Source organism: Sinohyriopsis cumingii, chromosome 14, assembly GCF_028554795.1.
Source record: "Sinohyriopsis cumingii isolate HCF-2022 chromosome 14, ASM2855479v2, whole genome shotgun sequence".
NCBI classification, from domain to species: domain Eukaryota; kingdom Metazoa; phylum Mollusca; class Bivalvia; order Unionida; family Unionidae; genus Sinohyriopsis; species Sinohyriopsis cumingii.
In genome coordinates this window covers 670,389-814,567 of record NC_142974.1, presented here as the reverse complement: position 1 = coordinate 814,567, position 144,179 = coordinate 670,389, and the positions used below count along the sequence as shown (strand labels likewise).

General features: G+C 34.6%; 5 protein-coding genes and 1 long non-coding RNA gene across 6 annotated transcripts; 3 read left to right on the top strand and 3 right to left on the bottom strand.

Moving 5' to 3' along the window:
* Window positions 1-3,442: 3,442 nt before the first annotated feature.
* Window positions 3,443-5,372, bottom strand: LOC149783077 (uncharacterized). The gene is made up of 3 exons (XM_089931288.1): window positions 5,221-5,372; window positions 4,036-4,359; window positions 3,443-3,719 (listed from the first exon to the last, which is right to left on the bottom strand). Exons 1-3 carry the CDS (start codon window positions 5,273-5,275, stop codon window positions 3,556-3,558), a joined length of 543 nt encoding a protein of 180 aa, XP_089787414.1. The 5' UTR covers window positions 5,276-5,372; the 3' UTR covers window positions 3,443-3,555.
* Window positions 5,373-17,101: 11,729 nt separating this feature from the next.
* LOC149783076 (uncharacterized) lies at window positions 17,102-33,544 on the bottom strand. Its single transcript, XR_016413987.1, has 4 exons — window positions 33,481-33,544; window positions 20,088-20,119; window positions 19,051-19,110; window positions 17,102-17,788 (listed from the first exon to the last, which is right to left on the bottom strand). It is a non-coding gene; the product is annotated as an uncharacterized LOC149783076 (long non-coding RNA).
* An 11,920-nt stretch (window positions 33,545-45,464) lies between these two features.
* On the bottom strand, window positions 45,465-47,528 carry LOC149783075 (uncharacterized). Its single transcript, XM_089931287.1, has 3 exons — window positions 47,383-47,528; window positions 46,247-46,684; window positions 45,465-45,874 (listed from the first exon to the last, which is right to left on the bottom strand). Exons 1-3 carry the CDS (start codon window positions 47,435-47,437, stop codon window positions 45,660-45,662), a joined length of 708 nt encoding a protein of 235 aa, XP_089787413.1. The 5' UTR covers window positions 47,438-47,528; the 3' UTR covers window positions 45,465-45,659.
* A 22,760-nt stretch (window positions 47,529-70,288) lies between these two features.
* Window positions 70,289-76,358, top strand: LOC149783074 (uncharacterized). Its single transcript, XM_089933343.1, has 3 exons — window positions 70,289-70,399; window positions 75,491-75,650; window positions 75,990-76,358. The coding sequence occupies exons 1-3, from the start codon at window positions 70,289-70,291 to the stop codon at window positions 76,289-76,291; spliced, it is 573 nt and encodes a 190-aa protein (XP_089789469.1). The 3' UTR covers window positions 76,292-76,358.
* A 1,077-nt stretch (window positions 76,359-77,435) lies between these two features.
* LOC149783073 (A disintegrin and metalloproteinase with thrombospondin motifs like) lies at window positions 77,436-99,566 on the top strand. The gene is made up of 7 exons (XM_089933342.1): window positions 77,436-77,502; window positions 81,894-81,987; window positions 82,614-82,691; window positions 85,060-85,217; window positions 89,388-89,431; window positions 96,159-96,267; window positions 99,467-99,566. Exons 2-7 carry the CDS (start codon window positions 81,979-81,981, stop codon window positions 99,564-99,566), a joined length of 498 nt encoding a protein of 165 aa, XP_089789468.1. The 5' UTR covers window positions 77,436-77,502; window positions 81,894-81,978.
* Window positions 99,567-100,710: 1,144 nt separating this feature from the next.
* Window positions 100,711-138,573, top strand: LOC149783072 (metalloprotease mig-17-like). The gene is made up of 5 exons (XM_089933062.1): window positions 100,711-100,875; window positions 105,937-106,078; window positions 137,331-137,441; window positions 137,793-137,834; window positions 138,250-138,573. Exons 1-4 carry the CDS (start codon window positions 100,769-100,771, stop codon window positions 137,832-137,834), a joined length of 402 nt encoding a protein of 133 aa, XP_089789188.1. The 5' UTR covers window positions 100,711-100,768; the 3' UTR covers window positions 138,250-138,573.
* The last annotated feature ends 5,606 nt before the right edge of the window (window positions 138,574-144,179 follow it).

Below are 144,179 nucleotides of genomic sequence, written 5' to 3'. Positions count from 1 at the left end.
AATGTTTAATCTTCACGTTCTATTTACTGAAGAAAAACAAAACTGTTTTGTGATGTTAATTATTTCGTCCAGTGCCGGATTTAGACATGTGTGCGTGTGATTTGAATTTTTAACGTAGCTTTAACAATTTTTCAGTCATATCGCTACGGTGTCTGCAGTGTGACAGTTTAGACTGGATTCCATACATTATATCTATTTATAAATGGTTTGGGGTTGGGCTTTTTTCTTCTGCAAATGAAAAATTGACAGACATAATGTAATAATCGGGACTTCGCTGAGAAAAATTAATGAGATAATACGAGATTGGGAGGTAGATGAGGAAATACCCCCAAAATCGGGAGGTATTTCTCCCTGCTTGAGAGTTGACAGGTATGAACTGTCCGGGCTTGTGGAATTTCAGTTGGGGCTTGAGTTTATTTAAGTCACCAGCCCGGTGCATGTGCCTAATAAAATTCGTTTAGCACTGACCAGTACAGTACATAAACTATTACATCAGACAGCGGATTCAACTTTTGAATGTGCAACCCAAATGTGGTCTCCTCCTGTCTGCCTCGCTCGCCATGTTTATGTTTGTATTCGAGGACTGGCTAGTATTGCGTCACGGGACCACGTGATCTGTGGTCTCGTCAAAACTCGGCAATTTACGGAATGGTGGTATCTTCCACGCAATATAATCACTACCCGCTTACGATATTTAATTTATAAACATGACAGTCGTATTAAAATCTCTAGAGAATTACATACGTGAAAGGAAAATTTTGATTTCTCTGTCTGTCTCTCTCTCTTAGTAAAGTGCATACTGATTTTGTGAAGTTTCTTATTACGTCTGGCTAAAAATTAATTAGTACCTGTCTTGACCTTGGAACATTTTTGCGATCTTTAATTTCTTGTTGAATAATGGTAGACATAAGCGAAGTGTACTATTAGCTCACCTACTTGTAAGACCTATTGAGTTTTTCAGGCAATTATATATATATATATATATATATATATATATATATATATATATATATATATATATATATATATATATATATATATATATATATATATATATAATGTATAGATCTGTGCTTTAGATAGTAAGGCCAAACTACTGGAAATGAGAAAGCCCGTTATCAGTGATCCCGTACACATTCCTTGGGCTGTTTCACCGATCTTTGTACTACCTGTCAATGATCTGAAAGTTACTAAATGATAGAGTCTAATCTTGCTAAATGTTACTTACTACATACCAATAAATGCTACGTTTTGCAGCTAAATATTATTCACTAAATGTTACTTACTACAGACCAATAAATGCTACGTTTTGCAGCTAAATATTATTCACTAAATGTTACTTACTAAATACCAATAAATGCTACGTTTTGCAGCTAAATATTATTCACTAAATGTTACTTACTACATACCAATAAATGCTACGTTTTGCAGCTAAATATTATTCACTAAATGTTACTTACTACATACCAATAAATGCTATGTATTGTAATTATCGTCAAAGGCTTAATGTTACTAAATGTCACAGACCAAATCATAATAATATTTATATTTTGTAGGTCCATGTTGCCACAAAATTACTTTGAACTTCTTCACATAGAGTTACGGTTGGAATCAAAGCCAAAATAAGACGCGACCGCAAAGCAGAAGGACAAATGAAAAGAGTTACCTTAAAATAATACATATTTCCTGAAATGTTTTAATCGGGCAGAGAACAATGTGTTTCATGTCTTTTCAATAATTTTAAACAAAATTCTACATCCTTTCTGGCAGAATTCACATATTTAAACATCTTGCATAAATTCTATAATTCATGTTACATTTTACCAAACAAAGAATATTGCTCTAAGGGTTTAGATTGCGAAGGATGTTGCCATGGTACGTGCAGAAAGGATGCTAATTTTATCTGCATTAGTGTAAAATAACAATAAAGTCTTGTGCAACCTGTTGGCTACGGTCATTAAACGTTAATCCAAATAGTGATGGAGTGGGCAGCAATACCTACTCTACAAACGTTTAAAATATATACATAACTAGTACCTGTGGATACCGGAAATTCCAAAAGGTGATGTTCATGCATGTGCATTATTGTCAAGATTTTTCAAAACAAGCCCACTTAATCCAAACTCCGAGTCACTTAATGAGGTATGCATGTGTAAAAGGCAGTATATATATATGGACCTACCTTACTTAAATATCCGTTTGTCTGACAATAAAAATTTGCATTTCAGATACAAACGGCACCGTCAATTTATCATTTGCACACAATAATTCAATTCCATCAAATAGGTTAACTCATAGATACAAATAACGTCTTTCTCAGACAAAATCGGCTAATATAATTTCTTTGTTGTGTCAATGTCTACCCTTTTGACGAAAGGTTATTGACATAGACTGATTTTCTAATGTGAGCAGACTCTAAATGATAAAGAAGATTGGACCACGTGGGCAAAAACTCGAAAATTCATTGAGAAAGACAGTTCCAGGACCTCGTGCTCACTTCTGTAGTGTTCGTAATTTTTCATATTGACTAAGCAATTTTGTTTCGAAATGATTTGAATTTAGACAATAAAAAACATTAGGTCACTGAAGTTAGGTTACTAGATATAAATAGTACAAAAAGATTGCATTTAAAAATAACATACATACATACATACATACATACATACATACATACATACATACATACATGCATGCATGTATACATGCATGCATGCATGCATGCAGACACACACACACACACACACACACACACCTACATACATACATACATAGAGACATACATATAGATATACATACCTCTATCTGTCCCTGCCCTTTTTACTCTGTCTCTCTCTCTCTCTCTCTCTCTCTCTCTCTCTCTCTATATATATATATATATATATATATATATATATATATCTGTGTTTGTGTCTATGTGTGTATATATTACATTATTACATTGAATAGTTGCTCCATCTCAAATAAGAAACGGTAACATTATATATGCAATAAAGACATCACAACCATTTTGCTCTGGAATGTTATAATGCAACAGTGCCATAACATAATAGTGCTTCACATCTTGGCCATGCTCCATACCAAAGGAATATCAATATTTATATTAAACATTTATTTCTTAGTTTGTAAAGATAACATTTACCATCAATACAACATGAGGTGTCAACGATGAGAAAGAAAGGCAATGTTTTATACTGTTTTTCTAATTTCAAGAGTCCCTAATGATACTGTGGTGTACATTATATCACACTTGTTCAAAAGCCGAATACGGCAGATGTCAAAATTGACAACAGTTCATTAATCCAAATATTTGCGATGCGGCAAATGAAGTACTTTATATGAAGAAAGAAAAATCGTGTGTAAAGTATAAATAAGTGAGAGCAGAGAGAAAATAAAGATATTAATAGAAAGAGAATTCAAAAGAAGAAATATCTCAAATAACTACTTTTCCCTTTTAACGAATTTAATCATATGTCTATCGGATTTCCAGAAAAAACAAAAACAGAAAACAACCGTTAAAGGTCCAAATTAAGTCAAATAATGTAAGGCAGGCATCGCTCATTTCCCCGGTCTGTAACTGCCATCTCCGACATATTTGCACACCTTCCCGCAGCCATGTGGGCAACACCGCTGACCCTGCTGGCATTCGATGTCCGATCCACAGAAGTGGTCGCCGGGCAATACCACACATGCGGTTGCAATGTCCACCACGGGACACGAACCTGTGGAAACATATGTTATTTCTCCTGTAGATACTATGAAGAAAATAATGAAAACATTTCCTTATTATGATATATTTTGTCGTAAGCAGTATGCTTAATTTTCCTCCCACATATTTGATCTCATCGCTTTGTTTGATCGATGAAAAATTGATATGAGAATTAAAGCTAGTAAGCGGCAGTCTAGGGGTTTAGGTGATGTATATGATAATTGTTCTGATAATTAAAGCTGTTTTATAATGTTTATCTATCAAACGTATGATAGCTTGGAATACTAAGTTGGTTATGACAAAGGAGAGAGAGAGAGAGAGAGAATTACCAAGTGATGGTTGAACATTTCCAGTTGGACAACAGACACCTGTTCTGTCGCCAGGTACATCTTGGCAGAAGAAGCCTGCAGCACACTGATTAATGAGAGAGTGTATACAGCGCCCATTTGGTATCCCTCCATTTTGGCAAGTGGCTTGAGCGCTGTTGGGGCAACACAGACCTAAGCCTTGTTTTGGGTTGTAGCAGTGATACCCTCTCGGGCAGGTACTTGGAACCGTGTGCGGACTACAGTCCTTGCCCACCGGTGTTCCCACTGGACACCTCCGAATGTCCAATTGGTGGGTGTGCAATGGAGGCGCCCCTCCATTGATGCCTGAAAGGTGCAAATAACCAAGATCATGGCGTAGGAAAATGATGAAAAAAAATAATAACGAGCTTTTAATATCCAAAATAAATTTTTTTAAATAGAATGTTAATTTTGGGAAAATGAAAACATTTTGTGTTCACATATTACAAAGTAACAGACTTCGATTTGTTTACCGTTCCTGTCATCCAGATATATTCAATAGATAATTCATTCTGCACAGGTGTAAACTGTCCAGATCATTAGAGCGTTTATAAAGTACAGAACGTATTTCCAATTATAACCTCTTGAAGCCTATTTGACAAGTTCTCTTTCTTAAAAGTTATGAAAAGACCACTCATTTAAATATAACTGTTACGATATTGATTACTCTATTAGAAAATCTGTTTTTATTTTCCACACTATTAGATTACGAGGTCAAACGATGAGTTTTCCCCCATTTCTCTACACACATCCCACTCCACCCCCAGTCCTCTCCCCACCGGGTTCTTACACGCCTCCGTCAACGAATATATTTTTCGGGAAAGGAAACAATCAACAGTCTAGAAGAAAGTCATATCGGAACTAATAAGTTAACCAAGAACAAGAAATGAAACGGCAAAAATAGTCTTCTCAATCAAAAATATCTTCTATGAAAGCAAGAATATATTGGACTGGCCCCATGTCGATACTGATTTTAACACAAGGATAAGACACGGTATTTAAAAATATATCACAATATAAGCTAAAAACTTACGTGAACTAGATTAATTATTAATATAAAAATCTGTATAAATTGAAAGCTTTTCTTAATGCGGATAAACCTTTCACTCTGAAAAGTTTATCTATGAAATGTTATACAACGTCAACAAATTTAGAATATTTTCTTACCAAAATCCAACAGCGATAGTAAAGCCAACACAAGTGGAAATGTTCGTTCAAGCATCTTACTATGTCGTCCAGGTTAAGCAATTGCTAACTGGAGTTAATTGGAGAGAATTTATACTGTTCGCGTGGATTTCCTAGAAGAAGGTTTTCTAGAAAAACTAAGGTGACATATTGCATTATTTTTTTCACACAAAAAAAAGCCGCATTGTTTGACCTAAAATATGGCGTCAAGAACACACCTAAGAAATTAGTAAACACCGAATCGTTAAGTGAAATGAAAGCCGTAAACCCCCTGTCAAACGTCATTACGTATGTACAAAGGTAAGCGTGATAATCCCTCTTAAGAAAGCGAAGATGTACATCGAAGTAGAACAGAACGGTACAACTGAACGTAATTAATTCAAGGATGCGTTTCCTTTAAGCGAAAACAATTTAACGTTAAAATAATGAATTTGTGGTCTAATCTGAGGTACGATGACGTTTTGTTTTTATTACCACATACTTAAAGTAAATTTGTTGATATTGTGAAGAGTTTGAGAAAAGGTTTTTGGCCTAAACCAGGATTTTGTTAAAAATTACATTCATCCAAACCTTCATTTTGTCTTGGTAAACAGTTTTTATTTTCTGTTTTGCAGGGTATGATGACATGAATGCAAGAATCAAAATCATCAACAAAAGATTTTTAAGTGAAAAATCACAAGCTGCGTATCGTTTATACGAGGACCTTTTTCACGTATGTTTGCAGCCAACCGAATCACAAAACAAAGTACCATAATGATGTGGCCCCGGTTTCACTAAACATCTTAAGTTTGAGGAAATTCTATACCTCTGGCCCCGATTTCACTAAACATCTTAAGTTTGAGGAAATTCTATACCTCTGGCCCCGATTTCACTAAACATCTTAAGTTTGAGGAAATTCTATACATCTGGCCCCGATTTCACTAAACATCTTAAGTTTGAGGAAATTCTATACATCTGGCCCCGATTTCACTAAACATCTTAAGTTTGAGGAAATTCTATACCTCTGGCCCCGATTTCACTAAACATCTTAAGTTTGAGGAAATTCTATACCTCTGGCCCCGATTTCACTAAACATCTTAAGTTTGAGGAAATTCTATACATCTGGCCCCGATTTCACTAAACATCTTAAGTTTGAGGAAATTCTATACATCTGGCCCCGATTTCACTAAACATCTTAAGTTTGAGGAAATTCTATACCTCTGGCCCCGATTTCACTAAACATCTTAAGTTTGAGGAAATTCTATACCTCTGGCCCCGATTTCACTAAACATCTTAAGTTTGAGGAAATTCTATACCTCTGGCCCCGATTTCACTAAACATCTTAAGTTTGAGGAAATTCTATACATCTGGCCCCGATTTCACTAAACATCTTAAGTTTGAGGAAATTCTATACCTCTGGCCCCGATTTCACTAAACATCTTAAGTTTGAGGAAATTCTATACCTCTGGCCCCGATTTCACTAAACATCTTAAGTTTGAGGAAATTCTATACCTCTGGCCCCGATTTCACTAAACATCTTAAGTTTGAGGAAATTCTATACCTCTGGCCCCGATTTCACTAAACATCTTAAGTTTGAGGAAATCTATACCTCTGGCCCCGATTTCACTAAACATCTTAAGTTTGAGGAAATTCTATACCTCTGGCCCCGATTTCACTAAACATCTTAAGTTTGAGGAAATTCTATACCTCTGGCCCCGATTTCACTAAACATCTTAAGTTTGAGGAAATCTATACCTCTGGCCCCGATTTCACTAAACATCTTAAGTTTGAGGAAATTCTATACCTCTGGCCCCGATTTCACTAAACATCTTAAGTTTGAGGAAATTCTATACCTCTGGCCCCGATTTCACTAAACATCTTAAGTTTGAGGAAAATCTATACCTCTGGCCCCGATTTCACTAAACATCTTAAGTTTGAGGAAATTCTATACCTCAGATCTGTTGAGTTTTTGCCGAGCTGAGATTTTTCTCAGGTACCGTTTCACTATGCTTCCTCATATCAATACTTGAGGATCCTCTACTAAGGACAAAGTTTGTCATAATAATGATTATAGTGACGTCGACAACAAATAATACATGTAATAATGATTATAGTGACGTCGACAACAAATAATACATGTAATAATGATTGTAGTGACGTCGACAAAAAATAATACATGTAATGATGATTATAGTGACGTCGACAACAAAAGTGACGTGGACAACAAATAATAAATGTAATAATGATCATAGTGACGTTGACAACACATAATACATGTAATGATGATTATAGTGACGTCGACAACAAATGATACATGTAATAATGATCATTGTGACGTAGACAACAAATAATACATGTAATGATGATGACGATGATTGGGATATTTAATCAGTCATTATCGCAAGATATCATGTTCAGGAAATATGTATATTTCTGGAATGGGCACAACCATCCCGACACTTAACACTACGAAAGCCAATGGAATGGGCACATCCATTCGGACACTTAACACTACGAAATCCAATGGAATGGGCACATCCATTCCAACACTTTACACTACGAAATCCATTGGAATGGGCACATCCATTCCAACACTTAACACTACGAAATCCAATGGAATGGGCACATTCATTCCGACACTTAACACTACGAAATCCAACGTTAACCAATGGACGTAATACTAATATTCTGTCAGAGAAAGAAACATATTTGGTTATTGCTATTGTTGTTGTTGATAATGATGATGATGAATTTTGTCGTTATTATTATTATTAGAATACTACATTTGGTTCTGAATCAATCAACCAATATTACCTGTAGTCTTCAATACAATTTTTTTTAAAACTATCAATGCAACGTATACGTATAAATATAACTATACTTACTACAGTGCCTGACACGTGTAATCATAAAATAAACATACATGCACGCTTACATTGGATTAAAAACCATCTGTACATGTAGATTTGAGAAAAAGGAATTTCAAGTTAGGTATCTCAATTTTATTAAGATTTGGCATAGTCAGAAAGAAAACATTTGTGAAGCGCTCTCCTAAAACAACAGAGTGTTGGTGATGATATTCTATAAGCGCTCCCCTAAAACAACAGAGTGTTGGTGATGATATTCTATAAGCGCTCTCCTAAAACAACAGAGTGTTGGTGATGATAGTCTATAAGCGCTCTCCTAAAAGAACAGAGTGTTGGTGATGATATTCTATAAGCGCTCTCCTAACAGAACAGAGTGTTGGTGATGATATTCTATAAGCGCTCTCTTAAAACAACAGAGTCTTGGTGATGATATTCTATAAGCGCTCTCTTAAAACAACAGAGTGTTGGTGATGATATTCTATAAGCGCTCTCCTAAAAGAACAGAGTGTTGGTGATGATATTCTATAAGCGCTCTCTTAAAACAGCAGAGTGTTGGTGATGATATTCTATAAGCGCTCTCCTAAAACAACAGAGTGTTGGTGATGATATTCTATAAGCGCTCTCCTAAAACAACAGAGTGTTGGTGATGATATTCTATAAGCGCTCTCCTAAAACAACAGAGTGTTGGTGATGATATTCTATAAGCGCTCTCCTAAAACAACAGAGTGTTGGTGATGATATTCTATAAGCGCTCTCCTAAAACAACAGAGTGTTGGTGATGATATTCTATAAGCGCTCTCCTAAAACAACAGAGTGTTGGTGATGATATTCTATAAGCGCTCTCCTCAAACAACAGAGTGTTGGTGATGATATTCTATATCACTGCTACATCAAATGTAAAAGATGTTGGTTCGGTGTCGTTTTGAATTTAGGCAAACGAAGTACGAAATTTACATCAGTTTGTGTGAATATACATTGGAAGCCGGAGTTTAGTGTTTTGTTTTTGTTTTTGTTTTTTTGTGGAGCCATGCTATGAAACGATTTATATATCAAAATAGCTTTAAAGTACTTTACTCTATTACTAAAAGGAAAAACAATGTAAATTAATTGTAATATTTCAAGGTCTTCGTTTAGGACTTTAATTATCGGATTAAGTCTATTAGGATTGCAATTACCTAATATGTCAACCTTGTTCAAAGAAAATGTAATACAGATATAAAACAGTTTTAGTATAGATTCTGGTACGTTCCAAGGCAGCCCGATTATTAGGGCTATTCCGGAGGACACTGCACATTACGGATCTTTATTTGATTTTCTCACGATAAATGTCTGACAATAAAAACCTGTTCTAAACGTTTTTGATTTTCAACGTTATTTAATTTAGTTCCCAGAGCAAATATACTGATATATACTAATTTAGGTCATTTTTACATCGAACCGTTTCTCATACAGTAAGTGTTTGTGTTTAATTGCAAATTGTTGGCTTTTCACACAGTAAAACCGCATCAACGTCCTGTTGTAAATTTTGCTCAAAGGAAGTGATTGTAATTTGAATTAGATATAATCTTGGAGATTTGTCCAAGGGAGAGTTGTAATTGAATGTCGCTAGTATATTTAAAGGAGTTTAGACGTTCTATAACATGTACCATTAAGTCGGTAAGTGTAAATAATGGAAGATTTTGTTTATATTACGTACCACTCACGATTGGTAAAATACTGTTCTAAGCTGGTTTTGGATTCAATTCTGTATCTTAACTTCTTTTAATTATCTAAAATTGAGAACAGCACAGACTAAAAGCAAAAGTAACCAAGAAAAACCCGAAAGGGGCCTAACAATAGACAAGTGTTATTTTCAAATGAATTAATATATGCATGGATGGATGCAAGCATTTATATATGCCTTCGATCATATAAAATATCCTTAATTTTGTTTACCTTTGTTTCAATTATATTTTCCATTCATAAAGATAGAAACATTAAACGTGTGTGTGTGTACATGCGTGTGTTTCAGCAACATTTTTGAAAGTACACATTTGTCCAACATTGTAACAGAATACGGCAAGAAATAACTTGGATTCGTCTTAGAACGATTTTATCATTTTCGTCGTACATGCGTACAACGTTACCTAGGGTGGATAATTGTTTTTCTGGTTAAGCGATCGAACTATCATGTATCTCGTCGTAGATCGCTTGCGGAGAGAGACACAAAAAAAAATCACGTTATGCACGGGTATTTTACCCATGCTAATACTCATTCTCCTGTAGAGTTTAGGTAAGTTTCTTCTTTAATTGACACATTGGTCTTTTTTGATCTAGTCAAGGAGTGTGCGTTCTCCATTTTTATTCTACATCCATAGGGGTAAGTGTTACATTTTTATTTGATTTGATATGTGAAGCATATTCAGTTTTTAATGTCGTAGCGTGAAATGTTGCCTTTACTACTACACGGATTTGAAACGTTGTGAACTATTGAATTGTTCCAAGTTGCTATTAAGAGTTTAATTTAGTAGCATGTATCTATAGATTTTAATTCCGTTACTGTCATTGTGACCAGTTTGGTTTTATTTTAGCTGTGCGTATTTTTGTGAGGGTATATCAGGATGTCGGTTTGGCCGTAGTTATGTCTGTATGGGGATGGAAGCAGATGTGATCATCAAGGCATACATTGACGGAACTGCAGATTTGTAAACTTGTACGAATGGTGGATCCATGAAGGGTGTGTGTGGCCAATACAAGTGTGGACCAGCCCAAGAATTCAGGAGAACTGTGTTGTTTGACAATGGACACGTGAACCAGGTCAAAATAATTCGTTTGCAAGTTTTTACAAGTATTTATGAGTCATACGTGGTTGTGAATCATACGGGCTGTACAAATGACCGATTCATGAGTCATATGTTTGTACAATTGCCATGTTGATTACAATTGAACATATTTGTTTCAATTGACGATGATGTTTTAATTGAGTACAATAGAGTTACTTTCATTACAAGAGATTATTTGAATCTTACCTTCATTTTTGAATATATGAATCACAATTTTGTTTTGCCATTTGTGAATGTTTGTGAAACGTAATTGAATGAGTCGTATGTTTAGAGCGTGAAAAAATCGCACTGTATTTGTAGAGCATATACATATTTTTATTAATTCGTTTAATAAATTTCCATCTTTCACCACATTGTGTTCTGTTGTCATTTAATCCAAGCATCTATTCAGGTCAAATCCTGTTACAAATATTATGTTCTGAAAACAAGAACGAAAAAAGAAATACCTTTGTCAATTCAACAGGATATGTTCCTACTTTGAATAAAGTCAGAACATAACGTATATACTGTTGACTTTACACATTTTTCTATTCATGAAAATATTCACATTTTCACACACACACACACACACACACACACACACACACACACACACACACATACATACATATATATATATATATATATATATATATATATATATATATATATATATATATATATATATATATATATATATATATATATATATATATATATATATATATATATACATACATACATACATACATACATACATATATATATATATATATATATATATATATATATATATATATATATATATATATATATATATATATATATATGTATGTATGTATGTATGTATGTATGTATGTATGTACAGCACAGTCACTTATCGATCTCTAAAACAGTTGTTGTTGTTGTTTTTGTTGATGTAGGGTTTAACGCCATTTTTCAGCACACGATAGAATATACATGGCGGCCAGGATTTGTCACATACCCACACTGGCCGAACCCGAGACTCGAATCCACGCCACTCGGGGCCCTCTCTAAAACAGACACTTACACACACACACACACACACACACACACATATATATATATATATATATATATATATATATATATATATATATATATATATATATATATATATATATATATATATATATATATATATATATATATATATATATATATATATATATATATATATATATATATATATATATATATATATATATATATATATATATATATATATATATATATATATATATAATACATATACAAGGCCCTAATGATATGTGGTTTCTCCATGCAAACAACAAACCGGATAACTTAAGATATATAGTTGCCCATTGCGACGTAATCATCCTAGCCACACTTTATGTGCCTGTCATTTGGTTTTACTGATATAAACATTCGTTAACATACTGAGCTAAATAAGTTTTCATCACCATCATCATCATCAGCAGCAGCAGCAGCAGCAGCAGCAGCATCTTCACCATCATTATCATCTACATACCGGTTATGCACTTTGCTGTAACATTTTGCTTATTTTGCTTTTGATGGTATGCTTGGCCCGGTTATTTTCAAGAGTATATGTCGTTATTCAAGCCCTATCCTACATGGGCAACTACACCCAGCATTTTACATTTTACTGAAACACAGTGGATAATTATATTTGATATTAAGAGGTGGAGTGAGGTTGGCGGTGCGTAGGGACAGCGATAGGTGTTACGAATCTATGGCCATGTTTTGTTTACACTCCAGCCTCTCCAAACAGCTCTTGAATAACCTATAACAAGTGTCCATCTTTGAAGATACTTTATATTAGCACGTGTTTTTGTTAGAATTTGGCGGCAGTGGAATGGTCAGTACGGTCAAAGTAATCTAGGGAATCTATAGGGAAAATAATAGCAACCATATGGGCAACATCGCTAACACTGTCAGCACTCATGGTCTGACTAGTTTATATCCATACAGGGATTTGTCCGAGCGAGTGATATAAAATGGCACGTTTCATACATAATATCCATAAGTTTATTTTAAATGTAAAGTTTGTAATCTGTCCATATGAGCGATGTAACACTCCAGTTGCCACACTCCTGGCATCAGTATATGTATTTTGAATTAGATATAAGGTTTGTGGATTTGTCAATGTGAACCATGTAGCAGAATCAATCAATCAATCAATCTCTCTCTCTCTCTCTCACACACACACACACACACACACACACACACACACACACACACACACACACACACACACACACGATCCCAGAACGTGACAGGCACGTCCGTCCACAGAGGCTGCAGGAGAATGTCTGGGTTGTGATGGGTGCTGCCGATGGTTCTCGTGTTTTTCTTTGCCATCATTTAACATCCAAGCTGGCCCGTCTGTTTTGTTCAAAAGTGTTAGTGGCCCGGTGAACTGTACGTCGCTAGATTTCTTGGTCGGCAGCTTGTGATGTCAATTAGCGGTGGTCGATGCCTAAGGTGGTGAGGGTTTTTTCCAAGGAGTCTTTATATCTCTTTCTAGGTGCCCCTCTATCACAGTGGCCAGTGGACAACTCACCATACAGTACAATCTTTGGCAGGCGATGATCCTCCGTCCTGGACACGTGCCCTGTCCAGAGTAGCTGTATCTTCATGAGCGTGGCCTCAACGCTGGTGAATCCTGCTTGTTTGAGGACGTCAGTGTTGGTGATGAAGTCACTCCAGTGGATGTTGAGGATGGCGGGGAGGCGGCGCTGATGGAAGCGTTCAAGGAGGCGGATGTGGCATCTTTAGTTGACTCACGATTCGGCGCCATATAGGAGGGTGATCAGTAGGACAGCTCTGTAGACGCTGACCTTTGTACCTCTCTTGAGACTGGCGTTGTACCACACTCGTTTATATAGCCTCCCGAAGGCGCTGTTTGCCTTGGTCATTTGTCGAACTTGGCATCAGAGGATTGCACACAGACCAGGTAAGTGAACTGGTGAACTACATTCATCTCTCTCTGGTCAATGAAGATGTTTGGTGGCCGGTACTCTTCCTTGGGAGCATGCTGGTGAAGTACCTCCATTTTGTTTTGAAATAATATTTTCTGTGTTTATACAAGAGACTGTTGACACTGCAGCACGTCGCTGACTATTAATGACGTCATCGTCTTCCATTTTGGATTTCATCGGGATATTAACTCAGTTTCATTCAGGACTTTTTAATACTAGGACTTCTATTCTTGGATTATTTTTGGATTTGATTCGTAAAACCGTAAGTTCTTTTTTCTCATTTTCCTCATGATATTCTGGGGAAATAAATTTTGTTAAATTTTACAAAGCTTGTTGTCTTCACTCTTTTCTGATACTTTTTTGTAAGAGCTTAGACTAGCAAATATATATATTGCATTTGCCATTCAGTTGTGTGATTAATGAGATACATATATAGTCATATACAGGACGTCCACGAAATAAATGCAAATGTAATTTATTATTCCAATTTCGGTGTTAATCAAGGATGGAACTATCATACACGGATGTAAGTAAGGACGACATACTGTCTGACTGGTTGTGTTAGCTATAAAGCCCATGCCAACCTAAAATCCTTTAGAATTCCCAGATCGCTCAGATCTGGAATATTACGATACGGTTAAATCGGTAAAATTAACCACTTTACTATGAAGCTTCAGTCATGCCCATTTTTCATGTTTCAGCCCGTCCGTTGTTACACAACGAAGTACTTTGAAAATTTGGCTTTAGTATGTCGTGTACCAGTCAAAGTAAAACAGACTGAGGCGTGTGAGAAGGTGTGTGTAAAACTGCTTGAGATGTACGAGTCTGTGTGTGCGTGTGTTTAAAACTGGCTGAGGTGTGTGAGTAGGTATGTTTAAACTGGTTGAGGTGTGTGAGAAGGTGTGTTTAAACTGGTTGAGGTGTGTGAGAAGGTGTGTGTAAAACTGGTTGAGGTGTGTGAGAAGGTGTGTGTAAAACTGGTTGAGGTGTGTGAGTCTGTGTGTGTTTAACACTGATTGATGTGTGTCTGTCTGTGTGTGTAAAACTGGTTGGGGTTTGTGAGTCTATGTGTGTGTGTGTGTGTTTAAAACTGGCTGAGGTGTGCGAATTTGTGTGTGTAAAACTTTTGGGGTGTGCGGGTGTGTTTGTAAAAGTGGTTGAGGTGTGTGAGTCGGTGTGTATAAAACTGGTTTAGGTGTGTGTGTGTGTTTGTAAAACTGATTGATGTGTGTAACTGTGATTCTAAATCTGACTGAGGTGTGTGAGTGTGTTTTGCAAAACTGGTTGAGAAGTGTGAGTATGTTTGTAAAACTGGTGTTGGGGCAATAGGTGTTGTGCTTGTTTATGAAATATGTTTGTGTTGGGGCAAGAGGTGTTGTGCTTGTTTATGAAATAGGTTTGTGTTGGGGCAAGAGGTGTTGTGTTTGTTTATGAAATAGGTTTGTTGGTATAGATATCATGGTACATAGGATTCAGTTTTGTGTTTGTAAAACTGGTGTTAGGGCGAGAGGTGTTGTGCTTGTTTATGAAATATGTTTGTTGGTATAGATATCATGGTACATAGGATTCAGTTTTGTGTTTGTAAAACTGGTGTTAGGGCAAGAGGTGTTGTGCTTGTTTATGAAATATGTTTGTTGGTATAGATATCATGGTACATAGGATTCAGTTTTGTGTTTGTAAAACTGGTGTTGGGGCAAGAGGTGTTGTGCTTGTTTATGAAATATGTTTGTTGGTATAGATATCATGATACATAGGATTCAGTTTTGTGTTTATTTGTGCATTTTTATTAAATAATATCTCGTGTATAGACCCTGGTCTGCCGTTGATACCGAATGCGCTTGCCAATGAAGTCATATCTGAAACGAGCTATATAGGGTACATTTATCATTGCAGGCCTAAATGTAGTACAATTGTATTTAAGTCAATCCCTTAAATAAGTGTAGACAGTTTTGCATCGACTTTCAGATTTGTTGTCAGATCAGATAAACTCCAAATGTCATAAATTAAATTGTCATTACAATTTCAAGTACATATTTTAAATCAGAATAGTTGAGTTCAACCATAGTATTTATTTTAATGTAAACAAATATTGTTTGAGTACTGAAAGACATTTAAGAGTACTTTCAGTGTCATCGTACTTGATAGTGTTATCTAATTAGCAGGTTAGAGAGTCATCATATAATCATGACAGTACTCATATAGTAATCAGCCAGTAAGTATGTACTAATGTTGTACGGAAATAGTAATCATATAAAATTCTAGTGACCTAGCCGATAATAATCACGTAGTAATAAGGTAATAATCATGTAAACATTAGTACACAGATAGTAATCATACATGCCTGTAGTAATCTGACATTAATCCTGATTAAAAATATTTTAACTGTAATGGATTAAATAGTTGCTGTACTTGTACCGCTGTCTTTAGTAGTCCGAATGTTTTCAAATAATCATGAAGCATTCATACAGTATTCCTGCTTTAGTCTGACAGTAATCATGTAATAATATAATACTGAAACAATAATCATAATCATGTCGTAGTCTGATAATACTCATATAAACATATAGTAACTAGACTGATAGTAATTAGGTAGTGATAGTTTAGTAATCGTGTGATCATTTAGTACACAAAACAGTAATCATACCAGCATGTACTAATCTGACATTAAAATTGATTCAAGGATATTTAACTGTAATGGATTAAATAGTCACCCTACTTGTATCTAATACATATTTGATTAACAATTATTTGTATTACATAATATTTTTCATATTCAGATACAGGTAATTACTATTGATTGATATTACTATTCCTGATTACTATTACCGCATGTTCGGTGATAACGCCGAAAACCACAGCATACAGTTCGGCATGTAACCTTTCACGTCGTCGTTTCCATGTAGCTTTATGCTGCTTTTTTTTCCCTTTTGACAATATCGTAAGATGTTCTCTAACATAAGTACCCTGCGATTATACAACTTAGAGCAAATTACTGTCATTTTGTATAGATTATCTTTCGGACAAGAGTGTTGCATGCTTTGTTGAACGATAATTTACCTCTAAAAGTGTCTCTGATGACACATGGAAATGAATTGGTTTCTTGGTTGGTGATATGACTTTAGGTGCAAGTGTGTGTGTGTGTGTGTGAAAGAGAGAGGGAGAGAGAGAGAGGGGTTCTTGAACACTATAATAAAGTTCTGGTTGTGACAATAATGAAGACATGAAAATCAAGTTGCTCTCGAACTTTAAATATGAAAAAAAATCGTGAATCAACTGCCATGAACACCTAGGATATTGGACATGCTCCACATCGAAATATTTGTATTTACTTTGCTTAAATATATGTATATATCAATTTATATATCTAACAATAACGATCAGCGGAAAATGGAGTATTAACGATGGGGTTGTCTTGAAGAGTTCTCCTCCTTTAAGGACACTGATGTATATTATATCATAATAGTACAATAGGTTGAAAGTTCAATATTGCAGATATCAATGTTCCAAATATGTTCACTAATCCAACTGTTTGCATTATGGCAAACAACATCCAAATCATTAAGAAAGAGAAATCAAGTGTAAAACATTTAAAACAGAGAACGAAAGAAAACTAAAGAAATTAATATACGACATGTATCGAGAATACTACTTTCCGGTGGAACTAATGACATTTTTCCCTAAAAAGAATTTCCAGAAATAAGCAGAACCTGACTGTTAAAGGTCGAGGTCAAGTCCAAGCCTGCACGTCCGCCATTCCGCTCATATCTCCGGGGTGCATAAAAATCAATCACTGAGATCTGACCCACAAATGTAACAAACCGCCGACATATTCGTTTGCACACCTTCCCGCACCCATCTTGGCAACAGTAATTGGCCAATATCACACAAGGGCCCACACGGTTCACCAAGGGGCACGATCCTGAGGAAGAGAAAGTTTTTAATCCTGTAAATATGAGGATACAATAGTGAAAACATTTCCAAATTATGATATTACTTGCAATTACCAGTTTCTTCAATAACTCTCTTATGTTTTAGAATATGAAACTAGTTGAAAAATCTGAGATAATGTGATGTTTTCCGTCTGTCTGTAACTTCAAGTCTCATTAAAGTGTACTGGTGAGTCCCAGCGGAAATGCTAAATTGGTTACGAGCAATGTACGAGAGAGAGAGAGAGAGGGGGGGGGGGGAGCAATTTACGGTTGAACGATTCTGGTTGGACAACCGGGTTCTTCTTCTAGGGACATCTTGGCAGAAGTAGCTTATAGTACACTGATTAGCGATGTTAGGTAAACATAACCCATTCAGTGTCACCCCATCTTGGCATTTTAGCGGCTTTTTTTTATTGCATATCGAGACGGTGGCACGTCAGTAACATACAGAAGTGTGATACTGGTCTGATCCCAAAGGGTTGCAATGACCTGCAGGATTGCCGCCTTTGGGACACGTGACTTTAGTGCTGTCGAGGCAACAAAGACCAGGGCCATTATTGATACTGCTGCAGTAATATCCACTAGTGCAGGTACTTTGAAACGTGAAAGAATTACAGGCCCTGCTCTCCGGCGTTCCACGTGGACACGTTAGGGTGCCTTCTTTTGTTGTTAAACCATACACGTCTGAAAGGTACGACAGTCTAAGATCAGGGTTGCCTGAGTCATGCTGTACCTGTTATAAAATTATGAAACAAATTGGTTTGGAAATTTATGCTAGTCCGAAGAAGGTCAGATATGACTTGGAAATACTAAATTGGTTAGGAGCAATGAGAGAGAGAGAGAGAGAGAGAGAGAGAGAGAGAGAGAGAGAGTTACTAGTTAATGTTTAAACGATCCTGGTTGTACAACAGAACCCTGTCATTGAGTCATGGACATCTTGCAAAAGAAGCCTATAGCACACTGATTAGTGACGTTGGGTAAACAGATCCCATTCGGTGTCACCCATCTTGTTATATTAGCGGCTTTTGTACTTGCATATCGAGTAGGCATCACGTTTCAAGAGTGCAAAGGTGACTAGAGGGACACTCGCTGGACCCAAATGGGCTGCAAGGACCTGCAGGATTATCGCCATTTGGGCACCTGACTTGAGCTATATCGAGGCAAGAAACGCCAGGGCCGTCACTGAGACCGTAACAGCTATATCCACTGGGGCATGTATATGGAAACCTAATGGATTACAGACCCCGCTCACCGGCGTTCAAGGAACTTGTGCGTTTCCGTGTATCTTCTTTTGATGTTAAGCCATACATGTCTGAAAGGTACGAAGATATCAGATTTGAGTTGTCTGAGCGATGGTTATGGAAGATGAGATAAAATTCAAAATGTGTTTTCAAGAAACAAAATAAATCATCTTATGCATTGATATATTGGATTGGGTAGAAATAAAAACATACTCTTAGTTTACTTGTTACACGTTCTATTAGTCAACAGACTTTAAGGTGGTGACCTGTCCTGTCAGCCTGGTGTATTCAGGTCATGACTCATTAGACAGAGATGAAAACTGTCCAGATCGCTAGACCGTTAGCAAAGTTCGGAACCTATCTCCAATTATAAGTTGAAAAAGTCCTATTTGACAAGTTCTCTTTCCTAAAAATTAATTTTCTAATTTAAATGTAATTGTGATTATACTGATTACTCTGTAAGATAATTCGTTTACATTTCCAAAGTTATTGGAAGTACAAAAACAGGAGATGAGCGTTTCCTGTATAACTCCCCTCTCCGCCACACATGGTCCCTTTCCCACCAAAACCCCACTAGCTCCCGCCACCGAATATGGTATTTCTGGTGGAGGAGGAAACGGTGATGATTGTAGAATTACGTCATCTCGGACATACAAAATGAATGTGTAAAATAAATTATCTTCTTTGAAAGCAAGATTGTATTGCACTGACCCCACTTTTATATTGATTTTAACATAAGCACAAGAAAATGTAATAACGAATATATCGCAATTCTATAGAATATAAAATAAAACTTTCGGTAAATTAGATTAATTATTAATATAAAAATCTGTATCATTTAAAAGGCTTTCACAAGGCTAAACATGTTTCACCTCGAAAAGTGTATCAGTGACATGTTATCTACCTGAACACAATTTGATTATTTGTATTACCCATAACCAACAACGATAGGATGGACATAACAAGCGGATATCTCCGTCCTAGCATCTTACTATGTCGTTTACACACACAGCTGATTAAGCAGTTGCTAATTGGAGAAAATATTTACTGTGCTTGTGGTGTCTCCTAAAGGAAGGTTTTCTGTAAAAGAAAATGTGACAACATAAATAACAGATTAATTATACAAAAAGCCGCTTTGCACAATCCAAGCAACTGTGTCAAAACCCCCAATAAAAATAAAATTAAGTAAACACAGTCATTAAGTTGAATACTTTTTTTTCCATTCACCCCCCATAGAATTTCATCACGCGTGCAAAACAGCACATAACTGTGTTGATTTGACGTATGCAAAAAAGCACATGGTCAGTATAATACATACTTCATATACAATGCAGTGCTGCATCAATGAATAAATAAATGAATAATGGTGATTAAAACCCGTGTTCACATACATCTTAGGAGACAGATAGACGGAGAGACTTAGACATCGAGAGAATATACTCTAAGTTGGAATGAGTTATATAAATATTTACCAAGGTATTTTATAGTTGTTAAATCTTCGTTTGTGAACCATATGCATCGTCCTCCACCACATCAAAGCGAGTATCTTCTTTTAAGCGGAACAGTACGGCATACCTCATTGTAAGCCAATTAACATATGCATTTGTTTAGGACAAATAAAATGTTGTCAACATGGTGACTCTGTGGTCTATTTTTATATACCATCAGTTGTTTTTGTTCATTTCCATAGTCTTAAAGCACGTGTTTAAAGTTGATACTTTGATTAGTAGAATGTTTTACGAAAAAGACCCTAGAACGATCCGGATATATTTTGTTATATTCAACCAAAACTCTAACTTGCAAAAGCAAACTATTGATATTTTCAGTCGTGCAGGATGTGATAAACTGAATGTACGAAAGAAAAGCATTGACATTATATTTTGCACGAGAAATCGGCAAGGTTACACAGCACTACACTCGGCAGCACAACACTCGGCAGCACTACACTCGACTATGACCATTACCTTTGTCTCACTTCTATTTCCTTCCAACGGAATCGGAGACGAAGACATGCCATAATGTTGACCATGGTAATGATGACGACAAATATTAATACAGACGACGATGACGATGATGATGGAAATGACTGATATTAAATCATAGTCATTATCGTCAGACATCAGAATGATGTAATGTATATATTTCTGGCACAGACACATGCAATCCTATATTCACATTAAGAAAATACTAAAAATTAGAATGTTAAACAAAGGAAGTAATGCTGGAGATCTGAACATTTTGAAAGATATTGTTTATTTGTTGATGGCGATGATGATGATGATGATGATGATGATCATGATGATGATGATGATTTTATTATTATTATTATTATTATTATTATTGCTATTGTTACGAATCTATGGTCTCAAATGAGCTAACAGAAAGCAGCGAAAACAAACAAGTATTTTTCAAGTCAACGAGTAAATTAATTCCCTAGAGAAGAAATTGAAAATTTAAAAGTAACTCACAGTATGAACTAAGTTATAAATAGCCATAAATGTTCTATCACAAGTCCAAAATTATAGAATATTCCGAACAAACTCCAGTGGTGTTCTGAATTAATTCTGATATTGAATGTGCTGATGTACAAGTAGTCTGGAATAGTGTTTATGTGCTAACAGTGTTGACGTACCACAATGATATAATTCAAAATGTTCTTGAATGAATTCACAGTATTCCGAGACCTTGAATAATTGAGCTAAGTAAATCCTCTCAACTGAACATAATTAAAAGACTAATTCCTCTAGACAGATCTCTTAAGATCACAACCTGCATAAAAAGACACACTTACAGAACCAGGATGTGCGTCAAAAATTATTTTCCCCCATTCAGTTTAGTAACAATATCACATCTAGAAAATTCCTAATTTCTAAAATTAAATTAGATATTGAACTCAAAATCTGCAAACATGTTTACCTCCAAGTAATAATGATCTTAACATATAGACACAAAGACACAGTGATCACATTCAAGAGGGCTCTCAAAACTCACTTATTCCGACTGCAAGAACAAACTTAAAGACCCGATAATGTTTCCTACCTGAAATATTCTCAGCATGTTTTTTATATTTTAATGTTTTTTTTTGTTTTTTTTTTAATTTCATGGTGTTTGATTTTGTAATAGTATTATTATATGTTTTTTTTATCTTAAAGGTATTGTCTAATGTTGTAAAGCGCTTAGAGCTTCTAAAGATTAGGTGCTATACAAAGTCCTCATTATTATTGTTATTATTATTATTATTATAAACAAAAATCAGAGTAGAATAATCTATGTAATATGTTGTTTAAAAAAGAAATAAAAGACATTAGTCAATAATGCCTCTTCCTTCAATTATTGACAAAGGTCAAACACACAATACAGCTTAAATAGGTATATTTAACACTGTCTTCGTCATTGTCATGATGACGTTGATGATAAATAATAGTACATGCAGTGTCAATACTATTACAACTATTACCGATGATAATGATGATAAAACATGGCCGCTATCGTCAAAGAGCAATATGAGAAACAGTATATCTGAATGGCATATGTAGATCAATGCCGCCATCTAGCTTAACAGTATATATATATATGGCATACGTAGATCAACACCGCCATCTAGCTTACCAGCGAATATCGAATTCGAACGTTAAACGAAAGAAATACTCTCAACATTCAGAAAACTTGGAGATGCGTATGTTTGGTTGTTGTTTTGTTGTTGGTGATAAGGATGTTGATGATGATGATGATGATGATAACGATTATGAGATTTGTCATTATTCGTTGCATGATTTTATTATTATTATTATTATTATTATTATTATTATTATTAGTAGTAGTAGTAGTAGTAGTAGTAGTATTGTTGTTGTTGTTATTGTTCTCTAAGCTGAGGTTTAAGTCTCTCCTTATAACGTAGAAAGTCTAGTCCATATAAAATTGTCTCTTTATGAAATGTTAGTCCTAACAATGGCATGTGTTCGAATGCTTGGTATTTGATCGTGATACTAAACACTTGTTTCATATTATGCCAGTGAAGACTGACATTATTAAAATAAATAAAGTATTATGGCTGACAAATGTACGTATTTCATTGGTGTGGCAGACTAATGTACGTATTTCATTTTTGTGGCAGAGAAAAATACGTATTTCATGGCTGTGGCAAACAAATGTACGTATTTCATGGTTGTGGCAAACAAATGTACGTATTTCATGGTTGTGTCAGAGAAATATACGTATTTCATGGTTGTGGTAGACAAATGTACGTATTTCATGGCTGTGTCAGAAAAATACGTATTTCATGGCTGTGGCAAACAAATGTACGTATTTCATGGCTGTGGCAAACAAATGTACGTATTTCATGGTTGTGTCAGAGAAATATACGTATTTCATGGTTGTGGTAGACAAATGTACGTATTTCATGGCTGTGGTTGACAATGTACGTATTTCATGGCTGTGGCAAACAAATGTACGTATTTCATCGCTCTGGAGACAAATGGTTGTTTAATATTATTAACCATACTATTTACAGGCACAAAGTAGTATGATAGAAATATATAAATTAGTATCGCAGACAAATGTAAGTACTTCCGTATTGCTCTTTAAATAAAAATTAGTGGAACATGGTACTTGACATTCTTGTGCCGTCAATGACATAAGACAGTCACGTTAACGTTGCATAACAATATCAAGTGATCTTTGATCAGTTTGGTACGTGTACAGATCCAAGAACCATCAAAATGGCAGCCTTTAAGATGGCGTCCAAACTTCATACGTTCCACCAGTTTTTAAAACTGACCACTTCCATTGGGCCCGTTCTACAGTTTCATATTTTGAGCAGGGTTTAATTATGTCTATTAAAAAAGGAATTTTCCTATTTGGTTATTTTAAAGAGACCTTGTGTATGGTGGTTAGTGTTAAAAAAAATTAAAATTCCTATTATGTTTAGTATGTAGTTGATGGGTGTAATATGGGTTAGAGATTATACGTGACCTTACTTCAAATGGACAATTTCACAAAGTTTGGAAAATTTCACTTGCTGAATCTTTAAGGTGAATTAGGACACAAATGAACCGATACTATTTAAAATACATTTGTTTTATTTTATAATTCATTCCTCAAGATTTTAGAAGTTTGTATTCTATAATTTTAAAAATTTGTTTTCCCTATAGTTTTAACAATAATCAGTGTTTTCGTTGCATGGCAAAATGAATTATTTTACGCATTTAATGAATAATGACTTGCCGTAAACACAAAATGTGCGGTAAACAAACTGACATGTAGACAAAATAAATACATTTATTTTACAAAAGAATACTATTCTGATGTTTCTGTATTATGTTATATTTTATTATAATATAAAAATAGAGTTTTGGCAAAGCTTAAAACTTCAAGCAAAGTTCACAAGCCCTATTCTTAAAACTCAGACGCAAACTATAATTTATGTAAGCCACATTACTGTGATCTACTTTCAAAAAGATACAAAACAAACTGGTTTATAAGACTTTAAAAAAGAATCATATCCATTGAGCAGATTCAAAATCAACTGGAAGACAAGTAAACTTGTGCCGTTGACCACGCCTAAAAACGTCAGACACATTCTGTGTTCTAAGGAGACCAACTTAAAAATTCTTTACATCTACAGAGACAAATCAGCACTTCGTCTTCATTAGATCAAGAGCAGATTTTAAAGACTTTATTATGAAGTGACTATGTCGATATTATCAAGAGGTTTTTGAGATTCACAATCAGTCTGTAAGTTTCAATTATTTTAGAACGATAAACATGTATATAAATAAATTTTTCTGCTGTATAATCCGTTTCCTCAATCATTTCATTTTATAACAATTTTCCAAGTTCATAATTGATCGTGTTGGTTTAACGCGTTTTATAATTGAAACTTTCAAACCGGCAAAATTTGTAGGCAAAGTTTGAAAATCCTAGTTCAAAATGAGCATCGCAAGCTGAATTACTATTAACTACTTACAGACTCGACATATATTATTGCTGCGTTCTTTAATTGGTCGATGCCTTGTCCTGCCTCAAGGTGTTTGCGGGACGCCGAAATTGTAAACAATGTTTTCCTTTTCTATGTGTTTGTTCAGTTCTGGAATGATGTTGTGATGGGTTGTTAGGATGATGCAGACACAATGTGCTAGGACCATGCGAAAGCCAACTGTCGTTACCTTATTTGCATAGTGAGTAGTGTTAACTATTTAATTAATAAAGAAATGAAGGATGTGGCCAACTCATGCATAGTCTGTGCATATTGCTAAAAATCGAAAATTTATGATATGACCAAATTTGTTAAAGCTACGATAAACACACACACACACACACACACACACACACATGATATTGCTGCAGTTGTTGTTGGAAACGTTAAAATGCTCTTAGCGTCTATAAATGGCAGAGTGGAGACCAGTCAAGTCACGAATGAGGTGGCCGAAACCAATACAGTCCAGGTGGTGATCACATTTTCAGGTGGAATCATATCCGATATGTCCTCTACATTACTTGTAGTATTTGACAATGAAATGGGCAGTTTCACCCCTTTAAAAGCTTCTTTGATTTGGGATTCACATTTCACCCCTTTGGTAAGATGGGGACGGTGCCGTTTTACTTTTCGCGGATTGCATGTTCCCCTTGAGAAGATGGCTGAAGAGTTCGAATGTCTAATGAAACAGACTTTGATAGGTTCTCTTCGATAAATGAATCCTTGCTATGTGCATAAGTATGGCAATCGGCTAAAATAAGACAGGAGTAAGATATTTACACACATAGCTATTTGTACGCGCTGCTGTTCCTGAAACACAGTTCGACATACATATTCGATTTGGAGAACTTTATCTCGAATTGTTATGTGTGACTATATTTTTGCAGCTGATGGTAAACGATTTTTATCTAATTTTCACAATTATTATTAACGGTTGTAAATTGTACATATTGTCTTTAGTAAGATTTTGACAACGTGACAGAGTCTGTTAGGAGCATAAAAGTACATTGGATCTATAAATAGATGATTAGGTATGTGTTTATAATTAGTAATAATAATCTTAATTAGATCAATACAATTTAATGACAACATTGGGTTAAGTTCTCGTTGACTAATTGGATTTGGACGCTTCTAGAAGAATTCAGCAACTTCCCATTGGCTGGGCTAGGTCACATGAATAGTCAAGTTCGAGAAAAATCCGTCATATGGGGTATGTTTTTAAATATAGTTGTAATAGAAGGTGGATATAAGAAAATAGCTGGGCAAATCAGATTCATTCTTATTTGAGGAGTTTATCTCATTTCTTATGTTCATGTTGTGTAAGTCAGCAGGCGTGTTTTATGTTGTATTTAAATACGATTCGAAAGGAATAAAAAAAGAAAAACATTAGTTTTGGACTGTTCAGTGGAACTCGATAGTGCTCACTATTTAGACTATACTATTATTCTGGTACTATTGTGAATTATTCAAAGGAGTTTTGTACTACGCCGTCTTGACAATGTCGCGGTTTGGTAACACTGGACAACAAATTTTTACAAAAGTCATGTTACTGAAATAAAATTAGTCAATTCTTATCAATTTTTATGTGCTGAACACGAATATGACAGTCAAATTGCAAAATTGGCTCTAGTTTTTTTGTAATCTGCAAGAAATTAATGTTTACATAACGAAATGCATTCCAATAGTAAAAGGTCAACTGTAATAGCCTACCTATAAAAAATCAAGTCATTGACTACATCTTAGATTTCTTCGCCTGTCTCTTGTACAGCTGTTCGGGAGCATCTCTGAGGAGTGTCCAGCAGTAGTCAGCCAGCATTGTAGTGGACCATTTTCCCTGGTATCTTTGTTCCATTGTTGCGATATCTTGATGAAAACGTTCGCCGTGTTCATCACTAACAATACCACAGTTGCTAGGAAAGAAATCCAAATGGGAATGAAGGAAGTGAATCTTTAGAGACATATTGCAGCCAAGTTTCTTATACTTCATCAACATGTCTTCTACTAGTTCCTTATAGTTTTCTGCCCTTACATTTCCGAGGAAGTTTGTAGAAACTAGGCGAAAAGCATTCCATGCTTGTTTCGCGTCACCTTCCAGCAAGTTGTTGAACCGGTCATCTTTGAAAAGCTCTCGAATCTGAGGACCCACAAAAACTCCCTCTTTAATCTTTGCTTTGCTGAGTCGAGGGAATTTTTCATGCAGGTATCGGAATGCTGGCAAAGTCCGGTCAATGGCTTTCACGAAGTTCTTCATCAAACCTAGTTTGATGTGAAGGGGTGGTAGCAAGATTTTCTGAGCCTCAACCAGAGCTGGGTGTTGGATATTCTTCTCTCCAATGGCTACATTCTGCCTGTGAGTCCATTCCTTCCTCATGTAGTGCATTTCCCTTGCTCGGCTATCCCACTCGCTTTCGATATGCAGTAATTGTGACATCTTCTTCTAGAAGATTCCATTGTTGGAGTCTTGATCCTAGCAATTCTGCCTTGTTCTTTGATAAGTCCAAATCACGAATCAGGTCATTTAGTTCTTCCTGTGTTATTCTGTGTGGGGTTGATGATGCACCACAGTGAAAATCTGGATCACTGCATGCTGATGGACCAGGAGAAGAACAGGTCGACTCACCTTTGTCTTCGTCAGATGAATCAAGAGAATATTCTGCTGGAGGTTCTGGAATAGGAAGTCCCTCACCATGTGGAACTGGTCTCAATGCAGACGGAATGTTTGGGTAGACTATTCTCGACTTCTTTCGCTTCGTTATTCCGCCGGAAAGAGGAGGAACCAAGCAGAAGTAACAGTCATTTAGGTGGTTGCTTGGCTCTCTCCACACCATTGGGACTGCAAACGGCATTGATGACCTTTTGCAATTCAACCACTGTGAAAGCTGTGTTGTACATGTAGCACAGCATATATGCGGAGCCCAAGGCTTGTCTTGGTCACCAACCTTGCATCCGAAGTAAAGATGATATGCCTTCTTCACTTGAGAATTGATACTTTTCTTCTGGTTGGCAAATGTCACTTCCCCACAAATATAGCAAAAATTGTCCGCGGTATTAACACACTTTCGAGGCATTACTGTTCTTTATTGTACGTAAATGGATAAAATAATAAGTTTTATGTAACAGTAGCTTGAACTGTCTCGCACAACGTCTAAAATATTTTAAATGCTGAACCTATCTGATTGGGCTTTATATAGTACACTGCTTACGTCAGCTTCAGCAGCCGCCTGGCATTAGTATAATAGGCCTACACATGTATAGTACACTGCTGACGTCAGCTTACTTCAGCAGCCGCATGGCATTAGTATTGCATTGCATCAGAAAATGATGCAATCAGCTGTGGATGATGTGAGCATGATGGTATTATGCAATGTTACATCATTATTCCGGATGTTGCTGCAGTCCTACTGGAGAAATTTACACAGTGAAACATAGAAAATGAGGTATATGAATATCTTCAAAACGAGAGCCAATACAAATTTTTCACGGTTATATTCGTGTTCGGCACACCAAAATACTACAGATTAGGGCCTTTTCAAGTCAGTAATGATTTCACTGTTGACCAGTGTAATATATGCAGAACTTTTAAGTGTTTGGGACTCTCATGGAACTTTATCAGTATTATTTTGGAATTACTTTATAATATTGTAACATTCCTTTCACATTTTTCATTCATAACTTTGATAATTAAATTATTTGTAAAGTTTTAAATAACTTGTTGGTTTCGCTTCTTTCTGCTACTTAGTTTGTGACCATAGATCCGTAATAGAAATTAGATAGGTCATAGATGCATGTCCTTGTATATCAACGTCTAATTTCTATTCTTAATATTTAACGCAGAGGAATCAACTTGCTTGAATAGATTATACTGTACAATTTTATCTTGTGTTAAAATACACATTCGCAATTACTGGCCAATAAAAACCTAAAAAAAACCCACTCCGCTCACTCACCTTTACACCTACTTTTAGAATTACTGTTTAAAAATGCAATGCAGTGAAAATAAGTACTTGAATAGATTATAATCTTCTATCACATGCTGTTTTAAAATATGCATGCTTAATGTCCGGCCAAAAACACTATTAAGGTACAATTTTACGTGCATACAAAATGCAATTATACAAGAAGAAGAATTTAGGCAAGCCTATGACAAATCATATGAAAAAGGTGCAATTTTGGCATTCATAAATTGGAATCAGAGTTTGTGAATTGTGAATATTTTAAAGCCATAAATCATGGGCCCGTGTCCAACATATTTGGAAGAATAACAATAATAATAATAATAATAATAGTAATAATAATAATAATCTGGACTTAGTACAGGACCTCATATTTACACTGAAATATAACATATAAAGCACATACAACCACAATAATGCAAAAACAAACATCATGAAATTACAAAACAAACAACATCATGAAATTACAAAACAAACACACCTTGACAATGATTAAGGAAGTTGACATGATTGTCTTTATGTATGTTCCTGTAGTCAGTTGAAAGCAACTAATAACAGAGTTCAAAGTAAAACTTTGCTTGAGACAGCTCCAGGGCTGGTGACTTTAAAATATTCACAATTCACAAGCCCTCACTAAAATTTCCAAATGCCATTAATTGCCTCTTTTTAACATTATTTGTCACACAACGCTACAATTGCTACACTTTAAATATGAAATTCATCAAACTGACTTGTGTTTATTTGAATCTCAAACAATTTCACGTAAAGCAATGTTTTCTTTTTTCTTACTCAGTGGATCAACAGTCTTTATATACATTAGCACCTGAATTATGTCTTGATTTGTACACTTGTGCTTTGTTTGCACTGTTGATGTTCATATGAAGCATATCTTGATTTGTACAGTTATTATTTTGTACTGTTGATGTTCATATGAAGCATGTCTTGATTTGTACAGTTATTTTATACTGTTGATGTTCATATGAAGCATGTCTTGATTTGTACATTTGTTATTTTATACTTTTGATGTTCATATGAAGTATGTCTTGATTTGTACATTTGTTGTTTGTACTTTTGATGTTCATATGAAGCATGTCTTGATTTGTACATTTGCTATTTCATACTTTTGATGTTCATATGAAGTATGTCTTGATTTGTACATTTTTTTGTTTTTTTGTTTACACTTTTGATGTTCATATGAAGCATGTCTTGATTTGTACATTTGTTATTTTGTAATTTTGATGTTCATATGAAGCACGTCTTGATTTGTACAGTTGTTATTTTACACATTTTATGTTCATATGAAGCACGTTTTGATATGTGCCGTTCTTATTTTATACTTGTGATGTTCGTATGAAACACGTCTTGATTTGTACAGCTGTTATTTTACACTTTTGATGTTCATATGAAGCACGTCTTGATTTGTGCAGTTGTTATTTTATAATTTGATGTTCATATGAAGCATGTCTTGACTTGTACAGTTGTTATTGTATAATTTTGATGTTCATATGAAGCATGTATTGATTTGTACAGTTGTTATTTTATAATTTTGATGTTCATATGAAGCATGTCTTGATTTGTACATTTGTTATTTTATAATGTTGATGTTCATATGAAGCATGTCTTGCTTTGTACAGTTGTTATTTTACACTTTTGATATTCATATGAAGCACGTCTTGATTTGTACAGTTGTTATTTTATACTGTTGATGTTCATATGAAGTACGTGTTGATTTGTACTGTTGTTATATTACACTGTTGATGTTCATATGAAGCATGTCTTTATTTGTACAGTTGTTATTTTACACTTTTGATGTTCGTATGAAGCACGTCTTGATTTGTACAGTTGTTATTTTACTGTTGATGTTCATATGAAGCATGTCTTGCTTTGTACAGTTGTTATTTTGCACTTCTCATGTTCATATGAAGCATGTTTTTTCATTAAACTTCAAATTTAAATATCTTAACAACGCAGTAGAACTTAAAGAAGACCATTACCATAAACCGGAATACTTATTCAAGTGCTTTTACCGAAATTCTTTTTAGTTGGTCTTTCCCTTTAATCTCAGTTCTGCCAAAGGACGGTAGATTTTCAATAAAACACCCAAAAGCCAACATGACCTAATTAGATTCATTTACTGCTTATAATAACTCAAACCGATCCGCATTTGGTCTAAAGTCTCTAGACTACAACAAAAATGGAGTACAGCAGCAAAGTAGCCGATATATGGCTTGTGGTGTATACACCATAACCTTTATTCCATTACTTGGCTACGCATTATTGAGTCGGCTGCAACGATTGCTGAAAAGTTCCGTACCCACTAGTCTGTAATGGCTGGTTTCTGTACTGCACATACATATTTTAAACGGCATTTTCGAATCATGTGTATGTTAAAGCCATGTGAGCGCAAATTATATTAACCAATATGATCTGTTCGACATTAATAGGTCACATGCTTCGTTTTATACGAAAGGTTGCTGCTTGTGTTATAATTATAAATATTGTATCGAGACGATCTCAATAAGGGAAGGGGGCATACATGGGAAAAAATATTAATAATTTGCTAGTCTTTCATTATCTTGCAAATACATTTCTCATTTCGTCAGCTGGATCGAAGTTTTCTCACACAAACAAGATTTTGTTTTCGACAAGCTCACAAGGCAACTTATTAAGAATACATGATGGTCCGACTGAAATTAGAGGGGTTACGGACGTCGGGCCATATGAGTTTTGGAGCACTGAATAACACATTCAGGAAAACATCTGAGAACAAAGAGAAGGAATCAGAAGCGACGTTTATTTACAATAGATCATTAGAAGGTACACTAATGGACAAAAGTTAAACAAAAATATAGATAGACATAACAGTGGCCTAATGTTAATGTTCAGTTTGTGACTATCATCCTTTGCACAATTTAACATGGGGCCTCTTAAATCTAAACTCTCCCTCAACTATTTTCATCGCAGGCTATCTGGTTATTGCCTATGTCTTTAGCGATATTAAAAAAAACAAAGAGCCATTGAAGACATCTACATGCGTGACATGAATAATCTTGTCATTTAATTGGGAGATTATTGGGTTATGTGAGAAAACACTCAAGTGAACCAGGAAGGGTAGCTTTTTTAGCCTTGTAAACGTTTTCGGATTATTAGACGACCGCTCCGGTGGCCTAGTCGTTAGAGTGTCCGCCTCGGATGCGAGAGGTCGTGGGCTCTATCACGGGCCTAGTCTTACTAAAGACTTATAAAAATGGTACTAGCAGCTGGCTGCCTCGCTTTGCGTAAATGATTTCGAGGGGTCTTCTGAATGATGTCTAATCCACTGTACTGCTTGCCAGTAGCTGTGAATAATGTTGCTATGCTAAAAACCATGACAAATCACAATGGTATAATCCAAAATGTCTTTAAGTGAATTCATAGCAATTCCATAATACTTATTTATCCTACAGTCAAGAAGCACCTTTTAGTTGAATTAATAATTGATATAAAAAAATCCTCTCAAATAATTCAAAATGACCTATTCTTCTTCAGATATTTATATTGTTGTTGTTGTTGTTGTGGGGTTTAACGCCATTTTTCAGCACACGATAGGCTATACATGGCGGCCAGTATTAATCGTGGAGGAAGAACCCGGGAAAACCCCGGAAAGAACCACCGACCCACGAGAAGCTTCTGGCAAGCTTTCTCACATACCCACATTGGCTGAATCAGATATTTATATAAGAATAATCAATACTTTATATAACTCCCTTTAAAATACAAACTAAGACACATTTTCAAAACCAGGATGAAGTTTATAATGTTATTTCCAGAACTTCCCAAGTTGTAAAACAGGTTAAGGTCCTTTTACAGCCAACCGATCAGATTTCAGGACTATCCAAAGGGGAACCTAATGACCTGACCATAAGCAAACCAGAGACCATAGCGCCCATTACAAGCTGCCAAATCGTATTTCACAAATTCTCTTTCCTAACCGTTAGAACAAAACCACCCACATCAATCTAATTGTTACTATATTGATTTGTTACTATATTTATTACTGTGTTTATTTATCTGATTTCATTTTCAAAGTTATTGGAAGTACAAGGGCAAAAGATGATATTTTCCCCATTTCCATCCCTCCATTCTACAGCCACTCCTCGCCACACCTAAGCCGCAAGCACTCTCAACAACGAATTTCTTTATCGCAAAGGGAACAACGAAAGTCTAGAATTCAAGTATCATGGTAACTAAAACTTGAATGAAGAATAAAAAATTAAACGGCATAAATAATTTTCAAGATCAAATTATATTGGTCATGCCCCACTTTGATATTGATTTTAATACAAGTTTAGAACAAATTTATTAAAACTGTATCAAAATCATATAAAGAAAAAAATACTGGTAAATTAGATGTAATATTATAATAAAAATCTGTTAAAGTGAAAAGGTTTTCTTAACACAGAAAAATGTTTCACATCAAAAAGTGTATCTATGAAATGTTATCCAACCTTAACAAATTTGGAATTTTTTCTTACCTATAACTGACAGCGATAGCATAACTAACTCAAGTGGAATTGTTCGGCCGAGCATCTTGCTATGTCGTCCAAGTGAAGTAGTTTCTGATTGGAGGGAATTTTATACTGTGCGTGTGGAGTTGCAAAGCAGAAACTTTTCTTAACAAGAATGTAACATCATACATTATATTTTCACATTTAAAAAAATTCTCATTGCCTGACCTAAATTATGGTTTCGAGAAAAACAATTAAAAATTAAGTAAATATCAAATCAGTGAGTGAAATGTTGACCTTGTATCCTCGCCATAACATATGTACAACAGTAAGCATGACACTCCCTGTCAACAAAGCGAAGATCTACTTCGAAGTATAACAGAACTGTATGCCGGGACGAAACCAGTTCATAAAGGTATTTTTTTATATAGCGAATAAAATGTCGTATAGCGTCAAAATGATTAATATGTGGTCTAATTTGAGATTTATGTTTCCTATTACCACATTTTTACAGCATAAGGAAATATGCAGATGTAATGAAGGTTTCCAGGTCCATGAATAATTTGTTAGATTCAACTGAAACTCCACTTTGTCTAGAAAAACTGTTGAATGTGGTGACATTAAGGTAAGAAGAAAACTCATAAAAACCTAACAGTTACAAATTATTCATCAATGACCGGGGCCTTTATTCATTTATATTTCCTTCCAAACCGAATTAGACATCGCAAAACAAACTGCACCCACAATATTTATTTAATATCGTATTTATGATCACGGTGATGTCGGCGACAAATGATGATGATGGTGATGATTGGGATGATAAATTATAGTAGTTATCATCTGACATCAGATTCAGGCAATGTATATATTTCCCGCATAAGCACATCCACTTTGACATTTAGTTATAAAACATTGAATTCGAGAGACACGTTTGCCTGTTGCTCTTTTTGATGACGACAATGACGATTTATTATTATTATTATTATTATTATTATTATTATTATTGATATTATTGTTGTTGTTATTGTTATTGTTTTTTATTTTTTTAATATTATTATTATTATTATTGCTATTGTTATTGTTATTATTATTATTATTATTATTAGCATTGACATGGACACTTCGAAAACATATTGCATACAATAATAATAGTAATAATAATAATGATAATCATGTTTGTTATAGTTAAATAGCAGACTGGGGAAAAGCATATATTTGGCATGGGTACATTATATTCCATATCCATTTTAACAAAACACCTCAAATTCAAACCTTGGACAAAGACAGTAATGTTAAAACTCAGAAAACATACACACGCATACGTTTGGCTGCTGTTCTTGTTTATACGTTTGGCTGCTGTTCTTGTTTATACGTTTGGCTGCTGTTCTTGTTGATGATGACAAAGATGCAGTTTGTAGTTATTCGTCATCTTCATAATTATGATGCTGTTATTATTATTATTATTATTATTATTATTATTATTTCTGTTTTTGAATCAATCTGACGTTAAGATAGCTTCTTTTACGTAGAATATGATGTCCATGTCAAATGCTCGCCTAACTAGGTGCTTGTTCCAACGTTGTGGTAACAGCGTCCGCCTCGCATGCGGGAGGTGGTAGGTTCGAACCCCGGCCGAGTCATACCAGAGACATACAAAAATGGTACTAACAACGGCCTCGTTCAGCATTAAGAGATCAGCAGCTAAAATTAGGGCGACGATTAAGGATGATGAAGTTTTCAAACATTTTGTAAATACATATATCCGGAGATCATTCAACATTGTTAAAGAACGCAAGACCGATTGTTATCACCAAATGCATTTACTTCCTAGACACGGTCATACAATTTGATGGAGGCCCCGAGTGGCCGAGTGGTCTAAAGCGCTCTCCGTTACTGACCACTGCCATCTCACTTCTGTCTGCGTGGGTTCGAGTCTCGGATTCGGCCAATGTGGGTATGTGAGAAAGCTTGCCAGTAGCTTCTCGAGGGTCTGTGGTTCTTTCCAGGGCTTTTCCGGGTTCTTTCTCCACCTATAATACTGGCCGCCATGTATAGCCTATCGTGTGCTAAAAAATGACGTTAAACCCTACAAGAACAAGAACAAAAACAACAACAATCTGATGTGTGCTTTTACCTTTATCACGTATAATAACACACATTAAATGTAATATATAGTTCAAACGACCACCTGATTTTCGTGTTAGTCCGTCTATGCGAAGAGTTGCGATTATATACTGTACGGGCGAAGCGGGCGAGAAGTCATTCTGTATTTTTTTTTGTTTTTGTTGTGCATTTGTTAGTACGGACCTTCACGTTTGTATCTAATTATAAACGTGAATGAAAATACTGTTTTATTTGCATTGATTTCATAAATTGTAAACACAGCAAAACCTTTCTTTTATGCACTATTTCACACGCGTCATGTCTTGGAATCCTTCTGATGTACCAGTTTGTATTCCTGTTCTGTATAGTATCTTAGAATGGCAACTTACGGTGCAAGTATAGCATTCTGTATATTATCTTAGAATGGCAGATTATGGTACAAGTATAGCATTCTGTATATTATCTTAGAATGGCAGCTTACGGTACAAGTATAGCATTCTGTATATTATCTTAGAATGGCAGATTATGGTACAAGTATAGCATTCTGTAAATTATCTTAGAATGGCAGATTACGGTACAAGTATAGCATTGGACCGCGTCTGGGACAGATGTATTACAATTGTTTTAATTCAAATTTAAAGCAAATTTGATCGAAAAGGTTTGAAGCGCGATGTATTTTATTCACATTTTAAATTCTACATTTGCCCAGCTCACAACATCATTGCAAGCCACGACCGATAGTTCGCTACGCTCCATTTCCACCCGTAGCCGCCTGTGCAGAGATTTCCTCATTTCTCGGAAATATACAAACTCATGCTTAACCAATCACCTAGAGGGCGAGTAAACTGTTCTCGTCATTGTGATCCAACATGACCTATCATGCTGTTTAAATCAGCCGATCAATGGTTCTCTTCCAAGTACAATCGCTTATCAATATCGAAATTTTTCACTTTCATTGATATATGGAAGATATATGGATTTTGTTTTTATGTGTACTCCTGAAAAAGGGAAATCTCAGCACAGGCAGCCAGGGTTGATAAAGAAGCGCAGATGACAGTGAGCTTTCTACTAAGTACGCTTGGTGTAGCGAGGTAAGGTGGTGGTGGTGTCTGTTAACAGGCTGCCTAATTGAGTCATCGGTTACGGCTAATGCTCGACTAGTCGACTGTTATCCGAATATTCGTCTCAGTCCTACATTTAACAATAAGATTGCAAATGAAGATAATGTAAATATTGTATGATAATATCAATCTATATCACAGAAGGAATATAACAAAATACCACTACAGTCGAGACACATGTCGAAACAGGGTACAGCTCTTGTCAAAATATAACATCATATCTTTGTTTTTTAAATGAAAATTCCAAATTGACAACGAAGGTTCCATACGAAAGGAAAAGCAACCACAAGAATAAATGGCGCTAAATGGTTGAGGTAACAAGTATCATTACCAGGTTTGTAAAAATAGGAATTATAAGACACGTAATAACGGAGATGCAAAGAGAAGAGATAACTTATGTGTACCGGGTATGAAAAGCAGGTACAGTGTGAACCAATTATATCATCATTTTGTGCTTTGAGGATTTTGCTTTCGACGTCACTTTGACTAATACTCGTAAGAATCTGCCCCAAGAGTACGAAAATCTCAAAGAAACTTCATCAGGCTGATTTTAAGAAATAGGGAGCTCAGTATATGGCAGGTATAACAAAGCCAACAAAAATATCACCTCTTCAGTCAACTGTCCACCTGTAAAAAGACTTGAAGATCGATCTTTCTTTGATGGATTGTACATAGCAATATATTTGTATATATTTAAACTCCAAAGGAAATATTGACGAACTTTGGTGAGACGAATCCCTTAAATGGGAAGGTCTTCAATCTAGCAATATTAACCCGGTACATTGAATACGCGAAGCCCAACTGAGAGGAATTTGATTTCACCTCCTGTTTGATATTTCCGTGTAACGGATCTTCCAAGAGATTACGAAAATTTCGTTGAGCCGATCTCGAGAAATAGGGGCTAAATAAGGAAATAACTCTTCCCTATAATGTCCCCTTCTTATAGGATTTTGACACGGATAGTTAATTTATATATAGTGTGATGGGATATATTCAATCCCTAGTAGAAGCATTCACAAAATTCGTCGAGAAGAGTCAGGAGAAGATGAAATGAAGTAAACAATTAGTTTTACCAGATTATATTGTTTCCTATTCACGATTTCACATGAAAATATGTTATCAACTAAAATTCATGATTCAAAATGCAACTGGTTGCTGTTCTTGTTACCTATAGTAATACCTCAGATCTAGTAGTAGTTCTTATCACCGTCCTTACATCTTTTTGCCTATTAGATATAAAATAAATAACCAGTTACTTATTCCTGATTTAACAAATGCAACTGGTATCTCTATATCTATCTCTATCTATCTATCTATCTATCATGACCTTCAAGCACGCACTTCTCCACCTCGACTTCAAGCTGCTTTAAGAAAAGATGTCGTGACGTCATAACGCTACATCAGGTATCCACCAGACTTGTAAATCTACCATTAACATCAAAATCATCATCATCCGGAAATCATCATTTAACAATGCACAAACCATCATCATCATCATCATTCAATAAGTAATCATCACAGCCTAATGAGTAACCATGTGACTTTGTTACTGTAGTCATTATGGTCATCGTCATATCCAGCATCACCATAACGAAATTGCTGAAACAAAAATATAAAAACAAAACATTCTGACCCTCGAATTGCTTCAAAAATGCTCTTGCTCGGAGATGTAACAATCTAAAACCCGTCACATTTTGTTACAAAATATATCTTGAGATAAAGAAAAAAATTATCTTCATCCGAGCATTAAATAATTGGTTCCTAACTATGAGTACTTGGTTAAAATTGAGTTTATACGATTTCCTTTATGGAGGTTAACAATACATCGAAAAAATTAAATAGACAAGCATGAACATTATGTTATTTCGCAACTTACTAATGAGGCTCGTGGTTTAGAAAGGGTTGCTTGTAGATTTGTTTAGTTTTGGTCGTACGCTATCTGGTTGTTGAAAGTTTGTTGTCTTGAAGGGGATAAGCATTGAGGCAGGTGTTCGTGCGGATTCATTTTCTTTCCTTAAAAGAAGTTCGATACGGACAACAAATCTCAGAGATCAACTGAAATCTGGCTACACAGTTTCATTGCACATTTTCACTGGAATAATCGTCAGAAAATTTCTTTTATACATATTTTCAGAATATCTGTTGCAGCTGACGACATCGCGCAACTCATCCACAGACACAATTTGTCCGCGCGTAGATAAGATCTTCCTTTCCATGAATTTGTTTGGTCTCTTCGCCAGAGATACATTTAATATTAAAAAATTGTACACCCTTCCATCTACAGCATGTTTTGTTTGTCTGGACATACACCACTTGTCCAATTATTGGATTATTTTATTGTGATACAGCAAAAGACTGTTAGCACGTCATCACCCTCCAGACCCTTGGCAATTTAGCAAGTTCTAGACTACTGGTGCATCAACACATTCAATATTGGAACTTATTTGGAATCAGGTGTCGTAAAGGTATATACTTGTCCTACATAAACTTGAGAACCTTTATGATATAGTTATTTGTCCTTAGTTATATCGGTCTATATATGAATGGCTCGTCTGTCTGCGTCGGCATTGAAACTTCCATTCGGAATTAATTAAGGGGCTATTGGAAAAATTTGGATTGAGCAATGATGGTTATTTGGATGGATTTTATGTTTGTTCAAGACCGTTGCAAATTTCCCTCAAGAGTAATTTACCGTTGACGTTTTCGTTGATCACACATATGGACAATAGGGATCTGTGTTGGATTTGTGACGTGAAATGACTTTCAATGCCCCATGTATGAGAGAGACAGAGGTGGGGAGTCTTGGGTACTCTGTAAAAGTCATGATTGTGATTGAGAAATTTCCATAATATGGGGTGAAGAAGAAAGAAGAAAATACCAACCGAAACAAATTTAATTCGATAACAAAAAGATGATATTATAACTGAGAAAATGGAACTTTTCCAGTATAAACATATATTAACAACAAACATGTTTATTTCTTAAATTAGATGTATAACATTGTCAAATCAGTAGAAAAAAGCAATTAACGATGAGAACGAAATCAGAAGTTAAACACAGTATTTCTCCTTTAAATAGGCAGACAACTGTAAAATAGTGGTGTGGTAATGACTAGTATATTAAAGTACACAAGTCTGAGTATTGAATAATATACAATACATTTTAGAATAAGTTCACTAATAGAAACATTTGGGTATGTCAATAAATGTAGAAGAAAACACTGAAGTATGAAACTTCTCGGGTAAAGCATGAAAAACGGAGAAAAAGTAATAAATAGAAAGAAACTTATCGATAATAATACTTTCCCGTAAAACTAATAACAGTATATCTCCATATGGTTTCTAGAAAGTAAAAGAAACAAATGATCAATGGTCGAAACCAGGTCCAAGCAAGCATTATGCTCATTTATCTGGAGGTGAGAGGTAAATATCGCCCTCTGGGATCAGATTCCAAGATGTAAATGCCACCCACAATATTTACACACCTTTCTGCAGCCATCTGGACTCGGATCAGAATTAATACTTCTGGATCCGTATCCAAGAAGGTGGTTCCAGCCTATTGTTAAAGCATTTTTTCCGCTCTAGTTTTATGACAGTAATTGTGATCGGAATCCTGACAGTGTCTTGGTCTTAAACTTTAAATCAGAATGCCAATTTTATTATTAGACGTGGACACATTAATTTTTAACAGTTTATGTATAATGACACTATAAATTGAAGAATAAAATCAAAAATGTAAAAAGAAAATCTCTTCTTTCAAATTTAAACTTAAAGCTTAAAATAATTAAAACTTTGAAACGTTTGCAAAATATGCACATTTTTGGTGAGGCTGATGCTCATTATTATCTTTATATACGTCTATACATTTAAACTTCAAATGTTGGATACTTTTATAGTTCAAATGTTGGATACTTTTCAAACTCTGTCAGAAAACATATCTTTGAAATTCAGAATGAGACCGTGGTATCGCAACCAGACTGTTGGAGAGCTTCTAAGTTCGGCCAGCTCTTCTCTTCCAAATTGCTCCAAATAACAGGCCAGACCTGTATAGAAAAAACACAGGAACGAAAACCACGTTAAAATAGAAATCACTTAATTTTTGAGGTAGTGGACATCTATTCATCCCAAAACATATACAATCTTCAAATTTTTTTTATCACAGTATTTTCAAACATTTAAAGTCTAAACAACAGTAAATTAGACCCTCCTTGGATCTGTATTCTCCTCTTACATTACAGTCTTTTATGGTTAATGACCTTGAAACACATCACACTTTTTCCTATAAAACTAACTAATCGTCCTATCAAAATGGGAAATTTGAGTATGGCATTATTTATGCGAACAACTGGCTGAGTGCTTGACACATCATTATACATTTGAACAGGCATATTGCAGTCTGCCTAAAAATCAATGTGAGCCAACTTCCATAACTACATGTTACGTGTTTAGGATCTTTTAAATCGTAACAAGAAAAAGGTTAAGACAACAAGCCGTGTAAAATTTAACAAATAATTTATTTCCCTAGAAAAACAAGGTAGAAAGGAGAAAAGACCTAAGGTTTTACGAATCAAATCCAAAAAATAATCCAAGAATTAAAAAATAGAAGTCCTATTAATAAAATGTTCTGATGAAACTGAGTTTGAATTCTGATGAAATCGAAAATGGAATGCAATGACGTATGCTGTGGTCAGTGTCGTGCTGATGTGTCATCAGTGTTTTGTTGAATCATATAAAATGCTATTCCAATCTTTGAATTCTGTAAATTTCGATAATTGCCCAATAATTAGGTTAGAGCACAAATATTTCCAGGGGAAAATAATCTCTTAGAATCTAGATAATTTCAAAACAAATTAAAAATTCAACTCAAACTGGTCACAACATAAAAAAACACGTTGTCTTCTCAAGTGTTATGGCAGGAATGATAAATCTAGTTACGGCTCAAAACAGATGTCCGGATGTGGGTCAGTCCAATGGGAATCCATAATTTATACATGCTATTTGTCAGCTACGGCCTTAACTAAAACCAACAATTTTTTAATTTTTTTTTTTATTTTTGGAAAGAGTTAAAAATAATTAGGAAAAGGTTGTTTACACAAACCCTATATTAGTTTCTGAATCAAGGCCAGAAACTAGGTCAGCATTAGTTACAAAGTTTATATCATTAGATTTACGAAAATTAGAACTGAATTTCTGGAAAATGCCAAATCCAGTAAAACAAATAATTCCATTACCATAGCATGTAATGTACTAAAAAAAATTTATAACTAACACACAAACAATTAAATTAAATCAAATATAAATTAAATCAAATATAAATTAAATCAAATATAAATTAAATCAAATATACATAACATACTCATGGGCAAAATGTTTTCAGCTGAACAGTCACAAGATACCACTCAGTTCTCAATCCTGCTGTCTAAATAGAGCCAGTTTCAATTTTGTTTTAATTTTTTAACAATTTAATTTTACATTTCAATTTAATATTTTAAATTTACATTTTTACTGAACAGTCTTTCAGCATTAAATTTACCAAAGATTTTGTTTTCGAAATGTGTCTAAAAGATATAAATTATAGTTTATTATAATTATATGTCTACTGCATGGAAACATTCCTATAATTATGGAAGAAATATCCAATTTAGTTTTGGAGACTCAAAATCATTTGGTACAAAAAATGGTCTTTGCTGAACACCACAAATACATACTTTCTGACAGTTGTCACACATTTTGTTTGCCAGGAAAATCAATAAGACTTCGTGCATAAAGTCGAAATAGGTGTGGCATGCAAATGAGAGAGATTGACTAAAACTGATCATACATTAGTTGGTCACGATTATTACCTGCGCTTATGCACCCACAAACGTAGTCCTTGTCTGTTTAAAGAGAATAGTTTCCTTTCTCGGTTTTGTGGTGATTCTTTGCATAGATATAAACATTATTTGCATTGACTTAAATGAAATTTTTAATTTGTAAAGCATGATCATTATGGTTTAGCGGACGTCATAAAATCTTACCAAAAAATTCCCAAATCGCTCAAATCTGAACAATTTTGATACAGTAGAATCGGTAAACATAACACGAAATTTCAAAACAATGTTTTGCATCAATTGCTCAGCGCGTTCTTAATATTATATGAAATAAACTGAAGACTGGACCTTAGCATATATGATGTCAGTGAAGTTAAAAATGGTTGCAAAGAGGTGAGGACATTTTGTTTTCGAACTAGCTTTTCTTTGTATGATTATCATGGTAATATAATTGAATCTGGCATACGACTCAATGAAATGTTCAATTTGTGCAAGGTAAACATTTATGTTAAATGACACCTTTTGATAACATATGTATTCGTGTATACGCCGGATGCAAACAGATTAGACCCTGGTCTGTCATGGTACCCTACTATTGAAATGAGACATCAGTTAGGTTCAAGTGGGAACACCCTACTATTGAAATGAGACATCAGTTAGGTTCAAGTGGGAGCCTCCACCATAGCAGACTGGCTTAAATGTACTACAATGGTGGTTACGTCAACACCTGTATTACGTGCTTATGTGAATCATCTCCTACAGAGTTGGTCTCTTAACTTTCAGACCAGATTGCCTCCCAGTTTCATCAACTGTACTGTCATCACAATTACAAGTGCATACGTTTAAACGAATAATCAATTTCAGGTACATTGTATGTTTTAATGTAAACAAATGCTTCTTTTTATTACTGTCTGATATGTCCTTTTGTGTATTGGATACATTTAAAAGTACAGCCCGTGTCTTCGTTAAATGTAAGTTATTTTTACATAAATAAGAAGTAAGATGTTATAATTGGTAAAGCAGTAGATGAGCAAGTTAGTGTTTTAAAACAAACGATCCACATACTCTTAGGTTTATCTGCATCATTGTTTGTCACTCAGTTTTGAAAGAATTGAAATCAAATATTTTATGTGCCCTGCGTGTGTGTGTGCTAGTGTATGTGTGTGCGTGCGTGTGTGTGTATGTGTGTAAGTGAGAGAGAGAGAGAGATGTATATATTGGGTTAAAAAAAGTAAAATTATGGTTGTTATGTGGTCTTTTCTATATTTATGTTATAATTTATCAAATATTTGAAAATATTTTCAAGAAGGAAAGAAGCAATCAAAAAAAGAAAATAAATTAACGATGGAAACATTTCGTTTAACCATATCTAATTCGATCGTTAAAACAGCCAAGAGTAAACAAATAATGAAGGAAATAAAAATGTCTACAGAATAATAGAACGTTAATGAGTGGCGAAATAATAAATATAAATTATTCTGCAAAATATCTGAAAACAAATATTTTGAAGCTCCACACAGACAACAATGCTGCCCTGGAACTTTATACACATAATGAAATCATGATAACCACGTTGCTCTAGAACTTCATAATCTAATAAATTCATGACGACCATGATGCTCGGGAACATTATAATATAATAATGACATGACATAAACTGCCAGGACAGCCAAACATATTGGAGATCCTCCATATCGAGGGATTAGCGTTGTTTAGCCTAACCATATTATGTCTTAATTTGAACAGAAAACGGTTACAACATGATGTATCAACGACAATAACGGAAGCCAAAGTCTTATTGTTTAAACACAATGAAAACTTCAACGATAATGGCGGAGTAAATTGTTACATTTTACTACTACAAGAGTTGAATACTGCATATATCAAAGTTCATTAAGACATATTTTCGACATGGCATATAATGAATAAAACATAAAGAAAGAAAATTCATGCATAACGTAACAATACTAACTGATAGGATATTTATTCAGAATAACAAATCTCTCGTAAACGCATAGCATTATTTCGCTATCGGAGTACAAGATATGAGAAGTATCAAATGGTTCAAGGTCAAAATGAGGTCGAATACTGCATGGAAGTCATATACTCATTAACCTAATCTGTAGTTGCTGTCTCCGACACATTTACACACCTTCCCACAACACTGTTGACCTTGTTGGGACTCATTGTCCGGTATACATTGGCCCGGTTGTACTACACATGGGCGCACATCATTCACCACTGGTCTCGATCTTGGGGTACAGAGATAATTACCCCTGTAAATATGATGATAAAAATGAGGAAAACATTTTCTAATTCTGATATTTCTTGCCATGATCAGTCTGGTCAATATACCTCCAACTCCTTTTATCGTATCGCATCAATAAATCCGAGATATTGCAATACTGTCCGTCTGTTCGTAAGTCAATATCTCATTATCATTATAAACCTCCAGCTGGGGTCAGTGGTGAGATGAGGTATTTCACGAAACTTTGTACTTATATTGCCCCTGGTAAACATATGCGAGATGGGTATCATATCACACACACGCACACACACACTATATATATATATATATATATATATATATATATATATATATATATATATATATATATATATATATATATATATATATATATATATATATATATATATATATATATATATATATATATTTAAGTGTGGTACAGGTATATATATATATATATATATATATATATATATATATATATAATGATTTGCTAAGTAACCTTAATCTAGAAGACGCATTGAAATTCTGCAATATAATGTGGGTTTGGAGGGAAACAGTTAGGCTTTGTATGATAGGGTGGAACATGCGGTAGAAAGTGGCTGCATTTATATGATAATCCATTACAATGTCTCTATTTTAAAATGAAGTACATTGGCAGAAATAGCTAAAATGACAATCTGTAGGATAGGGGTATTAACGATAAGAACGGACACTAAAGTCGTAGTGGATTATTCTCTTTTAAATACACACACAACTGTTAAAATAATGGCGAAGTAAATTAGATCATATTGTAGGACACATTGAAAGTTTAAATTGCAGATATCGAAGCGTACAATAATAGCATCATTTCTTCTTAACGATTTCCAGAAGTAAACAGAGGCTGATGGTTAAAAGTCAAAATCAAGTCCAAGCCTGCACGTCATTCATTCAGCTCGTTTCTCCGGAAGGGTGGAGGTAGACTAATGTCAACCCTGAGATCCGATCCCGGGATGTAACTACCACCTCCGGCATATTTGCAAACCTTTCCGCATCCGTCTGGGCAGCACCTCTGACCCTGTCGACACTCATCGTCCGACAAACAGTGTCCGGGCAATACCACGCACGGGCCAACTTTGTTCACCGTGGGACACGAACCTAGGTAAGAAAACGGTAATTATTAAAGTAAATACGATGATAAAATAATGAAAACTTTCCTGATTTATATTGACATTAACAGTTTTTGTATTATCCCTCCATATTTTTAAGCATAACGCATTATAATGTTAGAGATATCTTATATGTGTCCTTTTGTCTGTCAATCCATATCTCATTAAAATCCACTGCCGAGGTATTGGTAAAACGTGCGTATTTTTGGTGCCCCTGTGGTAAAATATTGGCTTGGAAATTCCTGTTAGTCGGAAAAGGCATGCGTTGGCTTGTCAGTACTAAATTTATTATGAGAGAGAGAGAGAGAGAGAGAGAGAGAGAGAGAGAGAGAGAGAGAGAGAGAGAGAGAAATTGCGTTACCAGTTGGTGATTGAACGATTCTGGATGGACAACATACTCCTGCTTTTTCGCCTGGGGCATATTGGCAGAAGAAACCTCCGGCACACTGATTAGTAACGGTGGGTAAACAGCGCCCATTCGATATACCCCCATTTTGGCATGTTGGTGGCGGCTTTTGCATTCCAATATCGAGAGGGCAGCATGTCCCAAACGTGCAGAAGTGGCCCGAGGGACATTGGTCGGCCCCAGAAAGGCTGCAAGGACCCGCAGGATTGCCACCATTGGAGCACGTAACTTTAGGGCTGTCGGGGCAACAAAAGCCAGGGCCGTCATTTAAGCTATAGCAGTGATATCCACTAGGGCAGGTGCTTGGAAACGTGAAAGGATTACAGGCCCGACTAACGGGTGTTCCACTTGGACATCTCCGGAGGTCTTCCTTTGGTGGTAAGCCATAAATGTCTGAAAGGTAATACAATATCATATTTGGGTTGTCTGAGCAATGGTAATGGAAAATGTGATACAAATTCAAAATGTGTTTTCAGGATGAAAAATGAATTATTTTATGTCTTGGAATGTTGGATTGGGGGAAAATAAAAACACTATGCGTTTAATTATTGAAAGTTCGATTAGTTAACCGACGTTGGCTTGTTGAGCTTTCCTGTCAGCCTGATATATTTAGGTCATGATTCATTAGGCAGAGTTGAAAACTGTCCAGATTGTCAGAACATAGCAAAGTTGTGAACCTATCTCCGATTACAAGCTGTCAAAACCTATTTTACAAGTTTTTCCCCTAACATTTAGGAAAATACCACTCATTTAAATTTAACTGTTATTATATTTATTACTCTATTAGAGTATCTATTTTCATTTTCAAAGTTATTGGAAGTCCAAGGGCAAGAAATGGGTTTTACCAATCGCTCCACCCTTCACTCCACACGCGCTGTCCTCGCCCACCAAAGCCGAGCCCTCTCCGCCACCGAATATATTATTTCTGGTTGGGGAAGAAACAACGATCAGTCTGGAATTACGTCATATCAAAAATACGAACTTAGATTAATTATTACTATAAAATTCTGTATAAATAAAGGTTTCACAATGTTAAGGATGTTTTGCCTAGCAAAGTGTCCAACCCGAAAAAATATGGAATATTTTCTTACCTATAATCATCAGCGATATGATGGCCAAAACAAGTAGAACTGTTTGTCCGGGCATCTTACTATGTAATCCAGAAACGCAGATGATAAAACAGTTGTTGATTGGAGGAAATTTATACTGTGCGTTTGGGAGTTCTTTGAAGAAGGCTTCCTCGAAAAAAAGGTGACATCATATGTTACATTATAATATAGGAAAAAGCCACATTCCTCCACCCAAACAATGGTGTCAAGCAAACAAATAAAAAAGAAGTAAATACAGTCATTAAGTTGAATATTGGCCGTAAACCCTCAATCGAACGTCATCACGCATGCACAACAGTAAGCATGGTCTTCCGCCATAACTAAGTAATGGTCTACTTCAAAGAGGAACACTACGACATGCCTGGATGTATCGTTTAGTCAGTTAATAGATGCCTATGTTCAGAGCAAATAAAATGTCTTATAACGTCAAAATTATGACTTTGTGGTCTATTTGATATACGATGAAGGTCTGAAGTACATATTTAGAGTTAATACTATGAAATGTAGAAGGTTTTAAGGAATAAGTCATAGAATGAACCGAATATATTTTGTTCTATTCAACCTAAACTCTAATTTACATAAAAAACTATTGATATTTTCTGTCGTGCAGGGTATGATAAATTGAATGTAAGAAAGAAAATTATCGCCATCAGATTTTTTGCATGATAAATCGATACGTTACACTCGGAGATGCTCATGACCTTTCTTTTACTTGATTTCATCCCACGATCTAAGTGATGTCATAATGATGACTATGGTAATGGCGACGACAAAAAATAATAATAATTAAATAATGATGATGATGACTGGGATGATAAGTCATAATTATTTTCATTAGACGTCAGAGTGGGAATGTATATATTTCCGTCACAGAGTGTTTACAAAAAAAGATAAATAAAATGTCTGAATTACGCACCAAAGCCAAACACACAACACAAATTAATTACACATAACACTGTCGTCATCATTGTCAGGATGACGTTAAGACAAATGATATATAATACCAATACGGTTGTGGCAGAGAAATATACGTATTTCATGGCTGTGTCAGAGAAATATACGTATTTCATGGCTGTGTCAGAGAAATATACGTATTTCATGGCTGTGGTAGACAAATGTACGTATTTCATGGCTGTGGTTGACAATGTACGTATTTCATGGCTGTGGCAGCAAATGGTTGTTTAATGTAGAAATAATACATTAGAATCGAAGACATTTGTACTTATTTCCGAATTTTCTGTATATACAAATTAGTGGAACATGGCTTTGATTATAATTGTACCATAAATAGATTTGATGAATAAGTCAGTTACAGAGACCGTTAACGTTGTATTAGAATATCACGTGATAGCTGATCATGTTTGTATATGTACCGATTCAAGAACCGTCAATATGGCGGCCTTTAAGATTGCAGCATAACTTCATAAGTTCAGCCATTTTTTAAAAACCTTATATTGGTTCCACTTTACAGTTTTATATTTTGAGTAGGTTTTGACTTTTTTATGTTAAAATAGGAGTTTCCCAGTTTTTCCTATTTGGTTATCCTGATTATTTTAAAGAGACCTTGTATATGGTAGATAGTTTTAAAAAACGTTTAATTCCCGTGATGCTTGGTGTATGGTTGATGGGTGTAATTTGGACTACAGTGTAAACATTGTGGCCTTTCTTCAGATGTGCATTTCTCAAAAGACTGCTCGCTCCACTTGGTCAGTTTCACTCACTGAACTTAAGGTAAATTGAGACAAAAATGTTCCGATAATATCTCAAATACAATTTGATATATTGTATAATTCATTTCTTGAGCTTTCAGAAGTTGGTTCTGTATAATTTTAGAAAAGTAATTTTACCTGCTGTTTGTAATGAGTAGATTTTAACAATAATAAACTTTTCGCTGCAAGGTAAAATGAATTATTTTACGCATTTAGTGAATAATGACTTGCCGTAAACACAAAATGTACTATAAATGTAGATATAGCCAAATATAAAACATTTTTTTTAATAAAAGGATACTATTCTGATGTTTCTGTATTATATTATATTATAATATATACTTTGGAATAGAAATATTTTTCGTAAAGCCTAAATCAGCAAGAATAATTCACAAACCGTATATGCAAAACTCGGAATCTACTGTCATCTATGTAAACACATAATAGTGTGTCCTTTTGTCGAAAGGTATGTACACAAACTGGTTGGAGACATTTTTGTAAATGTTCATAGAGCTGATGCAAAACAATTTGGACGATAAGTACACAGGCACCGTTGACCACGCCTAATAAACGACGTCAGATACTTTCTGTGTTGTAAGGAGACTGACAGAAAACCACGTATTCTTCATATCTACAGAGGCAAACCAGCAACTCATCTTCAGTACCTTAAGGGCATATTGATTCTGAAGATTCCATTTTCAATTGATAATGGTCAGCATTATCATTAATGTCTTTCAGATTCAACATCAGTATGTAAGTTGCATATCTTTTAAGAAGAAATAAATTTTCCTGCAATATAACCAGATTCTTCAATCATGTCATTGAGTTACAATTTTCTAAATTCATAACTGATCGTGTTGGTTTCACAAGCTTTTTAGTTGAAATCTCTAGGAGTGCATAATGTAAATTAAGAAAATTCAAGTTCATACCCTTTGAGAATAATGAGTACGGTCCAGTCAGAAACAAGATTTTTACAGATATGAAAAAAACTGAGAAACAATCACTCGGTCAAAACTTGTAGGCAGATTTTGAAAATTCAAATTCTATTGAGCATCTCTAACTGAATTACGCTTAAGATTTTTCAAAAAGTTCTTACAAACGCAATGTATATTTTCGCTGCGTTCATTAACTGGTCGATGCTTTGTCCTGCCTCAAGGCTCTTGCGGGAAGCCGAAATTGTAAAGACTGTTTTCATCTTATCGCTCAGTTTTGGAATGACGTTGTGATGGGTTGTATGGATGATGGACTCAGAACCTGCTGGAAACTGACAATGGAATCATTAAAAAAAAACGACTGTCGTAAACCTAGTTTGTTTTGAGCACTGCATAGTCACTAGTATTAAATATTCAATTTAGTCCGAATGGAGAAACGGCGGTTGTTGCCAACTCAAGCATAGCCTCTGTTGCTGCATTAATTTTTGATAATATTGCAGTTGTTAGAAATCGTCGTTAAAATGTTCTTCGTAAAATTAATTTTGTCATGATAGTCCTACCAAATGCCCATTTACATTTTCATATGCGAAAACAATGTCAAATATCTGGGTTTATTCTTGGCTTTCTCCAAACTAGGTCCGGCTGTTTTGTTTGCCTACTTACATTATTTGTACAGATATAGACAAAGACAAATTATATTTAGAGTCTTAATTTTCATTTACCTAACCAGAAGCATTATCCCGTTTAGCTACTCTGATGACTACATAAATAATATAACAATTAACTTCAGTAATCATATGTATGTTTGTAACTAGCCATTAAAAAGATGTTTCTATGCTAAAATACCCACGCTCATGCCCCCAATTTATAATTTGTTTGAAAATTTGATTTCATGCAATGTTAAGATACACACGCGTAGTGACTCTGGGCAATACACTAGTAAGACGCTCGTACCCCACCCACTTCACCTCTGAGAATTACCCTTTGCAGATCTTTACCCATTAAATAAGTGTTGAGTTTTCTATACTGAGACATTGCCCTATGTTTGTGTGCTAATCTACCATATTATTTGCAGCCGCATCTGAAAGTCCACATGCTGTCAGTTTATGGGGGCTTTACTATAGAATGGTGATAACTTTATAACAGGGGTCATATTGTCAGTGTATCCCCTAGGTGTGTAAGAGTGAGAGTCAAAAATCTCCCTGGTGTCAAAACAGGGGTCAGACTGAGTAAACAACAAACTTTGGTATCAAAACTGGGGGTCAAATTAAAAATTTGGGGGTCTATGAAGCGCAAATGAGGGTAAAAGGAAACAATGAATTGTGGAAAGGAGCGATAAAAAAGTTAGCTTTGTTATAAATCATAAAAAGGTTACGTCAATTCATTTATTTAGAGATCAGATAAACTCACATTTTCCTGATTGACAAACCCTAGCCGAAAACATTTCCAACAAAACAGAACCAGCATTTTACAAACAGAGAGACTCATGTGAATGTCCTAAGACGACATTTCAACAACGGACCATCGCATTTTTCTACACTGCTAAATATCTTTGAAAATGGACCTTGTCTAACACAGGACTCTCCTGCATTTTATATGGAGGACAAACTCCCATTTGCTGCCAAACACATTTAACATGCCACACTGTTACAAACAGATGCAACACACATGATAAACGTACGGCGTAGTATGGTATTTCCTTTGAGTTCAGACCATCGACTCCATGCTCCACCTTTACGAAACGTACCTTTCGATGGCCTAATGTTAATTTTCTGTTTGGACCTGTAATCTTTTGACCCTACTTAACAGGGGATCTGATTAAATCAAAAGTATTCCCTCTACCACTTTAGTCGTAAACTAGTTGGTTATTGCCTATGTCTTTTACGATATTAATAAGAAAAAGTCACTGAAGACTGCTACACAAGCCCGATCACAAATAATCTCGTAATTTTATTGCACGGTTCTTAAGCTCATATTGACAGGAAGTTCTAATACTGATTGTTTTTTGTGCATTTATAACCTATTAAAAGTTTTCTGACTGTTCTCCAATTATTCATTATACTTATTTCTTACACTATGTTATTTTCTACGAACAGGATTAAAGATAAGAATGAAGATTAATATTAAGGTCGAAAAGGTCATGAATGTACCAGTCAACTAATAACATGAGAATTTCGCAGTTTTCGAAAACATTTTGTCAAGTATTTTATACCGCTTCACACAAATTGGAAGATAATGTGGAAAATGAAATTAAATAAAACTAAGTTTCAATCATTTGCATCTCTGGGAATACAGTTTTAATTGTGAGTTATCCTCCTTTTGAATTTAGTCTTCGTGAGCCCATCTTCTGGAAATGATTTTTGTCTGTGTCAATTATCTTCCTAAGTTAATTTTGTCAATAAGAATAACTATGTGCCATAACCATCGGACCCAAACATAACTTTATGCAATTAGTCTATATCATTAAGAATTCTTTTCAGTACCGTTGTCAGGATGGAATCAGAACCAAAACAAATACATGTGAAAGAAGTGCATACAACAAAATACAAAATAGAAATTATATTTACTCCGAAATATTTTGGTTCAGTAGAACGCAAAATTGGTCGAGGCATTTTAATGCATGCTTGTTTCCACGTCATTTCATGCAATTAATAAAGTCCGGTTGACATTACTTTAAATCGTTTTACTAAACATTTGATTAAAGTTACACTGAATTATCTACTTTAATAAGATGGCAATTTTATATTTTTGCGTTGTTTGTCCATTATTTTATTTGTACAGTGTTTGTTTATGTTTTCCTTACTTTTTATTTTCCTTTTATTTCTTCTCCAGTTCGTCATTTATTTTGTTATTTTGCAGAAATTAATAGAGACTGAAGAATCATAAAGATTCAGATTTGTCCGCATATTTTGAATAGGATCAATAATTGTACATTGTGATCTGCACTATCTAAATAATTGAAGATTATTGATTTCTACGGCATATTGTTTATTATGTGACTGCTATTGCGGCATGTTGGCATCACACACACACACACACACACAAATATATATATATATATATATATATATATATATATATATATATATATATATATATATATATATATATATATATATATATATATATATATATATAAAGGAACAAATAATCACTAAAATCTAACAAATCTCTTTTGAACAGAATAATCAATTTCAAATACGTCATTTGTTTCATGCTAAAGTAGATCTTTTCATTTGTGTCGAATATATGTGATTTTGTTGTGTATTAGCTACGTTTTCTACAACTGTTGGCCTATATGAAAATCTTTCGAGCTGACTTGTATTGTGTGTTTGTGTGTATGTGAGAGAGAGAGAGAGAGAGAGAGACATACAGAGAGAGACAGAGAGAAAGATATCTTGGACATTGAAGTAAGGTCATGGCTGTGACTAAATAGTTTCTAAATTATCACATAATTTATCAAATATCTGGAAATGATTTCAAATGGAACGAGAACGAAGGTCAAAATGGCAATTAAAAGAGAAGACGTAATATAAGGATTAGTAAACTCTATGCAGACTATATTCATTTCTACAACAGAGTCCCGTACTGACGCCAGGGGCATGTTGGCAAAATAGGCCTGTAGGACACGCATTTTCCACACAGCGCCTCCATTTCGACAATTTGCTAGATACACTTCATTTCCACAACAGATGCCCGTGCTGAACCCAGGGCCATGTTGGCAGAAGAAGCCTGTAGGACACCAAGTTTCTATGCGGCGTCCAAGTGGTGTTCTTCCATTTGGTCAGTTTGGTAGAGTCATTTCTATTTCTTGCTCAAGATGGCAGCACATCCCTAATCCATGATGTGATGTGGGGGTGCAAAAGTAGCCTAAGGGACACTGGTTGGCCCAATATTCCCGACCAGTGGAATTACCGCCCCATGGGCAAGTGGCCCTAGTGTTAATAGGGCAACAAAAGCCAGAGGCTTCTTTGGAGCCGTAACAGTAATACTCGTTTGGGCAGTTACTTGGGAACGTGAAAGGATTACAGCCCCTGCTCACCGGCGATCCGATTGGACATATCTGGGTGCGTTGTATCCCATCAGTGTCTGAAAGGTACGGGAAAATTAAATCAGAGTTTCTTACATGATGGTGTAAGAAAAAAAGGTAAACTGAAAAAATGCGTTTTGAAGGTACGAACTAAATTTTTTTATGTCAGTGAATATTAGGTTGTGGAAAATTAAAACATACCATGTTCTGGAACATTACAATTTGGATCACGCAACATACTTCAAGTTGTTGAACATGATTCATTCGGCAGAGCTGAAAACTATCAAGATAGTTTCACCATTAGCAAAGTACAGAGCCTAACTCTGATCATAAACTGGAAAAGCATATCTGACACGTTTTCTGATCCATTACGAAATCACAAGTTATTTGTAGCCGTTACTATATTGATTACTGTACTTGATTACATATTTTCATAATTAAAGTTATTGGATATAGAAGGGAATGAGGTGAGTTTGTACTCTTCTCTCCACCCCACCCCCTTTGTACCCATTTCACTCCACACCAAATCTGCACCCTCTCTTCTACCAGTATATAGTTCGAGTAGGAAATAATGAACATTCCAGAATTACGTCATACTGGAAGTGAGTGTAGGACAGTAAAACGGCACCTATAATTTCTAAACCGAAGTATACTCTGTGAAAGCAAGATTAAATTGCACTGGCCCCATTTTGGTATTGAGTTTAATATAAATATAGGAATACGTAATTGTCAAACAATATCACAGGCCTTATCCCATATAAGATAAAACCTTAGGTAAATAGTAGATTACTTTGTTTATTAAAGTGCAAATGCCTATAAAGTACAAGGTTGTCTTGATAGGAAAACTAAATGTTTCAATTAAAAAAGCGTATCTTATGAAATGCTGTCCAACTTGAAAAACAAGTCTGGAATATTTCCTTGCTAATGACTAATAGCAATAGGATGGCCAAAACCAGTGAAAGTGTTCGTCCAGGCATCTTACTAAAAACAGATGATTGAGCTTTTGCTAATTGGAGGGAATTTATACTGTGCCTTTAGTTTCCTAGAAGTAGGTTTTCTAGACAAATGTAACATGATACAAAATCATACAAAAAGCTTTATTGCTTAGCTCAAATTATGATGTAAAGAAAATGTGTAAGAATGAAGTAAACACAGGGTTAGCCAGTTTAATGTTGACCTAAGTCCCCATTCCAAAGTCATCGCACATGCACAAAATCATGCATGGTACTCCAATTGATAATGCTTGTGTTCACAATGTTACAGGTCCATCGTAACAAACATCAAATCGTTGAGTTCGACCGTTCAACAAAGAAAGTATTGTAAAACTTCAGAAACATGTGTTTGGCTATTGTTTTTTATAATGGTATTATTATTATTATTATTATTAACAACGTGATAGTAACGGCGATAATGATGAGAATAATCATCTGTCATTTTTATTTTTATTTCTATTGAGGTTACCATTATAGTCTTTGTATCATTATGATTCAAGCAATATAATAGTCATCATCATCATCGTTATTATTATTGTCATAATGATTATCATTATTATTAATATTATTATTATTATTATTATTATTATTATTCAGCATCATTATCATCTTCATCATCATCTATGTTGAAACGAAAATGCACAAAACTATGAGAGTAAACTCGCCAATTGATTTCGTTTGCTTTGTTAGAGTCACCTCCCTTTAATGAAAGTGACTGCTCTTTTTAAAACCACCATTGGACCAAAGTTTAGTCCCGCAATTGAAGAACATTTCTCAGCTGAAACTGAACAGTGAATGCTACGAATAGCTGCGATTTAATTATATCTCGAATTTCACCCGTACGTGTGTTATTAGACGTCAACTGGTTCCGGCTGACAACCAGCAGAAGGAGGTGTTGATGTATAAGAGGCGTTGATAACATCGCTTCACCTTCCATCTCGTAGTTTCTCTGTTGGTCGATATGTCACACTGTCAAAGGAATTTAACGATGCTAAAATATCAAATGTGATAACGACGTATTTTATCATTAGAACAGAGAGTCACATCAATGTCGAGAACACTCTGTTTTCTCAACATAAATGTGTGTAATGTTACCGGTATAACACCATATCTTCCTTTCCTTTGCTGGCTCTGAATTAAGGCAATTTCTGTTAAAGTTAGGTAATTGTTAATTTTTGAGGAAAACAGGAGTTACGTCACCGTAATTTGTATACAATTTATCAGTAAAGTTGTCACGTGCTATTAACAATAGCCACATTAAGTTTGTTTCGTTCTCTATTCATAACGAAACTCTTACATAATCCGATTGTTCCTGTACTTTTGAGCTCTGAGCTAACTTCTCATCCAGACAAATGATGTGTGTACAACTGTTTCTAAGCCTAATTGTACAAACTGGTAAAAACCCTGGTTACCCAATATATTAATAGTACAATCAGTCTTTTGGCCTGACGCACACAAAAAAAAAACATCCGTATAACAAACATCCGTAACTTATTTTAACGATCAATGACGATTCAATTTATAGATGGATTAAATATTTGTATAATTAGTTTAATTTTGCATAATTAGGCTTAGAAACAGCTGTTCACACTTCAGTTGTCTGGAAGAGCACTTTGCTTAGCTCTCAGACAAAGTTATCGCATCCAGTAAAATTTAATCCATCCAATAAATTATATCGTCATTGACCGTAAAAATACGTTACGGATGTTTGTTTTCTGCAGAAGGTCAAAAAACATAATTTCGAGAGAACAACAGGAACGTTTTTGCTATTGTACTGCTACAACTATTATTCTTCTGATTATTATTTTTGATATTATTATTATCATTATTATTATTATTATTGTTATTGTTATCATTATTAATGAAAATAAAAATGAATACAATACCAATATTGGTATTCGATTTTAAACTATGTTTAAAAGATGAATCTGCATACAGATGTCACCTGTGTACAAATGTCTATTTGGGCCATTTTCCATATGTGGATGCTATTAACAAGTGTGTTTGTAAATTCAAAACGGTTTACATTGGTCTTTCTCTTGGTATACAGTTTTTATACAGAACATTCATGCACTGTGCAGAACCTTCTTATGAGCAAGTTGATCACAATGGACTTATTTGTTGTCAGGCCAGGCATCACCAAATACGGTAGTAACAGTTGATGGCACTAGTTGTGACTGCTAGGAATGAACATCTACACCTGGCTGACTCTGGCAACTTCCTTCTAGTGAATCAGCCCACCGAGCAGATTTACTTATTCCCCGGCTGTGCAGGCAGATGGCGAGTGATGTGTGGACAACGGAGGGGTTGAGTTCAGATGCAGCAGGAACAGGTGCTACCTAAGCTGTCGAAATCTTTGCAAGAAGACAAAGGAAACGCAGCTCATCAGTGTTGCCTGGAGCGGAAGCACATCAATGGAATGTACATCAGTAGATAGAAAAACACAGCGTTATGTAGTAGAAGACTGATCAGCAACCATATATCATCCCTGAATTTCTGTGTCATCGTGGTTTTCTTTCGTTTGACGACTACCAAATGATCTGTTGAGTGTGGGGCAGCCACAACGTGGATGTTTCAAATAAAGTTTGCAAGAGAAAGTTTGCGTGCCCTCGTAATTGTTTGTTTCTGCGGTTTAAATTTGGCAAATTGGATTTTGTTAAGTTCAACTTAACTTCGTGAATAACATTATTATTTGAAACGTGACAGGTTTATTTATAACGCTTATCAAAATGAAAACGTTTTCCAAAGGTGAGTCAGCAACCTAATTTTCCACCCATGCCATCTAACAACAACATTTTATCAGAACAATCACACTAATGCAGCTATAATTGGCATTGGTAGCAGGTGGATTAGTAACACCTTCATAAACGTTCTTGTAGAATAGAGACTGCATATCAGTGTTCCGATGACATCTAAAACTCATCAACGACAACTAACGCGCGTATGCAGACATTGAAGGAACTATCACATGTATTCATAATGCAAATTTCGATAACACAGCTTTACCGTCCTTAACATGATTAGTACGCCAAGTTCGATCGTTACTGTTGTCCTTTCTGTATAATGTAAAGGTATGTTTGGCTCATACAATATATAACCAAATACGCAATTTTTTTCTCGGAATTTGTTGCTTTCATATTAGTTATTATTAGAATTTATCGAATCTGAAATCATTACTTCAGGAAAAAGATATGAATTTCTGGAGACTTCGGCGACTGAATTTGAAAGTAGCTTTTGTTACGTCTAAAATTAATATATGAACCTTGATAATTTCAATAGAACGAATGATGCCATATAGTTTTGAACGAATTATTTACTTTGTTCCAAAATTAGTTAGAAATGAAAAATGGAGAAATTTATTTAAACTGCGCAATTAAAGCTTTAAAGCGACAGTCCAGGCGATTGTTTGTCTAGCGTGCCTGATAACAGGAGTGAAAATCACTAAAATGTGCCTAGCATGATTTTGATGCAGACATTGAATGTCTATTTAAATGAACAGCGAAAGGAATTATTTCATGTTTTGACTATGATTTTATATCTTTCGTACTGTAGCTTATATTTTGTCATTTAAATGGAATTGTTTCACAATTATTATTTGAATATTTATCTATTTTTGTCTCTCATATATTCTACCTTCTCTGGTGTTGTCAACTATTTCTAAGAGTCTTGCAAATAGGCAGTGGTTGAGGCAATGAGCAAGCTTTGTGAAAGTATTGATCGATGTAGCAACTCCACATCGATCAATACTTTCACAAAGTTTGCTCATTATAAGATAATATATAACATGTACGAAAACGTTCAATGTACCAATCGAAGATGTGTCAGTTTGCTTGAAACATAACTTAGTATCCGGATTATCTCCATATCAAGGTTTCTTAAGTAGTCTTTAGCATCTAAGAAGTCTACACTTTCCTAACCATCTTCAGTTCCAATCTTAGTTAATGACAGGGGAATTTTTATCCCATTCTGTTAGGAAACTCCTTTACAGATGTTTCCAAATAAATCCATTTTTTCCATATTTTGTTTTTATTTTCATTTCTCCCGTGACCACGCTGGTCATAGGGGCGACAATGATGACTTGACGACTATCTCTCTCACTCTCTCTATTTCTCTCTCTGTCTATATGTCTGTCTGTCTCTCTGTCTCTCTGTATGTTTCTCTCTCTCTTTCTCTCTCTCTCTCTCCATTTTGCCTTGTTCAACACTGCTCTTTGGGACTTTGCAAATTCCACTCTTTCATGTAATAGTCCCTTATCTTATTCTGTCTGCCTGGTTTTCTCTTTCCTCCCACTGTGCCCCTTACGACTGGTTTGACAGGCCAGATGAAATTGAAACGTGAGCATACCATCTTAGTTTGCGTTTATGTTTACTGTGGTGAACACATCTTCATGTCCAGCTGTACCTTGAATTCTTATGCGCAACGCATCATTAAAGATGTGATCTATACACGATGTATTCAGGTTCCCTCGATAGCATTTCATTTCTAAAGCATGGGTTCCTCTCACCAGATCTGTTGTCAGGGTCCATGTCTCACATGCATACAGTAAAACGTACACGATGAGGGAGCGCACAAGATTGTTCTTGGACCCATGCATGAATTTGATGTGCTTCCAAATTAGCTTCAGCTTAGCCAGTGCAGCTGTTTTCAGCGCAATAATGGAAAAGTCTCAGGTTTTGAACCTTCAGGTATTTGAAGCTTGTCACTGTGCCATCTTCTGTTCATCCACTCTTATTTCATTTTGTATGCTATTCGGACTGGACTTCATTAGCTTGCTGTTTTCATCGCTGATCTCCATCCCAAACCTTGGTGATGTTTGGTTGGGACGATTCACTAAGGTTACCAGTTCTCGTTCATCTCCTGCTAGCCCATCGATATCATTATCAAAGCGCACGTTGGTGAATTGTTCGCTCTCCAACAATGGAACTGTCGTCAAGATTTTTCAAGCCTTCAGTCACGCTTCTTTCCAGGTGGATATTGGGTGAGAATAGGGTGATATGAGACAGTATAGAGCAGTGGTAGTCGCCTTGTCAAGCTGGATTTTTATGGTGCTGACTGGTTTTCCGTTTATGTTTTGTATCCGCAGGATGGCCCACAAGGCTGCATCCCATACATTGCCGGAATCTTTCCTGAAATCAATGAAGACATGATAGAGGTCATATTTAGTATAGTTTGGTCTTCAGAAGCATCCTCTTTTAAAACTCCGTATTCCGTCCACCTGTAAAGAATCTCTTGATCTTCTGTGAGACTCTAACTAGCAGTGTCCTGAATTGTAGATCTCCGCTCACCTGTTTCTATATTCTCAGGTGTTTCAACAGCCATTTTACTTTTATTCTGGTTCAGACTTTGCTAGACTTCCTTAAATTGGTCCTCTAACCAGTTTGCTTTCGTTCATTTTAAGCCCTTCTTAATTATGTTCGTAGTTTCCCTGTATGTTTTGTTTCTTCAATGTCTTCTCGCTTTCTCCTCACATCAGAGAGACGTATGTATTCTGCTGTGATCCGGGGCTTCCTATGTTTTGTAAGTTCAAACGTGATCTTGATCTGTCTTGACATATTTATTTGTATCCTGGTCGCTTCCTACGTTAGCTGCTGGTACACTACATCTTCTACAAAAGCGCTGCCTCTTCCAGAAGCAGTCAATTCCCATAGTGGTACCTGTCTGTTTAAGATCACTGTTTTATTATACGTTAAATAATTCTTTTCTGACAAGCAGACAGATGCGACAAGATACAAAAAAGTAGGTGAACGTGTCGACAGATAGAGCTCGTTGAGTATGTGTGGATTAAGTAGCTTCGTTGATTTATGGATGTTTTCATAAGTGATATATGGATTATGTATCAATGGAAGCTTTTAACAGTGGACTGTGTTTACTTATCTAGGGTGTTATTTCAACACTTTGAGCTCGGGTGCATATATACATATTTTAATGACATGACATTTAACACAGTGCTGTACAGTGTGCTTTAATACCTACTATGTTGTATTCGCGAAATCCTACCCGATTTGTGCTCGCTGTAGATGCTTTACCATGGCGTTACGCAATATGAACTTAATAGATTTTGTGAATTGTTTGCAACGTGGCCGGAGCAAACAAGCCATCATTGACATAATCTAAACTCAACGAAGCATAAACTAGGTACATTAATAGCTAAGGCACACAGTATTGCCCATAGACGCCTGCTGGTCTTCGACTTGACAATGCAGAATAGTGTATTTCTTGTTTTTGTCGGACTCTTGGCATATTTTCGTACAGGTACGTTTATCTGTCGTTGTGACAAGTGTGTGTGTGTGTATGGTTTTTACTTTGGTTGAACCAACATATTTTCTGAGTTGAATATCTGCTTTTGGATAATTCAGCTATTTCAGACTTCCAAAATGACACTGAGATTGAGTTGCAAGTTAATAGTAAATTACAAAATTATTCTGAGCAAAATATATGAGGAAAATGCTTAGAGTGGCGGTTTATCCTTTGTGTGACAAGTGTATTTAGAGTTAATTTAGAGTTAATAATCAAATTGAATTCGAAACAATAGCTTGCAAGAAGCGCTGCAATTCGACAACAAATGTACCATAAACGTTAGAAAACCGAAAAGGTTAGTTCATAATGGGTGATTCGATTCTAAAGTGCAACGATCAATTTTGAGTAAATATTCAATCATAATTATTGATATTTTACATTTGAGAATAATCAGACTAATTTATGTTTTATAAAGTCTGCAAATTTAAACGTTTAAATCACAGTTCGTCAAGCAGTATAACTTCTCTTATCGGTAAGTACTTTAACAATATTTGCCATCTTCTGTATGGAAGGAGCACACAATCTTTCTTTCTCAACATAACCATACTTGGCACTTGGAAATATTTAATATGATTAATAAAGTTCATATTAACTACGGATGGATTTCGTTTCAGTAAATTCACCTTATCGCAATAATAATAGTAATAATGTTCGAATTGGGTTTGGTAGCAGCATTATTTTGTTGCAGTAATATCCATCATCTACATCGTCTTCATCATCTTCGTCATTGTCATCATCTTTAACTTCGTCGTTATCATATTCATCCTCCTCCTCGTTATCTTCACGTCATCGTCGTCAACCAGGGGTTTTGATCCAATGGATATTCTTAGAAAACAAAACGACAATAATCGGTTTTGTCTGTCACATACCTAATGAATTTTTAATGTGTGGTATGTAATTTTAGGTTTTGTTCTTTTTTGTTAACGCAAACTTATACTATTGAATACATTTATGCCATTATTGACCAAAACATTGACACAGATGCTGAAACTTATTGATAGAAAGCTTCTTTTTAAAAACGTAATTACGTTAATTTAAGTTAAAGACTGGAATAATGTTACTTGAAGTATTCTATAAAATAGTCCACGGTTAGTATCACACTTCATCATACTGCGTTCCTGCTATCAGGCCATCCACTCTACAGCTGTGTATATTATTCATACTAGTTGGAGTAATTCGTTCTCACACTCTTCAATTTGTGAGATACGTAGGATTTCCCTTTAGTCCACAATTCCATAATATAACAGTGAATGTGACTATAACTTAAATTTGGTGTTTAATGTTAAACCCACTTTAAGACTAACATGTTATTCCAATACAGAATCTGCCGTCACGTAATCAAATGGACGTTATTAATACATTTGGCTACAAAATATCTGATATTTCTTAACTGGACACTTATAAGTTAAATGATATGTATCATTTGGACACTGATACTTAAAATGATATGAATGAATTTAACAATTACGCTTAAAATGATATGAATCAAGTGGACACTTAAACTTAAAATACCATGAATCAACTGGACATTTATACTTAAATGTGTTATGAACCAACAGGGCACTTATGCTTAACATGATATGAATCAGCTACATACTTACGCTTAAAATGATATGAATCAACAGGACACTGATACTTAAAATGATAGGAATGTCCAAGACACTTAGGCCTAACATGATATAAACCAACTACATACTTACGCTTAACATGATATGAATCAGCTACATACTTACGCTTAAAATGATATGAATCAACAGGACACTGATACTTAAGATGATATGAATCAACAGGACACTGATACTTAAAATGATAGGAATGTCAAAGACACTTAGGTCTAACATGATATAAACCAACTACATACTTACGCTTAACATGATATGAATCAACTGCATACTTACGCTTAAAATGACATGAATCAACAGGACACTGATACTTAAAATGATATGAATGTCCAAGACACTTAGGCCTAACATGATATAAACCAACAGGACACTTATGCTTAAAATGATATAAACCAACATGACACTTGTACCTAAAATAATATGAACCAACATGACGCTTATACCTTCAATGGTATGAATCAACTGGACAATTATACTTAAAATTTTATGAACCAAAAGGACATTGATACTTAAAATGATACGAATGAAGAAGACACTTGTGCCTAAAATGTTATGAATCGACAGGACAGTTGTGCTTAAAATGATTTGAACCAACGGGGAACTCATGATTAAAATGATATGAATTGACTGGACACTTATGAATAAAGCGATATGAATCAACGGGACACTCTTAATTACTGATATTTGTAAATATTCTGGCTTGTATCTTTGAGAATTCTTGATAGAGTACAGCACGCTCTAAATGATTTTTTTTCTGTACAAATTACCGAAGGTTTATGTGACGCATGGATTTATTTCGATTCTCAAAATCTGATGATGTTCATCATATCTACGCAAATTATTTTTAAAATATGGCAATAAGAAATAAAGAAAATAATGGGTCACACAACTATTATGAACAATTACGAATAAGATCTATATGCTCTCTTGATTGTCGAAAATTCGATTAACTTAAATCCTCTAATTTATTATACATTTTAAGAACTGAATTTAGTTTAATTAATTAATTACCTTTTTCGTTTCTCAGATTCAGTTATTTTCTTATTTATTAACCGTTTCTTATCTCCATCTTGCCAGCAACAACCGATGCAAAAATAGTCTGGCTGAAAGAAGTGACTTCACAATTCCAGACACACAAACGTATAGTTCCTGAACCCGAACTTCCTGACCAGTTGGTCTTTCACCTCAATGGCAAATCGGAAGATCTGACATTAAAACTGACGAGAAATCATCTGATTGATCCAAATGTTGACATCTATACCGTGCGAAAATTGAAGGACGGTCGATCCCATCTGACCAAGACCCTATATTTGGAAAAGGAGGTAATGTTTCAAAAACACACAAACAGACGTGAATATGTATAAATCGCGGCCTTATTAAAGGTACACTTAATGATAATTACATGAATGTGGGGTTTCTAACATACTTGTAAAATTTATTAAAACAATGGTATGGTCGAGTTTTTAAGGAAACGCGTTTCTTTAGTACACGTGGTAGGTATTTATGAAACATTTGCACTATTCGTTTAATACATAGCACTCAGATTTTAAAACCCTTTAAAGGTTTACGTAGGGCCCATATTATCGTGCAAGTGATTATTCTAGCTTATAAAACGGGTCAGGAGGAATTAAATTTACATAGTGAGTTAATTTCTTTTTAACTGTGCATATTACATTTCAATAGATTCTTTTATAAATTTCAAACTAATGAAACAAATTGAAGACTCTGAAATGCATTATGCATATATAATTTGTTTATAGAAAGCTAATTGCAGAAAGGGATTACTATTTTTAAGTTATTAGGAAACCAGAAAATATGAATTTTAACGAGCTAAATGTTCTTTCAATAAAATAGTTAATAAGGATCGGATGAGGAAATTAGCATACATAATAATGAAGTCCACCTTAACATATAACAAATGCCAGGACTGCATATGGAAAAAATAAAGTAAGCCTGTACTAGGTATAGCAATAAATAAAGGAAGCCAGGACAGGATCTGGCGATAACTAAAGTAAGCCACGACCAATATGACAATACAAAGTAAGCCCGGACTAGACATGGCCATAAATAAAAGTGAACCACTACCAGATATGGCATTAGGAAAACCACGAGACGATATTGCAAAGACCAGGGCTATTGTTTGAATTCGAATGTTATGATAATGATTTTAAACAATCTTTTTTTATGTTGACGTTCAACAACCAAACATCAACCATCCTACCACACTCACTCTTAATTATGTGTACCATTAAACATAAATTGTGATACATATCTAACAAATAAATCTTGGACAGATACAAAATTAAACATAATAACATTTCTTCAGTAAAGGCAAAACGCAGTTCTTATAAACCATGATTTGATATTTTAGAATGTTAGTCTGTAAATCTGCAACCATAGAAAAACTGATTTTGAGAGTTTCTCTGTCTATTTGCACCTAAATAATCAGATGAACATTGGTTAATTTAAGACATATAATTCTGAGATCAAACAAAATACAATGCCAGTGAAAAATGTTTTAAACGCCAACATTTATAACAGCTATATGCAGTTGTTCTTCATTAGGGGAAACAAAAAGTCAGCAAATAAGACAGTCTTGTGGATTACCACGTTAGGTTGATTCTACTTTATTGGGTCACTTTACATAATGTACAAAATACAAAGAAAGAAGCATTGAACTCATTCTGTGAGAATCCAGCGTACGTTCATTAAAGTTATAACGATTTATCTTTCGACGATTCTCTTTCTGGCTATTCAATCGTAGGATAAAGCAATTTGATGTTATTAGCATCATTAACCGACTGTGCAGATTGATTCAGAAGCTGGATGACAATGTTTCCCGTTCATAATCTTTAGTTTTGACTTTAAACACTGCAGCTGATTATGTAAGTGTTTCATAGCATTTGAGTATCGAGCTGAATGGCTAAAGGATACTATTGAAAATAATATGTTAGTATTAGCAAATCAAGAGGTATTCTAATTATGTCCCATACATAAATCAATAAGACATATCCTGCATTAGGTTTCTGCGCATTTGGAACTCCTGAGATTTGATTTCCCATTGTGTTAATGTATGACATCATATTCAATCATGTTTCCGTGAAAACAAAAGTGGTTAACCACAAACTGTTGTCATCCTCCAAAAATGCTAAAGTCATTTAGCTAGGAGAATGTGAAATATGGCAAAAGTGAATGTGAGAAGTTAAACAAGGACCCGTATCCAAAGATAATATTGCAATTCAATGAGGGCCCCGAGTGGCCGAGTGGTCTAAAGCGCTCTTCGTTACGGATCACTGCCATCTCACCTGTCTGCGGCGGTTCGAGTCTAAGATTCAGCCAATGTGGGCATGTGAGAAAGCTTGCCAGTAGCTTCTCGTGGGTTGGTGGTTCTTTCCGGGGTTTTCCGGGTTCTTCCTCCACCATTAATACTGGCGCCATGTATAGCCTATCGTGCTGAAAAATGGCGTTAAACCCCACAACAACAACAACAACAGCAATTCAATGAACTTCTTGACGGCAACATTCGTCTTAAGTAGAAAACTGACGGTTTTGAGTACGAGCAATTAATTTTAAATTCTGTAGGTTGCAGGACGGAAAATTTTATTAAACACATGGGTTATGAAATATCTCCTAGAGATAGAAAGTACTATACAATGAACTGGGCATTCTGAAGCAAATATCAAACATGAAATGATAGGTTACCTATTGGAACGTCTTATCAAATTTACGGAATATGAAACATTTAATATTGATTGAATAGTACATGAAATGAACCTGCCTGTTAAATAATGGACCTAAGGTAAAATTAGTACAGGAAGCAACGTAACACACCTCTCACTACAGACCATTCCAGACAAAACATACATCTAGCGTCAAGAATGTGATTCTATGGTACGGGATAAAGGTTCACGTAGACATGATTTCAGATATACTAAGCTAACATTACTTTTGCCAAAATGGATTGCCGAATAAAAGATACACAATTTATATTTGTTTATTATTTAGTATATTTCAAACATCACTAATAACAACAAAAAAATGAATGTTTGCTCTATGCTTGCAGTACGGGTATGTTTAGCGCCGTTATAAAGGCGGAAACAGCCGATTCATGCTTGAGAGGAAACGCTACTGGCAATGTCTTTTTCAAACAGGAATAATCAACCATACTTGTTTTATCGATTTTATCGCTCAAACATTTTGGTTTCGAAACTCACATTTGAAAAAAAAAAAACAACATGAAATATGTTGTAGTACGTAAGGGTCTTAGCCAGAGGTCGAAATCCAACTATATGTCTCGTATTCGTACATAAACTATTATAAAATTGATAACATTATTAACAATGCTGTGTAAATCTACATTGGCGTAGACATTTTTGAAGAAGGCGTTCCTGTCCAATACTTTTGCACAACCATGTTACATATTGTTACGGCTATGTCGTCATAAACGAAGTAAAATTGAAAGGAAAACCATTAAGAATTAATCACCATATTAGAAATCCAGACAGACCAATGACGTAACGGCACATAATACATACTGGCATATACCCAATTATGCAAGTCACATAGAGATTGTTCAGAGGCTTGTAAAGCATATTTTATAAAACTTCGAATGCTTAATTCATTTTTAATTAAAACTTGAAAAGAATTTGTGAAAGAAAAGATGATACGTAACGGATACAAAATAGCATCAATGCTTTGTCCGAATAGGGGGAAAGGAACTCGTTTGAACTGGCGTAGAAACAAATGTCTCATTGTAATCCAGCGCCGTATCTAACTCGTTCGTTCCACCAACTCAGAACAAAACACAAATTTTGTTTTGTTTTCATGTTCGAAAATAATTATTGTTAAACGGTCGCACTAGGATTTATCTCTGGCACCAGAGCTGTCACTTCAAATACCATTGTCAATGTCACCTAGGCTGAAGTCTACTACCAACATGGTTTAGATATTTTTTGAACTTTCGATTTATGTCGTTGTGTTGAAGCGCTGCATGCAAATACAACTAGTCGCGGGCATCTGTATAGAATTATATTATCTGTAGTTTCATCTTGTCAGTATCTGGTCATCCATATTATATTTTGCTTATCTGAAAATGCATTTGCCTGAGAAGTTGTTATAGTTTTGGACCGAATTGGGTAATATATTGTTACTACTTTCTGATATTTTGTTGCTATTTCTGATGGTTAGTAAGCGAAGACATTTTTCAGTGAGATTATCATTAATATATGATAGCGTTCACTGTCTGCATTAGTTACGTTGAGTGAAAGTTTTGCAGCGGTGTTACGGGAAGTTACTCAGTTGTGTCTATATATATATATATATATATATATATATATATATATATATATATATATATATATATATATATATATATATATATCATCAAACTGGCAAAGCTTTTACTGCTTTAAGACGAATTGGATTACAGGTTACTTATTTACTTATTATCAGGTGGACTCAATAACTAGGTGACATGTTCGAACATAATATTTAAGGACTATGTACTAATAATGTTACACCTGCTGGCTTTAGCGTTCCAGCCTACATTCTTCAGACAAATATCATACGGATATGTAACTGGTTTTGTGTTCATATTAACGTCACATTCTTGCAAGCTGTAGTATAAAGAAGCGAAACTAAGCTTATCCTTATTAGCCAAGATAGATAGATAGATAGTTAGATAGACAGATAGATAGATAGATAGATAGCTAGATAGATAGATAGATAGATAGATAGATAGATAGATAGGTAGATGGATGGATGGATGGATGGATGGATATATAGATAGAGGGATAGATAGATAGATAGATAGATAGATGGATGGATGGATGGATGGATGGATGGATGGATGGATGGATATATATATAGATAGATAGATGGATATATATATATATATATATATATATATATATATATATATATATATATATATATATATATATATATATATATATATATGGATGGATGGATGGATAGATAGATAGATAGATAGATAGATAAATAGATAGATAGATATAGCGGGATCATTTATATAAGATATTCATTAAAATTACAATGTGAACGTTGACTTTTTGACTACAACACTTTTTGAGGATTATTGATAAATCAATGAAACACGTTCTGGTTCATATGATTGTGATACATCAAGAATGTTGATATATCAGGTTACACAAGATCGTTGGTTCATCATGAAATATGAGACCCATGGTAATACGGGCATTCAAGACTTTTGGAATTCTTTCGGAACCTTCTTTTCTATTAGACTTCTAACAGCGCATTTAGGATTATTTGAGATTTAAATCTCAATACATTAAATATATTTTTACCTTGCATTCTAATGAAATAAATTGTTTGTTGAATTGTACTAAACTTGTTGGCTTCTTTTTGCAACATAGTTTAAGACATTATAATCGTAAGTGTCCGTCGTTATGCTTTTACTTGCGTTCTGTAACTGACATATTTATATAAGTAATTTTAATTTGTAACAACGTTATCCACTTTAGGGGCCTTTCCGTGGTATGGAGACTCTGAGATAACATTCTTAGCCGTCATCAATATATTAACTGAAGATAGTTTGTCAGCAAGATATTTTAATTTCAACATTTTGATCTTTTTGCCTAATTCGAATTAAAGTTTGATCTAACTTGTCTTTCATTTCAAAGAATGATCCAAAAAGCAATTTTTATACCTCGAGTACAAATTTGTTTTTGATACCATCAAGTAAGTAATTCCTACTTCATAAAGTGTTATTGTAAAACTGTCGATACAAGTATTTATAATGCTTAGCTATATGTTGTTGTAATTAAATAGGATACGTAAATCTTCACGTTTTGTAATTGATGATCAGCAAGTTTTATTCTTGTTAATAGTGTTTATAATATAAGTAGGTTTGATTGCACAAATGTGTCAGCTAAACTTGTAAATTATTGCACGTCGTTTCTTTTATTGATACATTGCTGCTTTGATGTTAAACTCAATGAAAACTGTAAAGCGTGTTATCATACGACCTTTCTAGATTTCGTATGGTGGAACAGATTTCAATTTCATAATCAATAAAATTTCAATGACAAATGAATATCACTACATTATTTACAAAGACATTTTGTTTACAATCTAATGGTCGTAGCCTCATCAGAAAATGTACTACCTACTTAGATACCTACTTATCCACCCAATAGCTACTTGACAAACACACCAACCGTTGTCATCTGCAGTCATCGTACAGACTTGTCTACAGACGTACGTATTCAAGTATCTACGAGCACAAATACCTATTTACCTCCACACCTACCTTCTATCTAAATGTATGCCTATTTATTTCATACAGGATGTGGCTTACTACCAAGACAGAGAGAATGGAGCATTTATGACCGCCAGATGTGTCAGAAGATTAAGTGGGCAGTGTGACATATTCATCGTAAGTATATTGATATATTTAAATATAACAAATATATTCAACACATGCGACACTAGATTGGTCAAACATAAATGTTCACTTCCATGTTTTTTTCTACCTAACAACTTATATTATTCTCAGGTTATCATTTGCACGAATAAAGTCCAGAAATACAAATTATGACATATTCTTTGAAATTGGTACATATTGTATTCATTTGTATTGTATCACTTACTAAGTCATACATTGGAAGGCTTTACACACACACACACACACACACACATTTTTTAGCAGCACAAAAGTAATTAATACCTGTAAATTAATACATTTTATTTATATGTTATGTAATCGTCGGTGTGGCTAGTGTGCTGGCTTGTTATTCGAAATTCAAAATTCTTGGCTTGAAAGCACGTAAAAGACAAACAATTACCATAATGAACTGCCTGCATGATTACTATAACAAATAAAAGACAAACAGTTACCACCATGAACTGCCTGAATGTTAACACTGCCCTCCAGAGCCCACGTGAACAGCAACGTACTTTATATTTTTTGGCGTACTTGTTAGTAGGTACAACGCAAGATAATGTGTAGTTAGGAAACTAATGAATAGTGAATGATGTATAGTGTATCCGACGAAAGTGCTAGACATTTTACTTTGAAAGCCTGATAAGAGGCTGTTTGCACAAACACTTATCAGGTAAACAAAGAGATATAACCTTGCTGTACGGAAACAACAAACAGACTCCATGTGTTATCCTTGATTTAAGATGGTACGGTTTTAACTCGGAGACCTAGAATAGAAACCCTTAAATTAGGAGGTGGGGACTTTCTATCTCTGATATCTCCTATGCGAGGTATAATTATGAGCATGAATTTAACCCACTGTGAAATTTATGAGTTTTAGTTTTATGTTTTCAATTAGAAATTCTAAAAAAAAGTTGTAATTCTTTTTTCTCAGTCGAATAATCAGCGAATCAATCATTATCAATCGTCATACATAGTCCTCTTTTGTCACGTAAACCCAAGCAAACCAATGAACTGCAATGCGTTCTGATACACACCAGAACATGGCCTTGCTGGCGTTGAAATTATACCTAGTCAAGCTTTGCAGATGTAAACATAATCAATTTCTTCTTCAATATATAAACAATTAATCGTTAATATTTCTAAATTTACTTACTGGCAAAATCCTGATGTTCATTAATGGAATGTGTTGATATGTTTGCATTGCCCATTGATGGAATGTGTTGATATGTTTGCATTACCCATTGATGGAAGGGTTGAGATATTTGCATTGTCCATGGATGCATTGCACTGAAATGTTTGCATTGTCCATTGATGGCGTGTTTTGAGATGTTTGTTAAGTATATATGTGCAGCATATCAATTCTGTTCAGACCGTGTGCAAGTTTACGTCGGTACTTTCAAAATAATAGCAGGCAAAATATTTAACTTTTAAATTATGACGATAAATTTAATAACTGAGCTTTTCAGACATCTTTCGAGTTGCCCCCAATCTAATGGATTGATGCATTATCAGAAACGTATCATGTGCAACGAGATCATTCAAGCATTTATACATTTTTAATTTTGTTCTGATTAGGTGTCTCAGAAGTCTGATAGATATATGTATTGGTAAGCTTACAGAACCAAGCAGTCGAATTTTTTAATATCCATTATCTTAAAATAATGACGAATGTAGTCGAGAAGTGCAGATCATCTACATTGTTAATGCTTTAAAATCTGTGCTTGGATAAATGTCTCTAAATTAATACATAAGGATTTAAATGATAAAACCGATCACGGTTTGCTTTTTGCCATGTCTCCATCCTTTTCGGATTGGGAGACTTATTATATATACTTTTAATATTTGCTGTCATGCTTTAAAGTCAATTGATCAGCACAGATGCATTTTGTTTCCTTTGATTTAACAATAAATGTTTCAATACATAATTTCTTCGTGTCTAAAACGTTTGCCTCTTAGGGTATTTATATAGGAACTTCATAATTAACCACCCCAGGAGGCCATATTTCCTTGAGAAGATCTTTGTCGATAATCTCAATATAAGACATTTATAGTTACAATTTTAGGCTGTCACTAAAAACTATCAACAGCAACAATACTACTACTACTAATAATAATAAAAATAAAATAGTACTATGAATAGTACTACAAATAATAATAACAACAACAATAATTTTTTTTATATAAGATAACTCTACATGCAAAAGAAATATTTCCTATTAGGCATCTTGAAAAATACACTGATCTACAATATGTACATTGCGTGACAATAGTTGAAAAATACACTGATCTACAATATGTACACTGCGTGACAATAGTTGAAAAATACACTGATCTACAATATGTACACTGCGTGACAATAGTTGAACAAAATACTTATTTATCTTTATTAGATAACTAAGTCATTTGTTTTAAGGCACCGAGGAAATGTAAATTGTTTCCTAACGGGTCGTGCCATATCTTTTGGAATTTGAAAGCAAGAGATTTACATGTTTTACAGAGCGTATCTGTATCCAGTGTATTAGTGTAGATACGTCTTGTAGTTATTATTATAATGTTCCATTTGGATCTCTAATTCAAATAAACCTTAAGGTAATCCGTTATTGTGTCAATTTCCATCGGCCTTAAAGTATTGTCATGGCTTCCGAAGGTGAATCAAAAGTTGTTTTTTTTTTTTCTCCAGAGAATAATGCTTTGTGCGCTCTTCAATAATTTCAAAGTCTACCAAGGTGTTCTCTTTTATATTCAAACAAAATATTGTCGTGGTTGCATAGATGCATTAAAATATAGAGTTCTCATACCTAGTGTGAGGTTTTCCCAAAGCTTGTCCAGCAGTACTATACTATAAGACGAACAATAGTTAAAAACAGTAATAACTTGTTCACTACAGAAAACTTCCCTAATGATTAGACACATTATTATCCTCTTCACTGAAGAAAACGGTCCATATGATTAGACACTTCATCAACACTTTCACTGAAGAAAAGTGTCATGATTAGATATATTATTAACCTGTTCCTTGAATAAAACTCAATATGATTCTACCCATGATTGTCATGTTTACTGGAATAAACTGGCCTCATGTGTAGGCACCTTACTAACTGAGAAATGCGCCAAGTTAAGATACATTATTTACATGTTCACTGAATGAATCGCCCATAATATTAGATAAATTATTAAAGTGTTCAACAAAGAAAACTTTGATGTCTAGACACATTATTAACCAGTTAACAGAAGAAAAATATCCACATGATTCGACGCATTATTAACCCGTACACATACAAAACCTGTCCATATGATGATGCACATTATAAACCTGTTCACTGACGAAACCTGTCACATGATTAGACACGTTATGAATCTCTTCCCTGAATCAAACTGTCCAAACGATTAGACAAATCAATAACCTGTTCACGGAAGAAAACTCTTAGACACATTATTAACCTTACCGCTGTAGAAAACTGTCAAAACGATTACATCTATGATTACCCTGTACACATACAAAACCTATCCACATGATTGGAAACATTATCAACCTGTACACTGAAGCAAAATGTCATGTTTAGACACATTATTATTCAGTGAAATGAAGAAACTTATCAACATAATTAGATACATTATTAACCTGTACATTGAAATAAATTGCCCACATGATTTAATACATAATTAACGTCTTTACCAAGAACCTGTCGATACGATTATACAGATTATTAACTTATTAATTGAAGATAACTGTCCTGTCCACATGAATAGACAAATTAGCAAGATGTTTACCTACGAAAGCTATTCACATGATTGGAAACGTTATTAACCTGTTCACTGATTAAAACAGTCAACATTAGCAACATTTTTTCAATGTTGCATTACTCAAACTTAGATCCTGTTTTCTGTGTATATACCGGTCCGGTCCAATTTTTAGCCAGGCTTTTAGACATGTCTTTAGTTTTATTCCTATTCTGAGGTATTCCTTATTTTTTCACCATAGGTCAATATTTTGTATACCTTCTTTAGCATGGTTTGTATGGTATATAATGATGGACCAGAAGCACGTAATGTTCTGTCATCTGCAAACAGGTCTATGTCTGTGTTCTTGGTAGTACAGGGAGGAATACCATTCTTAGCGAGAACATACGTAGATGTAGCGCTACCTATGCATATCGTGTGGAACAAAAGTTTAAAGGAACATAAGTAGATCTTACCTTTGCGTGCCACATAGGATACCAACCTCAACCAAGAGTAGTATTAGATGTATCGCATATATGTATTGTAATTTCGTGATAAAGATATTGTGACCTATTAAATCACTACCATGTATTTTAAAAGCATTATTAATTACACCTGTCCTTTTCCGGTATTCATTTTAACTAACCATGTGACAGTTGTTTGACAGAAATGAAAATCCCTAAACCATGACTATGTATTGTGCAGATATTGCTATCATTGCGGTATGAGCAAATTCATTTAGAAACATGCTTTTAAAATACTTTAGACAGTGAAGGTTAGATCGAAATCTGCCTTTAGTGACATAAATTATCCTTCATTTCATTCGTAAAATAGGTATGACGAATCGTAAAATGAATAGACATTAAAGTATCGTTATCCTTATGCTAATTATGTTAATTTCACTGTCAATTACTAGTGCTGAATTTTGCAACAACTTTGGTCGGATATTTTATAGGTCTTCACCATTAGTGTTGTTTATTCTAATTTTAGGTACACATACATCTCATATAATACTAAGTGATATACAACTTTAGCCACATATCCTGACATACAAGTGTTCCTTCAGAATTTCAGGATTAAAACTCCACCCTTCATCCAAAGCGTAGGTGATGGATGACTAAAGTATTGTATTTTATTATTTAATATCACGATAAGAAGGATTGTGATGTGTTAGTTTAAAGAGTCAGTTGATCAATTTTACGGTGTGGTCTTTGTCTCCATGTATTGTTTGTTAGTAGATTCTATGCAAATATGAGATATCATTGACGTTTTAAATAACAAGATAAATATAGACAGTGCAAGTCTAATATAATTGATTGCTTTTGATTATATATATATATATTCTTTTCCGTTTTAAACTAGAACGGAAACATTCGAATACGAGACAGAAATTATGATATTAGACCGTTGGAGGCTGACGTCGCATCAAGAAACTTCCTGGATATTACAGGTCCTCGTGGCAGAAGATATGTTCTACAAGAACAAGGAAGTAGCCAAAGAGAAATATCAGTCACAAATAAAGGTTACTATATTTGGAATATAATATTTGCAAGCATAATTCTTGTTTATATTTCAAAACCATCAAAAACTAAAACTATTTTTCTGGACACGATTAAAGTTAAATATTAATATTAATATAAAGAATGTCATATGCATATCACTGATCATTTCCTTTCTTGTGACATCGATTATCTGTCATCATTCGGATTAATTGATGATCTCTGCCTATCGTTCAATAATTACGTTTTAAGGTCATTTTTTCTCCTCTTGATTTTTAAGGAAAACGAAATCGGAAGCAGGTATGGAAATATCAGCTTATGTCTGCTCCTAAAACGAAGATTACCTCTATTTTTTTCTTCAGATACAACAAATGTTAATGGCGAAAACATAGAAGAGAAACTGAAAGACCTTTTCAGACGTATCCCATATGGACAAGACAAAGAAAAACAGTTTCTTCACCCTAATGTTATGTTATCAACAAGAAACTTAACAGGTTTACATAATGAATGGACAAGAGGAGAGAATGGTTATAGTGGAACAAACGATAAGGATGGTTCGATTTTATCACAGAGTAAGATAACCACAGCTTTGAATTACAAAGATATAATGATTCAATGCAACTCTCTTATATTGTATGATTGTAGATGTTTTGACAGTAGATGACTACTGCAAAAAACACTTTCTATGAAATAAAATGACATTTTACATGGAATACCATAACATGTTACATGAAACAACATGACATTGTACATGGAATACATTATACTTTACATGGAATAACATGTCATGTTATATAAAATAACATGTCATTTTACATGGAATAACATGACATTTTACATGGAATACCATAACATGTTACATGAAACAACATGACATTGTACATGGAATACATTATACTTTACATGGAATAACATGTCATGTTATATAAAATAACATGTCATTTTACATGGAATAACATGACATTTTACATGGAATACCATAACATGTTACATGAAACAACATGACATTGTACATGGAATACATTATACTTTACATGGAATAACATGTCATGTTATATAAAATAACATGTCATTTTACATGGAATAACATGACATTTTACATGGAATACCATAACATGTTACATGAAACAACATGACATTGTACATGGAATACATTATACTTTACATGGAATAACATGTCATGTTATATAAAATAACATGTCATTTTACATGGAATAACATGTCATTTTACATGGAATAACATGACATGTTATTTAAATAACATTTCATTTTACGTGGAATAGCATGACATGTTGCATGGAATAAATGACATTTTATATGGAATAAATTACACTTTACATGGAATAACATGACATTTTACATAAATTAATATCTCATTTTACATGGAATAGCATGATATGTTATATAAATTAACATCGCATTTTACATGGAATAACATGACATGTTGCATAAATTAGCATCGCATTTTACGTGGAATAAGATGACATGTTATATAAAATAACATGGCATTTTACATGGAATAACAAGACATGTTACATGGAGAACATAATATATTACATGGAGACTAACGTAGACAGAATTACACAAGAATAAAAGTAAAATATTATACAGATTTATATCATACATTAATTTTACAATATGGGACTTTTCAAAATAAATATTGTTTAATTTTAAAATATAGTACTTTTCAAAACGAATATATATATATATATATATATATATATATATATATATATATATATATATATATATATATATATATATATATATATATATATTTTCTTTTGGAATTCCATCCACAGAAACAATTCGCAGTCCAAAGAAAGAGTATTATGTTGAGGTCCTTGTACTACTAGATTCAGGAGTATGGGATTTGTAAGTGAACTGTTTGGATAACAAACAGACATATTTATCTATGAGTAAGCTCGTAAACTAATACATACTGCTATATATCTAGTTTTATACTTAGGACCTATGCCATACTAAATAGTTATCTATCTGCCAGAATATTTAACCCAATTTGGTGATAATTATGCGTATATCTATATGTTGATCTATTAACCTACCCACCTGCCATTGTACCTCTTGTTTTGAGCCATATGTCTTGATATATTGCAATAATCTTGTAAAACAATCTTTTTACTGATCATGCTTACCAATCTAGTTAGCTCTCTATCTCTTATATATCTATCATCTATTTGCCTAGATTCTATCTCTTATATATCTATCATCTATTTGCCTAGATTCTATCTCTTATACATCTATCATCTATTTGCCTAGGTTCTATCTCTTATATATCTATCAGCTATTTGCCTAGATTCTATCTCTTATATATCTATGATCTATTTGCCTAGATACCTCCTTACTTACAATTATTTATATATTTAGCCGTAATCAGTTTCACTAATAAATGCATGCCGATGTAGATACATAAAAAGCAGAAATTAAAAATTAAACTCTTCATGCGAGACACAAAATAGTTTCCATATAGTGCCTTGCTTGAACTATAAAAAGTAGGATGTAGGAGAAACGGAAAACAATATACGCATTAGGATGGAGGCAGTGGCGTCGGTGGGGGGGGGGGGGTGCGGACCGCACCGGCTGACACCATCAGAGGGGGTGACACCAAAATGACATTACTAAGCATTCTGTATGGTCTGTTACGGAAGGAGGACCATGGGGGTGACACCATGAGCTACCGCACTGGGTCATACCAACCCAAGTGACGCCACTGGATGGAGGGGTATTTACCAACACACATATGCAACGACAAAGAAAACTTCTATTTTAACATTTCAGTAGAAACTGCAGTAAAAATCATTTAAGAAAATAGTTAACACAGACTGGATCTTTAAGCTGCTGGTATTAAATGTTCATTTCCACTAAAAGAGCAACTTCGATCGTAATCTCGTACATTTTGAGTTTATCCTTATCTTTTAATTCTTTCTTGAAATGTTCAGTTTTAAATCGTTTTACTATGTGTTATACTGTATCATGGAAATATATTCAGTCGCATCTATTTATATATTCATCTACCGATACATCTCCTTTATTTTCTCCAAATCTATACAGTAATCTCTTTGCAGTGACAACTACATGCTGACATTGATCAATCAATATACTTGATACCTAGCTATCCGTACCCATAACAAAAGCATGTAGTTAATAATCTATAAAGCTATCGGTCAAGTTATGTACTTACCTATCTACATGCCTATTTACCTCTATTATGACATAGTCTCAAAAAGTTTTCGTTCTTCCTATCTATTTATCTCTCCACTAATAGTTAAACAAATATCTATTTATCTATCTACTAGTATTTAAATAAAAATATATTTATCCACCTGTATATCCTTCTGTTCATCTATATATATCTATCTACCTTTACATTTATCCACCGTTTTAATTTATTTTCAAAGGGATTCGACATCAAATCGGGAACTTAGGAAAATTAATTGGGGTGCGTTTAGAGGAATATTCACAAGAAACCATGTGAAATCATTACTCGCGATTTAACTCAACAAAACGTCGCGAAATCATTAAATTTACATAACATTTCAGAATATGTTTACCGTATACACTGACAAATACGAAAAATTATTTAGTGAATTGTAGTAAATATTTCCTGAGACCTTTGGAACTTAGACCATGGCTACAAGGTGTGAACAAAAGTAGAACACGGGGACACGTTGGACAGATCCAGACAGGTTGTATATATCATGAACCTAATGGTTGTAAGCAGTGTGTTTTATTATTAATTTAAACATATTATTAATTATGATTACAGGTGGATAGTTTACAATTAAAGAACTTGCCTTATAAGATACAAAATATGATCTAGCTACTGTATTATATCAACCGTAAATATCAGTATAAATGATAAGAAGAAACAGCATTTGGACCTTATGATGCAAAGATATTGTTCTGACATAAAACTAAAGAAAAGTAAAACAACTATTTAAACATTTTAGTACAAACCTTAGATTGATTGATTGCAACTGACCATAACGTCTGTGGTCAAAATTGGATAGAAGTAAAAAAGAAAATTCTTAGTTGACCTTTCAATAGTTGAAATCTATCTATCTATCCGTGCCACTGTCGGGTGTGTTTAATTTCTCTTTGTACGCATTTAAGCCTATATGAGAAAATTTCCGTTGTGTGGAATTTTTATCGAATTTCTGATGTAAACTTCATTTGCTAATTTCGAAACGAGATTAGCAATTGTGATAAAAGATGAATCCATTGTGCTAATTACAGTCATACCATTTATAATTAATGACGAATCCAATGTATTAATTATAATGATAAAAATGATAATGAACGATGACTCCCATGTACTAATTTAAATCATAACATAAGTCAAACAACGAATCCAATTAACTAAAGTCATAATATTTATAATGAAAGATTAGTCAAGTGTACTAATTAATCTAATTAATGTCGTAACTTGTATACCGAACTATAAATCCAATGCAGTAATTAAAGTCATGACGTTTATCAATAACGAAAATCCAGTGTGTTAAATTAATAACGATTAGAGTGAACGATGAATAACTTGTGCTAATTTAAATCATAATATTTCTAATGAACAATGACTCGAAAAATTGAATGTGGTAAATTATAACATTTATAATTATCAAAGAATGGAAAGTGTTAGTTGAATTATAAAGTTTACAATGAAAAATGAATCAAAAGTGCTAATTAAAATCACACACACAAACATATATATATATATATATATATAGTATGTACACTTTATCAATTATATACCATTACATGAATACATTTTTCATTAAAAGGAAACGAGGCAAGCCGAGTTCTCTTTTAATGAAATCTTTATACATCGAGTGGTATATCATTGATATAGCGTACATGCTATACATATATTTTATTTATACCACATATAAATACACATATTTGCTCTTTAAACGGAGTTAAGATTGACAACAGGCAACTGTGTATTGACCGTGTGAATGAATTCCTCACATCTCAACCTAGTGTGTCAGCTACAAAATGTAGTTCTGTGCCTTTTGTGTCTATTCACAGTGACCTTTGCAGAGTGATAAGTTGATAGTTTTGGGTTTTGTTTAGTTTCTATTTTATTCACATTGATTAAATCAATATAAGATTCACTTATAATTTAAACATGAACGATGGTTTTAATAAGGAAAGTACAGCACTAAAAACACTGAACTCTCCGCCATTCATGTACTAAGCAAAATGTCGAACCAACAAGAGGTAACTGAAATATTTAATATATTTACAGCTGATCATTATTCTGCTTTAATTGACATAATTGACAGTACTACCGACTCTTCTCCCCTCTCTCTCTCTTTCCGTCACCCCCTCTCTCCCTCTTTGGTCAGTTTGACTTAATTTTTACCATCATGCATAGGTCCAGAGATATCGTCGTATGACACAAGCGAAATTCCAAGCGAAATTCCTATACGCATGCCTTCTCATGGATTTTCGCCCTTATCTTGCTACGATGGTCCAGATAGAGAGAGTGAGAGGGTGGCGGCCTTTTGGCATTTACATATTTAATTGATTTTTAGAACATTAGTATAGGTTGAAGAAACAACGCAAAAAACAAAGACAATAAAACATTAAATACATTACAAATCGTATGCCTGATATTGTCAGCAGGGTATTGCAACGTTGTATCATTGATTATATCAAAACTGTAGATAAATCCCAAGGAAAGTGTGTACATCCCGTCACGACGAACCATATTCGTGTAGGTTACACTTGGTGTAAGTTCAGTTTCAAAGTTTACATTCTGCCCAAATTCATTTTCTCTTTAAATCCTGATTTCTGCGTATGTTGTCCCTTATGCATGAGAGGGGAGGGGACGGAAAGCAGAAAGGATTATGATGAAATTGTGTACCATATTAAATTCATTTAGGAGACGTGAATTATTCATACTTTTTATCGTCATTTTCATATGTCACTAATGATTAATGAGTGGAAATTCATCATTGATCTAGAATCAATAGCATATAGTTCCAAGAATGTTTATATATGTGCATTAACGTGCCATGGGAGGATAGAGATTTGACATACCAATAGCATCAATATATCAAATTGCTTTATACCAACATTTCGAAAGTGATGTAATTTGTAATCTATTATATATATATATATATATATATATATATATATATATATATATATATATATATATATATATATATATATATATATATATATCGATGAATCAAATGTGCTAATTAATGTAAATTAATGATCATCATCTCTACTTACAGGTTTTTAACTATTGTAAAATCCAAACATCCTGATAAAATACCCACTAAAGCCAAACGCAGGATAAGAGAATTTTACTCACACATTATGAACGGTGTAAGTATTGTATATTGTACATTTTACACGGACATCCTTCAATTGCTTTACATACTGGATACTTTTAAAAGAAAAAGTGATTTGGAATGGAATTATCAAGCTGGAGCTACCAGATCTCGTTTTGATTGCATTTCAAACAAAGGATTGTTTGCGTTAATTGGACACAACTAATCCGATTTAATGTCTTAAAAATAGATTGAAAGTTATTAATAGTTTAGGCTTTGAAGATGTAGTTACAGTGAAACTGTCCGAAGGAGTGCCGTATGTAACCCCGCTTCCTCAGCAAACAGGTTTCTATTTCCGGCTGCAAAAGGCTATTGTCACAAAAAGATAGAATAATAAACATACCTTCCAATATTGAGCAGTTTATTGAAACGACTAAATTCTTGGCATTAGCAATATCCGGTTTATAAAAGTTCAAATGAATTATCATTACAAATTAATTAGAAACGCTGATAATTCAGTTTTCTTCCTTATCCTGTCTGATTGTTAAAGGGGCCACTTATTTGGTGTATTATGTTTGTAAATTCTCAGAAAAGGATATGAAACGAAAGCATATTTTGTACTTTTCCTTTCAGAATCGTAAATTATAATCACTCTGAGAAATATTTCTTTGTTGTTTATAGGTAGATCTGCTCTACAAAGGAATAAATGATACTGATATATCAATCAGTGTGATTGTTAGATCAATTTATATTTTCCAGGTAAGAAATATTTTGAAATATCGTTTCTTGTACGTTCTTGAGCGCATGGATAGAATGTACGCTTTATTGGTGAACACATGATACAGCGTAAATCTTTCATCACACAAATTTTAAATGGTTAGGCTGCATATATTGCAGAGGTGGTGTAAATGTGCCTGAGCGTTTACGTTGTATGGATTGTACAGTTGGCGTATAGTGCACGTGCATGTAGTTTGATAGATTATATAGGTGGTGTAGAATGCATTAGTGTGTAAGTTATATAGATAGTACAGGGAATGTATAGAGCATGAGCGTGTTAAGTTATATAGATTCTACAAGTAGTGTAGTGTGCATGGGCGAGTATTTTGTATAGATTGTACAGGTATCGTATAATGCACAAGCGTGTAGGTTACATAGGTTGTATAGGTGCTGTAGAGTGCACAAGCATGTAGGTTACATAGGTTGTATAGGTGCTGTAGAATGCATGAGCGTGTAGGTTACATAGGTTGTATAGGTGCTGTAGAGTGCATGAGCGTGTATTTTGTATTGATTCGACAGGTGGTGTCTCGTGCATGTGTAAGTTATTTAGATTGTACAAGCAATGTAGAGTGCATGAGCGTGTACTTTGTGTAGATTGTACAGGTGATACATAATGCACGAGTATGTAGGTTGCATGGGTTACAGCGGTGGTGTACAGTGAATGGCATGTAGGTTGCATCAATCGCATAGGTGGTGCACAGTGCATGAGCGTGTATTTTGTATAGATTTTACGATTGGCGTAGAGTGCATGACCATGTTTTTTAATGCTTTACCGAAATCTCTTATCTTAATATATGTTACTAACGTAAACCAGATAGAATATATGTTTGAGTTAGTTCTCTTCTCTCACTAAAACTTACCTACATGGATCTTTTGGATAATTTATGTTTTCAGTTTTTCTCTTCTGTTATTCTAAAAATCTTACCAACCTGTCACCCAATTTCTACTCTATGAGGAAAAAATTTCTTGGCGAAGATATTTTGGCAGCCTTTCGATCATTTTATTTTAATCTTTTCCATCTTCTATTTAAATATTGAAATTAATGACGTGTGAAAATGGATTAAATGTAATCATCACAATTAGTTTAAATTCAGTTGGTTAAAAATGGTTACCAGTTTTCAGAATTACAGATAGATAAAATCACCACCAACAGCATACTCCAATTTAACTTCTTGATAACTCCTTGAAATATTGTTGAAAATTACTCATTACGTTTCATGTAGATTTTAGCCTAACTGAACTATTATTGCATCCTTTATTAGGAGCGCATTGTATAGTAGCCTTACAGTTGATTATGCTATCAATTTAGATGTGATGTGATTTTGATTTTTAACGTAGCATTAACAATTTTTCAGTCCTAACGCTACGATGTCTGCATTGTGGCAGTTTATAGTGATGTCTAGCACTGGGGCATCATGCCGCAGACATGTAGCATGATGTCCCACCCAGTCACACTATCCTGACACCAGACCGACCAGTCCTAACACTAACTTCTTAATGCTGAACGCCAAGCGAGGCAGATGTTAGTACCATTTTTGTAAGTCTTTGGTATGACTCGGCCGGGGATCGAACCCACGACCTCCCGCATCCGAGGCTGACGCTCTAACCATAAGGCCACCGGAGCAGTCTGTCAATTTAGAAACGTAAGAACATGACACAGATATCAAATAAGAGCTTATTCTTTTAATTATATCTTGCTATTTCATCCTTTATTGGTGAGCTGCTACCTTGTAGGACAAAGTATGTCCAATCTATTGAGAGAGAGAGACTCGCCCAGTCTGAACCCCATTTCTCTATGCGGAATGAAGATACTTTTAGCATATTAGCAACGCATATCTTGCCTGAAAATGACTATGTGAATGCATATGTTTTATGCATATGTGATATATGTTTAAGTTCAAATAACAATGTATATGCTGACCTAAGTCTTTTTGTTAGTTATTGCCTTGTAAACATAATGAAGAATAACTTATTTGTTTAACCATCTATTTTTGTCACACCCTCCCTCTCTGTTTCTTATGTGTGCGTGTTTTTTTTTTTATTATGGTACATTTTATGTTTGTACCTTATGAAAAGTAGCCATTTGGAAGCTCGCGGACCAACTGCTTCCCCTGTATGGGTAGAATACATCAACACTAGTCCGCCCACGAAAATACACTCCGAAAAAAAAAGACATTGTATAAAAACTTTTACCTCTCTCATGTACTTCAAACATTTACCGATCATACTAATTTGTAACTAAGTCGAAATAATTTCTGCACCTTTTTCAGTTTTTAAAAGTTTTACATTCCGAGAGAAACTGACTTTCCACAGTAAATAGTTTATCTTCTCCTTACTCTTTTGTTTAAAGACGCAGTCTGAGTTCCCGCACACGAAGTCTAAAGTGCAAGAAGTAAACAATGAAAAGGTGATTAATGCAGATGATTATCTGAAAGATCTTGTTCAATGGGACGTCTTCAATGGAATAAGTTTTCCACATGTGTTTGACGAAGCATTTCTATTTACAAAGTAAGTTTTCAACGTTGATAACCGTTCAAGTTGAGAAAAAGATGACAAGGCGCGGAACACGCCCCAAAACACCATTCCATTTTTTCTAAATAAAGCTTAATTCCTATCAGAATCGCTGCAAATAACGGAATACTACATTCACTGTTGTCTGCAAAAGGTTCAATTAATTGTGATGAATACTTAATGGTGTTTACAATATTTATGACTAATAGTTCCTTATGTAGGCACAGATATCGCTCAGTTTCCATTTTTCATATAATTTCTATCTTAAAAAGATTTAAATAATAAATGATCACAACTTTTTAAGGTTAAACAAACATCTTGTTTTGAATGGCTGGGTGTGGGTGTGAGGCTAAGTAGCAATTCTCTTCACTAATATTGCATTTTTTAAATTATTCTGGATAATAAGTTACGTCAAGAATACGGTACAAAAAGCGGTATCTAGGTATTACAGCATTTCAGAGACATCAAGGTTTCTAAATCATACAACGTCATTCAATATGCTATCAATGATAACGTTAACTGCTCAAATGTGTGTGCACTTTAAACATTATATGCCGAAATGAATTCCTTTCATAAAGCATATCGTTAATTAAACAATGGGAAAATTTAATAATCTTTAATGACATCATGATTATGTGTTGCATCGTAGGAATTCCAGACAGCGCGTTTTGTACTGGAATGCCATTTCATAGAAATTGTAAAGCACTAATGGTGCGTCTCTATATGTTGCTTTTAATGTGTAAAACTTGTTTTCAATCAACTCTTTTGTCTTCCGAAATCATCACAGTTTCAGGAAATCGTGTTTTGCAGGAACCTTATTTTTTGGTTGATACAGTTATGCTTTAAATGGACCTTGAGTTCGAAAGAAGAAGAGAAGCAAATATGTTTCTTGTTTATACTCAGATTCAAATATAGTAGGATTTTCAATTGCATATATGATTTGTTCTTAGAGCCCCGATAACAATTCTGATTGTCGAACTTATTATAGTTGTCGTGGTCGTGATTCCAGACATTTAAGGTTATCTGTTTTTGCTAAGGCACGCCTGAAAATAATCTCTACAACCATACACAGGCGTTTGTATTTCAGGTGCAAGTCGGTTCTCTGGATGATTTTATATTGCAAATGTTGCTCAATTAAAATTATTTATTGATAACAGGATTGTTTAGATTAATTGGTCGATAGGTCGACATTGGTCAGGTACAACACACACACGCACTTCCAACCAATTACCCTTTTTAATTGCTCAAATATCTTACAATCATAAAAGTTGGGGATTATTTTACTTTTCTACTACTGTGCGTTCTTGAGGCTTGGCGGTACGTTCATGTAAAACCATATTGATTACACTAATGAATAACATCATTCTCGTCTTCGTCCAAGAAATGTTACACAATAAACGCATCCGCGTTGAACAACAGTCAACATGGTTCGCTTCTCAGTTGCGTCAATCATGGTTTAACATATTTTCTTGGTAATTTCACCGTGGTGGATTCAACGGTGAATTCGATTTCCTCTTTGAAGAAAGAATCCCTCAGTATTTTTATTCCAGACTATAGATTCAGCGACCGATCATTTTCATGTGTTAATGCTATAACTCAAAGCTGGCCTCAGACTGGGATTTGGCATATCAGAGTGGTCCCAACTGTTCATTTCTGTTTGACCCTTACGAAGATTATATTTAAGTGTATGCGAGGGTTTGTCAACACCCGACTGAACCAAATATTCGTGAACAAGTAGAACAAAATCACCGTAAATGTTATCATCATCTAAGTCATAAACTTACCACCTATGTCATACTGCTACTGCTTGCATTAAAAATGCATGGGTTGTTGTTATATCAGATCTGTTTTCAGAACGATTTCGTCGTAACCTCGAGACCTTTGAGCAAAACATCAGCTTAATCCTGACCACGACACAGTTGCTTCTTCACATCTGACTACGTTGTAGCAAAACCCGCATATAATTTGTCCCTCAGAATTGCGACGTATTTATAAATTCTGGAACGTTGGAACCTTCTGTTCTCTCTAAAACGTTTATGCATTCAAAGTTAGCGTACAACACATATGGATGTCTCATGTACGTATGTTTGCTAAATTTCAAAATGTTTTTGCCTGGTTCTGGAATGATTTTAAGCCGAGACTTTTCACTAATTCCACCGCAGTAAAAGTCAGGATTGTATAACATCAGTTTTGTGCTAAACTAAATGCAGGCAACGTCCGCATGGAAGTATTTTACCATGGTGCTTTCTTATTCGGTTAAGCAAACGAGAAAGATCGTTCATCCATAGGTAATAGTAACAACAAATCGATCTCCGTTCGCCATTTCGAATCTTTTGTCTTTGTATATGTGGCGATGGTTATTGTACCGTTAACGTTGCACCGCCGGGCTAACCGGATGTTGACTATAGGGCGACTGTTGTGGCACAACAGTGAAAGTAGGCATACTGGTATATATGAGAAAGTGTATGTATGTATGTATGTATGTATGTATGTATGTATGTATGTATGTATGTATGTATGTATGTATGTAATTTAAGAATTATGTTCTTTTATAAGATGTATTGTTTATCTTTCCTAACAATAAATGTTGCTAGTTGCTAACACAAACAGACATTTTACTACTTGAGGTTGTATTTGATGTTAGTTGATAATATCCCACTTGTTAATCGTAAGTGATTCTGTATCACAAATGGTAATTTTACAATGCAGGTAAGTGTCTCGCAACCAAGATATTCGCCCCGTGTCAGCCTGATTTTAAAACGACATTCCTCTGCGAAAAAAGCCTTCTTCACGCGGGTACTTCGTTAAATCACTGTACAATTACCGTTTTTTGTTATGCATCACACGAACTCGAACTCGCAAACTACTGTGCGCCGACATTCTAGAAGTCAGAACTAGCGAAGTCTTTGTTTTTATACTTGTAATTCCTTTCGAGTACTTTACCATCCTGGAGTATGAGTTCTGTATCCCATGCATTAAAATAACTCTTCACAGAAATGTAATTACTTTATAGCGTATTCTATCATTGTTGTAAATACGTCAGAGTGCCATTAATGTTTTAAATACGCCAGAGTACCATTAGTAATTTTAAGTATTATTTTAAAAATCTTTATAATTAATTTATTGTTGGTGATCTTCGATGATGCTTACTGCTACTACATTCGCTTCTTGCTTCGGTATTTTCATCAATGTATTATTCATTCTTTTCACTGTCTGTACCTTGTGGTATACTCAAAGTCAACGACTTCGTTACTTTTCTTGTACAACATCAGATAACGGGTCTCGTACAAGTTTGTAGGATGTATTTAAGGGAAACAACAATGTAGCCTTTTACCAAAAAAAATCAGTTATATTAATCTCAGAATCAATGATACTTATAATTATTTACAGAATACTATGAGCATTAATCTTAATTATTCTCCATGTTTATATGCCGTAGTATTTTGTTTTATATACAAAATATTATTACATTAATTCTGCCGCAGTAAATGTAAAATATTCCCATACTAACTACCAGTATAAAATATTCCCATACTAACTACCAGTATAAAATATTCCCATACTAACTACCAGTATAAAATATTCCCATACTAACTACCAGTATAAAATATTCCCATACTAACTACCAGTATAAAATATTCCCATACTAACTACCAGTATAAAATATTCCCATACTAACTACCAGTATAAAATATTCTACCACTAATTCGGCTACAGAAAAAACGATATCAGGAAAATATTTAGCATATTGTAATGACAATATATAATAATATTTCTACAGCAGGATAGATACAATTAATACTATAATCCTGACTGCGGCACCTGTAATATAATACCTTCACTTGCCAACAAAGAAAAGACTCACACTTTCGCCATCCCCCTCAACAACAAAACACACACCTGAAAAAATTCGTGTGTGATTCGAGGGTCAAGTCATATAAGATACCAAATTCTAACATGCCCACAGTAACACTACTTTCAAACATTACAACAATTTGTCCCTCATTTAATGAAAATGTTCATTGTTTTCATTATGTGTCTCAAATACCTTTCTCTAATACATTCACGACGAATACCATAATCTTATCTGTAAATGATAATTAAATAGCAGTGTCTGTCTGTAACTAAGACATTGAACAAATTCATGCCAATATTTCTTTTGTTTAGATATGAACTGTACCAGAGTACCAATAACAATGAATCTATTTCCGGTATGTACAGATATACACACTGTGTCTGTTTGTCTGTCTATCTGTCTGTCTGTCTGTCTCTCTTTTTCTCTGACAGTTTATAACTATATATGTCCTTCTCCACTAAGTGCCAATTAGAATTCTTAATTATCATTACTTGCCAAGGTTATAATTTTTAAGGTGTTACAAATTTATAATAATACATCAAAATTGACTGGGAAATTTGATTATGTATGTGATACTTACTATGTTCAACAAAGGGTAACCTGTCTCCAGAGATCACCTTTTATGGTTAACAAAGTAATCCAGCAAGAGAAAGACATGTTTCGATTTTGGCATGTGCTTTCATTCATCATTTCTAAAGGATAACAATATAACAATGACCTGACGCGACATGCTGAGTTCACAACTTCATCCATTATGGCAACGTTAGTACTGAAACACGTTGAGGCCACAACCACAACCATCATGGCAACTTTTGCACCAAGATCATCGACGCGAATATTTTGAACCAAATGACTATATCGTTAAATCAACTGAACTGATTTGAATACAGTTTTGTATATATTTCCATTCATGTTGTGTACTCACGCATGACAAATTAGAGTTGTTTTGATTTAAACAATAGGTAATTCTTCATATGTGAAACATTGAAATAACATAAATATGGGTCGGAATGTCATCTTCGTGGGTGGGAAAGTTGTAATTCTATCAACACTCACACATACAATTTATAACTTCTTCCTAGAAGAATATTACCAACTTCAGCAATGGACCATAATATTTGCCCTTTGTACTCGCTACATTTGCATAGATCTCACTGGATATGACACATCATTACCCTGGCCCAAGCTTAAACACTTATATCAATTCATCTCATTTCTGTTGGATTAGTATTCCGTGTATTGATTTGACTTTGAGAAACAGAGGTTTTAATGAATAATCGTCGTGATTATATACGAATAGATAAAACAGTCTGAGGTAATGCAGTTTAAGAAAAACGTGGACCCTTTGTCCTAAGTATATCCTAAGTTGCATATATTGGTTACCAAGTTGAAAAATCTTACCTTTTAATATTTGTTTCGTATTTACGTTTATTTTAAGCTATATCTTCATAACGATTTTTTAATATAATTTGTACATGTATTTACCGTGTAAGCCTTTACGTTCAATTGCCATAATATAGATAATACAGTGTTGAATTCTTGTCAGACCATAACGCATTTATACATATATGCAATGGTTTATTTATTTTTATTTGTTTGGTTGGTTATTTGTTTCTTGTTTTGTAGACTAGGTATGAAGCGAACTGTGAGATGTAAAGTTGTCTGCATTATCCATCTGATTACAATACTTTTTCCCATCGATTATAGCTGAACTTTGCTTTCATCGTATAGAATGTCATTATGGACGATAGTCCATTTGACCCAAAGCGTATTCTTACATTCATTGTCCTCAGAGATTGCATTTCAATACTGGATATAATGGACCATGTGCATTTACAAACGTTAATGAATTCTGTAGTTCACTCAGTGCAAAACTTTCAAAATTGTGTTGCCGAAAGAAACTTCTTATATGTGTTTTTCTTCGTTGTGATTCTCACCAGTACGACATGGAAATCTTCTACTCAATTAACCAGGGTTAGTGTGAATCAGGACTTGTAGCCCAAACCTTCTCCAAGGTTCCTGTAAATATTTGGATGTATTTTAGCGTCACTTGAAGATAATGCATCGCTCTATTATATTCAAATGATGTTTGAAGTGTACCTCACCATTCTAAAGCCTCAAAGAAATTATAACTAATGCAAAAGGTAAAGCAGTGGAATGAAGCCGAAGACCAATTGTCTTCAGACTTTTCATTTTACAATACAATACAAGCCAATACAACAGCACGTTGGTGGTATCGCGATGGGGAATTTTGTTGTCTGGTTTATCCGATGCAGAGAGAGGCGACGAACTCTACAGGGACAGTGAAAACAAGTACTTCTGTGTTTCCATGGATAACATTGCCTACTTTCTCCAGCAAGATCGACCTTATTTTCCTTATAATTTCTTTGATGGGGCTAGGAACTTACTTTGGTCTTTCTCCACGTCAGAGTATGCTAAACACCAAAACATGCGTTATAAGTGTCCGAGCAGGCGATGCTTTTGCCATACTTGAGTGGAAGCGTTTTGTGCCGCTTGACTTCAGCAAGCGAAAAGAACCCATGTCATACTAAGAGTCCGGTCATTCAGATTGCCACGTATTGTAGCTGACATTGAGCTTTGGGCGGTTTGCGTGGGGTTCATGGTAATTTGCTGGCACACTGAGCAATGAACGTGTTTGTCTGCGAACGGTTCGAGTCGGTATTTAAATGCCATTTTCATTGAATCGTCGTTATTTGCCATATTATGTGCCCAGAAAGGTGTATGATAGATCATGGGACCACCACATTTGCAGACAGAGGAATATCTTTGACAACGCTGAGGGCCATGATATGAATGCCCAACTCTGCGCGCCACCTAAAACGTTTGAGGAAACCACCATGTTTTTGTACTGAGCGGGTGTGCCTTTATTGCAGGTACCGAAATGAAGAAACTGCGATCACTTAGTTCAACTTTATCGGCAATCATGCCAACATTAGCGTCTGGATCATGACACAAAAGTACAGCGTGATTGTTGGCGATTTCTTCGAAAAGACGTCGCAGACAGATCGCCTTTACTGCAAAGGCGAAGACATATTTAGAGACACGTTGAAAGAGCGCGATGTCATCGATGCCTTACTTCAAGAGGTACCTGAGAATTTTTTTAGGAAAGGTACGTTTCTGCAATCTCAGTGTCCAACCAGTCTGTCCACGCAGCCCCGCTATTGAGCTGATGTAATCTGGTGGTTTTATATTTTGACATATCACAGCGTCTCTAGACAATGTGCTACAAATGGCAGGGGATCCGTGATTGTCTCAAAACACTTCAGAAATACTGTGGCAAAAACTATGACTAACCTAGGTGCTGCTAGATAGATTGGCAGCTAAAACGGTAGACAAAAAACGATGAAGATATGGCAATAACCTATGGCTTATAAATAAATAAACTGCGGTCCAGATGTCAGATTCGCTCGAGTTCGTTTTTGTGTGATCTGTTGTATGTAGTTGTTACTCCCCGTCTAGCGAATGACAACTACTATCACCTTGTGAATCCACTTTTCCAGACCTTTGTGGCAAGCATCAGCAGCTAATACCACCGATTCAGGTACGTACTGTTGTTGGTTCCCACTACAGCTGATTTGATGCTATAATGGCGTGTTAGAGAAACCCGCAGTAAAAACAAAAAAAAAAAACGATGTGTGTGAGAGAAGACAGAATCACTTTCTCGGAAAATAATGCTAGCTCCTCAATATGAAAGGCTAAGACGTAGTTGCCGCCTGGAAGAAACTTGCTGTAGTAAAAGATTTGCTACGTGATCAAACAATGTCCGACCACGAGGGAAGTCGACCCCAGTCATGCTCTAGCTCCGTGTCACAAGAACGAACTATATCCATCTTAATCCCAAAGAAGGCGCCAAAGTTTCAGACGTGTTTGCTGGGCGTGGATTGAAAAGCTGGTAATGTGAAGGATTTTCCGGCAGCGTTCTGATATTCAAACCCCAAGAACGTGAACCAGGCCGACCTATTTACTTGCCGCAAAACATGGTTGGGCGATACCGTTGACCACGTTAGATGCCGCAGTTCGCTACATTGAGACTACGACCTCGACCGTAAAGGAGGATTTCAAACGAATAGAACATATATACATATATAAGCAGGGACCAATAGATGACAAAAATTACCACGACCTTGAACATATGGGAGCCATACCGCAACTACTGGCGACACACTGCCAGAGTGTGAGGTATGGTCACCCTAGCGTCCACTTTGCGTAGAGCATTATGGAGCGAAGTAACCGTTCTGGAACAGACTGGTTGTTTGGGCATCATTACGAACAAGAAATGTTGCTTTTCTCTTGTCGCGAGTACAAGGTATAGCACTGAGTGGTCTCAGCGGATGCTTACTTTGTACCGGTCCTGAACGGTTAGATAATGTAGTTGACGGGCATATAACCTATTGCTGTCATCCGCCAAACTGTCCTCTTGGCTGTACGGTTTACATCTTCTTTAATTATTGCGCTATCAGTTGTTCTGTGAAATGACACTATAACCTCTCATATTCTGATGAAGTTATGTATGCACTGAGGAGCGGTAAAGAGGTAAACGATCAGGACCCAGTGCTGAAGCTTGGTTTGAAAGGCACTACAAAATGTTTCTGATGGTACTCAGATACAACCTAAGAACATTCTTAGGGCAGGGATTCGAGTTGACAGAGCTTGTTGAGCTACTCCTCTGTCAAGTCGCGACAACAGTGAATAGGCCACATCTATGGCAGAACGTTCTTACAGACCTGTAATAGGCATAGAGCGATGAATATCGAAGTATGGAGTGTGCTGTATGTGTTTACCTTGCCTCAAAAACAATAAAATTAAATAACCTTTGAGAAATCTTGGCAACATTGCTAACAGTTACCAGTATGGGCGTACGCAGGGGGCTAGCCTAATGGTATCAATAAAATTAGCAACAGTTTGTTCATTAAACAGCACTGATGATCACATAACAAGTTAACAGCACTTACACTGTAATATCCTGGGCTCACTGAGTTGCTCACATTCATGTTATGCTGATTGACTATGGTACCTATTCTCGACAAACAGACACAAGTCAATGTCTGTCATCAGCTCGAGCGTCTTCTTCAGTGTTCGTCCAAGCGCATCATGTGGAATCAGTGGTAGGATCGAGAGTAGTAACGTGGGGCACCCTAAGGACAATGGGACTTACCATTAAAAACAGGGTCCCGGCACTCTGGGGACTATGTAAATTTAACATGGGGAAAATTGCTGGGTTACTCTAGGGACAAGGGGAATTGAACATGGGGAATAGAGTTTGGGTCTGTCTAGGGACAAGGGGAATTGAACATGGGGAATAGAGTTTGGGTCTGTCTAGGGAGAAGGGGAATTTAACATGGGAATAAATCGTGGGACTGTCTAGCGTCAAGGGGAATTTAACATATGGAAATTGAACATGGTGGGTCTGTATAGAGTCAAGGAGAATTGAATATGGTGGGATTGTCTAGGGACAATGATGGTAGAGGGTCAAACACAACAGAGACAGAGACATACATACACTAGTACAAGCGTGAGATTTATATATAAAGCATTACCAAGACCTGAACTCTTGCTGGGGTGTTCAAAAATTTGCATAATTATAATGATGCTATAAATAGCTATAATCAAGGAAATGCTCAACGACAAAATGGATGTGACTAAAAGTAACGTTAAATGACGAAATTGTCCCAGAATTTAAAGAAAAATAAACATATCCCCGAAAATTAAGTTACAATGGTTTAGACTAAAATGGATATATTTGGGGTTTGTACGCATTAGCGACCTTGTGTGGATAGTATACTTTTGGCTTGTATGCGTTAGCGACGTTTTGTGGATAGTATATTTCGGGTTTGTACGCGTTAGCGACGTTGTGTTGATAGTAGACAATCCCATCATGTTCAATTCCCCTTGACGCTATACACACCCACCATGTTCAATTTCCATATGTTAAATTCCCCTTGTCCCTAGACAGACCCAAACTCTATTCCCCATGTTCAATTCCCCTTGTCCCTAGACAGACCCAAACTCTATTCCCCATGTTCAATTCCCCTTGTCCCTAGAGTAACCCAGCAATTTTCTCCATGTTAAATTTACATAGTCCCTAGAGTGCCGGGACTCTGTTTTTAATGGTAAGTCCCATTGTCAATAGGGGGCCCCACGTTACTACTATCGAGGCTGTAGTTTACGAGAGACATTCGCTGCTTGACTGAGCACTTTTGTTTAGCTACAGGCTGTGGTAGAAGTCCCAATTGTGAACGCACACACATTTGTAGCGTGTTCGTAGTCTTTTCCTTCTATTCCTTTCTGAATTTCCTCAAACAACGCCTAACAGCGCTCTTATGAAATCGAATAGACACACGTTTCAGTCAGAAGAGCATCTTCTTCTTAGAAATTCTTTGTGGTAATGCCACACGCATTAGGCATGAATTAAAGAGCTTAAATAGGACGCTGTCACCAAACTGAAACTGCCATCATAAGCACACACGATATAATGCACAACTGACATCGGATCAGTCTTGGTGACCTGCTATGGTGTGTTCTATGGCAATGAACTTTACCCTTAATGCCTTGGACTAAAAGTCCTACTTGCATTGTTGTGTCCTAAGGCACACCACATAGATCAGATGAATGAAGATAATTTAAAACACCATATTTAAAAAAATTGGATTTGATTCCACCAGATGAAAGGGTAACAAACTGTTGAAATTACTGAGTTCTTTCCTCAATATCATCATTAAATTCAGTTCCAATATCACATACACTAGGGTAATAAATTTGTAAATCAGCATTGGTATAGTCAGTATATGTAAATAGTATCCCTATTTATGTAAGCATAACTATTTCGGCAAAAACCTTACATTTCGCGCTTGGACTTGCTGTTCGTACGCAATGAATTACGTAGAATTCAAGTCTCTAAACTTACTGAAATAAATTCAAATACATTTTCTGCATGGATTGGTGACTTTTTCTTTTAAGTCTTGACAGGAATGTAATTAAAATGTCTAGTATTTTCTCTCTAGGTTTTTTCTACCCAGCGGAAGCAAACTGTAATATTGGTGATTTGGTTCATTTTTCTTCAGGTTTTGCCTACCCAGGAGATATCTGTAACATTGGTCGCAGAGTTGGGATCATCCAATCAGTCGATTATTTTTTGACGGTGTTTACTGCAGCACACGAACTTGGACACAGGCAAGTAGGCTCATGGAGAGCATTTTGTATCTACATTTTCATTCACTTGTTTACTGCTTCTGGCGTCCCATGCTCGATTCTTGGTTTCAACGAGAGCAAACATTAATTTTTTTGTATGTTAACAGTAAACACTAATCTTATGCATGGAAATGCAGAGAAAGATGAATATTTACCACCAGTCAATAAATCCAGATTTTTAAAAAAAGGTTCTAAAAAAATTCTTTTTGTAAAAATTTATTGCTGTATATTCTATTTCATTTGAAAGAATAAAATAGGCTCACCTTGTTCTATTTTACATATTCAAAGAAGTCAGTCGATGCAGTTTCGCAGAAATAAATCGATAAAATGTTTAGATATATAAACTTTGTGGATTCAGCTTTAAAGAGATAAACCTATGTTGTAAGGGCAATAAATCATGTTTATCGAAAATCATGGAAGTAAGATTTTAAAATGTAAACAGAGGTTTTAGACAAGGAAATCAAGTTTTGTCGTGCGCGCAAGTTATTTTAAACTTTATTTTATTAAAGCATTGATGATGCAAATTATGAGAAAAGACAAACATAAAGGTATATCTTGAACTTGTATCGATTTAAGAAAACATCAGATCAGTCGATTATTTTCTGACGGTGTTTACTGAAGCACACGAACTTGGACACAGGCAAGTAGGCTCATGGAGAACATTTTGTATCCATATTTTCATTCACTTGTTTGCTGATTCTGGCGTTCCATGCTCGATTCTTGGCTTCAACGAGTGCAAAAGTTAACATTAATCTTATGCATGCAAATGCAGAGAAAGATGATTATTTTGGACCATACAATACATACATAGTTTTAATTTGTTTTCTTGAAAGATTCATTTTGTAAATATTGAAATGCTGTATATTTTCTTTTATTTGAAAGAATAAAATAAGCTCACCTTGTTCTAATTTACATATTCAGAGGTGTCGTTCGATGCAGTTGCGCAGAAAAAAGTAAATAAAATGTTTAGATATATAAACTTTGTAGATTGAGCTTGAAAGAGATAAACCTAAATTGTAAGGGAGATAACTCATGTTTATCGAAAATCATGGACGTAAGATTTTAAAATGTAAACAGAGGTTGAAGACGTGCACGCAATTTATTTTAAACTTTATTTTATTAAAGCATTGATGATGCAACATTATGAGAAAAGACAAACATAAATGGATATCGTGAACTTGTATCAATTTAATAAAATATTTTCTTTTTGATGACATATTAATCACTTACTGGTCGAAACTCATACCAGCAAGTTCTGGAAAAATGTTGTAACATGGCAGTGATTTACTCAGAAGTTGAGAAATGAAACAATTGAACATTTGTTAACTTTTCACAAATGTGATAATATATTCGGGTCACAGTAGAAGTATTTTCGATATTGGCATGACAAAGCCATCCGCAGTATTATCAATATAGGTAAACGTGACGATTCATTCTTTTCTGATGTGGAATTAAAAAGGTAGAAGTAGATTATATGTCAGTACTGAAGAAAATTCATACAAAACTGTAAAGACTTAATTGACAATTAAAGAAGATAAAACATTCACTTGCAGGACACATAATCTCTTTATCATATAGTTCAATGAAGGATGCAAACCTTTATGATTTTATTGTTTTGTTTAAATCACGAGTCTGAAGAAGAAATAGTGACTTGATAGCACACGATTCATTAATTTCACAATGGAAAAATTAAGGATTTTTTGATTTAAATAGTTCATACAATTTTGTGTACTTAGGAAGAAATCACTTGTTCATATGTTGTTTAATTGTAGATAAAGGTATATCATTTATTGATTAGTTTAGAACAGTATTTGAAAAAGCTTTCAATTGTTCATGACTCGATGGTCTGAAACTGAGTAGCAAAAATGTTTTTAAATTACAAGTTTCCGAAAATCGAAACATTTTTTCCCTAAAATACAAAATTAGAAATTAAAAACACCTTGGTTAATGAAATTCTAAAGATCCCTAAATGTTCTGTTGCAACTAGATGAACCGGCGTGGTGTTAGATCATAGCGAAGACACAAAGAACGGTAACGAGAAAACGATGTTCACTTATACATCATTAAAAGGTAGAAAAAAGCCAAGACCAGACTCGTGCACAACAAATCAATATATTAGATATTTAATACAATGAGAAAATTACAATTCATCACTGGAACGATTTGCAATTTAAAAAAATTAACCGATACGAAGAAATAGATTAATGACTGTTCAAACAAAGTGATACAATGATTCGCATAAACAATGACCAAATTGATATCAAATAATGATAAAATTATTCACATAAACAATGACCAAATTGATATCAAATGATGATAAAATGATTCACATAAACAATGACCAAATTGATATCAAATAATGATAAAATGATTCACATAAACAATGACCAAATTGTAATCAAATGATCATAAAATGGTTCACATAAACAATGACTAAATTGTAATCTAATGATGATAAAATGATTTACATAAACAATGACCAAATTGTTACTCAAATAATGATAAAATGGTTCACATAAACAATGACCAAATTGTAATCAAATGATGATAAAATGGTTCACATAAACAATGTCAAAATTGTAATCAAATGACGATAAAATGATTCACATAAACAATGACCAAATTGTAATCAAATGATGATAAAATGATTCACATAAACTATGACCAAATTGTAATCAAATGATGATACAATGATTTGCATAAACAATGACCAAATTGTAATCAAATGATGATAAAATGATTCATATAAACAATGACCAAATTGTTACTCAAATAATGATAATTCGCATAAACAATGACCAAATTGTTACTCAAATAATGATAAAATGATTCACATAAACAATGACCAAATTGATATCAAATAGCGATAAATGATTCACATAAACAATGACCAAATTGTTACTCAAATAATGATAAAATGATTCACGATTTGTTCATCTGTAACATGTTCTGTCTCAAATAGTGATAATGCAAAGTTTTCATTCAAATAGTTATAAATGACAAGTGTCCACTCAAAATAGTGATAATTGATTGTAAAATTGCAACATTATCTTGCGGCGTCCATTTCTTCACCACAAGGAGTTTCAGCCCGAATATTCTGCCGGATGGTAAAAGAGCCACCACGATTGGTCCGCCCTTCTCGGTCTGCCTACAGCACCTTAGAACCCCTTCTTCCCTGCAGAACCGTTGGTCCCGAAGCCTTGGTCACTCGCCACGAGAAAATCACTTTCGCCTTTCGGGCCAACCTCGCCAATGACAGCAGCACACTGGGTATATGCTAACTCAAATTATCATCATGTCTAAAACGATGCCTTCAATACGGTGCAAACAAGAAGCATAGCTCTATCACTCCACCAATCCTTTCAGCCCGTCACCCCTTTCACAGCACTACAGCTGGACATATCGCGTCGTAAAGTGGACTTCTCACTGAAAAGACTTTCAGTAATGTAATGTTTAACTCTGCGATGAGCCAATACCTACACAGCCTATGTTGCAATGCACGGTCTGTGCGCTCAAGGTATTTTTTCTATTGCAAACACTTCACATCGAAATAAAATGTATGATATAGATAAACCACATCCAGGTAACGCTGTACTCACAAACGAAACCCGAGTATATTATATTCAAAATAATATGTAAACAATAAATGTACACAATTCAGTGACATCTATCAAGTCCAAATTACCGAGTAATCCAAATGTGTTCCAATGGTATTCAGAATGAAGTTCGCTATTGTATTGATCTGCCAATAGAACTGATGAATAACAAATATTTAATCCCAAAATGTCTTTAAAAGAAATCGTTGTATTTCCAAAAATGATATAAATCCAAATTAGCCGAATACATTATCATTACAATGAACTACTGAAATAAATGAATGAATTCCCTAGACAAAAATAGGACTAAGTGTCTTCCAAGACTGATATTAATACTACAAATTCTAATTCTTTGTAATTTATCTTTTATATAAAAAGCAAAAAACGCAGTTTCAGAAACAAAATAGTCGCATATTACTTCTACAATAATCGTCAACTCGTAGACATCTCCATGAACTTTAATACTTGTCAATCTGAATTTATGTCAGCCTGACATTTCAAGAACTCACGGCCAGAAGTCAAATTACATGAACATGTTTACGTTAGTAATAGTACAATTCAACCTTCAGATTATGAATGAATAACCCTTACAATTATTATAATAAAAATGCGTACTGACACCCGTTGAAAATAGAACAAGACGATTGCGGACTGATTCTAGTTGCGGATTGTACAAGACAAATGTGGACTGACACTAGCTGTAAATTGTACAATACAAATGTGCACGAAAAGTATTCACTCAAAACAGAAAGATATATGGGAGTTCTATCTCTCAACGCTGGACTGTGTATAGGGTATACGTTTTTATATTTCTTATTTCCAGTCTTGGAGCAATACATGATGGCGTAGGTGACGCCAAATCTTGTAACCCTGACGATTTATTTATTATGACTCCGTATGCACCAGAATTCAACTTATCAGAGGAATACTCCAGGAACCCCTGGCTGTTCTCTAGTTGCTCCGTGGAAGCTTTCAAGAAGACGATGAAGGACAAGTATGTATAATGTATAGCAAGACATATAATATCGTATTAATTTCTTTACATGTTTTTATAAGGGAAACTGGCGCGACCAGTTGTTCAAGAGGATCAGAGCTTTATATATTAAAAAGGTGTTAAGACTCTGTGGACACAAAGTAAGTAGCAGAAAGAAGAAAAATGTAACATATATTTTAATTATCAAAGTTATAAATGAAAATATGAGAGGAACTTTCAGTACTATGAAGGAAATCCGAAATGATTCTTATAAAATTCTATGAAAGTCCAATGAAAATTTCGGTATTAATATAAAAACCGGAAATGTACTGGTCCGCCAGGAATCTTACCGTTGTCAAGATGTCATAATCCAGACCTCCTTTGAATAATTCACAAAACTTCCAGAATAATAGTATAGTCCAAATAATGAGCACTTTCTATTTTAACTGACGAGTACAAACAAATATTTTTTCTTCTCGAATAATATCTAAGTACAACGCAAAGCACGTCTGCAGACTTATAATAGGAACTCAAGAAATGAGGATGACTCCAAGAATCAAAATAAATCAGATTGCTTAGTTCTTTCATTATATACACCTTCCATGGCGAAGATATCTCCTAATATACCACACGTGACGGGTCTTACTACCGATTTTCCGTCAAACTTGCCTATTCATTTGATCTAGCCCGACCGTTGAGAAATTACTGAATTCTTCTAGATTCGTCTAAACTCAACCAGTCAATGAAAAATTAAGCCCAAGACGACATTAAGACTAGTATTAGTATTTGTCAACAGATACGTAAACGTCTTTTTATTGATGCTAGGTAACATACTTAGGGTAGGTAGGCAAAATGTAGTTAAAGATTTTACGTACAATTTTAAAACCATGAATACAAATTACAGAACTTATATAAAATCATGTAACAGTACTTGCCAAAAAAATAGATTTACATAGTGCTTGGGAAGTATTGGTCAGTTTGAAACTCCAACGACAGAAAATTATATTAACAATTGAAAACAAATATACATTTTACTGATGAGATGCAGAATTACATGAATGTGAGTCTGTTTTTTCCTATATGTGCAAATCTTCGAGCGTATGTATCTGTGTAGATAGGTAGGAATATATAAATATGAGTTAGAATGTGTTTGTAGGTTGCAAAAAACTTAACATATCGATATATATATATATATATATATATATATATATATATATATATATATATATATATATATATGGGTAATCAGAACGAAACTTGTAGAGTGTTTGTGCGTTATAAAAAAACACAACTGAATTAAACTGAATTATTAACCCAAATGTTTTGCTTCAGTGCAATCTCATGAATGTAGACTATCAATGAAGTCCTGGAAAGTTTTGCATAATCCGGTAAAATTTAGTTATCTTTTCAACTCCTTGAATATAGTCTCAAAATCGTAAAGTACTGACTGTTTAAATGAATGATTGTTTACTCTGAATATGTTATCAATAAATAACAAGTATCTCACGATGACTCTTACAAAGCTAGCGTAACTGCCTGAAGAATAAGCATGGTGCCTGTTTCTTTATTATATAGTTTTACATTTCAAATAAACAACCTCTGATTTTGGAAAATCTCGAAAAAATATCTTATTATTTCAACATAATTTAAATATGTCATAACCAAAATGAGTCCCGTCCTGACCTTGAAATCTCCCAGAAGCAACCGAATGTCAGAGCACGCGTTATTTCAGATAAATAACATCTGATTATTCTTCTAGAATTTCTCAACAATTAATCTTATTATTTCAACATAACTCAAGCTTATCGTAAACAGAAATAGTCCTATACTGACTTTCAAATCTCATTGAACCAATCAAAGGCTACAGCACGCATGTCAGGGCAATTGTACTTTGATTTCCCACGCTTGTTAACGCGGCATACATTCATTACTCGCTTATCATTCTGACCTAGTTAGTGTTGATTTCGTCTAGATCATCCCTGTTGTGAGTACCATTCTGACCTAGTTAGTGTTGATTTCGTCTAGATCATCCCTGTAGTGAGTATCATTCTGACCTAGTTAGTGTTGATTTCGTCTAGATCAGCCTTGTTGTGAATTATTTCTTTCTACGTAGTATAAATGTACTTTTGATATAACACTAACCATTAAATTAAACAATATAAACAAACTTCATACTCTAAATCGACATAAATAAACATTATATTATAAATTCAAAAGACGATACACAATTCAATAACACTGTGCTCAAGTAAACTTTACTAAATGTACTAAATGCTTTCAATATATGTTTTGCTTTTGCATGTTTATATCAGAAAATATTAATGCGTAAATTTATTTCGGTTTCGTCTACATATTGCTTCTTACAGTTTAAGAAAACAGCTTATAAATACATTTTTGATTATCACATGACATATGTTATTTAGTTTCAAACTTTCTACTTGTTTTCAAACTTTTGAATAAAATAGATATTTTTCAATACGCATTTGTTCACTCGATATATATATATATATATATATATATATATATATATATATATATATATATATATATATATATATATATATATATATATATATATATATATATATATAACAGATTGATAGAACATTTCAGGATTATTATGATTGCATGCTAGGAATTCAAAAGGTATTTTTAATTCTTTAAATATGGTGGATTTTATATTTTATTTAAATAAAATAAATATTTTATAAACGAATGCTTTTTCGGCTGCCTTGTCCTGTTACTTAAGTTAAAGCCCCTATGCACAATTACAAACTTTAGTAAAGTTTATTTCTCAACAGACTGTAACAAAGTTTAGTCAAGTGAAAACTGTAGTAAAGTTTATTTTATTACAGACTGTAGTAACCTTTATTTGATTACAAACTGTGGTAATATTTATTTGAGTATAGCCTGTAGTAACGTTTAATTTATTACAGACTGTAGTAACGTTTTTTTTTATTTGATTACAGAATGTGGTAACGTTTATTTGACTACTGACTATAGTAACGTTTATTTGATTACAGACTTGTAGTAGCGTTTATCTGATTACAGACTTGTAGTAGCGTTTATTTGATTACAGACTGTAGTAACGTTTATCTGATTACAGACTGTAGTAAAGTTTATCTGATTACAGACTGTAGTAACGTTTATCTGATTACAGACTGTAGTAAAGTTTATCTGATTACAGACTTTAGTAACGTTTATCTGATTACAGACTGTAGTAACGTTTATCTGATTACAGACTGTAGTAGCGTTTATTTGATTATAGACTGCAGTAGCGTTTATCTGATTACAGACTGTAGTAGCGTTTATTTGATTATAGACTGCAGTAGCGTTTATCTGATTACAGACTGCAGTAGCGTTTATCTGATTACAGACTGCAGTAGCGTTTATCTGATTACAGACTGTAGTAGCGTTTATTTGATTATAGACTGCAGTAGCGTTTATCTGATTACAGACTTGTAGTAGCGTTTATTTGATTACAGACTGTAGTAAAGTTTATCTGATTACAGACTTTAGTAACGTTTATCTGATTACAGACTGTAGTAACGTTTATCTGATTACAGACTGTAGTAGCGTTTATTTGATTATAGACTGCAGTAGCGTTTATCTGATTACAGACTGCAGTAGCGTTTATCTGATTACAGACTGCAGTAGCGTTTATCTGATTACAGACTGCAGTAGCGTTTATCTGATTACAGACTGTAGTAGCGTTTATTTGATTATAGACTGCAGTAGCGTTTATCTGATTACAGACTGCAGTAGCGTTTATCTGATTACAGACTGCAGTAGCGTTTATCTGATTACAGACTGCAGTAGCGTTTATCTGATTACAGACTGTAGTAACGTTTATCTGATTACAGACTGTAGTAGCGTTTATCTGATTACAGACTGCAGTAGCGTTTATCTGATTACAGACTGTAGTAACGTTTATCTGATTACAGACTGTAGTAGCGTTTATCTGATTACAGACTGTAGTAGCGTTTATCTGATTACAGACTGTAGTAGCGTTTATCTGATTACAGACTGTAGTAGCGTTTATCTGATTACAGACTGTAGTAGCGTTTATCTGATTACAGACTGCAGTAGCGTTTATCTGATTACAGACTGTAGTAACGTTTATCTGATTACAGACTGTAGTAGAGTTTATCTGATTACAGACTGTAGTAACGTTTATCTGATTACAGACTGCAGTAGCGTTTATCTGATTACAGACTGTAGTAACGTTTATCTGATTACAGACTGTAGTAGCGTTTATCTGATTACAGACTGTAGTAGCGTTTATCTGATTACAGACTGTAGTAGCGTTTATCTGATTACAGACTGTAGTAGCGTTTATCTGATTACAGACTGTAGTAGCGTTTATCTGATTACAGACTGTAGTAACGTTTATCTGATTACAGACTGTACTAGCGTTTATCTGATTACAGACTGTAGTAGCGTTTATTTGATTATAGACTGCAGTAGCGTTTATCTGATTACAGACTGTAGTAGCGTTTATCTGATTACAGACTGTAGTAACGTTTATCTGATTACAGACTGTAGTAGCGTTTATCTGATTACAGACTGTAGTAGCGTTTATCTGATTACAGACTGTAGTAACGTTTATCTGATTACAGACTGTAGTAACGTTTATCTGATTACAGACTGTAGTAACGTTTATCTGATTACAGACTGTAGTAGCGTTTATCTGATTACAGACTGTAGTAACGTTTATCTGATTACAGACTGTAGTAGCGTTTATCTGATTACAGACTGTAGTAACGTTTATCTGATTACAGACTGTAGTAGCGTTTATCTGATTACAGACTGTAGTAACGTTTATCTGATTACAGACTGTAGTAACGTTTATCTGATTACAGACTGTATTAGCGTTTATCTGATTACAGACTGTAGTAGCGTTTATCTGATTACAGACTGTAGTAGCGTTTATCTGATTACAGACTGTAGTAGCGTTTATCTGATTACAGACTGTAGTAGCGTTCATATGGTGTAGTAAAGTTTATTTGAGAGTGTTTATCAGACATCAATTCAGTCTGATCTATGTATCTAGCTTGCTATACAATCCATTTCGTTTGCCAGAGAATGTCTAAAAACAAAGGGTATTTACACCGAGAAAGAAGTGACGGAATGGCAAACGTTAATGAAGAATCTGCCAGGGGAAGTGTTTACCCCAAATCAGCAATGTCACCTCATTAATGGAGCTAACTCTTTTTACTGTGGCGTAAGTATAATATGTGTATGTGAGTATTTAGTGTGCGCTCGTTCTCATCTCAGGAAAGATGTATGGAGTAGGATGGGCGATGTGAGTTTCTTAATGTACTTTCCAATCTTCTTTCACACAAGACAAGATTAAAGGGAACCGGTTAACCACAAGCAGATAAATTTAATATAGATATTATATTATATGTGCAATATATAACATATATTTCAAAATCGGAAATATACAGGTCAGCGAGGAATAGTGACGTTGTAAAGAAAGCTTTGTCCAGAACTTCTTTGAATAATTCACAACAGTTTCAGAATAGTATAGTACAAATAATAAGCACTTTCTGTTTCCATGGAACAGTCAACAGAAATGTTTCTCCTCTTGAAAACTGTCTAAGTACAACATAAATCACGTATGCAGGTTTACAATAGGAACACAAGAAATAAAGATGACTCCAAAATTCAAAACGAATCTGATTGCTCAGTTGTTTCCTTATATTACACCGTATATTGCGACTATCTCTCAATATACCCTACGTACCGGATCTTACTACTGATATATGACACATTAACAAGATGTTTTAAGGGGCGGTACTAGGTACACTTTACAAGAGCGTACTGATGAGTGAACAGACTAATTATGGACTACTGCACTGATTGAATTATAGGGGAAAATATTTACAGGTACTGCATTTGTACAACTGAGCTAATCTCATATACGGTCATTTCAAAGGTGCGTTGAGACTCCCTTTACCCATGTCCAGCAACTCAGTTGAACGCATGAGTTAATAAGAAATGTTCAAGGATATACAAAGACCTTGTATTCTACATATTTGTATAACTTAAGATATGACAATGGTGATCCTATGAACAGATATAGAACACAATGTAACACTAAATTCAAGCAAAGACAATTAAACTGAACAGTAGGGACGGCAACATTCGGATGTGGAATATCTTGTCCGCATATATCCGATACCATCATGACGATTAGTACAATTAATGTATATGCTGGCATCAGGGCGATATTAGCATCACAATTAGTACAATCAATTCATAGTTTGGCTTATATCCGATACAGATGAATTGTAATGTCCTTAAAGGCAACGAACAATGCCAAAACAATGTCAAAGAGGAATGATTGATAATATCTATCATGAAGAATATCTTGATTTTTAGTTTCTAAAACAAAATTCAAACGTTTCGGTAACTCCGATGTAATAATTAGATAGTATATGTAACTGCCCACAGTACTGAAGTTCCTGGATTTCATAATCAGGGTTCTATAGAGAATCAAATAAATTGAACACGGTTTGCAAAGCTGAAACTGTAGTACAATTTCCCGAAGCAGATCAAAAACACACCAACTTTCTTCAGTAACAGCTATTCAAAGTTCACATAGCCATATTTTAAGTTATTATTGCGCCATTGCTTGCTAACGCATATATTGATCTGTCATATAAATAAAGCTAGGCGATTCATTTGTCCATTATTTCGTCGATCTGAAGTGAACTATTTCCACATTCTCGTCAAAATAGTTCTCTTAAATCTTTCTGCTACATTATATATATATATATATATATATATATATATATATATATATATATATATATATATATATATATATATATATATATATATAGAGAGAGAGAGAGAGAGAGAGAGAGAGAGAGAGAGAGAGAGAGATGTTAATAAAAGTGTAGTTTGTAACTTTTTTCATCTCCAATTTGCTGTTCTATGGGTTGAATTTCTTTTCCGTTATAAAAATATGTTATTCATACTTTATGCTAAACAAATTCCCCTCAAAGTATTTTTAGTGTCGTAGTTTTAGAGAATTTGTCTTCTTAGTAATCAATTATTTGCTGAAAATTATTACTGAAATGTATATGATTCATTGTAATCAAGCTTCGGTACTTTGAACAACTAAGTTGTATATATTTTTACCTTCGTAAGATACAACGTTAAGTACTCCTTACAAACATTTACTTTTCCTCATGTGTATGAAGATGGTAAAATTCAGATTCTGTTTTCCAATTTTGTCCAGTTTGTCCCATCTAATTACAATTACTCGAAAGCAGCAGAGAAAGCTTTGTCATCAAATGCAGAAAATTGTACAATGAATTTCATCGATGAGACCCATGTCTCGAATTGCTTAATAGAAACATTACGACTTTTATCTATATGAGACGTTTCGCATGTAGAAGGCAAGTTAAAGTTTTTAATGGATTCGGCAAATAAAAAAAAATCTGCTCTGTTAATATCACCCTATGACAAATTATAAAATACTACACTGTTATTTAGTATATTTGTGCTTTTTAAATAATTGTGTCATTTAATTCGTTTGTGTCGTTTGATAAATTATCTGATTTATTTGTACCATTTAACTAATGCTCATATATCAATCTTTATTCTATCAGCCCCTAAGTCTCTGGATAGTGTACCATGACATCGTAACTTGATTTTATCAGTCTTCAAGGCAAACATCCACTTTGTAATTCTCTGGAGATCTCTGGACATAATTCATTGGCTCTTTCTGTCGACTGAGCGGGTCTTAGATTCAGCGTTTGCCGCCTCTATTGATTGATTTTACGTGGTTGTATTCGACAGCGCACATAGTACAAAGGCGAACCCAAGTTTTTGGAACATTATATATATATATATATATATATATATATATATATATATATATATATATATATATATATATATATATAGATAGATAGATAGATAGATAGATAGATAGATAGTTGGCATCCCTTAGTCTCGAGAGACGATGGAACTGCACCCATGAGAGATGTCCTGGTTGGTGGTTGTGCAGCGTCTGCTGTGGCTAAGTAGTCCAATACGGGAGTGGCAGTCCCTGCTGCACTTGAAGGTTGTATCAGGTGTTGGTTGGAGCTGCTTCTTCTTCCTCTGCGATCGTCTTTCATCAGCTAGCAAGCGTTGCTTGTCCTCTCCGGCTTTCAGACCAGTCATCAGAGCATGTCGCCAGCTTGATCTGTCTAGAGCGAGCTCTTCCCAGGTGTTGACATCGATATCAAGGGCTTTCATGTCATGCTTACAGACATCCTTGAAGCGGAGATGTGGCCGTCCGATCGACCTTTTGCCAGAGGCGAGTTCCGAATAAAGAATGTCTTTGGGGATCCGTCCATCAACCATCCGACGTACATGGCCCAGCCATCTGATGCGGCGTTGGCGGAGGAGTGTGATCATGCTGGGAATCGTGGCACACTCGAGCACCTCATTGTTTGTTACTTGATCGCTCCAGGTGATCCCGAGTAAGCGTCGGAGGCATCGCATGTGAAAGGCGCTCAGTCTTTTCTCTTGTGAGGCGTACAGAGTCCAGGTTTCACTGGCATACATGAGAGTGCTTAGCACGGATGCACGGTACACGGTGATCTTAGTGTTCATGGTCAGCATGCTGTTGTTCCACACTCTCTGCGACAACCTGGAGAGAGTTGTTGATGCCTTTCCAATCCGCTTGTTGAGCTCAGCATCAAGCTAAAGGTTGTTGGTGATGGCAGAGCCGAGGTACGAGAACTGACTCACTACCTCAAGTTCGTAGTTGTTGATGATGATGCTTGGGGGTCCGCGTCCTGAACCATCACGTTTGTTTTCTTTAGGCTTATGGTTAACCCAAACTCATCGCATGCTTTACCAAAGCGGGCCATCAGGCGCTGAAGCTCAGCTTCTGTGTGGGTGGCTAGAGCAGCATCGTCTGCGAAGAGCATGTCCCTGATGGCTACTTCACGCACTTTGCTCTTTGCCTTCAGTCGTGCCAGGTTGAACCGTCTGCCGTCTGATCGTGTGTGCAGGTAAATCCCTCATGTGGACGTCCCAAAGGCGTGCTTTAGCAGGACTGCGAAGAAGATGCCGAAGGGCGTGGGGGAAAGGACACAGCCCTGTTTAACTCCACTGCGGATGTCAAAGGGGTCGGATGTTGAGCCATCGTACTGCACTGTGCCTTTCATGTCATCGTGGAAGGACTGGATCATGCTTAGCAGCATTGGAGGGCAACCAATGTTCGCCAGGATTGTGAAGAGTCCGTCTCTGCTGACCAGATCGAATGCCTTGGTGAGGTCTATAAAGGATGATGTTAGCATCTCTCATGTCCTAAGGCACTGCACCCTCGTCCCAGCACTGGCAGAGGAGGTCGTGCAGGTGTGTGAGCAGCACGCTACATCCACACTTGATGAGTTCTGCTGTGATGCCATCCTTCTCTGGGGCTTTACCTAGGGACAGTTTCTCTAAGGCCTTCTTTAGTTCGTCTACAGTAGGTTTCTCACCCAGTTCGGCCATGAGAGGGAGGTTTTCAATGACGTTGAGGGCATCATTGGTCACGTGGTTCTCTTTGGAGTACAGTTCGGAGTAGTATTCCACCCAACGTTCCATCTGCTTGCCCTTGTTGTGGATGGTATCGCCTGTGGCAGACTTCAGTGGTGCTGTCAGTTTCTTCGTGGGACCCATTGCTTTCTTTATGCCATCGTACATGCCTCTGATGTTTCCAATATCTGCTGCTGTCTGGATACTCTGACAGAGCTGAAGTCAGTATTCATTGGCACACTGCCGTGCTAATCGCTGCACTTTGCTTCTGGTAGACCTGTATGCCTGTAGTGTCTTCTGACAGGGAGATCGCTTGTATTGCAGGTGAGCACTGCGACGCTCTTCTATGGCTGGCATGAGTGTGGCAGAGTTAGCCTCAAACCAGTCATTGTTCTTTGATTGCTTCTTACCAAAGATCCGTGTGGCTGTGATGTATACAGTCTCTCTGATGTGATCCCATCTTTCTTTGGCACTGCCGTTGGGGGGTTCTGAGTCAAACGTCTTGGAAAGAGGATAGGTGAATTCCTCAGCCTTGTCTGGATATGATGTCTTGCTCACATCAATGCGTGGTTGCCCCTCTTGGCTAGAGCGGTGGATCTTCTTTGGCTGAAGCTTCATTTTGCAGCACACCAGCGAGTGGTCGGTGTCGCAGTCAGCATTGTCGAAGGTACGGGTAAGAAGCACACCTTTCATGGCTGACCGTCTTGTACTGATCAAGTCCAGCTGGTGCTAGTGTTTAGACCGGGGATGCCTCCAAGACACTTTGTGCTGTGGCTTTGTCTGAAAGAATGAATTGGTGATGCTGAGTTCGTGGTACGATCACATCTCTAGAAGGCGCTGCCCATTCTCATTCATCTTCCCAACGCCAAACTTGCCAAGACAGGAGGGCCTAGAGTCATGATCGGCCCCCACCCTAGCATTGAAGTCGCCCATTAAAATCAAGTTCTCCTCCTTGGGAATTTTGTTGATGAGCGAGTTTAACTCATCATAAAACTCATCCTTGGTATCTGTGGAGGATCTTAGTGTGGGAGCGTAAACGCTGATCTGGTTGACAGGCCCGTTTGAGGTGTGGAGGCGGAGGGATAGCGGTCTTCCATTTCCTTGTTGGCAGGGATCTATCATCCCCAGCAGAGTGTTCCTGACAGCGAATCCAACGCCAAACTCTCTGGCTTCATCTGTACTCTTTCCTTTCCAGAAGAATGTGTAGTTCTTTTCTCTGAGGGACCCAGAATCTGTCGACCTGGAGCCTTGCAAGTTCGTCATTGATGACTGAAGTCTTACGAACATCACTGATTGTCTGGAGATCATCTGAATGCCCAGTCAGCATGGTCCGGACATTCCAGGTACCTAGCTTGAGGATTGAAGTCTTCTTTTTTATTTTTATTTTGTTATTTCTTAGTGCAGTACTTGCAGTCCGCTTGTCAGGTACTCGCGTACCTTAAGCCTTACGCACCCAGCAAGGCAGGCGAACTGTGGCGGGACGGCACCTTATTGGCTGGGGACTGCCCAGTTTAAGGCGGGCGGTAGCTGTCCAGTGAAACATGTTGGTCTCTCCCACCGTCAGAAGCAACCCCTGGCGTCTGGCTCTACGCCAATCGAGCGGTGACTTATAACCTGTAAACTGCTGCTTCCCGTGTTGTGTCGACGCTTTGGAGCGAAGCTGGAGTGTCCTCTCCATGGCGCAAGCCTGGGCAGGGTGAGAGAATCAGCTGTTGCCCATGCAGATGATCCCCCCTCTCCAAGCAGCTGATGGATCCATGGGAAAGGATAAGCCGATACGTCATGGCACCAGCTGCGTCGCAGGAGTTGCCGAGATGACACCGAAATCAATGCCAAGTCGCCTTAGGAACTCCATCTCCGGATTTTCTGTTGGGGTTTACTCTCTTAGCCTTTCCCACGACAGGGTACAGTTACAAGGCAGCGAAGGTTTGAAATCGGAGTTTACCTTCTCCTAGATGGGCGACCACCCAAGGTTAACGAGCCCCATCTGCCCGAAGTCTCTGGTTTTGAGGCGCCAGAAGCTCGCCTGTCATCCCTTCTCCAGTCAGTTTAAACAGGGTCCGCCACTCGTGAAGGCCTGGAGCTGGATTTGGTTGTCAGAGGCTCTATCAGACACAAGCCACTGGGAGTTTTCCAAGGGAAGTGGGTGCTTATCTCCCACATCCGCCCCCGGCGATGACAACCCTTGAAACCCATAGATAGATAGATAGATAGATACAATATCAGTGCTGCTAATTTCGCAAAAGTATACCAATGAAAATTAATTTCCCTACTTGTGTTTGTCGCTAAGTCGCAGCGAGTCAGCATGTTTACATGTCAACACTAAATAGTCTAATTTTTCATTGCCAAAACCTTTTTACTCTCATCTGTTGACAACTGATTGCACCTTTTAAATACGGAAATGACTTGTAGGCGACAGGACTTAAATTTTATTCCTAACTTTTAGTATATGACTTTATCCTCGAGTTTCCCCACGGAACAAATTTTCATTTCTGTTCTCTATAGAACTATTGACCATTCTAGCAAATTTGAGTTTGATAATGGTATTCGTTTCTGTTGTATATAAATCGGTACTGAGTTTCCACAGGGAGCAATTTGAGAAGTTGCTTCTTGGTCTCGAAATGTTACAAAACTGCTTTTGACAATGGAAAATGTTTATGCTTGGAATGAGGTTTTCATTGGGTTTTCCCCCTGGAACAGCCTGATAGTATGTTCCCAGTTGTCTTTTCCCTATGAAATGTAATAGGTCTGTACAAATCGAGATTGTTTGACTGCATGACCAATCTGTTTACACGAGGTTTCCTCTGGAAGCATTTTTATACCCACCTGACATTACTGTTCCGTCGAAACATATATTAGGCTTTAGAAGAGTGTAGTTTTAGAACCTAATGGTTACTTTTCTGCATATTTTGAAACATTGTTTTATATTACTGTTCCTTATGGGAGTGAAGTAGGTTTTTACAAACTGAGTTAGATAAGTGCGTAGTTTCTTCTTTTACGTGAGATTTAATAGTGTTTCCTCGAGTTTGAATTTGAACTTCCTGAAATCTATTGTACTCATTTCTTCATAATTTCGATTGATGAACTGCATTGCTTACATTATTACAGCTGCAGACAGGTTTCGCCAGGACACCGCATTAAATCAGTTTTGTTTTCACGAGTTATTCAAGAGAACTATTTGAAAAACTGCTATTCATTACTATTCCGTCAGGAAAATCAGAGCTTTTTTAAAATTGGTTTGATGACTGAATTACAGTTTGCTACATATCTATATGTTTTACCACTGATTTCTCACAGGAATCAAAATGAGAAACTGTTAGCATACTGAATGTGTTCTGCTTACCATATGGCTTACCAAGTTCTCTCGGGGATCAAAATGAGAAACTGTTAAATAACGGAATATTTACATTTTGCTACATACATATTTAGTTTACGGAATTCTCTCATTGAACACTGAGAGAGTATTAGATGGCTGAATGTTTACTTCTTGCTACATACGCATGTGTTAGAGATTTATCTCAGGGAACACTATGAGAAAAAATCTTCATTGCTATTTGTTCAAAAGTCTTCAAAGATCTTCAAATGTTGACTTGGTAGACTGCTCCCGAAAATATACAAAGGTCTTCCAGTTTTGGCTTGGGTGACTGCAAGAAATATACAAAGGACTTTAAGTGTTGTTTTGGATAATTGCTCCAGAAACTACACAAAGGTTTTTAAGTGTTGTCTTGGATGATTCCTCTAGAAACTATACAAAGGTCTTAAAGTGCTGTGTCGTATGAATGCTCCAGAAACTATACAAAGTTCTTCCAGTGTTGGCTAAGTTGATTGCTCCAGGAAATATATAAATAGGCGTTTATTTCTTCTCCATATTCAGCAACTGGAAGTTTTAGCGTTAGGTGAGATAACTAGAAAGGTTCCTATTGCTCTCAATTCTTTTTGGCAAAGATTAGTTTAATTGCGTCCTGTGATTATTTACTTAGTTCTTTTTAATTGTCTTCATTTTTGATACCTCTGAAAATATAGTATGCCTCCACATCTGTGAGTTTGATGGTTTCGTGGTTGCTGTTGTATATGAAATTTTATTGCTGAACCTGGTCAATCAAACATGATAGTCTGTTTTCAATTGTGTTTCCTCCAGAAATATGAAAGTTTCTTTCCTTGTTCAGTCACACGACTTAACAACTACTGCTTCAAGCACATTTTGCGCTGAATTAATCCTTGCAAAAATATCTACAATGTTTTTATCACTCGAAATATGCTATGTTGTTCATAGCTGGTTTCGATCTCCGAATTGTTACTGTTTTACATGAATTCTTACTGGGTTGATTCTTTCATGGAAATGGTTAAACTTTTCAAAGTCGGGTTGAATAATTGAGTTATAACTGCTTTAAATGAATTTTTAATGCGTTCCCGCAGAGAATAGTATTCTATTATGTATATTACTCCACGTACAAGCTTCTTGTTATGATGTTTAGCTTATATTATAAGAGGGACCGAAGAAATAAGCGAGTTCCCCGTATGAACACAAAGGTGTGTCATATCGTTGTGCACAGTAAACAAAACCCACCAGGGTATTCTATTACATCCACATTATCATTAATTATCACTAGACAATTAATATAGAATTAAGTGTTATAAAATGCCGCCAATTAAAACTATAATAAGTTCGACAAGTTTAATTATATCCATAAGATTAATTACCATATAATGACTTGCGATATGTTGTGTAATAGTCCCTTTTGCAAAGGTGACCAACAGTGTATTGCATCATTGCTATTTTGCAGATCATGACGTACTGAAACAGTAGTCTTCAACCTTGTTGTGTAATGACAGGTTGACGTACTCAGTCAGTATAATTTGACTATATTGTATAATGACACCTTGACTTACTGAAACAGTAGCATTTTCCTACATAGTATGAACACCTGTTGACTTCCTCTACTACATAGTAAGATGACAACTTGACGTACTCAAACAGTAGTATTATAGTACATTGTATGATGACATCTTGACGTGTTCAAACAGTAATATTATAGTACATTGTATGATGACATCTTGACGTGTTCAAACTAATATTTTCCTACAATGTAACATGACATCTTGACGTGTTCAAACAGTAATATTATAGTACATTGTATGATGACATCTTGACGTGCTCAAACAATATTAATTTCCTACATTGTAAGATGACATCTTGACGTGTTCAGACAGTAATATTATAGTACATTGTATGATGACATCTTGACGTGTTCAAACAGTAATATTTTCCTACAATGTAAGATGACATCTGGACGTGTTCAAACAGTAATATTATAGTACATTGTATGATGACATCTTGACGTGCTCAAACAATATTAATTTCCTGCATTGTAAGATGACCTATTTACGTGTTCAAACAGAAATATTTTCCTACAATGTAAGATGACATCTTGACGTGCGCAAACAGTAGTTTTGTTCTGAATGTAAGATGCCATCTTGACTTGCTCAAACAGTATTAGTTTAAAACGTAGTACAATTATGTGTAAATACAACATTCACTGGCGCCTCGGAGATATGATGGTTTCCTGGTGATATTATGGTTTCCTGGAGATATGATGGTTTCCTGGCGATATGATAGTTTCATGGAGATATGATGGTTTCATGGGTATAAGATGCATCAGAATTTAATTTTGTAGAGTATTTCAAGCTTCGTATTATTTGTTTCATTCTCTGTTTTAAGTCCAATGGCTACCAATATCAATCACGTCATTCTGTCACAATTTGACCATTACAATTTATGATCGACCTGTCTGTACGCTTGTGTACAGGAGGAGTAAGCGGCAATAGTTGCTAATAACAATAACGTTTCTCTAGAGGAAATTATGTACAAAATTTCATTCTTTGCACTTCGTTCAAAAAACGAATATTATATCTATCTACCGTAAAATTCAAACTCAGTTTGTCAGGAGTTCTTTGCTGATGAATGTTATAGGCCTCAAACACAGAGGGAATATAATATGCCTACACACGACGGTCTTGTACTAGTTTTCTACCCAGTCACTTCAGAACTATGGTTATAATTCAGTCCATTGTTTATGCATAGCTTATATGGGTAGATTATTCACCTAGTTATTTGGTAATATTACAGGTAAGACGTCTCCATTATACTAAACACAAATAAAAACTGTATTTTCCTTAACACGGATTCAAATGCGGTTTGCATAGCAACAAACAGTTAGACGAAAGTTCGTGAAGACAGAAAAAATACAGGTGTGGATACTTCTAGGGTCAGGGACAAGCGCCTTGATTAGCTAGTCAATCAATCAGATGATACAACAGTGTTAGCAACAATTAGGTATTTTGAAAACACTCTGAGCAAACGTCTGCAAAAACGCGTTTCCTGTTATAAGTACTTCAATCCGTTTGATATATTGGATGAAACAAAATTGCCTTCTATTGTATTTTTGTACTTAAATGTCTTTAATTCAACTATATCACATAGGACTGTGTATATAACGCATAAGGTATGACGAGGAACAGCAAGTGAGAAAGCTAAATTCAGTACACCATCTTGCAATACAGTAGGAGGAGTTTTTTTTTTTAAACACCGCATGTTTTTATGTCAAAAGAAAATATTGAAACAAATCATATATATATATATATATATATATATATATATATATATATATATATATATATATATTGAAGAAGTAATGAATCTTACATGATGCATAAAATGTCTGAGTTGGTCAAATTCGAATGACACAGTAGCTTGCTATACGTCATACGTCCTAACCTAATAAACTAGATTCGCATTAAACGAGTGCATTTATTCTAACTCTTATAAAAGGTCACACACATATGTCTCAAGAGGTAGTGAGCTGCTTCGATGTAATGTGGCAGACATTTCTTTGGATATTATACTTTTTTAAATTGCACATGATCTAAGCACACTGCAAACTAAAAGGACTGCTCCCTTGTGCTCAAAGAATCAGTCTGAATTAGTCCAAAGTACATTATCCGTAGCAGCTATTAACATAGGGAACATGAATTGTGCCAAACTAGACAATGCCAGCTTCTGGAAGTGCAATGAGTGAATTACCAAATATTTAAAATGTATAAAAAGTATCGGATTCTTTTAATACAATTTACCTCTGAAGTTCAGGAAGTGAAAATGACCAAGTGGAGCTAGCACTTTTTTAATGGTGGACATCTGGAGTAAGACCAGGCTGTATACTCTATAGCTCATATTACACCCATGAATCATACACTAAAATATAGGTAATTAAAGGTTCTTTAAACTATATATAAGATGTTTAAGGTCTTATTTAAATAAACAGTATAACCAGTGAGAAAAGTCGGGGAAATTCTTTTTCTTTAACATTCTAACCCTTATGCCAAACACGAAACTGTAGAGTGCCACCTATGCAACATCCCAAGGTCACATACATTTTCCACCTCGGTTCTAGGTCAAATGCATGTTCAACCTTGGTTCAAGGGCACACATTTTTGTAGCATTGAAACAAAGTTACATACGTATGCGCTGATGGTAGACTGAGATTAATTCTACAGGCGTAGTTCCGGAATGTTGATGATGCTTTGAAACTATCATTCGATGATATAAGCAAATTTGAGGGTGTTTTGCAAGATCGCAAGCAACACATACATAATGACATTCCAAAAACCATTATTCACAAAACGGCAGAAACATTTATGCCTTTGTGGAAAATGGGCTGACTAATGAGTAGAATCAAAATAGGACATTGCCATAACCAAGACATACATAAAAAGCAAATAGGACATTGCCATAACCAAGACATACATAAAAAGCAAATAGGACATTGCCATGACCAAGACATACATAAAAAGCAAATAGGACATTGCCATGACCAAGACATACATAAAAAGCAAATAGGACATTGCCATAACCAAGACATACATAAAAAGCAAATAGGACATTGCCATAACCAAGACATACATAAAAAGCAAATAGGACATTGCCATAACCAAGACATACATAAAAAGCAAATAGGACATTGCCATAACCAAGACATACATAAAAAGCAAATAGGACATTGCCATAACCAAGACATACATAAAAAGCAAATAGGACATTGCCATAACCAAGACATACATAAAAAGCAAATAGGACATTGCCATAACCAAGACATACATAAAAAGCAAATAGGACATTGCCATAACCAAGACATACATAAAAAGCAAATAGGACATTGCCATAACCAAGACATACATAAAAAGCAAATAGGACATTGCCATAACCAAGACATACATAAAAAGCAAATAGGACATTGCCATAACCAAGACATACATAAAAAGCAAATAGGACATTGCCATAACCAAGACATACATAAAAAGCAAATAATTATTAGCAAGGACAAGTTTTGATTTTAAAAATTAATATGTCGTTTCCTAGGCAAATCAACCATAAGGAGTGAAATGTTTCTACTTTCATTATGTATTAGACACCTACTTACATTATGTAATACACTACTAATTACATTATGTAATACACTACTAATTACATTATGTATTAGACTACTACTTACATTATGTATTAGACACCTACTTACATTATGTATTAGACACCTACTTACATTATATATTAGGCTACTACTTACATCATGCATTGCACTGCTACTTACTTTATGTATTAGACTAACATTTACATTATTTATTACACTGCTACTTACATTATGTATTACACTACTAATTACATTATGTATTAATTACTACTTACATTATGTATTAGACACCTACTTACATTATATATTAGGCTACTACATACATTATGCATTGCACTGCTACTTACATTATGTATTAGACTACTATTTACATTATTTATTACACTGCTACTTACATTTGTAATAGAATACTACTCACATATTGTATTACACTACTACTTACATTATGTATTCCACTACTACTTACATGATATAATACAATGCTACTCACATATTGTATTATATATTAGACTGCTACTTACATTATGCATTACACTACTACTTACATTATGTATTATACTGCTACTTACATTATGTATTAAACTGATACTTACATTATGTATTAATTACTACTTACATCATGTATTACACTACCACTTACATTATGTATTACACTGCTACTTACATTATGTATTACACTACTACTTACATTATGTATTAACTACTACTTACATTATGTATTACACTGCTACTTACATTATGTATTACACTACTACTTACATTATGTATTACACTACTACTTACATTATGTATTACACTACTACTTACATTATGTATTACACTGCTACTTACATTATGTATTACACTGCTACTTACATGATGTATTACACTGCTACTTACATTATGTATTACACTGCTACTTACATTATGTATTAACTACTACTTATATTATGTATTAACTACTACTTACATTATGTATTAACTACTACTTACATTATGTATTAACTACTACTTACATTATGTATTACACTACTATTTACATTATGTATTACACTGCTACTTACATTATGTATTACACTACTACTTACATTATGTATTACACTACTACTTACATTATGTATTACACTACTACTTACATTATGTATTACACTGCTACTTACATTATGTATTACACTACTACTTACATTATGTATTACACTGCTACTTACATTATGTATTACACTGCTACTTACATTATGTATTACACTGCTACTTACATTATGTATTACACTACTACTTACATTATGTATTAACTACTACTTATATTATGTATTAACTACTACTTACATTATGTATTAACTACTACTTACATTATGTATTAACTACTACTTACATTATGTATTACACTACTATTTACATTATTTATTACACTGCTACTTACATTTGTAATAGAATACTACTCACATATTGTATTACACTACTACTTACATTATGTATTCCACTACTACTTACATGATATAATACAATGCTACTCACATATTGTATTATATATTAGACTGCTACTTACATTATGCATTACACTACTACTTACATTATGTATTACACTGCTACTTACATTATGTATTAAACTGATACTTACATTATGTATTACACTACTACTTACATCATGTATTACACTACTACTTACATTATGTATTACACTGCTACTTACATTATGTATTACACTACTACTTACATTATGTATTAACTACTACTTACATTATGTATTACACTGCTACTTACATTATGTATTACTCTACTACTTACATTATGTATTACACTGCTACTTACATTATGTATTAACTACTACTTACATTATGTATTACACTGCTACTTACATTATGTATTACACTGCTACTTACATTGTGTATTACACTGCTACTTACATTATGTATTACACTACTACTTACATTATGTATTACACTGCTACTTACATTATGTATTACACTACTACTTACATTATGTATTACACTGCTACTTACATTATGTATTACACTACTACTTACATTATGTATTAACTACTACTTACATTATGTATTAAACTGATACTTACATTATGTACTACACTGCTGCTTACATTATGTATTACACTACTACTTACATTATGTATTACACTGCAACTTACATTATGTATTACACTACTACTTACATTATGTATTACACTGCTACTTACATTATGTATTACACTGCTACTTACATTATGTATTACACTGCTACTTACATTATGTATTACACTGCTACTTACATTATGTATTAACTACTACTTACATTATGTATTAACTACTACTTACATTATGTATTAACTACTACTTACATTATGTATTAACTACTACTTACATTATGTATTACACTACTATTTACATTATTTATTACACTGCTACTCACATTTGTAATAGAATACTACTCACATATTGTATTACACTACTACTTACATTATGTATTCCACTACTACTTACATGATATAATACAATGCTACTCACATATTGTATTATATATTAGACTGCTACTTACATTATGCATTACACTACTACTTACATTATGTATTACACTGCTACTTACATTATGTATTAAACTGATACTTATATTATGTATTACACTACTACTTACATCATGTATTACACTACTACTTACATCATGTATTACACTGCTACTTACATTATGTATTACACTGCTACTTACATTATGTATTACACTGCTACTTACATTATGTATTACAATACTACTTACATTATGTATTACACTGCTACTTACATTATGTATTACATTACTACTTACATTATGTATTACACTACTACTTACATTATGTATTACACTGCTACTTACATTATGTATTACACTGCTACTTACATTATGTATTACACTGCTACTTACATTATGTATTACACTACTACTTACATTATGTATTACACTGCTACTTACATTATGTATTACATTACTACTTACATTATGTATTACACTGCTACTTACATTATGTATTACATTACTACTTACATTATGTATTACACTGCTACTTACATTATGTATTAACTACTACTTACATTATGTATTAACTACTACTTACATTATGTATTACACTGCTACTTACATTTGTAATAGAATACTACTCACATATTGTATTACACTACTACTTACATTATGTATTCCACTACTACTTACATGATATAATACAATGCTACTCACATATTGTATTACATATTAGACTGCTACTTACATTATGTATTAACTACTACTTACATTATGTATTAACTACTACTTACATTATGTGTTACACTACTACTTACATTATGTATTAAACTGATACTTACATTTGTAATAGAATACTACTCACATATTGTATTACACTACTAATTACATTATGTATTACACTACTACTTACATTATGTATTAACTACTACTTACATTATGTATTAACTACTACTTACATTATGTATTAACTACTACTTACATTATGTATTGACTACTACTTACATTATGTATTACACTACTACTTACATTATGTATTAACTACTACTTACATTATGTATTAAATACTACTTACATTATGTATTAACTACTACTTACATTATGTATTACACTACTACTTACATTATGTATTACACTACTACTTACATTATGTATTACACTACTATTTACATTATGTATTACACTGCTACTTACATTATGTATTACACTACTACTTACATTATGTATTGACTACTACTTACATTATGTATTACACTACTACTTACATTATGTATTAACTACTACTTACATTATGTATTAACTACTACTTACATTATGTATTAACTACTACTTACATTATGTATTAACTACTACTTGCATTATGTATTAACTACTACTTACATTATGTATTGACTACTACTTATATTATGTATTACACTACTAATTACATTATGTATTACACTACTACTTACATTATGTATTAACTACTACTTACATTATGTATTAAATACTACTTACATTATGTATTAACTACTACTTACATTATGTATTACACTACTACTTACATTATGTATTTCACTACTACTTACATTATGTATTAACTACTACTTACATTATGTATTAACTACTACTTACATTATGTATTAACCACTACTTACATTTTGTATTACACTACTAATTACATTATGTATTACACTACTACTTACATTATGTATTAGCTACTACTTACATTATGTATTAACTACTACTTACATTATGTATTAACTACTACTTACATTATGTATTAACTACTAATTACATTATGTATTACACTACTATTTACATTATTTATTAACTACTACTTACATTATGTATTAACTACTACTTACATTATGTATTAACTACTACTTACATTATGTATTACACTACTACTTACATTATGTATTAACTACTACTTACATTATGTATTAACTACTACTTACATTATGTATTAACTACTACTTACATTATGTATTACACTACTACTTACATTATGTATTACACTCTACTTACATTATGTATTAACTACTACTTACATTATGTATTACACTACTACTTACATTATGTATTACACTCTACTTACATTATGTATTAACTACTACTTACATTATGTATTAGACTACTACTTACATTATGTATTAACTACTACTTACATTATGTATTAACTACTACTTACATTATGTATTAACTACTACTTACATTATGTATTAACTACTACTTACATTATGTATTACACTACTACTTACATTATGTATTAACTACTACTTACATTATGTATTAACTACTACTTACATTATGTATTAACTACTACTTACATTATGTGTTACACTACTACTTACATTATGTATTACATTACTACTTACATTATGTATTACACTGCTACTTACATTATGTATTACACTACTACTTACATTATGTATTACACTACTACTTACATTATGTATTACACTGTCACTTACATCATGTATTACACTACTACTTACATTATGTATTACACTACTACTTACATTATGTATTACACTGCTACTTACATCATGTATTAGACTACTACTTACATTATGCATTAACTACTACTTACAGTATGTATTACACTACTACTTACATTATGTATTAACTACTAATTACATTATGTATTAACTACTAATTACATTATGTATTACACTACTACTTACATTATGTATTAACTACTACTTACATTATGTATTAACTACTACTTACATTATGTATTACACTGCTACTTACATTTGTAATAGAATACTACTCACATATTGTATTACACTACTACTTACATTATGTATTCCACTACTACTTACATGATATAATACAATGCTACTCACATATTGTATTATATATTAGACTGCTACTTACATTATGTATTAACTACTACTTACATTATGTATTAACTACTACTTACATTATGTGTTACACTACTACTTACATTATGTATTAAACTGATACTTACATTTGTAATAGAATACTACTCACATATTGTATTACACTACTAATTACATTATGTATTACACTACTACTTACATTATGTATTAACTACTACTTACATTATGTATTAACTACTACTTACATTATGTATTAACTACTACTTACATTATGTATTGACTACTACTTACATTATGTATTACACTACTACTTACATTATGTATTAACTACTACTTACATTATGTATTAAATACTACTTACATTATGTATTAACTACTACTTACATTATGTATTACACTACTACTTACATTATGTATTACACTACTACTTACATTATGTATTACACTACTATTTACATTATGTATTACACTGCTACTTACATTATGTATTACACTACTACTTACATTATGTATTGACTACTACTTACATTATGTATTACACTACTACTTACATTATGTATTAACTACTACTTACATTATGTATTAACTACTACTTACATTATGTATTAACTACTACTTACATTATGTATTAACTACTACTTGCATTATGTATTAACTACTACTTACATTATGTATTGACTACTACTTATATTATGTATTACACTACTAATTACATTATGTATTACACTACTACTTACATTATGTATTAACTACTACTTACATTATGTATTAAATACTACTTACATTATGTATTAACTACTACTTACATTATGTATTACACTACTACTTACATTATGTATTACACTACTACTTACATTATGTATTAACTACTACTTACATTATTTATTAACTACTACTTACATTATGTATTAACTACTACTTACATTATGTATTAACTACTACTTACATTATGTATTACACTACTACTTACATTATGTATTAACTACTACTTACATTATGTATTAACTACTACTTACATTATGTATTAACTACTACTTACATTATGTATTACACTACTACTTACATTATGTATTACACTCTACTTACATTATGTATTAACTACTACTTACATTATGTATTACACTACTACTTACATTATGTATTACACTCTACTTACATTATGTATTAACTACTACTTACATTATGTATTAGACTACTACTTACATTATGTATTAACTACTACTTACATTATGTATTAACTACTACTTACATTATGTATTAACTACTACTTACATTATGTATTAACTACTACTTACATTATGTATTACACTACTACTTACATTATGTATTAACTACTACTTACATTATGTATTAACTACTACTTACATTATGTATTAACTACTACTTACATTATGTGTTACACTACTACTTACATTATGTATTAATTACTACTTACATTATGTATTACACTACTACTTACATTATGTATTAGACTACTACTTACATTATGTATTAACTACTACTTACATTATGTATTACACTGCTACTTACATTATGCATTAATTACTACTTACATTATGTATTACACTCCTACTTACATTATGTATTAACTACTACTTACATTATGTATTAAACTGATACGTACATTATGTATTAATTACTACTTACATCATGTATTAATTACTACTTACATTATGCATTACACTACTACTTACATCATGTATTAGACTACCACTTACATTATGTATTAAATTTATACTTACATTATGTATTAATTACTACTTACATTATGTATTAATTACTACTTACATTATGTATTAGACTACTACTTACATTATGTATTAAACTGATACTTACATTATGTATTAACTACTACTTACATTATGTATTACACTGCTACTTACATTATGTATTAATTACTACTTACATTATGTATTACACTGCTACTTACATTATGTATTACACTCTACTTACATTATGTATTAGACTACTACTTACATTATGTATTAAACTGATACTTACATTATGTATTAACTACTACTTACATTATGTATTACACTGCTACTTACATTATGTATTAATTACTACTTACATTATGTATTAGACTACTACTTATATTATGTATTAAACTGCTACTTACATTATGTATTAATTACTACTTACATTATGTATTAGACTACTACTTACATTATGTATTACACTCTACTTACATTATGTATTAGACTACTACTTACATTATGTATTAAACTGATACTTATATTATGTATTAACTACTACTTACATTATGTATTAAACTGATACTACATTATGTATTAGCTACTACTTACATTATGTATTACACTGCTACTTACATTATTTATTAATTACTACTTACATTATGTATTAACTACTACTTACATTATGTATTAACTAGTACTTACATTATGTATTACACTGCTACTTACATTATGTATTCATTACTACTTACATTACGTATTACACTACTACTTACATTATGTATTAGACTGATACTTACATTATGTATTAATTACTACTTACATTATGTATTAGACTACTACTTACATTATGTATTAAACTGATACTTACATTATGTATTAACTACTACTTACATTATGTATTAACTACTACTTACATTATGTATTACACTACTACTTACATTATGTATTACACTCCTACTTACATTATGTATTAAACTGATACGTACATTGTGTATTACACTACTACTTACATTATGTATTACACTACTACTTACATTATGTATTAACTACTACTTACATTATGTATTACACTACTACTTACATTATGTATTACACTCCTACTTACATTATGTATTACACTACTACTTACATTATGTATTAATTACTACTTACATCATGTATTACACTACTACTTACATTATGTATTAAACTGATACTTACATTATGTATTAACTACTACTTACATTATGTATTACACTGCTACTTACATTATGTATTAACTACTACTTACATTATGTATTACACTCCTACTTACATTATGTATTACACTACTACTTACATTATGTATTAATTACTACTTACATTATGTATTAGACTACTACTTACATTATGTATTAAACTGATACTTACATTATGTATTAACTACTACTTACATTATGTATTACACTGCTACTTACATCATGTATTAACTTCTACTTACATTATGTATTACACTACTACTTACATTATGTATTACACTCCTACTTACATTATGTATTAAACTGATACGTACATTATGTATTACACTACTACTTACATTATGTATTACACTACTACTTACATTATGTATTACACTACTACTTACATTATGTATTAATTACTACTTACATTATGTATTACACTACTACTTACATTATGTATTAATTACTACTTACATTATGTATTACACTACTACTTACATTATGTATTAAACTGATACTTACATTATGTATTAACTACTACTTACATTATGTATTACACTACTACTTACATTATGTATTACACTCCTACTTACATTATGTATTAAACTGATACGTACATTATGTATTACACTACTACTTACATTATGTATTACACTACTACTTACATTATGTATTACACTACTACTTACATTATGTATTACACTACTACTTACATTATGTATTACCTACTACTTACATTATGTATTAATTACTACTTACATTATGTATTACACTACTACTTACATTATGTATTAACTACTGCTTACATTATGTATTACACTACTACTTACATTATGTATTACACTACTACTTACATTATGTATTAACTACTACTTACATTATGTATTACACTCCTACTTACATTATGTATTACACTACTACTTACATTATGTATTAATTACTACTTACATTATGTATTAGACTACTACTTACATTATGTATTAAACTGATACTTACATTATGTATTAACTACTACTTACATTATGTATTACACTGCTACTTACATCATGTATTAACTTCTACTTACATTATGTATTACACTACTACTTACATTATGTATTACACTCCTACTTACATTATGTATTAAACTGATACGTACATTATGTATTACACTACTACTTACATTATGTATTACACTACTACTTACATTATGTATTACACTACTACTTACATTATGTATTAATTACTACTTACATTATGTATTACACTACTACTTACATTATGTATTAAACTGATACTTACATTATGTATTAACTACTACTTACATTATGTATTACACTACTACTTACATTATGTATTACACTCCTACTTACATTATGTATTAAACTGATACGTACATTATGTATTACACTACTACTTACATTATGTATTACACTACTACTTACATTATGTATTACACTACTACTTACATTATGTATTACACTACTACTTACATTATGTATTAACTACTACTTACATTATGTATTAATTACTACTTACATTATGTATTACACTACTACTTACATTATGTATTAACTACTGCTTACATTATGTATTACACTACTACTTACATTATGTATTACACTACTACTTACATTATGTATTAACTACTACTTACATTATGTATTACACTACTACTTACATTATGTATTAACTACTACTTACATTATGTATTAACTACTACTTACATTATGTATTACACTACTACTTACATTATGTATTACACTACTACTTACATTATGTATTACACTCTACTTACATTATGTATTACACTACTACTTACATTATGTATTACACTACTACTTACATTATGTATTAACTACTACTTACATTATGTATTAACTACTACTTACATTATGTATTACACTACTACTTACATTATGTATTACACTCTACTTACATTATGTATTACACTACTACTTACATTATGTATTAACTACTACTTACATTATGTATTACACTACTACTTACATTATGTATTACACTACTACTTACATTATGTATTACACTCTACTTACATTATGTATTACACTCCTACTTACATTATGTATTACACTACTACTTACATTATGTATTACACTCTACTTACATTATGTATTACACTCCTACTTACATTATGTATTAACTACTGCTTACATTATGTATTACACTACTACTTACATTATGTATTACACTACTACTTACATTATGTATTAACTACTACTTACATTATGTATTACACTACTACTTACATTATGTATTAACTACTACTTACATTATGTATTAACTACTACTTACATTATGTATTACACTACTACTTACATTATGTATTACACTACTACTTACATTATGTATTACACTCTACTTACATTATGTATTACACTACTACTTACATTATGTATTACACTACTACTTACATTATGTATTAACTACTACTTACATTATGTATTAACTACTACTTACATTATGTATTACACTACTACTTACATTATGTATTACACTCTACTTACATTATGTATTACACTACTACTTACATTATGTATTAACTACTACTTACATTATGTATTACACTACTACTTACATTATGTATTACACTACTACTTACATTATGTATTACACTCTACTTACATTATGTATTACACTCCTACTTACATTATGTATTACACTACTACTTACATTATGTATTACACTCTACTTACATTATGTATTACACTCCTACTTACATTATGTATTAAACTGATACTTACATTATGTATTACACTCTACTTACATTATGTATTACACTACTACTTACATTATGTATTACACTCTACTTACATTATGTATTATACTCCTACTTACATTATGTATTAAACTGATACTTACATTATGTATTAACTACTACTTACATCATGTATTAACTACTACTTACATCATGTATTAACTACTACTTACATTATGTATTAACTACTACTTACATCATGTATTACACTACTACTTACATTATGTATTACACACTACTTACATTATGTATTACACTCCTACTTACATTATGTATTAAACTGATACTTACATTATGTATTAACTACTACTTACATCATGTATTAACTACTACTTACATCATGTATTAACTACTACTTACATTATGTATTAACTACTACTTACATCATGTATTACACTACTACTTACATTATGTATTACACTCTACTTACATTATGTATTACACTCCTACTTACATTATGTATTAAACTGATACTTACATTATGTATTAACTACTACTTACATTATGTATTAACTACTACTTACATCATGTATTACACTACTACTTACATTATGTATTACACTCTACTTACATTATGTATTACACTCCTACTTACATTATGTATTAAACTGATACTTACATTATGTATTAACTACTACTTACATTATGTATTAACTACTACTTACATCATGTATTACACTACTACTTACATTATGTATTACACTCTACTTACATTATGTATTACACTCCTACTTACATTATGTATTAAACTGATACTTACATTATGTATTAACTACTACTTACATCATGTATTAACTACTACTTACATTATGTATTACACTCCTACTTACATTATGTATTAAACTGATACTTACATCATGTATTAACTACTACTTACATCATGTATTAACTACTACTTACATTATGTATTACACTCCTACTTACATTATGTATTAAACTGATACTTACATTATGTATTAACTACTACTTACATTATGTATTAACTACTACTTACATCATGTATTACACTACTACTTACATTATGTATTACACTCTACTTACATTATGTATTAGACTACTACTTACATTATGTATTAAACTGATACTTACATTATGTATTAACTACTACTTACATTATGTATTACACTATTACTTACATTATGTATTAAACTGATACTTACCTTATGTATTAATTACTACTTACATTATGTATTAGACTACTACTTATATTATTTATTACAGTGCTACTTACATTATGTAATACAATACTACTTATATTATGTAATACAATACTACTTGCATTATATAATACACTCCTACTTACATTATGTATTATCTACTACTTACATTATGTATTAGACTACTACTTACATTATGTAATACACTCCTACTTACATTATGTATTAACTACTACTTACATTATGTATTAGACTACTACTTACATTATGTAATACACTACTACTTACATTATGTATTGGGGTCACCGAGTGGCCGAGTGGTCTAAAGCGCTCACCGTTCCGAATCACTGCCATTTCACTTCTGTCTGTGTGGATTCGAGTCCAAGGCTAGGCTAGCGTGGATACGTTGGTAAACATGGCAGTAGCTTCTCGCGGGTCGGTGGTTCTGCTCTGGGTTTTCCAGGTTCTTCCTGCACCAGTTATTCTATCCGCCATGTATAGCCTATCTTGTGCTGAAAAATGGCGTTAAGCCCTAGAACAACAACAACCACAACATTATGTATTACACTACTACTTACGTTATGTATTAACTACTACTTACATTATGTATTACACTGCTACTTACATTATGTATTAATTACTACTTACATTATGTATTACACTACTACTTGCATTATGTATTACACTACTACTTATATTATGTAATACAATACTACTTGCATTATATAATACACTCCTACTTACATTATGTATTAACTACTACTTACATTATGTATTAGACTACTACTTACATTATGTAATACACTCCTACTTACATTATGTATTAACTACTACTTACATTATGTATTAGACTACTACTTACGTTATGTATTACACTACTATTCACGTTATCTATTGGACTACTACTTACATTATTCATTGGACTTCAGTTCACATTATGCATTGGAACACTATTCACATTATGCGTTGGACTACTGTTCACAATATTCATTTAACTATTATTCACATTATGCATTTAACTAATATTCACGTTATACATTGGAATACTTGTTCATTACCGCCGGGCACTCGGTATAACTTGTTGGGCAGATTGGGCTCGTTAGCCTTGGCAGGCAACCAGTCTAAGAGAAGGGAAACTCTGACTCCAAACCCGGGCAGATGAAGCTCGTTAGCCTTGTCAGGCAATTCATCTAGGAGAAGGAAACTCTGATTCAAAACCCACCAAGTCCCATCCATTGGATTATGGCTCCACTGCCTTGTGGATATCTTCGGGAGAAGGAAAGGCTACGGGAGTAAACCCAGACAGAAAATCCGGAGTGGAGCCCCTAAGGCGGCTGGGGGTCGACTACGACTTCCTTCTGGCAGTTGCAGCATCCAAACTGGTGCCAAATGTCATGCTCAGCATTCCTTTGGACCCCACCAGCAAGGACGAGAGGGGGATCCTGACGTCTGGGCAGCCCAGGATCTCCATACTCCACGCCCAGGCTTGCACCCTGGAGATGACACTCCAGTCTCGCTACTGAGTGAGGAAACAACACGGAAGCTGACAGTTTACGGGTTATAAGTCCCACCCGATTGGCGTAGGGAAGGGGCGCCACGGGTCAGCTTTGACGGTGGGAGGGATCATCGTGTCCCACTGGCCAACTATCGCCCGCCTCAAGCCTGGCAGCCCCCGGTCAATAAGGTGTTGACCCGCCATCGTCTGCCTGTTCCAGTGGGTGTCTGGAGCTCAGTGTGTTGTTGAGCATGAAAAGCAGACGGTAGTTCCACACCAGACAAAAGAAACAAGAAACCAATAAAGAAGACTCCAGCTCTTCGATTTGCACCATGTGTACAGGCACCTCCGACGACCTCAGAGAAGTGGACGACACCTGAAAGACGGCCCTCATCGATAGAGAACTCACCAGACTAAATATCAGCATAGGTGCCCTCCAGGAAACCAGGCTCGCCTATAGTGGCTCCCTCAGAGAGGAAAACTACACCTTCTTCTGGAAGGGTCGAGAACCTGAGGATCCCCGCCAGCACGGAGTGGGCTTTGCCATCAAAAACAATCTCCTTGCCTCGGTTGAACCTCCCACAGGGGGCACTGAGCGTCTCTTATCCATCCGCCTCACCACTGCTTCAGGTCCTGTCAACATCATCAGTGTCTACGCCCCAACCCTCAATTCGTCAGAAGACCCGAAGGATCAGTTCTATGGGCAGCTAGATGAACAGATCAAAGGATGCCCCAAAAACGAACCACTATTCCTCCTCGGCGACTTTAATGCCAGAGTAGGTGCGGACCACGAGTCATAGCCTACCTGCCTCGGATATCATGGCACTGGAAAGACCAACGAAAACGGTCAGAGACTGCTGCAGCTATGCACCTATCATGGCCTGTGCGTCACAAACACCTTCTTCAAGTGTAAGCCACAACACAAAGTGTCATGGAAACACCCCATATCTCATTACTGGCACCAACTCGACTTGGTCATCACCAGGCGCTCTGCCCGTAACAGCGTCCTCTCCACTAGAACCTACCACAGTGCAGACTGCGACTCCGACCATGCCCTCGTGAGCAGCAGAGTGCGACTACAGCCACACACACTACACTACTCAAAACCAAAAGGACGTCCTCGCATAAACACTACACAGATGTCAGTCCCTGCCAGGGTGGAGGAGTATGTGTCCGCCCCGGACAAGGCTCTCCAGGACCTGCCTGAGCACGACGCTACAGCCAAGTTGAACGCCATGTAGGGTGCCATCTACAGTACAGCTATGTCAACGTTTGGCAAGAAGGAACGACCCACCCAGGACTGGTTCAACGCACACCTATCAAGGATGGAACCACAAATCGAGGAGAAACGAAATGCCTTCATAGCTTACAAAAAATGTCCTAATGAACGGACGCTTGCTGCTCTCATAAGTGCCCGAAGTAACACCCAACGCATCGGTAGACAGTGTGCGAACGAGTACTGGCAACAACTGTGTGAAGGGATCCAGCACAGTGCCGAGTCCGGACACATCCAAGGTATGTACAGTGGCATCAAGAAGGCTCTAGGCCCTACAGTGAAAGGGGTCGCTCCCCTGAAATCTCTGATGGGAGAGAAGATCACAGACCGTGGGCAACAGATGGCCAGATGGGTGGAGCACTACTCAGAGCTATACTCCCGAGAAACATCAGTCACCGATGCAGCCCTCAGCAGCATAAAGAATCTGCCCACCATGGAAAAACTCGACAAATTGCCAACCTTAGAGGAGCTCAGCAAAGCAATCGACTCCCTTCCAAACGACAAAGCACCAGGTAGTGACAGCATCCCGCCCGAAGCTATCAAACGTGGAAAACCAACATTGATTAAACCACTGCATGAGCTATTTTGCCTCTGCTGGGAGGAGGGAGTAGTCCCCAAAGACATGCGCGATGCCACAATTGTGACCCTTTACAAAAATAAGGGCGACCGCAGTGACTGTAATAATTACAGAGGGATGTCGCTCTTGAGTATCGTTGGTAAAGTGTACGCCGCATCATATTCAACAGGCTGCAGTTGCTGGCGGACCGTGTGTACCCGGAATATCAGTGCGGCTTCAGAGCAGGCAGGTCAACGACAGACATGATCTTCTCCCTACGACAACTCCAAGAGAAGAGTAGAGAGCAAGGTCAACCACTCTACATGATGTTCATCGACCTCACCAAGGCCTTTGATTTGGTCAGCAGGAAGGGCCTTTTTGAACTTCTAAGTAAAATCGGTTGCCCCCCAAACCTCCTCAGCATGATAATCTCTTTCCATGCAGAGATGAAGAGAACAGTCCTGTATGATGGATCCTCCTCAACCTCCTTCCCAATTAACAGCGGCGTGAAGCAGGGCTGCGTGCTGGTACCAACACTTTTTGGGATCTTCTTCTCCCTGCTCCTGTCCTACGCCTTCGACACGTCCACGGATGGCATATATCTACACACCAGGTCCGACGGGAGGCTGTTCAACCTGGCACGACTGCGCTCAAAGACCAAAGTGAGAGCTGTGCTCATCAGGGAGATGCTTTTTGGAGATGACGCAGCTCTTCTGACCCACACCGAGGAAGCCCTCCAGAGACCGGGAGACCGTTTTGCTGATGCATGCATGCAGTTTGGTCTCACCATCAGCTTGGAAAAAACAAATGTCAGCGTGCAAAATACCACCATTGCACCTTCCATCAAAATCAACCTGGTCACCCTGGAAGCAGTCAACAACTTTACCTACCTAGGGTCAACCATCAGAACACTCTCTCGATTGATATGGAGCTGGACAGAAGGCTTGGAAAGGCAAACACCATCATGGCTCGATTAACGAAGAGGGTGTGGGAAAACAACGCGCTGACAGAGCACACCAAGGTGAGAGTCTACCAGGCCTGCGTTCTCATCACCCTTCTATATGGAAGTGAGACCTGGAGTACCTACATGAGGCAAGAACGCCGGCTCAACTCCTTCCATATACGGTGGCTAAAACGCATCCTGAAAATCAGCTGCCAATACCGTGTTCCACACAGCGAGATCCTGCAGCGTGCAAGTACCCCCAGCATGTACTCCCTGCTGAGCAAACGCCGCCTTGGATGGCTGGGACAGGTCCGACGCATGGAGGATGGAAGGCTGCCAAAGGACATCCTATATGGACAGCTGGCCACTGGCATGAGAAGAGTCGGACGCCCCTCACTCCGTTTCAAGGATGTATGCAAGAGGGACATGAAGGCATGCAACTTTTCACCCGATGGCTGGGAAGAGCTGGCTGAGAACCGAGACACCTGGAGACTGACGTTAAACAATGGCATATCAGTCGCTGATGCGAGGAGAGGCCAGTTGGCGGCAGAGACACGTAAGAGAAAGAAGAACGCGGCAGCAACCACAGTAACGCAGACTTCCCAGTATGTCTGCACCAACTGCAATAGGGACTGTCACTCACGTATGTGCCTGCTCAGCCACAGCAGACGATGCCAACAGAGACAGACAACACCCCAAGGGCGCTATTCACATGGTCTTTCGAGACTGAGTCGCCAATGATGATAACTTATTCATTGGACTACTATTCACATTTTGCATTGGACTACTGTTCACATTATGCATTGAACGACTATTCACGCTGACGTGTTTCACTGCCTAGTCACAACACTTTTCAGTTTCGTGCATTTAATTCTTAAGTTAGTGACTCAAAGTTTGTTAATAAACCAAATCCGAGATTTGAATATTGGACAACTATACATACTTTCATTTAAAGAGAAAATGAAACAAGTTCTGTTTTGGAAATGTAGTGGAGTTAACCACCGACTGTCTAAATACTAGCGGTTTGATACGTTTTGTATGTCCTAATTGCTTGTTGTATAGTTATTAACTCTACCATCGAATAACTATATTTGTATATCCTAATGTTTGTTGTATTACCCTACCATCGATTAGCTTCTTGTATATATTAACCATACCATCGAAATTCTAAATAGCTGTCTTGATATAATCAAGGAATTCGTTCAGCCGTTAGATTTCCAGGCTGTTGTATTACAATTTATCTAAACATGAAATTTCCAGTCAGTTGTATTACAGTTCATCCAGCCATTGAATTTCCATTTAGTTGTATTACGATTCATGCAACCATGGAAGTTCTATGCAGTTGTATTACGATTGATCCAACCATGGAATTTCTAGGCAGTTGATGTAATCGAACAATTCACACTGCCATAGAATGTAAGCCACAATAGCTGTTCGTATCATTCAAACGTATTACATAATACTATGGAATTCTCTGTGAATCCGTATGTGAAAGTTATTTGTTTTAATCAATTATTATAACATTCATCATGTTGTTATTGTTATTTTGAATTCCAAGTTTAGTTTATTAGATATCCTGCTAGTTGTATTTTGAATTTTATTACATTTAAAAACGTTTGGCATACAGTACAAATTAAAATAAATTGAAATAATTACAACCATCCGAGTTGCTGTGATCTGCAAATAATACGCTATTCGTCGTGATTTTAAGCCCGTTTTTCAAATGTTACTTGCACTGAAAGATACCCATCATTTCATAAGAATGCAAATTATTTCAAAATAATGCGACCCCTGCTGTGATTATCGCTAAGATAACAGAAACACCTCTGAAACGCTGTCTTCTTTTCTAATCACAAAGGCAAATTAAGGATTGGTCATGGTACCAAACGTAGCTGTGTAAGCTGTCTCCTTTCCCTATCTACACGGTAAATAAAGGGTTGTTATCCAACAACGTCATACAACTCTAGTTACACCCATGCAATTAGCCAGGCTGGTCAGTTAGGTGACATCATATAACTCGAGTAACACCAGTACCATTAGCGAGGCTGTTTAGTTAAGTTACATCATACAACTCGATCGACGTGTGCTGTTTTTTCTTCTATTGTTTCTAGAAAGTGACTGTAATGATATGCCGGTTCATGTACTGTACGGACCCGATAACGGGCGAATGCAAGGAAAAGAACTTAGGTGCTGCTACAGGAACCGCGTGTGGTTCAAATATGGTAATCTCTCTCTCTCTCTCTCTCTCTCTCTCTCTCTATCTCTCTCAAGAAATATGGTTGGCGTTATGGTTGGCTTTCCAAGTTATAACAAACTCTTAAAATAGAATGTATTTTGCGAAAACAGTATATGGTTTAAGCACTATATTCTAGAGCCCTTTATAAGAAATTCTATTTAGGTGTGACTAGATACCATTCAAGGTCTTTTACAACAATTCGCACTTAAATGTAGTCCTTTATACAGCTTCATGCACTAGTTTGCAAACCAATCTAATTCAAAACAAGTGGACTGATATGGGTACAAACTCTGAGCTTTTATCCACTCAAAATTATATAAATCATCTCTTTTTACAGTGGTGCAAAGAAGGGTTATGCATTCAGAAAAGTTCTAAATAGGTGAGTAGATCTCTTAGGATTAAATGTACAGTTGCACACTAGTAAGTCTCCAGACTCCCGATCAGAAGGATTCAGTTTCGACTCCAGTTGTTTCTGCACTATGTGTATCTGCAGAGGGTACTCTAAACACCAAGCAAATAATACAACAAATAACAAACAACAATCTTTCGGAATTATTCTTTTATAAGAATGTAATGGTCAGTTCAGTTCTTAATTGTTGAACAGTATCATTTGAATTATATTCGGTTATTATTATGCAATGATGGTTATGACGATGACAATGATGATCATGAGAAAGAGGACGATGATAACTAAATTAATCGACGCACTATGTTTGTAAATATGGAATGAAACGTCGTCCATTTGATTCGATACATTATGGTTACAGTACGCTAAAGCAATCTTTGTATTTTAGGTCCAAATCGCAGTGTGCTACACTCATCCAAGCAAGAAATTGGAACAGTTACAGGGCTTCCGAGTGGTATAATTGGGCACTAGGATTTTCGTTGTAGTATTGTCCCTTCCAACTAGTGAAGAAGTGTTTTTATGACTTTAATATATTTACCCCTGTATACTGCTTTACAATATTCAGACACTTGTACATGTCATGGATTGTACTGAACAATAAATTTTTATATAATTGTGAAATTAGGGTTGCTACGTGACAAACGAGAGGGAGAATAAAGTATTAAAGAGTTCATCAGTCTGTTTATTTATCCATTCTTCACTTGTCATCTCATTCTGGTTAAATGTTTTGTTACTTATTTTATCAGCGCCTCCTATTTGGCATGTTGACAAGGTTGGATAGCCTAATTACCTCATCTTCAGGTCAAGGTCAAACTAAATGGCCATTTGCCCAAAACAGACCAGTCTTTTATATCATACATTTAATTTCCAGAATGACACATTTATTGAAATAGTTTGTTTTCATTATATATGAATTTACGCAACATGTAAAACAATGAGAAGGTAGCTTTAACTTGAAATAACATAGGCATCGAGATAGTTATTTTATTAAAGTTTTGTTTCGTGGGGGTTGGAGGGGGCTGTCTAGACTTCCATATCAGATTTACTACAAAACGCAAGTTAATATCTCCTTATATTTTTAAAATCCGAACATTTTATTTTAAAGATAAATTACTGTTATACTCAGCTGCTCTCTACATGTAAAGGTAACATGGTTTATGACGATTTGTCAAATTTTCAACACCATATAGAATGTTCAGAATATTTCACGCAAATTTTCAACACTACAGTATGCACAAAATCTTCCATGCAAATTTTCAACACTATAGCATGCACAAAATCTTCCATGCAAATGTTCAACACTATAGTATGCACAAAATCTTCCATGCAAATGTTCAACACTATAGTATGCTGAAAATCTTCCATGCAATTTTTTAACACGATACAGTATACTCACAATGTTTCAGTGAACATAGTCAGGAGGCATTAATTAGGAATCCTGTCAGATTTTGTTTACATTCCTTCATGTTAAACATGGGAAAATATGCTATTTTTACAGATAAATGTCCTCCTTTGTATTTTTGTGTCTTGTGTATGTTATCTGAACGAAATTTGCTGTTACGAGGTATTGTCTGAATATACATTAGACGTACAGCCTTGTCACACTTGCAAGTGGTGGCCTGGAAATATAGTAGATGTACAACCTTGTTACAGTTGCATGTGGTGGCCTGAAAATACAGATGTTCAACCTTGTCACACTTGCGATTGGTGGCCTAATAATACTGTTGTTAAACTTGTCACAATTGCAAGTGATTGTCTGAAATTACAGTAGGTGTACAGCCTTGTCACATTGGCAACTGCACATGTACTGACTGAAAATCATGACGTCATGCGGTCTAAAATATTGTTGATGTACAGCCTTGTCACGCTTGTAAGTGTTTCCAAACTCATGTGAACAAAATTGTATATATGCCTAACATTTCATGACTCCATAAAGCCGAACATCCTCAAAGGCCACATCGTTCCTAAACGGTAACTGTCTGAGGCATCCTCCTTGTAAGACTATCAAGATTAAAGCCTTGGATCCTATGTTAGAAAGATTTATGTCATTAAAAATGTGACTATAAATATTGCATAATTATAATTTTCGTATAGTTGCAAGATTTTAGAACAAATTTTGTGAAGAAACTTCGTGTGAGCCGTACAAATATAAATGATCTGTGAAAGAACCAATGAAAACAAGTGCATGATGGCAGACGAGAGAATAGAACACTGGTTGGCTAATGGGAAAATGTTTATTGCGCATACCTAGTGGCGTATACTCTCTGCCGTAGTTAACTAATAACTTCTAGTCCTGTTTGACTGTTTTAATAAAGTGTTTGGAGAACGATAATAGTAATTACTTTCCGATAACTGGCGAGTAATGGGAAATATTTTATTCTTGGGGAGGCTAAACATCATCAAAATAAAATAGCACTAGCTCAGACAAACAATATACATCATCAACATAAGACAGCACTAGCTCAAGCAGACAATACACATCAACATAAAATAGCACTAGCTCAGACACACAACGAACATTATGACCATAAATAAACACTAGCTAAGAAAGAAAATAAACATCATCAACATAAAAAGCAATTATTCAAACAGACAATAAACATCATTAACATAAAATAGCACTAGCTTACACAAATAATACACAATGACGAAATAAATAACACTAGCTTAGACACACAGCAAAGACAGTTTGTGAACAATGTCGTTGCGCATTGCGCTAAATTTTTAATTCACATGATCTAAATATTTCACGACTGAAAGAAACAATGTCGGCATATTTGTTTTACAATTTGAGATGGGATAAAAGTGTGTTGCTAGCAATTCTGGATTGGATGAAAGTGACCAAAGCAATTTTTGACGGGATAATTGTGTAATCAAAGCAAGTTTGAACAGGGTGAAAGTGTGGTCAAAGGTATTTGCTGTGAGAACTAGCAATGAATGGATTCCATGTCTTAATGCATTGATACCAAATATAAAGGATATCGTCCAACGTTTAAGACAAGATGTAGTTTTACATTTTACGTTATATGATGGTAGCTTTGAAAAAAATAGCAGCACCCTAAGACCAAGATGGTTTAAAAAGTAAAGTACGAATACATTACTAAATATAATAAAGAAATTACGATTTTGGCGTTAATAAATTCACACATTTCTACTGGATACATTTAAAGTACAACTGGAAGGTCTCGTAAGCTGTACAAGATGAATCTACAACAATTAGCAACAATTAGAAATAATTAACGAAAACATGTTCAGTTTAAATCAGCACGTGGTGTCAAACTATATTAAGTATTCATCGAGAAATAATTATAGAAATGGCAAAGTTTCCCCAAATTTCGAAGCCAGTTATACTTATCAACTAATTAAAGACACTCTACCTAGGTCATATAAAGGATGTGTTGCTTAAAGATGCCCCACTAGCATCTGAATCAAATCTAACAACACTTTACACAACTTATAGTATTCCTTGGATGTATTATTCCGTTTAAATTCACTAACATATATTAGAGCTGAAGACATAGTTTACTACAGTTCTGAAAGACCAGTTGCTCGAACTGATATCAATAACTTGTGAAAACAAATTACACAGGACAGTCATAGATAAACCTACCCTGGCTTGGAAGAATGATTAGTTAAATAGTCTCTCTATATAATATGCAAACAAGTGAGAACATATGTCACTGCAAATGTGCTAGGCAAGAGTATAACGTACATGACAGACATAGCTGACATGCAAAATACACCAAAGAGAAAAATACAGACGCAAATGCATCTTGACAGTGTTAATGTCTTCTTTATAAATACTGATCTAAAAAGAGACGAAAACTCAAAATATGGACAGCGTGCAATCTGCTCTTAGTTGAATTCTAATTCGACGACATCCCCGAAAGACGCAGTTTAAAAAACCAAATATTTAGAGCAGAAACATAACAGATCGAAAAGTGAAATTACACTGTCATCAAAGGTTTGAAGCAAAATATATAACCCATCTTATATACTTAGCGAGGACAGGGACCAATGAATCATTTTCCTATTAATGTTAATAATAACAGAGATTCAAATGTTGCAAATACGTTTTAACGATGGATCATTCCCATGACTAAACTCATGCAAAAGTAGTTAGAAAAGCGTAGAACTTTCGTCCAAATAACCACTTTCCATAACACTCTTTTCTAAGTCATATAAAGTACAGCCATCTACACTTATTTACCTACTGAAACTGAAACTAATTCCCTTTGTGATAATAATATAGGTTTCCTATATTAAAACATTTGCCAGAGCATCATCGAAGAGTTTTAAATGGTTTCTTATCAATAAATAATGACTGGGTTATCAATAAATAATCACTGGGTTATCAATAAATAATTACTGGGTTCAATGCGATAAAAACAAGACAGCGAACTATTTATTTCTAATTCAAAACTCATTTTACTTCTGTCAGTAATATTTTACATTTCTGTGCGTCATCTTGAAAGTAGATGAGTCTAGCACAATTTTCTAAATGGTTACATATTCAAATTGACAACAATAGCAATCTGCCAGCTTTCAATTTTAACACCAAACCCACAACGTTACAGATATTTATACCACTTTGCAGCACGTTAAGATCTCGAGTAAAACAAGTATGTAATGGTAAACAACAAATACATATTTCCTATTACGATGCATTAATGCATTTTAGAAACCCTAACCATGCAAATGAAACAATATGAAATTAGTACATTGTATACACAAAACCATCCTTTTTTATTCCTCTGAGGTAGCAGTTTGGGGGATTTTATCAATGCCTCAGACAAACAATTTAATGATTACATTAATGTATCTATTTGCAAAGAATTGAAGGTCCGTGCACTGCTAAAGACATGTGTTCCAATTATGTACGTGTATGTACATGTTGGAAGAATTAACCGGCTTTACCTTTTAAGGTGGAGCTCTCCAGATTGGTGGCGCACTGTCTATCTCGATATCTCAGTCTTCACAAAAGTATAAGTAAAATGTATATATGTGACCAGTCTATGGGGTGGGTAAAGAGATAGCATATACGCGTTGTTGTACTGTACAAGAGAAGTCTCCACTAGGTGCTCACTGTTGGTTACTTGGTGGTCACAAGACCAAAACAATTTTGACCTTTCAAGGCTTTCCTTCAAGTAGGGAGAAAAGCTACATTTAATGTACAAAACAGCTGCTGTTGATGTTGTTGTTGTAGGGTTTAAGGCCATTTTTCAGCACACGATAGACTATACATGGCGGCCAGTATTAAAGGTGGAGGAAGAACCCGGGAAAACCCCAGAAAGAACCACCGACCCACGAGAAGCTACTGGCAAGCTTTCTCACATACCCACATTGGCTGAATCCGAGACTCGAACCAAGGCAGACAGAGGTGAGATGGTAGTGATCCGTAACGAAGAGCACTTTAGACCACTCGGCCACTCGGGGCCCCTCAAAACAGCTGCTACCGGATGCAGTACAGTCAAAAACACTCTTTATTATCTTGCGTATTAGCAATTACCCCAGTTATCAAAATGCTTGATTTTATCACCTGACCCGTAATGAATGATTTTCTTTGACTAAACTTACATTGTGCTTCGATTGCGATTTTTGAAAGCCGATAGTAAATGAACCCACATTGTATCAAACTCTTTTACGCTAAATAGTTAAGTCATTCATATAATCCTCTATTTATCTGTCTGAAGTCATGTCATGCATATAATCCTCTATTCATCTGTCTGAAGTCATGCATATAATCCTCTATTTATCTGTCTGAAGCCATGTCATGCATATAATCCTCTATTCATCTGTCTGAAGTCATGCATATAATCCTCTATTTATCTATCTGAAGTCATGCATATAATCCACTATTTATCTGTCTGAAGTCATGTCATGCATATAATCCTCTATTTATCTATCTGAAGCCATGTCATGCATATAAGCCTCTATTTATCTATCAGAAGTCATGCATATAATCCACTGTTTATCTGTCTGAAGTCATGTCATGCATATAATCCTCTATTTATCTATCTGAAGCCATGTCATGCATATAATCCTCTATTCATCTGTCTGAAGTCATGCATATATAACTCCATAAGTCTAGTTGATGTCATGGATTTGAACTCCAAATGTATATATGATGTTATGTATATAAAACTCTATGTCTATCTGAAGTCATGCATATCACACTCCATATGTCTATCTGACGTACTGCATATCACACTCCATATGTCTATCTGACGTACTGCATATAAAACTCCTTATTTCTCTTTGAAGTCACGCCTATAAAACTAATTGTTTCTGTAGGAAGTCATGCTTATAAAATTCCAT

Bases quoted from the DNA above. Each gene is read 5' to 3' on its own strand.
- LOC149783077 (XM_089931288.1), bottom strand. From the start codon at position 5,275: ATGCTTGAACGAACATTTCCACTTGTGTTGGCTTTACTATCGCTGTTG. The intron at 4,360-5,220 runs GTAAGAAAATAT...TGCACCTTTCAG, and splicing joins ACTATCGCTGTTGGATTTTG to GCATCAATGGAGGGGCGCCT. The intron at 3,720-4,035 runs GTAATTCTCTCT...ATGTTTCCACAG, and splicing joins AAATGTTCAACCATCACTTG to GTTCGTGTCCCGTGGTGGAC.
- LOC149783072 (XM_089933062.1), top strand. From the start codon at position 100,769: ATGACTCCGTATGCACCAGAATTCAACTTATCAGAGGAATACTCCAGG. The intron at 106,079-137,330 runs GTAAGTATAATA...TATTGTTTCTAG, and splicing joins CTAACTCTTTTTACTGTGGC to AAAGTGACTGTAATGATATG. The intron at 137,442-137,792 runs GTAATCTCTCTC...CTCTTTTTACAG, and splicing joins CCGCGTGTGGTTCAAATATG to TGGTGCAAAGAAGGGTTATG.
- LOC149783074 (XM_089933343.1), top strand. From the start codon at position 70,289: ATGCCTATTTATTTCATACAGGATGTGGCTTACTACCAAGACAGAGAG. The intron at 70,400-75,490 runs GTAAGTATATTG...GTTTTAAACTAG, and splicing joins GGCAGTGTGACATATTCATC to AACGGAAACATTCGAATACG. The intron at 75,651-75,989 runs GTTACTATATTT...TTTTTTCTTCAG, and splicing joins AATATCAGTCACAAATAAAG to ATACAACAAATGTTAATGGC.
- LOC149783075 (XM_089931287.1), bottom strand. From the start codon at position 47,437: ATGCCCGGACAAACAGTTCTACTTGTTTTGGCCATCATATCGCTGATG. The intron at 46,685-47,382 runs GTAAGAAAATAT...ATTACCTTTCAG, and splicing joins CATATCGCTGATGATTATAG to ACATTTATGGCTTACCACCA. The intron at 45,875-46,246 runs GTAACGCAATTT...TTTCTTACCTAG, and splicing joins AATCGTTCAATCACCAACTG to GTTCGTGTCCCACGGTGAAC.
- LOC149783073 (XM_089933342.1), top strand. The intron at 82,692-85,059 runs GTAAGAAATATT...TTTTGTTTAAAG, and splicing joins GATCAATTTATATTTTCCAG to ACGCAGTCTGAGTTCCCGCA. The intron at 96,268-99,466 runs GCAAGTAGGCTC...TCTTCCCTGCAG, and splicing joins GCACACGAACTTGGACACAG to AACCGTTGGTCCCGAAGCCT.